The sequence below is a fragment of the Podarcis muralis genome, chromosome 11, assembly GCF_964188315.1.
Source record: "Podarcis muralis chromosome 11, rPodMur119.hap1.1, whole genome shotgun sequence".
Classification (NCBI taxonomy): domain Eukaryota; kingdom Metazoa; phylum Chordata; class Lepidosauria; order Squamata; family Lacertidae; genus Podarcis; species Podarcis muralis.
In genome coordinates, this window is record NC_135665.1 from 2,406,877 (window position 1) to 2,512,844 (window position 105,968).

The 105,968-nt window shown below is 44.0% G+C and overlaps 2 protein-coding genes across 6 annotated transcripts; one reads left to right on the plus strand and one right to left on the minus strand.

The window, feature by feature from the left end:
• Positions 1-33,754: 33,754 nt before the first annotated feature.
• CEMIP2 (cell migration inducing hyaluronidase 2) lies at positions 33,755-101,003 on the minus strand. Of its 5 annotated transcripts, XM_077935950.1 has the most exons (25): positions 96,187-96,297; positions 95,630-95,745; positions 81,786-82,128; positions 77,731-77,871; positions 73,473-74,034; positions 67,919-68,088; positions 60,138-60,326; positions 57,601-57,770; positions 56,859-57,068; positions 56,229-56,434; positions 55,165-55,234; positions 51,432-51,560; positions 49,024-49,112; positions 48,100-48,231; positions 47,851-47,886; positions 47,422-47,577; positions 45,854-46,031; positions 45,495-45,710; positions 42,978-43,189; positions 42,037-42,216; positions 39,892-40,111; positions 38,553-38,651; positions 36,107-36,255; positions 34,366-34,469; positions 33,755-34,153 (listed from the first exon to the last, which is right to left on the minus strand). In XM_077935950.1, exons 3-25 carry the CDS (start codon positions 82,114-82,116, stop codon positions 33,957-33,959), a joined length of 4,146 nt encoding a protein of 1,381 aa, XP_077792076.1. In that variant the 5' UTR covers positions 82,117-82,128; positions 95,630-95,745; positions 96,187-96,297; the 3' UTR covers positions 33,755-33,956. The 5 variants fall into 5 exon arrangements, with proteins under 5 accessions (XP_077792076.1, XP_028604020.2, XP_077792077.1 ...); XM_028748187.2 differs by lacking the exons at positions 95,630-95,745; positions 96,187-96,297 and adding an exon at positions 100,926-101,003; XM_077935951.1 differs by lacking the exon at positions 95,630-95,745 and having other exon boundaries at positions 96,187-96,300.
• On the plus strand, positions 91,340-95,018 carry LOC144329166 (uncharacterized). The gene is made up of 2 exons (XM_077935885.1): positions 91,340-91,383; positions 93,417-95,018. Exons 1-2 carry the CDS (start codon positions 91,340-91,342, stop codon positions 94,627-94,629), a joined length of 1,257 nt encoding a protein of 418 aa, XP_077792011.1. The 3' UTR covers positions 94,630-95,018.
• Positions 101,004-105,968: the final 4,965 nt, after the last annotated feature.

Below are 105,968 nucleotides of genomic sequence, written 5' to 3' on the forward strand. Positions count from 1 at the left end.
ATGTCATATGAAAGTTGAAGGGCAAGCAACAATGACCAGGCATATAAATTACGAAGCTGCACAGGATTTCAGGAACAAACTCCTGACAACAAGTCTTATTAGGACTGGGCCAACAATGCAGGGGTGGATTTTGGTCTTTCAAATTTCAGTTGCACCCTGTGCAAGGTCAAAATTCAGCGCCCTCCCCTCTTGCCTTCCATTCTGCTCAATTCATTGTATCCGAGCTGCAGCACCCTGCAGCGCCCCCTGTGCTTGGTGCTCAGGGCGGCGGAACCGGTTGCACTGCCCTAAATTCGCCTCTGAACAATGCTGCCTTTGCAACTGCTCCATCTTTTGGCTATTTGGACACACAGAGGTCAACCTGGACATAAGCACAGGCCTTGTGGATTGTGAGTGCTGGGACAATCAGCCAATGCCCTTTAGGAAACTATCTATTGTTTTTATTCTCATTTTGGCAAACTAGCAGTCCCTGGACCAGTGCTGAAGAATCATTTGTGCAGCACATTGCGTTATTGAAATCTTCCTTATATGAGGCACTACTACCAATAAATAAATAAATAAATAAATAAATAGCAGTGGCTCGTGGGGTGGAGGCAGAGATCTGCCCTCCTGTCACCAGCATTGCTGCAGCTTAGCAGGCCAGGGTGGGTGTGTGGCAAGGTCAGGATTGCACACACCCAGAGGCAGAGTCCATCCAGCACTCCCTCCAGTGCATCTAAGCAGTCCTGGCCACTGCCCTGTCCAGGAAAGTGACCGTGATGTCAGTAGCAGCAGCTGGAGCCTCTTGAGAAGTTGCTGTTACTGAACACTAGCAAAATAAATAAAGACCTGATCAAACAAGGCAGAAAATGTTTCTCAGCAATGATTCATCAGATATGCTGAATGTAGTTACATGCTAATCATATGTATATCGTACATGTTCCTAATTTAGATAATAATTTTATAGAGTTTCATATAGTGCATATGTTGTGTCTTATTTTTACATGTGTACATTTTGCCTATTGCATATGGTATGCGATCTCTATGTAATATGGTGGTAAGTTGAAAACCATAAAAACTGTAACATGAAACAAATAAATGAAATGAATAATATAATAAAAGTAACTAAGAGTGCAATCCTAGACATGTCTAGTCAGAAGTAAGTCCCATTTAAGTCCCCTTGGGTTTGCTTCATCCCAAGTAGGTGGGTATAGATTTGTTGTTGTTGTTGTTGTTGTTGTTGTTGTTGTTGCTAATAACCCACCCTTCACCCTAAAGTCCCAGGGCAGGTTACATCTTTGCAACACAATAGTAAAACACTTTTAAACAACTTACAATAACAAAAATAAAGTTGGTCCTTAAAATATACACTTCAGGTGTCAAAATCCAAGGTCAAGATGTGTGTCTTTGGCATTTGCGGGGAGCTGTGTAATGTAGGGTTGCCGTATTTAAACAGTGAAAATCCAGACAGAATGGATTCCGTTTGACTTCCAAGGTATGACTGTATATTCTTCTCCCTGTTGCTCTCATGTGCCTTCAGCTCGACTGAAGACAGTGTGTACATCCATTCAGGGAGCAATGGGGTCTGTTCAACCTGCCACATCACCAAGACAAAAGTGTGACAGGTCCTTATCAGAAAGATGTTGTTTGCAGGTGACGCAGCCTTGATGGTGCACTCTGAGGAAGCTCTATATGGGGTAGTTCAACCTTATCATCAGCCTGACGAAGACCAACTTCCTGGGTCAGATTGTCACCAGCCTCTATGCATCAGCATTGGTGACCACATGTTTGAGGTGGTAGAAGATTTTGTCTACCTTGGCAACACCATAACCAGCACTTTCTCCATCAGTGCTGAGCTGGACAAGCATATTGGCAAGGCAGTTATGCCAATGGCTTGTCTCTCCAAAAGGGTTTGGGAGAATATGATGCTAATGCCCAATACCAAGATGAAGGGCTACCAAGCTTGTGTGTTGAACCTGCTGCTTTATGGAAGTGAGTCATGGGCAACTTACACCCATCAGAAACAATGCCTCAATGCCTTCCACATGCACTGTGTCAGATTTGGGGCATCACATGACAGGACAGAGTCTCATGCAAAGATGTGCTGTCCCAAGCCCACATTCCCAGCATATTCACATTTATGTCTCAGCTACGTCTATGCTGCCTTGGTCATGTCCACAGAATAGAAGGTGACGGAATCCCCAAGGATGTACTCTACGGGGACCTGGCTCCAGGCACCAGGCCCATTGGTAGACCAACTCTGTAATACAAACATGTCTACAAAGGCTGGCAACATTAACCCTGATATGTGGGAATCCCTTGCAGACAACCACAGTGCCTGGAAACAGACAGACAGGCTGAGTATCCACAGCAGCGACCAGAGGACCTGCAGGAGGAGAGAGAAGAAACGCCATGGTGCATCTGCAACAGCACAACTGGAAGCCTTCATCTGACCCAGCTGCAACAAAACATGTGCCTCTACAGCCAAAGCAGGCACTGTAACTCGCCAACAGTTTGACTTCACCCTGAAAGCACACCCTCCCATTGTCTCCCATGACAGACAGATGCCAACAAGAAGTTATTTAGGGCTGATATAGCTTCAAGTCTATATCCACTTGCCCAGGACAAAGTAAACCAAAGCATCAACATCTCCATGTCTAGACAGGCTTGCCTAAAAAGTGTCTGGATGTTTTAATGGGACTTCCTTCTGAGTAGACCTATCTAGCTTTGTATTGTGTACTGCACATACAAAGCACAAATAACAAGCTAGTAAGAAAGAATGTTTTTCCCCCTAATGGCATTGCAGTGAGCCATTTATTCATATCAAACTAAATTTGTTTGCACCTCAAGACTAAACCACATTTGAGTCCCTTCCTGGTGGTTATGAAGTATCCAATGCATCCAACGAGTGATGTATGTTTATTTTCAGTTCTGTTAAATCAAGAGAATCAGCCCGAATAATCATATATCCTTCATTTTTAAAAAAAAATCCATTACTTCCAGCAACTCCATGTCAAAATGCATCCGTGCTACTATAAATGCATTGCTGCCTCTTATCAAAATACCACCTCATTTCATTTTTATCTTTCCAGGTGTGCTATTATCTTGGCCCCACAGATGTGTTAAGAGAGTTTTTTGAGTACATCTGCTGTAGCAACCTTTCTCTGTTGCCTTGAATAGCTTTTAATCACAAATGAATATTCTTTAATACTGAGATCATTAAGGAGACAAGCACACCAGGAACACAGCTGGGAGAATACAAAAGAATTTTGCCCTGAAGCTGTTAAGGTAAGGAAGGGTGACTCTGCCATCACAATCCTGAACTTTCGCATATTTGCTAACTTCTAGCTGTCTCCGACTGCAGAATCTTTAAAAGGTTTACCATTCCAGGAGTAGCAACTTTTACAATTGCCTTTTAGCCTCGTGAAAGAGGAAAATCTATCTGCTTTACCAAAAATCAATAACTATCATTGCAAAAAATCTAAAACCCTGAGCAGAAATCTAAGATTCAAAAAGGCATGAGCCTAAGAATGGTAAATGCTTTCAGTATTAAACCTGAAGGGAAAATAACATAAAATGTTGACCTTGAGTTCTTATGGTGAAAGAGCCGTAAGAAAAATTACTTAAAAGACAATAAATGGTCACTTCTATAGCCTCAAAGCAGGGACTGATGACTGCCAACCCTAAACTCCAGGGATAATGAGAGCTGAAGTTCAGGGACTTCAGAGAGGCCACAGGTTCCACACATCTGACCCATGGTTATTCAGCTGGTGGTGATGCTCCAGATGATGTTTGAGGACCGGGACATTCGCAGGGAAACCAAAATGCTTGTTTACAAAGCTATTGTACTACCAACCTTACTTATGCTTGTGAAACACGGACCACTTATAAACACCATCTCCAACTCCTCAAAAGATTCCATCAACAGTGTCTCAAAAAAATGTTACACATCACTTGGGAAGACAGGCGAACTAATGTCAGTGTATTGGAAGAAGCAAAGATCACCAGTGTTGAAGCAATGATTCTTCAACATCAACTCTTTGGACTGGTCATGTTGTGCGGATGCCTGATTACCGTCTTCCAAAGCAACTACTCTATTCCGAACTTAAAAATGGAAAGCGTAATGCTGGTGGTCAACAAAAGAGGTTTAAAGACTGTCTCAAGGCAAATCTAAAAAAATGTAGTATAAACACCGACAACTGGGAAACACTGCCCTGCGAGTACTCCAGTTGGAGAACAGCCTTTACCAAAGGTGTCATGGGCTTTGAAGACACTCAAACTCAGGACGCAAGGGAGAAATGTGGTAGGAGGAAGGCACGCCTGGCAAATCCACCCCGTGATCAACTCCCACACGGAAACCAAGGTTCCCACTGTGGAAGGACGTGTGGATCCAGAATTGGCCTCCACAGTCACTTACGGACTCATTGTTAAAACTGTGTTTATGGATGACCATCTTACTCGGCTACAAATAAGAAGAAGAAGCTGCTCTAAGATCCAAGAAATCTGGCTTCTTCCCATACCTGCACTAACCATTGGGATATGGGGTTAATATCAGTGAGGGAGGAGCTGTGTATTTGCTATATCCAGATGATTATTATATATTTCCCCTGACAGTGTAGTCTGGAGTACCCAGAAGTAGCACTGAGTTCTAGCCTTGTCTTCTCACATACTAGTAGTTCTGAATGTCCAGAGAACATCCCCCACCTGCGGTCATAAATTACGGTACATCACATGAGCCTGTTGGTTGCATGTATTGTCCCAATACTCTCTTCACAGACACCTAAAAATGTAAAGAATATGTGACAAGCACATATTTGCAAAAGAAGATGTAACTGGATATTCAGGCTATGGACACAACAGTATTTTATTCTACAATCAATTGAGACTAAGTCGGTCTTTTTCAATGCACTCCACATGCAATCTAGGTCTTTTGCCTATTTTATGCCCCTAAAAAACCTTCAGAAAAGGTCTTCTTTTGTTAAAAGCAATATAGAAAACCTGGGCAGTTCCTTTTCAACAAATTTGTTATGAAGTTGGGGTGCTAATGCCTGTGCTGTCTTTTTTTTTTTTTTTAATACTGAGATTTGCTAGTTCTCATTTGGACAAGTAGAAGTCCATTGTTCTCACTTCTCTTGATTCCCGCCACTGAAAGGCAGTCTTCAAGAGCAGCTTGGAAACTTTTCTGCAGCAAGGGGAAGACCTGACTTTCACCAGAGAACTTGCCTTGAATTGAAATTACGTGAACTGTTCAGTTTTTTAAAAATGGAAGTGATTCACAGCAAGGCTTTTGTTCTGCTTTCTATTCCTCTGGCCAGAGACTGAATACAGGAAACCATTATAATGAATATAGGAAACCATTACACTCCTTGGTGTGTGGAGTCCTGCAGGGTGCAATCCTTTCCCCGATGATTTCAATATCTTTATGCGCCCCCTTGCCCAGATTGTCTGGAGTTTTGGGCTGGGTTGTCATCAATATGCTGATGACACCCAGCTTTATCTGTTGATGGACGGCCGCCCTGACTCAGCCCCAGACACACTGACCAGATGCTTGGAAGCTGTGGCTGGATGGCTGCGTGGGAGCTGGTTGAAGTTAAATCCTTCGAAGACAGAGGTCCTCTCAATTAGTGCTAGCGCCTTCTGTCAAGAGCTTGGGTGTAACCTTCGACGCCTCCCTTTCCATGGAGGCGCAGGTTGCAGCCACAGCAAAGGTGGCATTTTTCCATCTCCGCTGTATTAAGCAGTTGGTCCCTTACCTTTCTTGCCCTGATCTGGCCACAGTGATCCATGCGACAGTCACCTCCAGGCTTGATTATTGTAACTCGCTCTATATGGGGCTGCCCTTGAAGCTGAGCCAGAAACTCCGGCGGGTGCAGAATGCTGTGGCGAGGCTCTTTACGGGGTCCTTGCCGCGGGATCGCATTCATCCTGTGCTTTACCAGCTGCACTGGCTCCTGGTGGAGTACAGGGTCAGGTTTAAGGTGCTGGTTTTGACCTTTAAAGCCCTATGCGGCCTAAGACCCATGTACCTACGGGGACCGCCTCTCCTGGTATGCCCTGCAGAGGACCTTAAGGTCCACAAATAACAACACTTTGGAGGTCCCAAGCCGCAAGGTGGTTAGATTGGTCTCAACTAGGGCCAAGGCCTTTTCAGTAGTGGCCCCGACTTGGTGGAACGCTCTGTCACAAGAGACTAGGGCCCTGCGGGACTTGACATCTTTCTGCAGGGCCTGCAAGACAGAGCTGTTCCACCTGGCCTTTGGTTTGGACTCAGTCTGACCCTTATGCTTCCCTCCCCTTATGGTTTTGATTTATGGGCTACTATTAAAATGAGGCTGCATTTTAAATTGTATTTTAACCCATATTTTAATCAACTGGTTTTTGTTGTTGTTGTTGTTCCATAATGCAATTTAGTCCCATATGATTAAACAATTATAAATAAATGTCCCCCCACCCTGAGAATAATGCACTCAGATACAGTAAACTGGTTTGTGGATATCTTTTTGGGTAAGATACTTTGGTCATAATAACAGGCTACATCCAACTAAATCCTACTTAGGGCAGACCCTAGAAATTAATGTTTGGATTTTTAATTCATTTCAGTTAGTCTACTCTGAGTAGGACTAGCATCTGAGGCAACCGTGTACATGTGGGGGGGGGGAGAGGGAGCGAGAGAGACATGTAAATTGACATAGCAGGAGGAGGGCAAACGAGGGCTGAGAGAAAATGTAAAAAGGATGGGACAGCTGCATATTCCTGCATTGCAGAGGGTTGGACTAGATGATCCTCAACCGGGTCCCTTCCAGGTCTACAATACTATAATTCTAGGGGAAAGGAGCCGAAAGGGCAAAATCGCTTCCCAAAGGTGTCTTTCCACGTGAGAAAGTGTTAAGTTGTGGGTGAACATATCAGACGACACAGCGATTCTTCCAAAGCAGCTCTTTATTTGTAAGCTGGAACAGAACTGAACTGAGGAGCTCAGTCAGCCTGCTTATATAGAGCTCCAGAACAATGTAACTGTTGCCATTTTCTAAAACTATCCAATCACTGAACGTCACTTTTGATCCTTCATTTGCATAACTATCTACAGTATACCCCTGCTGGCCCAGGGTGAGAACTTCAGTACATAACAGAAAGAATTTAAAGTGAAGCAGGAAACAGTTAAGTGGGGAGACATGGAAAGGTGGGAGGGGGCACAGAGAGAGAGAGAGAGAGAGAGAGGAGGAGGAAAGTGTCGCCCTCTTAATTTGTTCACAACTTCAAAAACACAGCCCATTACTCAGGAGAAGAATCCCATGAATACCTGAGTGTAGGCAGGCACATGCAGGCACAGCTTGAAGACTTTACACAGAGAGGAACCCCATGCGGGTTTCCCCACATGTAACGTGTGGCCCTGGCCCTTAAATGAAAGGCGAAAGCAGGCGACCACAGCCTCTCGCCTCCATGCCCTTCTCAGGAGTCTGCGTCAGCCCCAGAAGGACCCCACCTTGCCCAGTGAGCAGCACAGCTTCGACCACGGCCACACAGACACACACAGCACCCAAGCAAGGGCGGGACATGCGCCCGGTCACAGAGGTGGGAAAGGGATGCAATGCAACTCAACCCCACTTGGTTCCTTGAGGTAATCGTGTGCGCGCAAACACACACACACACAAACATGCACATGCACACGCACACAGACAGACCGTGCCCAGCCCAGCCCCCACCCTGGGCGCCTCCTTTGCCTCGAGTACAAATTCAGAGACAGCGTTGAGATGAGTTCAGCCAGCATTTTGTCACCCCCCTTCCTATGCCACTGCCACCAACGTGGGTGGCTTTAAAAAAGGATTAGACAAATGAATGGAGAACAAGGCTCTCCACGGCTACTAGTCACAATGGCTCTGTTCTGCCTTGTGTGTTGGAGGCACATCCCTGTTGCTGGGGACCTATGTGGGGAGAGGGCTGCTGCATCTGACTGACCCCTGTGAGAACAAGATGCTGGGCTAAGTGGCCATTGGACCTGATCCTGCAGGGCTCTAATGTTCCTTGTGGCTGCAGTTCTTTCTGACTGTGTTTTAAAACTCTGTCGTTGTTAACTTTGGAATAGACTCGCAAATAATCATACCAGGAGTGCATATTGGATTCAATGTACAATCTGGAGCTCAATGGGGCATTCAAGACTAACTTATTTACTTTGCCATAAGTTCTCTTTGACTTTACAACCCATTTCCTCAAATGCATGAAGTACTGTACATAATTCCAGCAGATACCAAGATACATGGGTAGAGAGTTATTAAAAAGTAAAATGAAACAAAACATTTGTTTATGTACCTGTTAATTTCATAGATGCTTCATGCATCTGAAAAAGTAGGCTTTGACCCACAAGAGCATACCCCACAACCAAGTTATTGCTCTTTAAGATGCCACAACACTCTTTAGCTTCAATTGGTACTTGGACCTTAGGTTCCCCTTTTGAGGCCATTTCCTGATGCCAAATTGGGGGGGGGGGGTGACTAATAAACAAGGGACCTTTCCAGTTCTGGATACCTTCTTCCGAGAGGCTTTCCTGGCTCCTGTGAGGTCCTCTTTTTGGTGCCAGTTTGGTAAATATATTGCAGCTGTGTGCAGAAAGTAAGAATCTGGTAAGACTGCTGGTTGAAGGGATGAAGAAAAGATGAGGTTAAAGAAAACTCAAGGCAATGTCATTCTAAGTTTAGGTTTCACATGTGGCCAAGACAGAGCCAAGAAGTAAACATTGGCTGACTCACATGGACCAGGCTTAGAGGAGAAGCAGGAAGGGAGTGAAGATCTGCTTCACCAACAAGGAGTTACTAAGCAACAAGGAATCGGCGAGGAGGCCAAACAGGTTGCCCTTCTTTCATCTCCCACTGGTTTAGCCTGGTGAAAACATTGTTGCTTTACTCTCACATAAATGAAGAAGCAAAGGTGTGCGATTCAAGACAGAGGGCTGAAGCTTGGGGGGAAATTGGCTGAAACTGGATACACCTTCCACCAGTTCCACTTGGATCTCAACCTACCTTGTTTTAGCTGTAGCAGACTCACCAGTTGATCCCTCTAGATTTCAGTCTTGACTCACTCTAGCAAGGCAGATTTTGCAGGTACAATCTGACATTTTCATACAGTACCTTCTGCTTCTTAATTAAAAAATTATATCTCAGTATAATTGTTGGACCGTTGCCCACCATGCAGCAACAATCATCCTGGTAAAAACTCCTGAGGTAAAACATTCATTCTTTCCCTGTTGCCAGACACGTCTTTTCTGTCTGAGAAGGTAAGGATGAAAACAATAAAAGTAGTCTGCCATTTTACAGGCAACTTAATTTAAACAGATTTACAGTTCAGTATTTTTGGATTGATAAGTCTCAGCAAATCTAGTGACCCACTGTTGATGTCACAGTGATTGACAGTGTTATGATCTCTCTGAACTTTCTCCTTGCTGCAGTTATGACCCGGGCACAGTTTTGAACCCTTAAATTGTTGTACCCTTAAAGTGAGCTGTTGGCTGACAAAATCGAGGGAATGGAGACGGGCTCTGTCAAGACTGGAAAGGAGGAGTAATGTTTCTGTGGCTCAGAAAAAGATAGGAAAGAATTTCTTCTTGTTCTCATGAAAAGGCTCCTATCTCATTGCTTTGTTTTTTCCTCCCTACTCAAGCATCTGCGGCGGGGGGGGGGGGGCTCTGATCCATCAGCAAATCTTAGGCCATGGGAGGACTGGGGGGTAACACAGATGCAAAGTATCTATAACAGCTGGCTCCTGGCACCTTCGAGTGCAGGGCTCAGCAAACTTTTTCAGCAGGAGGCCGGTCCACTTTCCCTCAGACCTTGTGCGGGGCTGGACTATATTGGGGGGGGGGGATGAACTAATTCCTATGTCCCCAAAGATGCATTTTAAATAAAAGGGCACATTCTACTCATGTAAAAACATGCTGATTCCTGGACCGTCCATGGGCTGGATTTAGAAGGCGATTGGGCCGGATCTGGCCCCGGGCCTAAGGTTGCCTACCCATATTCTAGTGTGACCAAGTAACAGCCAGTGATGCAGGTGGAGGAGCTGCCTCTGCTCTTAGTGGTTCAATTCACAATGTCTGTACTTTAGTTGTTTGTTCTCTCAGTCCAATCTGGCAAAATGGAAGGATTTTGTTACTGCAGTACCTGAACATTTCTGCCACATTATATACAGTGTTTGGCTGGGGTGAGTGGGGAAACTGATTTCTCTGACGTAAAATAACAGCTGAAAATGTTGGAGAATATCTTTCCCCCTTGTAAAGAAGTCAGTATAATATATAGTGCCATCCAATGTATTTTCCTGTTTCTTATACACATATAAGTACATATACCTTTTGATTTAATGAAAGGCAGGCCCTGCTTAGATTGTTGACTAGAAGCCCCAAAGTTTCACATGGTGACAAATAACCTCTCCCCTGATTTGTTGTTGTTGTTTTTACCCTTTCATAAGCATCAGCTGCATAATTAGGGCATTTTATTATAAGTAATTAAATCTATTCAGCAGGATTGCTTTTGTTTCCAGTGTGCTGGAGAAGTTAATAAGATCTCGCAGAGCTGCCAGCAGTGAGCAAGCTGTGTTAATATACAACATAGCCTGACTTTCCATTGGCAGACACAGGATTGTTAGGTTTCCTGCAAAAGCACTGTGTATATTTTGACCATGAGCAGTCTCACCTCCATCCACACACATTGGGCCTTAAAAATTCTAACAATGGCCCGTGGAAGAAATATTATTTGGCATCCATTTTCTACTTCACTTACTGAACATCCATAAACTTTTTCTAATTATTGTAGTCCAAGCATAAATCACGGCTGCCACCTTGTGGCAAAAATAATGTTAATTCTTTAGGATTAAACCTTTCTTATTCCACTTCCTTATTCATTAAACAGCTAATACAGTGTTTCAAGGACTGTGTCCAAATTTCTCATAAAATAATCTTCTGATTTATTTATTTTTTATAATTTTGATATTCCGTTAAATGTACCCCTAGCTCCTCTGCCTGTAAATAAAGTGCCACAGTTGTGAATCCAGGCATAAGTATTTATAATATTATTTTAATTTCATAGAATTGCAGAGTTGGAAGGGACCTTTTAGACCAGGCATAGGCAAACTGGGCCCTCCAGATGTTTTGGGACTACAGTTCCCATCATCCCTGACCACTGGTCCTGTTAGCTAGGGATCATGGGAGTTGTAGTCCCAAAACATCTGGAGGGCCGAGATTGAGCAAGCCTGTGCTAATGGTTCATTACCCCACAGACCAACAACTCCAAGGGAATTAGCCTGGGTTAATTAGTTTTTAAAAACACATGTTTGACTATGCCTGATCTAAAAGGTAGCTCAAAAAAAAATGTGACTGTTCATCTCTACTCAGGAAATCTTTACTATTCAAACTGCAGCCTTAAAACATGGTGAATTGCCATAACTAATGATGCCAACAGCAGCTTTAAAGCATCACTTGAGAATGCAGAAACCTTACACAACTGATTGGGTGGGGTAGGCAGCAGACAACTGACAGCAATATTTGCTGCCACCCAGCAGATGGAGTACCTGCTCGTTCAGCAGGCAGGGCTTTTTCAATAAAGTTCCCATCCATTTGTGAATAAGGTTAATCAGGTATGAAACAGAGCTATTTAATCCTAGCCAATGTGGAGTAGAGGTTAGAGCGCTGGACTAGGGTCTGGGAGACCAGGGTTTAAACCCCAGGCAGCCGCTGTCTCTCAGCCTAACATCCCTCACATGGATGTTGTGAGAATTGAATGGATAGGGCCAAAGTTCTTTGGGGGAAAGATTGAATATAATAATAATAGTAATATGAACTGGGAATTTTATTTCATTACATGTTGTGAACAGACGGGGGCTTTACAACAGCAGCGATAAGTGATAAAATAACCAGCCTGACATGCTGGGTTAATTTTAAAGCACCCCCTTGCCAGTTTGCCATACATTCTAGCACTAACTCAATTGATACTGCCTGTACTTTTGCATTTCCATTCCCTCTGGCCTAACTGCTTATAATTCATAAGACCATGCTGCCCCTACCACCATGTCCCACGTTACGCATCGGGTGTAGTGGATGTAGCCCACAAAAACGTCTGATGTAATAAAATGTGTTAGTCTTTTAAAGTGACACAAGACTCTTTGTTGGCAGTGTGTCATGGTTTCCTTGCACTGATGCAACTTTTGTTAAATACAGTTCCTGGAAAAACAACTCTAGTGTGCTGGTAAAAGAGTGTCGTTGAAATCTGTGGAACGGGAGAGATGCACACCTGAAAAGCAAACATGACTGGTGGCAGCTCATATCTTGGTTAACAGGAAAAAGGAACTTGCACGGAAACCACTGTCCCGTTCTTTCCCTTGGTATTTATCACTTTTCAAACTGCTTGTGAACCTGTTGCTGAGGCCACTGCATTTTGCAGATTCATCCATGTTTGGGGGGGACGGAGGGAGGGAGGGAGATCCACTTTTCCTCCATTTTCAATTCTGTTAGCCTCTATCATATTATTAACCTTTCCCTGTTAAACTTACCCAGTACACAGAAGGCGAATACATCAGCTGGTGGAGGGTGAAGAACCTAACCTAAGCACTGAAATAAGATTTCAGACAGTTTTATGGCTACATCGCCCTCTGCTGAAATAAGGAGCTCTAAGCAAGGAAGAGTATTGTGAATGCAACTCTCTGAAAAGCATAAAACACAAACAAAGCGCATGTGTGTTTGGCCAAGCTCTGAGGAAGCATGAAAAAAATCTTTAAGGGGTGTTGAGGGGGGGAGAACCTGCACGATTTAAACGATGCTAAAACAGCTAAATGATGGCTGAGCATATTTAACAGGCATGGAGTTGAGACTGATTGGAGGCGGGTGAATGAAAAAAAGGGGGAGAGGAACGGAATGGAGTATCCTGGGAAAGGCACGGTTCAGTGACTGGGATTCTGAATAGGAGCACTCTACATTGCAGCATTTAGGTCCCACTAATATTTCTGCATTCCTATACTGTAGTTTTTTGTTCACCATGTTAATCAACAGCCTACTAAGGCTAAGTGCTAAGACTACATTCTGCAAATAGAAACATACATGGTGAAGATGCTAGTTACTAAAAGCCTCACATGCATTTCCACACACACTTCATTTGTGTCAATACAGTCTTGGGTAGACCATTCAGTTCTGTTACCATAACAGAAGAAGAAGAATAAAAAAAAGTGTTGGACATTGAAAATATATTATCTGCATTTTCCCCTTTGATGTTTTCCTTGCCTTGTTGTGTTGTTTGGGAAATTAAAAATAAAAATTGTTTGAAAATTAAAAATATTTGTTCCTCCCAAATTTTGGACAATCACCTAACTTTTCTTCATTTTTGTATTCTTCTCAAGCAAACTGTGGAAAAGAAAGAAGAAAAACTGCATGGTGAAGGTTGTCAGCTGGGCAGCTGGGTGAGGTTCTGGGCATAATTTGTTGTTCTGGTATTTTGTGTGCATATATAAAAGCCTAAATAGTCTGTGCCTTTTCATAACCAAATTTCTCTGCACATGTTGTGGGCAACAAACAACAAAAAGGAGCCGTTGGGACTAAATCCAGCTTTCTCACTAGCCTGTTGGTGCTCTTGGCGGTCAATTATCTGATAAGGTGGCACAGGCATAGTCCTAACTGCGTGACTGCAGGGCTGGCTCACATGAGGCAACTGCCTCGGGTGGCAGGTTCCACAGGGGCAGCAGATCCCGATGAGGATTTTATTAGCCTCTTGTTTCTGATGTAGAAACACCCCATTTTTGGTGTGGACGGGGGTTGCCCCTGGGCCTCAGCTGTGGCAGCATCTCCTGCTCACCAGCAGTTGCTAAAATCTGCCCAAGGGAGGAGACCAGAAGCGACAACCACAGAGAGACAACAGGATGCTCCCTCGCACTCGGAACAAGTGCCGGCTCCTCCTCCACCCCAAACTTGGCTCTGGTGGGGGAAACAGCGACAGCCCAGGATCAAATCAGAAGCCAGGATGGCTTTTGGAATTCCGGTACTGTCCCTGGAAAAACAGGACACTTGGAGGGTATTTAGGTACTGTATCCAGGGTTGTTGTTTTTTTTTTGGGGGGGGGTTATATATACAAGTGTGTGTGCCCTCGTTGTGTACCATGCATTGAGTGGTGCTCATCAGCTGAAAACAGGTTTGCCAGATAGCAATAGACATGACCCAGACAATAGACTTTTGACTGATTTATGTTGGTGACTGAAGGAATCAGCACAGATCCGAGTTTTATGTGTGTTTTGGTGTTGTAGGTCACCTCAGGGGATTTCAAAATCAAAGGCTGTTGGGTGGGGGAGGGGAAGTACCCTAAACAAGTAAATAAAATAATCTAAAAACATGACTCATCAAAGCTTCAACAACAACAACAACAACTTCATTCCTAAGCCGTGGGCCTTACCACGCCTTCACTTTCTTTGGGTTACATAAGTTTCCCCGCAACAATAAGATATGAAACAGTGGCATTGTTCACCCATTATACAGAGACAGATGATTCTAAGCATTTATTAAGCATCCACTGCACAGGTTCCCTTTTATGAGCCACATCTGCTGAATATTTTGGAATGGAAATTACATCTGTAAATTAATTCTCCAGAGTAAAAGCTGCAGAAATGGAAAATCTCTTCTTATTCAAAGTCATTCGTGGTGCCTGTTTTAATCTACCCTCCAACCCAGACTTTTCGCTGGTATCCATAGCAACAGCTCTTTGTATTTCTTCACACCGAACTTCTGCAAATAGTGTTAATTTGGTTGAACCAGAGGTTACTTTGAGACCCTCCTTCATTAGAGTTTCAAATTAGTGGCATACATTAACTTTAATGATTAAAGTGACCTTTTGCGAGAAAGGCTGCACCTTAATCAGTTAGAATGATGGGTACTCCTTTCGCCTGGTTCCCTTTGTCCTCTGGAGATTTTTTGTTCAGACAGCAGCCTCTGTTGGGTACATGCCAAGATCAGCTGCAACAAATGATGCTTGTAGCAGGGAGTGTTCTGCCTATAGGACCAAGCTGTGCATATCAGCACTGAGCCTCCCAGCAGAGACAAATGACAAGCAGTTCCTCCCCCTCCATTGATATGCATCAATAGATTTAATATCAGACCCATTCACTAAAAAAATGACCCAAGTAGCCTAACCTGAACAATGCAATCCTAAACAATACCAAGGGCTTGGGAAGAATGGCAGGGCCACTGTGGCTTACTGGTCATGGTGATATGGAACATCATGAACAGATTGTTACAGTATTGTTGCATTGTGAAAACATCTCCAAGAGTTATGCATCTGTGTTTAACTAGGGACAGTGCATTTTGTTCCAAAATTCTTTGGAAGGATCCAGGATAAAATCATGTAGTATGACAAACAAAACTAAAATTTAGCTGGCTGACAGAAACTTGTCTATAGCCTAGTTCAGAATAAAGTGTGATGCAACATCTAACTCCTGCCTGAAAGTATTGTGGACCCATTCTGTGTAATTCATTGTGTGTGTGTGTGTATGTACACAGTTGTATGCATTCTGTACACAAATGCGTGTGTGCGCACACACAGAATCTAAAAGTGGCACAGCTATTATAATTCAGTAATGAACCATGAAGCCATACTTCTGAAAAGACAGTAACATATAACAAACAATTTTTCTGTATATGTGCAAGAGTGTGAGTTAAAAAGCACTTGGATGAACTGAGTTTAGGGCTGTGTGACTAATGTGGAAATTGGATTCACTAATTCTTTAGTGCCTTGGTGACAGGAAATGTCCCATAATGAAGCAACCTTTTTAAAAGATCCCATCCGTCTTGGCATTAAGTCCTCTTGATTATTAAAAAGACTACTATAATATGTATTGTTCTTATTTCTTCTTAATGATTTTAAATATTCCTCATATAAGCTAAATTAATATATGATGTTATCTATAATATTACATAGTTGTTCAGACGTATTTTTCTCTGTGTGTTCATAATGTGTCCTTTACTTATACAAAAACAGAAAGATGACCACCAGGCTCCAGCCATGCTAGAGAGGTTGCCCATTGCCTCCGAGTAGTTACTGTAAACAGATTTTGAAATTTCCCTTTTTAAACCAAATGCTTAGTACTTCCTGCCCTGTTTGCTTGCACAGCTATTGAGCCCACAAAGCAGCTTCCTTTCTCTTGAAACAGCCACATCCTGTTGTCTCTCCTTCCATTTCCCCCTAGTAATGTCCTTCAGGAGGGAAGATGCTGCTCTCCTCAGCAACCGTCTGGCCATTGCAAACATATCTTGGGGAAGCCTGGCCAGGGAAGAGATAGTTGGGGTGGCCAGTTGGGAACGGGCCTGTTGCTGTTCCACCCTCAAGGCCAAACTAGATGCGACTTTGTTTTATTGGCCCTTGAACAATTAGGTTTGGCTGTTTTGAAATCGTGAGGTGGGGGGACGGGGACGCAAGAGACTGGCCCTGATCTGGCTCTGGCTTCTCTGCACCAGCTATTCACTTTATCAAAACAAAAATAAATGCCCACATATTTATTTGGGGCCTCAATCACCCCTTCTGCGGTGGCTTTTAAAAGAAAGAGCTACATGTTTGCTCTTAACATCAGAAGCACCCTGCGGACAATCTAATCTAGGGATGGGGAATGTCAGACCCAGGGGCCCAATGTGGCCCTTCAGGGCTCACAGCCAGGCCCTTGTGACTCACTTCAGGCCACACCCTTCACCAGCCTGGCTTTGCACCCCCCTTGAAGGTTCATGGATGACAGAGAGGGATGGGCTGTGCACCCACTGAGACCTTTGGCCTCACTTCCCTGTGGTGTGCGGCTCAGTGAAGGTTTCTCAGGAGGAAAAGTGGCCCTCAGGCTCCCTGGTGTAGTCCATCCTGTTTCCTACAGAGGCCACCCAGACGCCACCCAGAGGAAGCCCAGAGGCAGGGCATCAAGGCCATTGCCTGCCTGCCTGCCTGCCTGCCTGCGCTGTCTGCCCCCCTGCCCACCCCAAACAGCAGGTCTGTAGTTTCCCTTAAACGATTCTGCTTGCACAGGAACACATTTCTCTTTGAATAGTCTCTGTCTGATGATACTCAAGCTAAAAGCATCTTGATCTGTCACAGCCTGTGTTGAAAGATGCACTGGCTGTTGTTTCAGAGCAATTTCACATTAAGATACATAGGGGTTAAACAGAGGAAGAAACCAGTAACTGCCTGAGTATTCTTGCACTTTCAAAGTTCCTGCAACATCGTGATACACTTTGTGCTTTGACGCTGTTTACAAAAAGCCTCTTCATTTACAAGAATCCATTGTGTTTGTTACAAACTCTCTTTGAAAAGAAGAGTTTCAGCCTAACTTCACCATCACACTCATTCTTTGGAAGCTTCCTGGCTGTCAACAAGTTTGGTCGCTGTTATTGCAACTGGCAATTTTCGTCCAAGATTGCAGCTTCTCTTCCTTCTCTGTTCCCCTTTTAGCCATTAGCTAAAATGTGAAGTCCCCAAAGGGTCTTAGCACATTAAAACTGTTGACAGAATCTTGGCAGTTAATTGGCAGTAACAAACTCATCAGGATACTGTTGGGAATGCAATGATTTAGGAAGCTTTAACTGTGAGGTCCGCAGCTGACTCTCAGCATAGAGGCCAGGGAGAGGCCAGGGAGGCAGCTTGCAATGTCTCTGCTTCAGGGGTCTTGCAAAATAAAATATTATGTTTCATCTGTTATTTAAACAAATAGATAAATTAACATCTAAGGCTTCATAACTGTGCAGCTCAGATCCCAGGATGAGCCCAAATATGGTTCTGAAAGCAGGAGGAATTGGGATTTCATGAACTGTGCAATCTCAACATTTCTTCCTGGAGTTGCGGGGGATGGCGGAACTAATCTCTGACTGTGTACACACCACACCTTGAAAGCACCTTCTCTCTCCCTCCCAAGAAGTGTTGGGAAGTGTTTGCCCCTCACAGAGCTACAATTCTCAACACATTTAACAAACTACAGTTCCCAGGCTTATATGGAGGAAGATGTGCTTTAAATATATGGTGTGCATGTAGCCTTTCTCCCATCTTGCAGGCACACATATTATTCAAGTTCCCTTAGGTAGGTAAGACAGATAAGCTGTTCTTATTTTATTTTATTCTGTTTTGTTTCTGTTTTTTTAAAAGTACAAGAGACTGGGGTGCTCAACAAAGTGACATCTTACACACATTTATGAAGTTTGTGGAATGCTCTCTGGGGCGGGGGGGGGGGGGCTTGCCTGTCCCCTTCCCTGTGCCTTTAGGTGTTGGGTGAAAACAATCCTCTTCAGCCAGGCCTTTGGCTGATGGACATTCTCTGTGAAATGTGTTTGTGGTATTCTGGGTTTGTGTCGTTTTGCTTCTTGTTTTCATTATGTATTTTATGCTTTAATATTGTATTTTTATGCTGTGAAGCACTCAGAGATCTTTGGATGAAGGGCAGTATACAAATTTTTAATAATAATCATGTGAATTGTTTACAGCTGAATCATGTATCACAGAGCACGTAGTAAACTCTTGGCATAGCCTAATCCTTGGTTATGTTAATATAGTCAGCAACATCAAGGGAGTGCTTTGCATACAAGCGATTGTACTGCCATGTTACCTTCTTCACAGAGAACGCTCGGAGTAAACCTGTGGTTGCTGCTACCAAGGTCTTTCTCTTGGCTTCAGTTCTCAGGGTGGCTGTTCTTGGGATTGCTAGAGATATCTGGTACTGTACCTTGTAGCTTGGCCTGCAAACAAACTAGCAGGAGCCCAGTCAGATACCAAGCTTCAGACCCGTTCCTTTCTGAGGAATTATTTCCATTCTGCTGCTGGCTGGGCTAAATAGTTTACCCCTTAAAATGGATTAATTTCTACATTTTGCTCCCTATATCCAGTTTGTCTGGTATCATTGTGCAGAACTCTAATGATGCTTGAATATTTCCTTTAAGGGGCAATGGGTTACATGTGGTTCACAATTTTTGTGCCTGACATAAGAAATAATGAAGTTTTGCAGCATCTTTGGGGAATGGATGTTGCTTGCATTTTAATTTTGAGCTATTAATTTTTACACCCTTCTGTTGTTTAGCTTAGGCACTTTAGAAATGTACATTCATTTAAATAAATCAACGCATGAGCAGGGAAGAGTTAATAGCAAATTTTGGGGGCTGTGTGCTGAACCATAAATAAAGAGCCAGTGTCACGTAGTGCCTCGGGTGCTGGACTCGGACTAACACCTGAGAGACCAGAGTTCAAATCCTGACTCAGCCATGAAGCTTTCTGGGTAACTTTGAATCAGTCACTGTCACTCAGCCAAACCTACCGCACAGGACTGTTGTAAGACGAGGGAGAGGAAATGTATGCCACATTGAGCTCCTTCGGGGAAATGTGGGACAGAAATGTAAGAATAGGTACACTAAATAAGTATTTGATTTGGACCACACACAGATGATGGTAAACAACTGCTTTAATAACAGGCTTCTGTGAAGACCTGCAGCAGGATTCCTCCTAGGCCAGGGATGAGGAGCCTGTTGCCCTCAGGTTTTGTTGAACTCCAACTCCTATCAGTCTCAGCCAATGGGCAAGGATGATGGGAGCTGTAGCCCAACAAGATCAGGAGAGCTGCAGGCTTTCCATCCCTGCCCAGGCAAAGGGAACAGAGAATGGGGAGGCTGGAGGTTGGAGATTGGATTCAACAGGGCATGCAACAGTTAATTCACTGTTGAGCACTCAGGATAGGTGGGAAACTTTGCCAGGAATAGACTCTTGCCTCCTGGAGTGTAAGTGACCTTTGCAGACACTCGCCTTTGTCTCAAGAGTTTATGTATTTGCCGAGTCCTTACTCTGTCCACTATATTTATTCTCTCTTTTGCATGCACATGCGCGCACACACACACTCTAACAAAGGCTGCATTCACACAGCAGTTTATTCCATTTCCTCAGCATTTCCCTAACTTTTAATTTCTGTATTATATTTCAACTTTCACATGACATAAAAGCCACTTCAGGAAAACTAATGGAATACAACACTCATCTCCATGTTATTCGATTCCACAAAAAATCAATTTACAGCCCCCTTAACCCTCAAAACCGTGGGAGTAAAGTGATAAAATTCGGGGCCTGCTGTTTTCATGGGGGAACAGGAGGCTGTGTGTGTGGAATAATAATAATAATAATAATAATAATAATAATAATAATAATAATAATAATAATAAATTTTATTTATATCCCGCCCTCCCCAGCCAAAGCCGGGCTCAGGGCGGCTAACAACAATAAAACAGTACAAAAGTACAGCACAAACAACACTCTAAAATCATTCATTATAAAATTAATTCAAATCAAGCCACTGGCAACCATTGGGCCAGAGCTCCGCGAAGATTGCCGAGGGAGGGAGTCAGGCTGTGCCCTGGCCAAAGGCCTGGTGGAACAACTCTGTCTTGCAGGCCCTGCGGAAAGATGTCAAATCCCGCAGGGCCCTAGTCTCTTGTGACAGAGTGTTCCACCAGATCGGGGCCACGGCCGAAAAAGCCCTGGCTCTCGTTGAGGCCAGCCTAACCTCTTTGTGGCCAGGGACCTTCAAGATGTTTTTATTTGAAGACCGTAAGTTCCTCTGTGGGGCATACCAGGAGAGGCGGTCCCGTAGGTACGAGGGTCTTAGGTCGTATAGGGCTTTAAAGGTTAAAACCAGCACCTTAAACCTGATCCTGTACTCCACCGGGAGCCAGTGCAGCTGGTATAGCACCGGGTGAATGTGGTCTCGCAGCGAAGACCCCTTAAGGAGTCTCGCTGCAGCATTCTGCACCTGCCGGAGTTTCTGGGTCCGTCTCAAGGGCAGCCCCACATAGAGCGAGTTACAATAATCCAGTCTGGAGGTGACCATCGCATGGATCACAGTGGCTAGGTCAGGGCGAGAGAGGTAAGGAGCCAACTGCTTAGCTTGGCGGAGATGGGAAAGCGCCGCCTTTGTTATAGCTGCAATCTGCGCCTCCATGGAGAGGGATGTATCGAAGATTACACCCAAACTCTTAACGGACGGTGCTGGCACTAATTGCGCCCCCGCAAGAGATGGGAGTTGCCCCCCCAATCCCATATCGTCCCGTCCCAGCCACAGGACCTCTGTCTTCGAAGGATTTAGCTTCAACCGGCTCCCATCCAGCCACAGCTTCCAAGCATCTGATCAGTGTGTCTGGGGCCGAGTCAGGATGGCCATCCATCAACAGATAGAGTTGGGTGTCATCAGCATACTGATGGCAGCCCAGCCCAAAACTCCGGACAAGCTGGGCGAGGGGGCGCATAAAGATGTTGAAAAGCATCGGGGAGAGTATCGCACCCTGAGGTACTCCACACACCAAGGAGTGGCGCGATGACAATTCCCCCCCAAGCGCCACCCTCTGTCCCCGACCAGAGAGAAACGAGCACAGCCATTGAAGGACTGTGCCCTGGATCCCCACGTCGGCAAGGCGGTGGTCCAGGAGTTCATGATCGACCATGTCGAAAGCTGCTGACAGATCTAGAAGAATCAGCAGCCCCGACCCGCCTCAATCCAGCTGTCTACGAAGATCATCTGTTAGGGCAACCAGAGCCATCTCGGTCCCATGACCAGCGCGGAAGCCGGACTGGAATGGATCCAGAGCCGATGTTTCATCCAGAAACCTACCAAGCTGTTCAGCAACCGCTCTCTCAATCACCCAGGAACGGAAGATTCGAAACCGGGCGGTAATTGGATAGATCTAAAGGATCTAATGATGTTTTCTTTAAGGTGCACCACTGCCTCCTTCAGTTCCCCTGGGAATATCCTGGTGCCAAGGGACAAATTGATGATATCCCCCAGGAGGGCCCGCACCTTGTCTGGACACGCTCTAATCAGCCAAGACGGGCACGGGTCGAGAGGACGGGTGGTGGGCTTTCCAGCTCGGAGGAGTCTGTCCACATCGGCTGGAGATATCTGGTCAAAGTGGTCCAATACTGGACCCAAGGACAGTCAAGGGGCCTCCAGTTCCTTTATTGTATCCAAATTGGGCAGGGAGGTCATGGCGGAGCAACAAGACCTTCTCCGCAAAAAAGCTCGCAAATGCCTCACAGCTGTGTGCCAAATTGTTATTTAAATTTGGCTGTCCCTCAAGGGACGTTAAAGACCTGATTATACTAAATAATTGCACCGGGTGAGAGCTAGCGGATGCAATGGAGGCCGAGAAGTAAGACTTCTTAGCAGCCTTCACCTCCATCTCATAGGTTTTCATAAAAGCCCTATAAGATGTTCTTGAGGCTCCGTCACGGGCACCCCGCCATACTCGCTCTAGCCGTCTGAGGTCCCGCTTCATTTTCCGGAGCTCCTCGGTAAACCAGGGAGCCCGGTTTCTGTGGGGTCGCAGAGGGCGCTTAGGTGCGATCTCATCAATGGCTGCCAGGAGCTAGATATTCCAGCCCTCAACAAGCTAAGTCAATGAGTCGCCAGGGGGAGCAAGGTCCCGCAAGGCTTGATGGAATCTATCAGGGTCCATCTGCCTCTGCGGGCGAGCCTAAATCGGCTCGCCACCTAAGCAGGGTGGGGGTGGAAAGTCAATCCTGGCTTTCAGAGTGTAGTGATCAGACCATGGCACCTTCATCGAAGGAGACATGATCACATCTATACCTACGCCAAAGATCAAATCCAGCGTGTGGCCTGCTTGACGTGTGGGGCCCGAAACAAACTGGGAGAGCCCTAGTGTTGCCATGGAAGACACCAGGTCCAGAGCCTGTGAGGAGGGAGTGGCATCAGCATGGATGTTGAAGTCCCCCAATACCAATAGGTTAGGGAACTCCAAGGCCCAGCTGGCCACCGCCTCCAATAGGCCTGACAGGGTGGCTGCTGGTGCGCTAGGTGGCCAGTACACCAGCCAAACAGCCAAGCTCTTCTCGGAGCCCCACACTAGGCCAACACATTCAATGCCGGGGATCGATGGCGATGGTAGAGCCCTGAAAGAACAGTCTTCTCGGATTAATAATGCCACCCCTCCCCCCCGGCCCACAGTCCGCAACTGGTGGAGGACGGAGAAACCCGGGGGCGCCATCTCTCGTAAGGTAACTGTTTCCCCATCGCACACCCAGGTCTCCGTCACACAAGCCAGGTCGACCCCCTGTGAGGTGAAGAAATCTCGCAGGGTGGCGGTTTTGTTGCCTATAGACCTGGCATTGCACAGCACCAGTGACGGAGGTGAGTAATCCTTGCTCACCCTACCCTCGTCCCTCGGGATGGAGCGCAGATTGGAAGGGGTACAAGCGTATCCATATCTCGATCCCCTTCGCTCATAACATCTGCCCCCACCGCCATACCTCCCTCGCCCCTACACAGTAGCAATCCCAAGCGTCATAGTAACCTCCATTGATGGCAATTAATGTTATTCTTTCGCAGCCTAAAACAATAAAACCTTAAAACAATAAAAACAAAAACAAAAACAACCCAGAAATAAACAACCCAGAATAAAACAATACAAATAAAAACTACAAAAAATTACAAATTCATCAAAATCTAACAAATTCCCAAGCCCACCCACACATCCATCCCACCCCCATATATAAAAAATCTAAAGGGAAAGGGAAATTTTAAAACATGTTAAAACATGTTAAAAAGAACTCTGCACCCTTTCGGGTCCTCCTGGGCAGTAGCAGCATCAGTGGCAACAACCGTCCTTGTGAGGCCCCACCCTGGGCCAGATAGTAAGTGGCAGGAGCAGTCCTTGTGAGGCCTGTCAGGCCCTCCCTGGACCAGGTGGTAAGTGGCAAGAAGGAGCAGGGCCCTCAGGCACTCACACAGGGGAGTCCTCCTGGGCAGCAGAGCAGTCCTTGTGAGGCTTCAGGCCCCGCCCCAGGCCAGATGGTAAGTGGCAAGAGCAGGGCCCTCAGGCACTCACACAGGAGAGTCCTCCTGGGCAGCAGAGCGCAGCAGTCCCTGTGAGGCTTCAGGCCCCGCCCTGGGCCGGGTAGATGGTAAGCAGCAAGAGCAGGGCCCTCAGACACTCACACAGGAGAGTCCTCCTGGGCAGCAGAGTGTAGCAGTCCCTGTGAGGCTTCAGGCCCCGCCCTGGGCCAGATGGTGAGTGGCAGGAAGAAGCAGGGCCCTCAGGCACTCACACAGGGGAGTCCTCCTGGGCAGCAGAGCAGTCCTGTTGAGGCTTCAGGCCCCGCCCCAGTCCAGATGGTAAGTGACAAGAGCAGGGCCCTCAGGCACTCACACAGGGAAGAAGTGGGGGATGGGAAGCTGACCAATTGCATTTGTTGTGTCACACCAGGCCCACTGGTATAAATGAAGGTTAGCATGACCTGTTCATAGAGTGGTCAAAAAGCCATAGTGCCAAAACATAGCAGGTACTGCAGCGTGAAAGGAACATAGGAAAACTGATGCAAGTGGCGGAGGAAGGGGTGGGTGGGAGGCGGGCCGTCCCAGGTGCCATCTCTGAGGGGGGTGACAAGGCTCCCCGCGGGGGGCTTGCCCCGCTGCCATCGCACCGCTGCAGCCGCGTGCGGAGGATCCTCTGCTTGCGGCTGCAGCGGTGGTGGAGGGATCCCGCCATCATCCGTATGACACCGTACAGCACCGTTGGCAAACTGGACTACGTATGGTCACATGTGCCGTACATAGCAGCGCATGCATGCACCGTATACAGCGGCGCGCACACATGCACTGTACGTAGCAGCTTTGCGCATGCAGTGTACATATGACGCATGCACATGCCCCGCCGGCCGGTTTGCCCCGCCCCCTGACAGCCCACAACGGGTGCTGGTTCTCCTTCCTTTGCCCTGAATATTCCCCAAAGGCAAGCAGAATCAAGAACATTAACTGGATTGATGTATGAGTATGCCACCAATACTCCAAGTTACTTGTAGATACTACTGACTTCCTGAGGAAAGGACAATCCATTGGCAACCTCCCAGAGAATACCATCCCAGTTAACATGGATTTTGAGGCCCTTACAAAAATAATACAAAGATGAAACACCATCCTGTTTGGTGCTCCAGGGCATCTAACCACCAAACTCTGCCACTTCCCACTTACCCACAATTACTTCCATTCTGTAAAACAAACAGGCCAGTCTCTGTGCAAAGTAATGCACAGGACACAAAGCAGACCCCAGCCATGTTCCTTGCTCTTCCTAGGGCACATGGGACTAGCCTGCCCATCTTCAACCCTGAGAAGCACCCATTTATGTCTGCCAAACTGCACGAGTCAAATCACAGGCAAACACATTTTAGGGGTGTTACATATTTAAAAAGAAAGCTTGCTCCTGAACTTGGGAGGACCATCATTTCAATAAAATTATACTGGCCCAGCTGAAACTGTCAGTACTCCCTTTGTCCCCCTTTCTGGCTGCACCAGAACCTGCAACCTGAGTGACAGGCTTCCAAACAGTGTTGATAAAAGCAAACTGCCCCAAAGCAAGCTGCCCATTGGTGTTTAAAATGAGAATTGTTTGGGACTTCCGGGTTAGCGCCATCGACTAATGGCGGATTCCCTCCGAGCTCCGGAGGGAATCGGCTCTATAGGAGACGGGTCCAGCTGCGGCGGCGACGCAGGGACCCTCAGAAACCACAGGCGCTGAAGCCTGTGGACCTGGTGACTTGGCGGGCACCATTTGCGCCCCCTGACCCGCGAAGGAGCCTTTTTAAAGGCTTCGGAACGGGGGACGGGGAGCGGCGCGGTGCTGAGAGTCGACTGCTTCTCCTACGGAGTGAAGCCGCATGCCATGGTCGGAGAGCGCTGACTTCTTCCTTTGAATATTTGGACTAAAAGTAACAACCCGTGAGTAATACGGAAATCGGATTTATAAAAGGAAAAATTTTTGTTTGGATTAGGCACGATCGGGGAAGGCGCAAAGAGGAAGTCCGTCTCCCCGCCTTGTAAACAACTTAAAGCAAGGACTAGATAACTAAGGTCGAGAGAACACCATCTTCTTTAGTGGATAAAAGTTATTAATTTCATGTTTTGGCAGTACAAGCAATCTTGTTGGAGGATAAGAGTTAATTTTGAGAGCTGAAGTGTTACCCCCCCCCCCAAGACCCGGGAGTGATCCGTGAGAGAGCCTGTTGAGGAGATATAGAAGATTTTGACAGCTGTCAAACTAGCTGTCAAAGCTGGGGGGAAAAGAGAACTTTGTTTCTGTTGTCTTTGCTGGTTATATTTGTTACAATTTGGTTATAAACTGTTGAAAGCAAAGAAGAACTGAAACAAGTTAACTTGACTTTTGGGTTGGAAGTGGAAGGAATACTATGTAACCAGAATCCCTCTAGAGGGGGTTCAGGGACATTACAAGAATGGCTGCAGGTGGAAAAATACAGGCTGAACTGGACAGGGTCTTTTTTCTCTTGGGAAAGTTACAAGGTCAAAGTGATGTTTTGGCTACAAGTGTTACAACCCTGAAGGCAACAGTAAATAAACTCAATGAAGCTGGAAAGGACTTGACTCAAAAAGCCCATGCAGCTGAACAAGAAAAGAAATCTGAGAAATTTGAGAAAGTCGAGAAAGGCATACATGCTGATCTGGAGGGAAAGGAAGGAGGAGCTGCAATGTTGTAGATGACAAAGGAGAGCCAGAGGCCTGTCAAGATGGATACAAAGGAAAATAAGAACTGGATGATGAAAATCTGGTTTGAATTGGAGAATGAAGAATGGAGAGATCTCCTTATGTGGAGATCTGAAGACCTATGGATTACAAATTTGATCAAGGTGGAAGCTGGAGCTTTTGGGACATTTGGACTTAAAAGGATTAAGAAACAAGATTTGAGCTCCACTTTTAAATATGGAGGTCTGGCTGGAAGAAAAATGGACATTATTGGGGCAGAGCTTCTCCGAGATTTGGTGTTTGATATAAAGGACTATCAAAAAAACCGGCAGAGAGGAACTGAGAGAGAATTAAGAGCCTCGGACGTGAGGTCTCCAGGCTGATAGCAGATAGACTGATGGACATTCATTGGGGATCGAAACTGGGAAAGGGGGGGTGGGGTTTGGGTGTATAACTATATTCTGATTCTTTTTATTTTGTTTTGTTAGGAGTATAAAAATGGGGAATTCGTGGAAGGGAATTGGGGTCGACCTTAGAAAAAGATTCTAAGAATGGGTACTGATGTATAAAGATTGATGTTTTTAAGTTAAAATTGGTTATATAAAATGAACTAAATATAATAATGAACTAAATATAATAAGGTCAAAAATTGGGGACAAGAACTTGTTGAACTAATAATTGGAATTGGAATACAAGAAGGGGAGGTGTGGGGAAGTCATGGAAATATGTTAATGAAAATAAGGATTGTAAACGGTGAATGTTTTTTATTTTTTGTTGTTTTTTGTTTTTTTTCTGGTTTTTTTTGAAAATTTCAATAAATATTTTTTTAAAAAAATAAAAATAAATAAAATGAGAATTGTTTGTGTATAGGGGGAAGGCATTGCTGCAGACCTGTGCTGCCAGCCACAGCGGAGCTCAGTGGAGGAAGAAGCCAGCTAACCAGCCAATTCTCAGGGGGGTACTTGCCTGGAGGCAGAGTCCCTATGCAAGGTCCAGCTTAGTCCTAAGGTCAGGAGTGTCTCAGTTCATGTAGTCAGATGATCCGAGGGTCAAGAAAGTCGAGGGTCCAAGGTCACAAGAAGCAGCAAGGTCTGGCCAGGAACAACGAATGTTGTTTCCAACAACGAACTGAGGCCAGAAACCTTGCTTAAGAAAGCTGGAGCCAGCTGGTTCTCATCAGGAGCAAGAAGGCTGATCAGCAGCGAGTCACTTCACCGTCTGCTCCTTCAGGCTGCTGCTCAGCAGGTGAAGCCGACTCCTGGCCCATGACAGGCATCATTTATTTTTAAAATTATTTAAAAATTAGTCAAGTGTGTGTGTGTGTGTGTGTGAGAGAGAGAGAGAGAGAGAGAGAGAGAGAGAGAGAGAGAGAGAGAGAGAGAGAGTAATGTAGTGTACTTGTATTAGGCATAGGTCAGTCTCATTTTGCTAAGCAAGAAAAGAGGATGGAATAAGCAGGAAAGGGAATTACTCTAACCCATAGCTAAGTGTAAGTGGTTTTGCTCCAAAACAAACATCTTTGCCTTGTAAGCCCTCACTGGGTAAGTGGGAAACAATGTGGGTATCTATAGAATCCTGCACTCACCAGCAGTCACTTGAATACTTTGTTCTGCTCTACATTTTATTGCACCCCATAAACAGCATCTGTTAGCACGTGCTCATTAATGTTTGTTTAACTTACTAACCTTGGTTTTGAAGGAGACTCATGTGTAACTTTTAACAAAGGTGTCATGAAATCTCCTGTGCTTGCTTTTAAATGGTTCACATTAATTATGTAGGTCTGGCAGGCAAATGTGTAGCACACTGCAAGACCATTGAAAGCAAGACCAAGGAATCAATGTTTTCTAAAATCAATAGTGCTATTTATTCTTATTGCCTGGCTGCCGTCAAATCAAGCCTAATGTGACACTTAACAAACTCCCTATTCAAGACAGAAAACGCTAACAGGCTTGTCTCCTGGCTCTGACAGAAAGCTCAACATCTACAACATTAGATTGCTTTATTGTGTTAATTGGCTCTGGAGGTGTGTGGGATAAATTTCTGGCATTTACTATTCACGCTTTTCATTACAGCCTCCCTTGAGGATGCTGTGACTGCATGTAATGGGTGCATAGTCAGAGTGCGCATGTGTGCTCCTGCACACATGCAAGAATGATGGAAAATGGATCTTCCACATCCCACTTGAGCTTCTTTAGTATATAACTTGGGCATATAAATTTGCAATGCCCAAAGGTAAAAAAAAGCTGTCAGAGTGGATAAAAATCACTATTTTTTAAAAAAAGAAAATGCAGAGGTAGTAAGTATATTTTATTTACTTACTATTACTTACTTACTATTTTATAGTCTGGTTTAAAGTGGAGTTTAATGTGGAATTTGTTTAGCTTCACATAAACTCTTAAAACTGAATTCATGACATGGTAACACAAAGACCTAATGTGTGCCTTTCTATGTAAAATATCACATTGTGGAGAATAAAATGTTTTTGACATTAACCTTAAATATGCCACAAGAGCTCACATAGTGGGTTTATGTCAATATTTATATCAAGGAAATAGCATGGATACGTCCCACTTCATGAAGAAACATTCTGCACAGTAACTACCAGGCTTTGCTCCCATAAAGTTCTGGGCACTTATTATTTCACAATCCAGCACACTCATAGGTATGTCTTCTCAGATGTATGTAAGCCCTACTGAGGTCAAGGAAACTTACTCCTAGGAAAGTGGGCACAGGATTGGAAGTCTGTCTTCAGACAGAGCCACTGACCTTCCTTTCATGTGTAGGAGGGGACCAGCCAAAGTGAATCTTGTAACCCGGGGGGGGGGACACTTTTGGTCCTCCAGATTTTGCTGAAGTGCAGCTCCCATCATCCCTGTCCATTGGCCATGCTGGCTGGAGGGAGCATGAGCTGGGCAACATTGGGGGTGCCAAAGCTTCCTCACACCTTCCATAACTTCACAAATACCCCTTTGTCGCTGAGGAGATACATGGCAAAAGCACATGAGCTGCTTGATCAGGGTTTTGGATTGAGCTCCTGAGTGGTCTGTTTCATTGCAACAAACTATAGAATCATAGAATCATAGAATCATAGAGTTGGAAGAGACCACAAGGGCCATCGAGTCCAACCCCCTGCCAAGCAGGAAACACCATCAGAGCACTCCTGACATATGGTTGTCAAGCCTCTGCTTAAAGACCTCCAAAGACGGAGACTCCACCACACTCCTTGCCAGCAAATTCCACTGTCGAACAGCTCTTACTGTCAGGAAGTTCTTCCTAATGTTTAGGTGGAATCTTCTTTCTTGTAGTTTGGATCCATTGCTCCGTGTCCGCTTCTCTGGAGCAGCAGAAAACAACCTTTCTCCCTCCTCTATGTGACATCCTTTTATATATTTAAACATGGCTATCATATCACCCCTTAACCTCCTCTTCTCCAGGCTAAACATGCCCAGCTCCCTTAGCCGTTCCTCATAAGGCATCGTTTCCAGGCCTTTGACCATTTTGGTTGCCCTCCTCTGGACACGTTCCAGTTTGTCAGTGTCCTTCTTGAACTGTGGTGCCCAAAACTGGACACAGTACTCCAGGTGAGGTCTGGCCAGAGAAGAATACAGTGGCACTATTACTTCCCTTGATCTAGATGCTATACTCCTATTGATGCAGCCCAGAATTGCATTGGCTTTTTTAGCTGCCGCGTCACACTGTTGGCTCATGTCAAGTTTGTGGTCAGCTATAGTGTTAGTTTTAATTGTTTCAAGCAAACAGTTGGTATCCGTTCTTTATCAGGTAATGCATAAATCACAAAACTAGCTTAAAACTCTTTTACCCTAGGTAATTTAAATATTTTGAAAAGGGGAAGTGCAGAGGGAAAACTTTAAAAGTGCCACTTACATAATATGAGATGGCCAGCAAAAATATGATGAAGAAATCAGATTAATCAGTACTTATTTCAACTTTTTATGGACTGACTTTTAGGGCAAAGTCCTCCCAAGGTCTCCCCAATCTTAACAATGATTTAAAACAGTAATTTAAAACATTTCAAATATGAGCACTACACTTATGTGACATCATCTTATTCTTTGCTTTTGAAACAGAGTGGTTGGTTTGCGGAGAAGGGAGGGGATAAAGAGGAAGTAAGGAAAAGATAGTAACTGGAGCAAGTTATGGAACTTCCTGAGAGGAAGCCAAAGTTTATCAGCAGGGGAAAGCTTAAGGATATCCTAAACAAAGAGGAGCACAAGCAGAAAAAGGCACACTGGTCAGTTAGATAGACCAGACTTTGTTAGTATTATGTCAGTAGCTTTCTGCACTGAAACTCTGCTCTAGATGCTTCTGTCCATAATTTCATCCTTCTGGAAGTGAAGGGAGCAAACATGATTGAAGATTTTATAAAACACCCCTTCCCAGTTATGGAAGAAGAAAATATTTCAGCATGGTGCACCCACTGATAATTAACCTGAGCTGATGTTTAACTGAACTTTTGATCTCTCATTGTGCTGCATGTAGTACTGTATAATGAAGGTCCTATTGCAGTTGCTGCAACCAGGGCTTTTTTCCCAAACAAAATGTTTAGGGGTCCTCTTATTTTCCTACTCATATTGAAATACTGCCCTTCAATGAGGCCAAACTTAGAATCACAAAATGTTTAGGAATCTGCGTACCCCCAGAAAAAAAAGCACTGGCTGCAACCAAACTCGCAATGTTTGAAAAGAAGAATTAATGTATGATGAGTCTGTTAAAAGCTATTAGCTATGACAGCTAAGCAAAGATTCCAGATTCAGAGATAGTACATACTGAAGATTAATGATTGGGAGTAGGCTAAGAGTTGGCGCCTTTGGGGGAGCTTCTTGTAGGCATCTGGCTAGCCATTGTGGAAAACAGATGCTGAACTAGATGAATCCAGAAGGACTCTTCTTATATACTTGTTCTTCTGTTTCTTGAATTTGAGTTTTTGGCTCACTCATTTCCCCTCCTTAGCAAAAAATCAAAGTTCTGCTACTACTTATGATGACATTGTATGCAGATTCATACAAAGCTTAGTAAGGATCAGGAACTGAGCTTTGTTAGGTGGGGGTGTCTAGTTTTGGATGCAACAGTCCCTATTCCCAGTCTTTTGATTGTCCGAAGTGCTTCTGTGCCAGCTGCTCCTGAGTGGTCTGGTGCCAACTGGCTTTTTGCAGAGGGCACAGGTGTCACTGAGAAAAGGGGACACACCATGCAGTCTTTAAACAAACTTTTAAAAACTGATGACTGATGTAGTATCACCAAGAGGTTGTGATGTCTTATAGAAGGGCAAACATTTCTTGAAGGAGGGGAGTGTGCGTACAATGCATCTCAGGTGAGATTCGCACTACAAGCTCTTATGGAACAATGTAAACCTGCAGACCTAACCCCACTTACCTGGAAGCAAGTCCCATTGCACCTTACATTTGTCCCTATTAAAATTCATTTTCTTAGCTTGGGCTCAGTTCTCCAATCTGTTAAGATCATTTTGAGTCCTGATTGTGTCTTCTGTAGCATTAGTTACCCCTCCCAGTTTGGTGTCATCTGCAAATTTGATGAGCATCCTCTCAATTCCTTCGTCAAAGTCGTTTTTTGGAGATGTTGAACAACAATGAGCCCAGGACAGAACCCTGTGGCACCCCACTTGTCACTTTTGACCAGGATGAAGAGGAACCAATGATATGTACTCTTTGGATTTTGTCACGTCAGCTAGCTACAAATCCACCTAATACTTCCCTTGCTCAACCCACATCTTACCATGGGGGACTTTGTCCAAAGCCGTACTGAAATCAAGATACACTATGTCCGCAGCATTCCTTGGAGCCATCAAGCTTGTAACTCCATCAAAAAAGAAAAGGAGATTCATCTGCCATGACTGATTTTTGAGAAGCCCCATGCTGGGTCTTAGAAATCACAGCATCCTTTTCTAAATGCTCACAGACCAGCTTGAACTAGGTTCTAGGACCTTTCCTGGTACAAGCTCACTGGATGGTAGTTACCTGGGTCTTCTTTCCCGCCCTCCACACAGAAGGCCTCTTGTGCTGTGGTCTGTTTCCTCTTCAGACCTGCCTTCACTTCTTCTAACCCAACCATGTGAGTGGGAGCCATGTGAGTCACCACATGGGAACTTTTGAAGAGGCTACTAAATATTTTCACTTAAACTTTCTTAATGCTCCTTCATCTAGTGAAGGGGAAAGCAAATGTATTCATTAAAATTTGTTTAGTAGACATGAACTATAACTGGATGAAGCTATCCAAGGTCCGGCTAACTAATCAACCTTGGGGTAAATTCATGCATTGTAATAGATAGCTTTCTGCCCGCCTCATCAGACGGCTCTTACTCATACATACCATGTGACTAACTAGTTTGTTAAGAAAATTCCCAAACCCGGATCCACGGGCGACTCTGGGTCATTTCTCTATGGTAGTCTATCTTAAGGTTTTTGTGTGTTATATGCCTACCACATTTTAAAACTTAAAATCCATTGTTCTATATTGTTTTAAATTCTTGTTTTGCTCTTGGGATTGTAGTTCCATTTGTGTTTTACGAGCTGGTCTCTGACCGTAATAATAAATTTCATTTCATTTACCATGTGAATAGAGAATGTCGTGGAAACAGGGAAATCTCTGCTTCTCTATGGGCCAATGAGGAGTTGTGGGTTCAGTGTTATAGGCCCAACTCTATATATCTCTGCCCCACAAGAAGTTAAACAGGCACTGTCCCTACAAAGTTTCAGATGCCAGGTCAAAACTTTATTTCAGGAGACCTTTGCATGCCGATTGCTTTTCATGAGTTTTATATTTTTGTGCGTTTGGGATCGTTAAATTCTGGAGGTTTAATTTATGTTTTAAGTTTATGTTTTATTGTTGTAAACCACTATTAGACCTGCATGTTGAAAAGTGGGATATAAACTTTTAAATAATAAAAAAAAGAACAGAAAATCTCATAGCCTGTTCCATCAGCTCCTAGGCTCTTATGTTCACTGTACATATACGCAAAGCACACGGTTCAGTTGGAAAGAAAGAAAGAAAATAAGTGACAAATTGTGACGTATAAACTGGCATCCACTGCAAACATATATGTATGTTTTTAAAGACTTTCAGCCAATCTAAAGGTAAGATTTTATGTTTTCTGATCCATCCTTCAAGATGACTGACACTTCCAATGTTCTCCTTTCGAAAATGCAAAAAAATATATATATATATATAAAATGAGTAGAAGACAAAAGGCTTTTTATAATAAAGGACAAACATTGAAATAACACCCCCTTACAAAAACTGTTTTTTAAACAAATACTTTAATTCTTTAATATTTTGTACAATCCAAAAGGTGCACAGATGGGCATTCAAGCATTCAGCGTAGGCAAATGTCCATATCAGAAACAGCAAAGTGATGTACTTTGGTAATAGTACACGTTAAAATTCCATAAAATAAATAAATTAGTTCACATTGTCTTCAGTGTGCATATGCACCTTAATTTCTACTGTGTTCTTGTAGCCTGCTTTAGAAGTTCCAAATCTTTCCGTCGGCTGGTATTTGCTCTGGCACAACTGTACTCTTCCAGCTGCAGAGGGATATACTTTTCCATCTGGCCCAGGCCCTGCCTTGCAGGACTGGTCAATAGCTTGATCCAAGATGGTTTGAAGTTCCCTCTGAAGCCAAAGAAGCCTATGCTCCCTGAAAGAGGAAAAATGTATGTTTCAGAACAGAATGCACATCATCAATAATGGGCAACGGATTCAACATTTAAAATGTTCTGTTCCAATATCATAGCAAACTTTGAAAATTTATCAACACTGAATATGAAACAGCAACTTGCACAGCATCTTTTGCATTCCATTTCTAGAAATGGAAAAGGCACATTTCAATATGTAAAAAGAAGAACACACCCTTGTTGTGAAGATTTGCTGGTTTTGCTGCTCCCAGGGTCATTAAAGCTTGAGAAATGTTAAGGTTTTTTATATTCCCTCTGGTGCTTAATACAACTATAGACCTGAGAGAAAGAAAATGAAGGGATAAGGTTGAAGGGGAGAGAATAACATTGATTTACTGCCACTAAAAAAGTATCGTTTCAAGTAGATATCTGTTGTAAGCTGCTTTGGAAAGGCAGCATATAAAATTGTTAAAATTGGTGACATCATATTCATAGAGCCGTAAATGTGGAACGTCAATATGACTAACACACTTTTGTACAATAAATTGCCATCTGGAGAAAGCAAACTTTTTTAGAAATAAAAATCATGCTTACTTTGCAAATGTCGAAATTTGCATATCCATAACAAATTAATCAGGTGTAGCACATTATACCTACATTTTGTTAAACATGGTAACAAAAAACAAGACCTCTAACAATCAATTTGTATGAATTTATACTGAATTATAATATCCATAATGCCTAACACATTTGTGACACAATTTAAGCAATCACAATCTCCTTCTTACTTCTTTTTCATTTGATAAAAAGATAATAATTTTCCATTTACATTTTCCTGGTTTTTCTTGGAAGAAAAAATGCTATTTTTTCTTCCCAGATGGGCGGGGGGGAGGGTAATGATACGCTTCTGCCGTGTGTGTGTGTGTGTGTGTGTGTGTGTGTGAGAGAGAGAGAGAGAGAGAGAGAGAGAGAGAGAAAGAAAGGAAGGAAGGAAGGAAGGAAGGAAGGAAGGAAGGAAGGAAGGAAGGAAGGAAGGAAGGAAGGAAGGAATCACACTGAAGTTAGGAAGGGATTGTTTTCACTTGCTTTCCAGAACAGTAGCTTTATTTGTCTGACTGTACCAGAAACATCCTCTGAATACTTATTTGAGAGTAAGCCCACCAAAACCAGTGGGGCTTACTTCTGAGTAGACCTGCATAGGAGTGGAACTTTCTACTTTCCTAAAAAAGCAAATTTCTAATTTTGGGGGCTGGCAAAGGTCATCTTGGAAACATATGGGCAGTTCCTGAAGAAGTCTCAGAAGCCTTGTGGAGATGAGGATTCAGTGATGTTTATTGACTTGGTCCTCTTATATGGCTAACAAAAACAGAATTAGGTGAACACAAATCACATGCCTTAGTTGCAAAAGTTACAGAATCAAGCTTTTATGGACAGAGAATTTAGATTTCTTTCTAGCATATGCAAGATGTGCCCATATGCAAGACAACTCCTACTACCCCACCCGCTTTTTAAGTACAGTCGTACCTCGGGGTGAAGTAGCTTTGGGTTGAGCGTTTTCGGGTTGCGCTCTGCGGCGACCCAGAAGTAACAGAACGCATTACTTCCGGGTTTCACTGCTCGCACATGCGCTCAAAATGACGTCATGCGCATGCGTGGAAGCGGCAAATCGCGACTCAGAGACGCGGGTTGCGTTCGCTTCAGGATGCGAACGGGGCTCCGGAACGGATCCCGTTCGCATCAGGTACCACTGTAACAGAGTACAAGAGTTCTTTCCTTAATTTCAAACACAGAAAGTGAGGTGATATGAACAATTCATAGCAGTACCACAGGTACCTTAAGCACCATTCTCTGAAAAACATTTAAGTATTATGAAAAGAAGCACCTCTGTGCATTTTTAAAAGGATATGCAAAATAGCTTAAATGCCACTCCCACAAAAATGCTATTTGCAAGCTGGTGTTTATTCTGTATCACATACCTTTGAGGAATTCCAGTTTTGACATACTCTTCTAGATTCCTTACGTTTGCTTCAGAGAAAAATCTCTCTCTTGTTACTTTGCCAGTGCAGGCATCAATGACTACGGCAAGAACACCCACAGCACTCAAGGGAAACTTAATACCACTGACCTGAAATTACAGACCTCATAAATCACACTCCCCCCTTTCCCCAAACCAGTAATTTGTAAATACAATAATCTGCTGTAAATTCACAGTTCAACTGCATTTATCATCATTTGGCTTACAGATGGCAATAGTGTATTCCTGGCAGCGAACAATTTCCTATGAATTAGTCTTTTCCTTCAAAATCTTTGCTGATAAGATTTCTATGGCCCTCAGGTTAGGGCTTTCCTGTTTTCTTTGTGTAACTGAAGCCACTGACACATATCCCTGTCCTTTCAACAAACCCCCTTTGGGCCCTGTAATAAGGGCCTCTGATCCAGTGATTACAGAGCTCCAATTATTCTTTTGCTTAGCCTTAGGAAGGCCATCTCTGTCATCAGTGAAAGAGTTGTTCAAAGCCCCTTTTAAAAATCAGATGAGAACCATTCTCAGAAGTTTCAGTTTGCCATGTTAAGGCAATTAAAAATGCTAATGCTGCAACTCTTTTTTTCTCCGATTTCTCTGAAAGATTCAAGTGCATTACCTGCCCACTGATTCAGTTCTAACCTTCAAACTCTGATGCCTGTAGACCTTCATTTCCCAGCCGCACATTTGGCCCCAAACCAGAACTAATTTTTCATCACTACATTTAACCCCTTAGAGCTGAAGTAAATATCCCCATCTCAGCCGTCTAAGAACGTAAGAGCAGCCCTGCTGGATCCTGCCAAAGGCCATCAGTCCAGCCTCCTCTTCTCAGTGCCCAACCAGACGCCTGTGGGAAACCTGCACTCAGGACTTGAGCTCAGGAGCAGCTCTCTCCCCCCCCCCGTGGTCTGCCTCATGAGGGTCACCCACAGCCTTCATGGCTTGCTGCCACTGACAGCACTCTATCCTCTAATTGAATCATAGTTTTAAGGCAGAGGTGGGGAAGCTGGAGTCCCGCAACACCTGGAGGGCCACAAACCTCATCCGCCCAGCCAATGGTCAGGGATGGTATTGTGCTTTAAGTGTTGCAACTTCCCGGGGACCTTAAGAGTGAAGGGTGGGTAATTAATAAATAAAGATAAAGCAACTTCTGGAGGACCACAGGTTCCACACCCCTCTGAACATGTAATTGTGAGAAGCCCAGTGCACTACTGACATTCACCACTTTAAGAAATAGTGCAGTGGTACCTCAGTTTACAAACTTAATCCATTCCAGAAGTCCGTTCTTAAACCGGGGCATGCCTTCCCTAATGAGGCCTCCCGCTGCCAGTGCCCTACCACCGTTCAACTTCCGTTCTTAGACCAAGGTAAAGTTCGCAAACCAGGACACTACTTCCGGTTTTGTAGAGTTCGTAAACTGAATTGTTCGTAAACAGGGCTGTCCTTAAACCAAGGTACCACTGTATTGACAAAAACTCAGCCCCCTTGCAGTTGCTTCCTGGTTAATGTCAGACAGATTAGAATCTGATGTTTTCACTGTGCCACGATGTCAGACTACCCAAAGAGGGGGACAGCACGCATTTGCATAGCTGGTTGTACAATGGACAGCACAAAAGAATATGTTCTACAGTGTCCGGCACATTCAAAAAACATCCGCAATGTCTATAATTTCTGGGGATGTTTAAATATCTGCCCTTGACAAAAGCTGAGGGGAAAATGTTCAGTTGGGCTAACATAAAGGCCCTGTGTTGGACTGGAATTATTATTTTTGAAATATAAGTGACCCTGTTATCTGTTGGATTTAAATCATAGAACTTGGGGAACCAAATTTTATTTACACCTGACTCAATTTTTTGTTTTTCAATGTCCCTTAATCTGGCTTGAATATTGCCATAAATATATTGATCACCTGAATTATACAAGAGTTCCAAGGCAATACCAAAAGATCTGAGTTGAAACCCTCTGGATTTATAAGCGTCCTTAAGTAAGAAAGAAGCAGACTCGAAGGTTGGCAATGGCAATGCAACCAGTATTTTATAGTGCTGGCCCACAACCAATATTCAATCATGTGTAAACCTAGTTCTGCACACATTGTCTCATACTTGATTGAACTTGGGATACGTCTCAAGAAACCTGAGTGTATCTTATTCTAAATCACTATTATACACTTTAAATTTAAATTTTACCAATGGTATTTTGAAAACAAATCGATATGCAAAGATGCAGCAAATAACAGGAATGCTGAGGGTGCCAAATTATTCTCTTATTCCTTTCCCCCAAGTTTATGCTGATATGCTTTGTTCCTAAATGATCCATTTTCAAACACCTACACAGGTAATGGCATTCCTGCATGATGTTAATAAAGGCTTGTGGTAAAGCAAGATTGCAAGAATACTTACTGAGACATAAGATTCTTCGTTCCTTTGCAATTCAACTGTGTCCGGAGACTGAATTTTCACAAGGAGGTAGGTTTTATGAGGATCACTGGTAAATGCCATCTGAATAGAATACAATTAATGTTTAAAAGTAGCCATTATATGAGTGTATAGTGTATAATTTTTCCCTTAGAACAGGAATGTCAGGCGGCAGAAGACTTGGGTGAGGACTAGAAAAAGTATATTCTCAAGTACAGCATCATACAATAAAAGATGGAAAACCTTATATTCCTGTTGAAGCTTTAAAAATTTGTTCAGTTCATTAAAAGCATTTTTTTCCTGTAAAAGGAAAGCTTCAAAAACACACCGCAGAAAAAAACAGTACAGCACAGAGAAATGTGAAAGAAAGAAAAAACAAAAGCCTCAAAAGCATAATGGAAAGGCAAGATTAAAGTGATTCTGTTTGGCTTATTTTCCTCAACTTTCCCCAAGTTAGATCTTTAGGATCCTCAGCTACACCTGCCCCCTAGGAAGGGTTGGGATGCAGGGCTGGATGTGCTGCTTTGCTCTTCCCCAATCCCACTTAGGATTCCCTTACAAATAATGTCCAGCTGTGCAGTTTCTGATCAGGCACATTCACCACCCTGTGTAGCTGTCTAGCAGCTAACACTGAGATGCAGTGCTATTAGGAAGAATTTTGCTGGATAAGACCAAGGTCAATCTAGCCTATGATCCCATTTCTGACCATGGTGATTCAAATGCCTATGGGAAACCCATGAACAGAATGTGAGGGCAAAAGCCCTCCTGTGTGTGTGTGTGTGTGTGTGTGTGTGTGAGAGAGAGAGAGAGAGAGAGAGAGAGAGAGAGAGAGAGGGAGGGAGAGAGAGAGAGAGAGAGAGAAACTGTTGTCTATCCACTTCCTGTATAATGGAGCCCTGCTTGGTTGCCACTTGAGGGTTTCCCATAATGGGCATGTGGTTGGCCACTGTGAGAACAGGATGCTAGACTAGATGTACCACTGGCCTAATTTAGAAGGGCCTTCTATTCTTATTCTTTCAAAATATACATATCATGCAGATGCAGTCATTTCCAATTGATTTCAAGTTTTGCTGAGATTTTAAACATGATGCTGTTCAGCAATGTGATTTCCTAAAACTTCTCATCTTATCTCATCTCTATCCATCCCATCCTTCAGTCTCTGCTTTGATCCATCAGGCCACCTCATTCTTCTTACATTCAAATCCTGCCCCATTTACTCATGACTGTGAGTGTCCTGTCAACACAGTTGAAAACCCTGGGAGAAACTGCAAGAGGTTATGCGCTAATCAACCATATCGCTCTTGATGCTGTGCCCTTTTCCCACCTGAGTGGAGCCACATTTCTGACAGGAGCCCGTAGTCTTTGTGGGCATTCTTTTCACCACAGTTGGCTTCTGGAAGTACTTTGGGTAAGCTTTTGTCAAGCAGTTACTGACAGACTTTGCCCGAAAGCTGGCCTGAATCTTGACTCTTTCACATCCCCGAAAGGAACAGTAACTGTGGCCATCCCTGTGGTATTTGGCTTGAAGAAACAAAAACAGCAGCCTGTACATGAACACACAAAAACAAAGAACAGATCACACTTTATTACAAAACCAGCAGTGCTGGCACTATTCCTTATTTCACATGGCTCCCCTGAGGCCATTTGCCAGATGTCAGGCTACCTGGTATCTTCACTGTATGTAAGGAGCTGAGATTGGAAGCACCTGCTGTAAGGGAGAGGTCTTACCTGTAATCCCAGCTCGTTACAGTACCTGTACAAAAGACACCTGTCAACAGAAGCAATCAATCCAGCAGATTCCAAACTAGCAACCAGGACCAGGACCAAAGAGCTGTCCAAGGATGTCAGGGACAAGGCTGGACTGGGCTACAAGACTATTGCCAAGCAGCTTGGTGAGAAGGTGACAACAGTTAGTGCAATAATTCGCAAATGGAAGAAACACAAAATAACTGTCAACCTCCTTTGGTCTGGGGCTCCATACAAGATCTCATCTCGTGGAGTTGCAATGATCAGAACGGTGATGAAGCAGCCCAGAACTACACGGGGGGAACTTGTCAATGATCTCAGGGCACCTGGGACCATAGTCACCAGGAAAACAGTTGGTAACACACTACGCCATGAAGGACTGAGATCTTGCAGAGCCCACAAGGTCCCCTTGCTCAAGACAGCACATGTACAGGCCTGTCTGCAGTTTGCCAATGCACATCTGAATGACCCAGAGGAGAAATGGGTGAAAGTGTTGAGGTCAGATGAGACCAAAATCGAGCTCTTTGGCATCAACTCAACTCGCCGTGTTTGGAGGAGGAATGCTACCTATGACCCCAAGAACACCATCCCCACCATCAAACATGGAGGGGGACAATTTGAGGGTGTTTTTCTGCTAAGGGGACAGGACACCTTCACCGCATCGAAGGGATGATGGACAGGACCATGTATCGTCAAATCTTGGGTGAGCACCTCGTTCCCTCAGTCAGGGCATTGAAAATGGGTCGAGGATGGGTATTCCAGCATGACAATGATCCAAAACACACGGCCAAGACAACAAAGGAGTAGCTCAAGAAGAAGCACATGAAGGTCCTGGAGTGGCCTAGCCAGTCTCCAGACCTTAATCCCATCGGAAATCTGTGAAGGGAGCTGAAGGTTCGAGTAGCTACACATCAGCCTTGACATCTTACTGACTTGGAGAGGATCTGCAAAGAGGAGTGGGACAAAATATCTCCTGAGATGTGTGTAGACCTGGTGGCCACCTACAAGAAACGTCTGACCTCTGTAATTGCCAACATGGGTTTTGCCACCAAGTACTAAGTCATCTTTTGCAAAGGGATCAAATACTTATTTCACTCATTATAATGCACATCAATCTCTGGCTTTTGTCTTCTGGGTTTTTGTGGTTTGCCCTGTTGTTATTCTGTCTCTCACAGCTACAATAAACCTACGATTAAAATTATGGACTGGTCATTTCTTCGTCAGAGGGCAAACAGGCAAATTTAGCAGGGGATCAAATACTTTCCCCCCTCACTGTATGTTGCATCTTTAGTGCATAACCACATAGAGAGGAAGGGGAGGAAAGAAGTAAGATGTATTCTGCAATTCTTCCTCTGTGCAGAGTGCACTGTTTGCACAGATTGCTGGGAAGCCTGGTGGTCTGAAAGAATGCATTCAAATCTTGGGTGGGTGGGGGAAAGCCCTACCCAGAATGGCCTGAGATGGATAACAAAAGCATTTGTTGAATGTAAACTCCATATTTTTCTGTGTACTCAGAAGAAGCCTACACTGCAGTGACCTTTGGGGAATTGACAGTTTGATAAACTACTGCATACATAACCACAAATCCTGATGATTCCTCTTAGAATTACATTAATGCTATAGCTCTCCACTGACAAAAAAACAAGTCATCCAGTTCTTATAGATACTGAAAAACTGAACATTTAATTATACTACAAATTATGGTTTTGTGGCAAATATCTACCCAGTGCTGTTATCAAAATAAAACTTTCTCTCCATTCGACTATTCTGCAATTCCGCCATTGAAGATACAGACACATAATCTTCCACACTATTGGGAGGTGCAGGCCTTCGGAATGCATCAGAAGTTACTTGAAAAGTAGTGTCTGGTGGGTAACAGAGACCCACCCGAATCCAGTCATTCCTGAAAACAGAAAGTGACAAAAACATTACCATATGCTTATAAAAGCTTTTTCATTTGCTGCTTGCGATGGATATCATTCAGCATGACCACATAGTACTAAAATGATTTCTAATACTGTTTATAAGTATCCTTACCACAGCAACAAGACAATTCCTAGTTTCAACTGTAATTCCTAGTTTACAGATGTGGAAGTAAAATTAGCTGCAGCAGAATGAACAAAGTTCTTTGGGAACTATTTTAGCTATAATTTTAAACCAAGACCTTCCAAAGTTCTGTCCACCATGCCATACTCATTTTGTCTGTATACTGAGCATATTTTTTCACAAAATAATACTACTGAAAGGTTGAAAGGACTGCTGGGAAAATTAGAACAAAAGAGAAAAATCTTCTGCTGCACAATGTTCCTTTGGTAAGGACACAGGAACATTCAATGTGGCTTGCACATGAGGACAGCTGATGACCTGTGCCACAGAACTTGGTTTTCTCATCTGAGAGGAAGTTTAAATCATTTATTAAATCAAGCTAGCCAATTTGCATTGTTAGTGCTGTCAATGAGGATTATGCTATGATATAAACCATGTGTTCTTCCTTTTGTTGTCATTGCTGTTTGTCTATGGCTGATAAGAGTTTGTAATAATACATTATTATACTTCAAAAACTAACAAAGAAATACATGCTTCACATTGCTTTATGAGGTAGATGAGAGTTCATGGAATATATCTGCATTTTTAAACAAAGCTGGACATTGAAAGGCAACCTACTTGTTGAAGTTAATGAGGTACAGAAATGTTGTTTGTGGGGCTTGTCCATTCCAATGTATTGTGTAGCCCTTCTGAAGCATCACCACAGGCTGGTATTGCTGGTAGTCAGCTTTCTGATTATTAATCCCTCTCAGTATCATAGGACTGGAAGGGTATTCATCTCGCACCATAGTCATGGTAAGATTCTGTGGATTCCGTGTCTGAATGTACACCTAACAGTTATCAAAACAGAATAAATATGTAAAAACTAGAATAGATTATACCACATCAGTTGCAAACAGTCCAGCTTTCAGTTGTTTGGATGGCCTAGAGGATATCTAAATATATTTGGATAACAAAAACTTTGAATTAAGAAAAAAATGGTTGTTTACCACTGGATTACATGACATACTTAATGGAAAGTTTTGATAAAGTCCCTCTGCTCATACGAGACCTCAGTTGGAAACCAAGATCAGAAACCATCGTTTGGTGGTATTGGCCGCTGTTACACCATCCCCTTCAATAATAGTAATAAAATTTTGATATGATGACAAGCTATGGCTAGTGTTAAATAGGAAGTGGAGAAAGGAAAGAGACTTGTTGGATCCCCCAAGACATGACTGCCTGGACAGAGCAGGTAGAAACAAAACCTCTTCCAGGAATTGGGGGGAAGACATCCACTTCTGTTTCATTGACTATGCAAAAGCCTTTGACTGTGTCGACCACAGCAAACTATGGCAAGTTCTTAAAGAAATGGGAGTGCCTGATCCACCTCATCTGTCTCCTGAGAAATCTCTATGTGGGACAAGAATCTACAGTTAAAACTGGATATGGAACAATTGATTGGTTCAAAATTGGGAAAGGAGTATGACAAGGCTGTATACTGTCTCCCTGCTTATTTAACTTATATGCAGAATTCATCATGCGAAAGGCTGGGCTGGATGAATCCCAAACTGGAATTAAGATTGCCGGAAGAAATATCAACAACCTCAGATATGCAGATGACACAACCTTGATGGCAGAAAGTGAGGAGGAATTAAAGACCCTTTTAATAAGGGTGAAAGAGGAGAGCACAAAATATGGTCTGAAGCTCAACATCAAAATAACGAAGATCATGGCCACTGGTCCCATCACCTCCTGGCAGATAGAAGGGGAAGAAATGGAGGCAGTGAGAAATTTTACTTTCTTGGGCTCCATGATTACTGCAGATGGTGACAGCAGCCACGAAATTAAGAAGATGCCTACTTCTTGGGAGAAAAGCAATGACAAACCTAGACAGCATTTTAAAAAGCCAACAAAGGTCCGTATAGTAAAAGCTATGGTTTTCCCAGTAGTGATGTATGGAAGTGAGAGCTGGACCATAAAGAAGGCTGATCGCCGAAGAATTGATGCTTTTGAATTATGGTGCTGGAGGAGACTCTTGAGAGTCCCATGGACTGCAAGAAGATCAAACGCATCCATTCTTAAGGAAATCAGCCCTGAGTGCTCACTGGAAGGACAGATCGTGAAGCTGAAGCTGAGGCTCCAATACTTTGGCTAACTCATGAGAAGAGAGGAGTCCCTGGAAAAGACCCTGATGTTGGGAAAGATTGAGGGCACAAGGAGAAGGGAGTGGAAGGCAGTGGAAGACAGGAGTGCCTGGCATGCTCTGGTTCATGGGGTCATGAAGAGTCGGACACGACTAAATGACTAAACAACAACACTGTACTCTTTATATGGAACCATAGTAGTTCTACAGGTTTTTTTTTAATAAAGGAAGTACTTTATCACAGACCAAGAGCTAAAGTTAAAAAATAAAATAAAGTGACTTGCCCATTGCCTTTTTCAGTATTTGTGTGAAATGATAACAGAGAATGGAGTTCTGAGGTTCCCGCCTCTAAGCTGTGCAAATATGATAAAGGAAGTCTTTTTTCCTCTGTGAGTGCTGGTTCTGTCTTCATACATCTAATCCTGCACTTGATGAAAGTGTTTGCCCTCTTCCTATTCATTGTTTTAAAAATAGCGGACAATTTGGGAGCAGGGAGATGGTATATGAGTGTGAAAGAGAGAACCCATTCAGTAGGCTGAGCTCTGAATATAAATAAGGATGTAAATCAGAAATGACAAGCTGGGGCCCAAGTACCACAGGCTGCCCTCAGTCTGATGTCATGTGACCCTTGGTCTAATTTAATGCACATATAAGCAACAAAAGGAAAAGAAGGGAAAGGGCAGGGGCAGAAAGAGAGACAGAAACAGGGGACACAGCCCTCAGCCACTTTTGCTTCTAGTCTGGCCCACCTCTCGACAGACAGACAGACAACTCAATCAATCAATCAATCTTTTTATTTGTACCCTCCCCTCCCCAGCCGGAGCCGGGCTCAGGGCAGCTAACATCATGAAACTAAGACAGTATACAAAGACAATGGGGGGGGGGGGAGAGACTGCCCATCCCTTGACATAAAGAATTCTACTATAACTTTTATAAAAATTGGAAGAAATGGGAAACAGTAACATCAGCTACTCAAGTTTTATGCATATTAACAATGGCCTCTCTTTAACCTGAGCAAAGGTCCCACTGCAGAGCACACCGTTCCACCTGGTGAGATTAACGCAGTCAGGATGTCGAATCAGGTAGTTATCCATTCTGCCAACATAGGTGTCCTTGTAGCCAGTCACAGATCCATCAACATCATGAAATATGGAGTTCTTGTCGCCATCCAGATCAGCCTCTTCAAACCAAGGCCCAGGTTTACCAAAAAAGACTTTCAGAGAAACCTTAAAAGACAAGAGCAACATTAATTTTATGGCAATAATCTTTTATCAATAAATATTTGTTTGTTGTACCCTGCATTTCCACCAAACATTGCTCAGTCATCCTTTGCCCATTTGGGAAAAACAGCTTCAATCTGAAAATTTACCTGTTCACCAAACTTCACAAGAGAAATATTGTTTTGGGGGGTAATTTGCCAGGTGTTTTTCATTAGGAACCCAATTGCACTAGTGAATCTATCTGGAGTTGGCACAAAATTGTTGAATGTGCACTTGGAGAGACGTATAGGTCCATCGTAAATCTGAAAGCCTCTGATGGGATACGTCCTGTTAAAAGTAGATAGGTACATATTTAGAGACCCCTTTTTGCCTGCAGTAGCCAAGTACACTTCTTTACTTAGATATGGACTAGGCAGACAATATCCATGGCACTTACAAGGATGTAAGCTCCACCCAACACAGTGAGAGTTACTTCTGAGTAAACATGCATAGATTTAAGCTGTATATATAAAATATTCATGGCTAAAAGATACTAACATAGCCTTAAAATTATAGCAATTTTTTTGAATGCAATGCTGAGACAGTATTTGTGTTTTTTTAAGGTTCTAATTGCAAGCAATGCATGCGTATTCTGGCCATATCCACACCCAATTAATCTAACTCCTATTTCTACTCTATCTCAAGGGCTCAGCACTCAGCCTTTTTTAAAAGTGAGTGTATCTCTAATGATCCTTATTTAAATACAGGAATTTATGAACTCTAACCTTATTCTTTCTACTCTAATTATCCTAAGGGCATCTGCAGACAGCTGAATCCCCTGCAGCTGGTTAAATAGGAAAGTGGAGGAAAGTATTGAAGAGGTACCAATTAGCAGGTAGATTTTGTGCAATAGTCCAACTTTTGCACTTTGATCTTGCTCATTTCTAGCCTATCATTCAGACTAGCATGGTAAGCCTAAAACTTGTTAATACTGTTAATTAGAGTGCCCAAACCTCCAAAGGACTTTATTTGCAAGCAGCTTCAGGAAACTGGTCACAAATGCTCATTGTCCAACGCCACTGACGGCTGCTAGCAGACTTAAACTGACTCCCTCCACATCAACTCTCTCGTGTATGTGGTTCTACTTGCACCTTGACATGAAGCTATCATTCTAGGAGACAGCAAATTTTCTTTTTTTGAGCAAGCAGGTCTCCTGCAAGGTCAGCAAGAGATCCAGACTCTTTTACTGACAGGAATGCGAAGCGGAGTCAAATTGGCATTCCCCAAGCTGAACAAACATTTCCCCTAAAAGGTCACTAGAGCTCTTTCATCTCCTTTAACAGAAATGCAAACACTGTGTAAGAAAAACTGCAGGAGTTGTGAAACACAAAAGGTAATTTAAAAGAGCATCACTTGGAGGCCTGCCTGCCCACATGAATGTCCCAGTGCGTAAGTGCATGTCGGCTCTAACAAGAAGGTTCAGGAGCAAGTCAGTGGGAAGAAGATGGGATCCAGAAGGCTCTCTCAAGAGATGAATGTGCTTGGACAGGAAGGCAGGCCTGTGTTACTAAGAATACAAGGGGAGCTGGCATGTGACAAAAATAAAAAGAAGAGAGCTGGAGAAACCCAACTTCAAGTCAGAAATTTATAGTAAGATATTTGTAGAGTTTCTCACAGGGAGGGTAACGAGAGCTGCGCCCCTGGAAAGGTCACTCTGTTTCAGGCACTGTATGCTTACCGGTTTCTAGGCAAAGTACGATTTTTATTGTTTATTCCTCCAGTGCCCCAGTATTTGTTTTGGCCGCCTGAATTGCCATAATTATTGCTTTCACCAACAAACAGAGAGTCTGATACATCTTGGCTGGAGCCTTCATCACTTGGGAAGCTTCCATCACTACAAATAAAATAATAATAACAATAATATTAATACTTTCAACTACAACCTTGCTTATTTAAGAACCTGAACAGAATATTCTCTACCTGTGCAACACAGCAGCTAAAAACTACTGAAGCTATCTGTGAAAGCCAGCAGGGCAGCGTTGCCTCTGACCTGGAGTCCAACAATAACTTAGGCACAGACTTGTTAGGATCTGTTTTCTGATTTGACATTTAAAACTTCAAAGGAGACAGACTAATACAGAAGTAGTAAAAATGAAACAGCACTAACCTGGCAAAGGTTAAGCCTATTCCATTGTCAGCAAAGCTAGAAGAGAAAAAACAACCAATTATTTCTGGAAAAACACCGATAACCTAAACCTAAAGCCCCAATCCAGATAGGTGAAAATGACGATGGTTTACATTTCCAGAAATTGGCAGGACAAAGTTTTACCTGTACAGTCACCTTGTGCAAGTCTGTTCAAGACAGCTGTTTTATTTACTTTAACAATGTGTAGGTATTTGCTGAAGGGCAACCTACCCAGAGTTCTGAATAATGATTTCCCCTCCTCTGACCCAAGCTCCATGGTCATTATTTTTATAAGCTATTAGCCTGTCAATGAGAGCAGCAACTCGGGGCTTTGCAGGATCTGCATCTTGATGTGGTCGAAACCTTGAAAAAGAAGGGAGGGGGTGTGAATGGACCTGCACACCTGCAAGTCTGCGTACATCAGTATAAAAACGACAGCACCTCACACAAATGTTTACAAAAAATCAGCTCAAGCACACACGCATACTGCAAAAAAGAAACAGGTTTTACTTTTTAACTCCAAGGGTCTTTGTCACTAAGCAAAACCTAATTCCCATAGCATAAAGCAATCCCCAGTAATCTCATACTGGAAAAGGACAACATACCCACAGATGCAGATGCTTCAGTCCTGGAGGGAATTTATTGCTGAAGCTTTCCTCCCTTTTATTTATGAGAGTGTGGAAAAAAGTAAGAAAAATGCTGCAAGTACTTAGTGGCTACCTAATTCTAGAGCACAAAATCCAGTGGTGTTTGGAATGCTTCTATCTACGCAGAGGGCTGTGCACAGGTAGAGCAGTGGTAATGGTAACTGGGAGACTGACCAATCCTTCTCTATACACCCCAATAAAGAGTGTGCCCATGGACCGCAATTCAACAAACAGGAACAGGCAGAACTGAATGAAACAGTGAGGTAGCAACAACATGCTTGCACTTCAGTGGCAGCCTCTGGGGGGTGGGGGAGTAACAACTGGAAGTGTTTCACTATCCAGATGATTAATAAGGCTGCAAAAATTGTGGATTCAACAGCCAAAACATGTGCACAACTACATTAAGGCATTCCATGTGCATTAAGCTTGGGTTTCCAAATTCTGGACAACAAAAACAACACTCCTGTATTTAATCCTCAATCATTTCCTTCCACATAGTATGTTCTACCTTGCGTTATTGTCCAAACACAGATACTCCCTTTTATCATCAGCACTTGCATTGGTAGTTTTCACACCTTTGTCAATGAACAATCCAGCCTGCAATAATAAAAAGATACAAATAACTTTATAACCAGTATGGTGTTTATAGTCTTGCAGTTCTTAATTACAACAGCTAATATGAGAAGGAAAAAGTGCCTGGGAACATATTCTTGAAGCTTTCACAGACTGAAAGAAATCAGGAGTCTTGTCTCTTGCATTAGAAACTGAACATTTCAGAATATTCCACCCACTATACTATCCTAGGTCATAGCCAGTAAAATGCCATCTTCTTCTCAAGCAGCCATCTCACGGATGTGAAGAGTTCGTGTTACCACACCTAAGACTTGGAATGTGTTTTCAGCTAAAATTCTAGGACTCCAGGACAATGAACTGGACAATGCCAGCATGCATTCTTTCTATTTGCAGAACCTACCTAGCATGTCCACAATAATATGAAGCCTTTCCTTTGGCTTGGCTGGTGTTGGAAGAACACCAAGAAAATGTTGGAAGGACATCAAAAACCAATTGGAAAGATGACAAGAATATGAAAAATTATGGCAATGTCAAGTTCATTCCAATGAGGCAATTCGTCATAGTCAATTTCTGAATGTAGTCAAGTAGTATGATTTTGCTGGGCTCTTTGGAGATGCTCAGAATGTCTATCTGGCCACAAATCCTGAGAAAAGATGGGTCTGTCTGCAATTTGGGGAGAGGGCGTCAGGGAGGAGGTTATTGGTTTTGTTTGTTACTATGGTATGCATTTTTGTGTTTTTATATTGTAAACCACCCTGTGATCCTCAGATGAAGGGCAGTACAGAAATGTAAAAAATTACCGTACTTTTCCATGTATAAGCCTATTTTTTTAAATTTAAAAATCATGTTCAAAATTAGGGGTCTTCTATACATGGGTAGTGCATTGTGGGGCATGGGATTGGTTGCTGCCACGAGTTGGAGATTGTTATTGGTGGCTGCTGAAAGGGCTGTTGTTGACTGGCTGTCGCTGCGGCAATTGGCTTTTTCAGCAATGGGAAAGAGGATAGGTTGCTTTGTCTACGTGCGCAAGCAGCATTGTCAGTCTGGCAGGTGAGTGACTGTTTGCATTTCCCCATAAAAAAGCCCAACAACTATGCCCCCCCCCCAAAAGCTCAAGAACTTGGGGAATCCCCCCTTTTCTTAATTTTGGTCCCCCAAAATTGGCGGGGTGTGTGTGTGTTATACACAGGGGCATGTTATACATGGAAAAGTACGGTAAATGATATTCATCATCATCATCATTTGCAATTACCGTATTTTTCAATCCATAAGACACACTTTTTTCCTCCTAAAAAGTAAGGGGAAATGTCTGGGCGAATGTGTGGTCCCTGGAGCTGAATCGGCAGAGTGCAGGGGCGAAAATCGGATCGTGTGTCACGGAGGAGGGAAGGCTGCAGAGAGGAGGCTGCTGGGGTTCCTGTATCGGGCATATTTTGGTGTGTGTGTGGAGGAGTGTGAGTCATGTTGCTGCACGGGAGAGTGCGTGGTTAAAGAGGGTGTTTGGGTGTTTGAGTGTCCTTGTGTGTGGAGCCTCTCGATCTGTACGGCATCCCAAGGCTACCGTTAGTTCATCAGCCCTGTTCCCCTTGTCTAATTATTGTAGCACCTTCCTAAGGATTCAATTGCGACTCCTATTTTGTTTTGCACTCCCCGCTGTGTACGGTTTTAACTGGGCAGTTAAAGTCAGCCGCTGCTCTTGTACCTTTCTGGCAGGGAGCGCACAGATGCAGTGAATTCCTTTCCTGCCCTCTGCCTCAGGGTCTTACTGCCCACCCTCTTGTGTTTTCGGTTGCTGTGTTTGCTCGGATCGGACCAGTGATGGCCCATTCCCCTTATTCAGCGTGTCTGCTTGCTGCGAGGTGACGGCGCACAGGCTCCAGCCCACCCAGCTCAGCTTCCGGGGGCTAGGAGCGCAAATGACAGCTGCCTCCTCCTCCTGCTCTCTGTGCTCCGGTGCTGCTGCATCCAGGGAAGCATGCCATGGACGCGCAGGTGCCAGAAAACATGCAGGTGAGGGGGGGAGAGAGAGGGGGGGCTGGCTTGGGCGGGGGGGGGGGACTTTTGCCTTCCTTTCCTCCCTCCCCTTAAACCCCTCTCCTGCATCGCTAGCCACCTCCTTCTCCACACGCCCCACGTGTGCTCCTTGTCCCTTCAGTGTTTTTTCTTCCCTCCCTACTTAAAACTCCTCTCCAACAACATTTGATTCAGAATTTTTTTTTCTTGTTTTCCTCCTCTAAAAACTCGGTGCGCCTTATAGTCAGGTGCGCCTTATAGAGAGAAAAATATAGTACTTTAGACTAGAAATCATACATAATTTTTCAGTTCATTTGAAGAATTATTTACCTTAAAGTTGGAGTGCACCTTGTTGTTATAGAAAATTCCTAGTGGTGTTAGTTCAGCTTTGGTTTCAGGAAACAACCCATGAGACTCTCCTGTAGGCACTTTGTGAAATATGTACCATATGCCAGCATCCTGGAAACAAGAGGTGATAAATAAACTTAGTCATGGATCCGTTTGGATAGGAACACAGCAACACAATCATAATTACTACTACATAATGTGCTTTCTAATCCTAGAGAGCACATTATGCTTCTTACTCCCAGCTAATTACAGTCCTCCAAGGATCTGTATAAGGACAGGTGAGTGTTTTTAAACTTGTTCATAAATTTTCTGGCATTAGGGGTGAGCAACAAGGGGACCCAAGCTACAGATGCTAGCAAATTATTTAGGGTAGTAAAAACCAAAATATAGTGCAATGAGTTCAAAAAGTATCTCTCAAAAATAGGTGAATGGGCAACAAAATAGCAAGTGTTGAACACTGGGACAACCTCCCCCCAACTTCACATTGATGGGGTGTCAACTGGTGGTTACTAGCAAAGGTCAATTAACGTTTGTAGGTTTTCAAGAAGCTCTGTGATAATAATGGAAAGAAATATTGTTTTATAATAATTGCTAAGATTAATTGGGTTAAAAAACAACAACAAAACAATACAGATGCAAGAAATGTGAATAACTGTGAAAACATGAAAATTCCCAGATAGACTGAAGGAAGTCTGAAATTGGAAAGATTAGAATTGGATGTATAATTCAAATGGAATGTTTTTCTTTTATTGTTATATTTGAAAATTTTATAAATAAATAAATAAAAAACTGGTGGTTACTAGCTAAGAAAACTCTTAAGAATGTGGTGAACAGCTCAGTAAAAATGTTCTCTTAAGCTGTTGCTCACTGAGTAAAATGAATTCCATGCCAGAGATTGATTTTTTAAAAAAGTTAGTATAGTAATACTTTTACACACACCTGGAATACAGCTTAAAGTTCTGTTAACTACCCCTCAAGAACCACCATGAAGAGCTGGGGAAGTGCAGAAAGAGGCATCAAAAATGATCAGGGGGCTGAATCACCTTCCCTTTACAGAAAGTGACAACTATCAGGGCTTTCAGGTTTAGAAAAAAAGGTGAGTAAGGAGGAACATTATAAAAGCTTTATAGAACTGTGCAGGATGTAGAGAGAGGGGTCTTTCTGTTCCAACCAGAGAAATAATTCAGGGCAGACACAAAGAATTAATTCTTCACACAGCACATTGTTGAATGCCGACCCCAGGATACGGGGATGGCCCCTAATTCAACAAACTCCTGCTGGACTAAGTTGGACAAGCAGGACTCAGCAGGGCTCTTCTCATGGTCTTATCTTAAAACATTAACAATAACTACTTTTATATCATTCGTATCATGCTGTTGTTATAAAATTCATTTCCTACTGTTCTTCCTGGGGTTGCCAAGGAAAGCAATGCTATTAAAAAAACCTTTTCAGTTCTTAAAGGATTGTTGACAGGTTTTCTCCTTCAGAGGAAAGTAGATTCAAGAAGCTTTTTCCTTCTCCAGCACAGGATCAAACAAAAAATTCCCTGGCCCTTGCAATATGTCTCCTTGTCCAGTCCGAGTTGAGGCAAGTGAAGGTTTGCATGGTGAACCAGTCAAGTCAAACAATCAAGTAAACAAGCATGCAAGCAAGCAAGCAAGCAAGCAAGCAACAACAATACCCATACACACATACACACACACACACACACTGAAACCCTCTCAGTGGTCTGCTTGAATTAAACCATCAAGCCACCTAGTTCTTTCCCCTCCTTTCCTGAGGGTGAAGCCTTCTTGGCTGCACATGTGAGAGACACTTTTCCTGGGCTGCATGAATCTCTTTGTCATTTGCAGCCCAGGAGGCTGTGCAGAAATCGTTTCCATTTTTTAAGCACAGAGTCTGGCGACAGAAAAGCACCCATAACCATGGGGTGCAAAGAGGCCACTGCAAAAAAACAACCAGAACTAGCAGTGCAGCTCTAAGAGTGGCTGCAAAAGGTGACCACAGCTCAGAAGACTCTCCATGGTGATTCTCCAGGGTCGCCTTGCAGCTTGAGTGGAAAACACTATCTGTACCCCTAAGACCCAGCCTGGAAAATTCCCAGCAGAGAACGCCCTGGGCAAAGCTCTAGCTTCTTTGAAACCTTCACAATATTTATTCATCAGATTCAAATCTTCCCTGGATTTCCCCATATATTTTACACCTCAAAATGTCAAAGTAGTTAAGCTTGCCTTAACATACAACCCAAATTTTCAGTGCTCCCCACTAACCTATGAACTCCCACGCATGTAAGCACTCGCTCTTGGTTCATGCATAAGCTCTTCACATCTGGTCTTTTCATCCTGAATTCTGATTCAACCCTTCAAACTGTCTTTAAACTGACAGACAATAAAGGACAGCTTCTGCTTTTTAACTCATATGCCAAACAAACGTTACCACAACTGGGACTCCCAACTTATTATCTAGTTTGATAGTAACTCATAAATACTCTTTTCTTTTAAAGGAAAATGCAGTTATCACCACAATCATCTTTATTCTGAATTCTAATACACAAGTGTTATTCCTTTTCCTTGATACACTTTACATTTCTCATTACATTTAAGGCTGCACTCCTACCCCTACTTACTTGAGAGTTGTTGGCATCTGCTTGCCTTGGGAGACAATGGAGTGTCCCTCTGGGGGTGAAGTCACACTGCTCCATTAGCAGCACTGAAGTGGCCTTCCTGGGACACAAGCCTGGGCAGTGTGTCTGGAGGTCCTGGGCTGCCCAGATGCCAAGACCCCTCTCAGCCTCACTGATGTGGTCCAAAGGAAAGCAGAGCAATGCATTGGGCACCAGCTTGGCTGCAGGAGCTGCCAGAAAGCGGCGAACAAAGTGGACCAACTACCCCAGAAGGAGAACAACCAGAGGTACCACCCCTCCCCTAACGCCCCATAAACCCCTGTCGGTAAGGCACCAATGGATTCAATGGGACTTTTTCTGAGTTAAGATCAGTCTTAGGCCCTAATCTCCAGCTTCATTACAAAACCCACTAACGAATACCGTTAAGAATAGAAAATGTAAATTTCATTGTTTCTTACTGCATAGTGACTAGTACAGCACTCTACCTGTGTAAGTAAAATATTGAGTCAAATGAGTTTTCAAATAAAATCTAACCAATTTAGGTCTCAGCAGCACTAAAACTAAGCTACCATTTAAATTAACAACCTCTCATTTACAAAAAGTAACTTTTTTCTTTGGAATAGGGAGATTTTTCAATGCATTTGAAGTAACACAGTTTTACTGGCTTGTAAAAGATAAAAACAAATCTTCTTTAAACATCTTTGTACATGAAGAAAAAGGTCTGCAAAGTGAAAAATATTATTCAGCAAAATACATGGGAATGGATCCAGGCTAAATTCGCTGAATTTAGGCTGCAAACTTAATCCCAATTACCTAGAAGTATGCCCCACTGAATTTAATAAGAAATGGGTTAGGATTGCCTTGTTAATTACCACTGAAACTAATTGGGTTCAACTAACTTAGTTCAAGTCCAACCTGTGATTTATAATATAGGTTTTATGAGCTTTTCTGAACAGTGCATCATTTATGCATATTAAATATAAAAATGAGGACATTAGGATAAGAAAACAAAGGGAGTTGAATGAACGTTATATGCTTCCAGTATGCTTCCATTTTGTAGAATTAGTTAACCCAGTGCTCCAAGAGCCTCACCTGTGAGCCGGCAGCCACATTGTTTATAAGGTGATTGTTGGGATGAGCAATCCAAAATGTGGAAACAGCCCTGCAAAGTGACACAAATGGAAAGAGTGTAAGCAGCAGGTCCTACAGATACTCATATGTCTCACAGTAAGAGCGTAAACTTGCAAATTTAAGCAGTGTTCATTTTTACTGGGGTGAGGGATCTCTGCAGATTGAGCAACAATGCTTAAAAGAGTAGATAAACAAACAATTCAAATATAGCTTTCCTATACTGAAACTTAAGGCCCTGAAGTAAAATCACATAGTATCTGAATCATCTGTGGAAGAGAGGATGTATTTAACACAATCTCTTCATTAATAGCCTTTTGTCATTTGGAACGCTATGCATTTTGTTTCCTAAAACCAGGAATATTTGGCTTGGATCTTGAGATCTCAGGAGGAGTGGAATGCCTCTCACAGGATGCACTGGCTGGTGGGAAAAGGAGGGGGGGGGAATGATTTTCACCAATTCTCCCCACAGTTTCTCCAAATGTGCTCTGGAGAGTGGGGGACCCTCTGGAGCAGCATGGGAAATGGCTACAAGGGAAAAGGGAAATCAACGAAAACCACCTTCCTCTCCACCGGTGGAAACCTCCACTGGATTAAAGCCATTCCGTGAATGGAAGAGAGCCCTGAGAACTGGAGCACGGCAGCTCTGGAAGTCTTAGTCCCACTAAGTCTTAGTCCCACTGCCTTTCCTGCTGCATTCCACGGACTTCAGACAGGCTAAATGTTACAATATATATTCAGCTAAGCTCGTATTTCAACAAACCTGTCAAATCAATCTCTTTGGCTAGCCTGAAGTTGCCTAATGAATTACACTGCTCAGCACTGATTTGAATCCAAGTCTTCAATGGCTCAGCATAGAGAGCGAGCCACTGTACAACAGTGCCTCCTTCAACATACCAGCACTTAAGCCACGTACACAGACTGTGGGTAGTTTATTGAAAAGAAGTTACCTCTGTATAGAATACCAATCAAATAATCAGCACCTGAAATTCCAGCCCCACCTCCCAACCATTTAGCCAGTCACTCACATGCAGTCTGTGGTTGGAACTGGCTCGTAGGCTCCATAGACATGATCCTTCATGGCCACGCACATTGTGCTGTTCCTGTCAGTAGGAAGGAGTGTGCCTGGCTTGGTGACTAGCCCTAAGTTATGATACAGTGTATTCCTCTGCTCAATGCCATCCTCCAGGAAAAAACAATGACCTAGTGTGTCATATCCAATGGTGTCTTTTATCTGCAGAAATAAAAGTTTATGTCATTCCCAAAGCCTATATTGAGAACTGCATTACATCTCCACTATTTTGACACAGCTGCAGTAGGACAGACACTTCACTGTTAGCAATGTAATAGTTAAATCAGAATAATGAACCACACACATTTTCTGCCCACCAATGCAGAACTTTAGGATGAACTTAGGCTTCAAATTCTTGCCAGATATGTTTTATCTGTGTGTGCCCCAGAGACTCTCCTCCCTTCCCTTTGCAGCTGTAACCTTGATTCGTGTTATGCCTGCACCACTGGCAGTTTGCAACACCATTTCTAACCACAGTTGCAAATAGAAGTTTGCAACTAACCATGGTTAGCATGGCATGATCCAAAGAGGTCAATAACAGAGGAAGTTTGAAGTAGAGGGGAAGGCAAAGGAGCACTGCTATTACCAGCAAGCCATTTGTTGCATGAACAGTCACACATCTAGAGAAGCAGTGGTGAATTGAGAGGCCTTCTACATAAGTCCTGTAGTTGTACCCTCCTTTCTCATCCACATCTTCACAGCGGTGGAAGTGAACAGGGTAAGCTCCATGGACCTGCTGACCCATTTGTCTGAGTTCCACGTAAGAGAGGTGAACAGAGGTGAAATTCTTCAGAATCTGGAAGAGCACAAAAAATAATCTCATTGTTTACCAATTCATTTTTTCCCCCAGATCAACAACAGTTCATTGATTTACAAGCTTTAAAGCACCCATTTCCCCCAGATAAACACACAACAATACAGAACGGCATCAAAACTATTACACTGAAGAGTAATAAGCAGAGCACAGTTTTGAAACGAGTAAGGCTCCAGGTCATGTCCCCAGAGGCACCACATTGGCTACCCCTGCTATAGGCAAGACTGCCATAGTTGTATTCAAGGTAAAGCCTTACTTGTACATGTAATAGGACTGCCCTGGACACTACCGGGATTTCAAAAGCAGAATTCCTGTCTGGGCCAGTGCTTTCTCCTGGATCAACAACTTTGGAGTGTCCTGGTCTTTACCTTTTGAAATATGGCAACTTAAATATTATATCTCAAAACAGGAAGGGAATAATCACCATGGAAAGTCTGCATCAGCAAAAGTTACTGGGGCAATGACAGGTAGCAATTTAGCACCCCCACATGCATGCCCCGCCCCCCGTCCATACCTGGATATGTCCACCAAAAGTATCAAAATGGAAGAACTGGCACTCTTTGCCAGTGTAACAGGAATCTTCCATCTCTCCCTTTATTAGGATGTTCCGAGTGAGAACTCCGACCTCAGCCCTCATGTCCACTCCGTCAACAATTTCTCCTATATGAAGGAACTGAGGGATTTCTGTTTGAAAGAGAAGTTCATGTTCAAAGGCAAAGCAAGTGAAAAATGGAGGTCTCTGATTCTTATCTGTTGTGAATGTATGCAACCTGCTAACACAGTTAAGCTTCATTCCTGGAAAGGCAGAGCTATGGAGTGGAAGATGAATCTTGTCCCACCTTGGAGTTCATGTGATCTAGTCCTATGCCTGCCATGTGTCAGAAAGAAAATGAACAGGTATGCTGAAGTTTCCACATATGGTTTGATCTTATGAAAACCTTACTAGGATCCGTATAAATTTGAGGAATGAAGCCCACACAAGCGTTCATTATTTTGTTCACAGATGATTCTGCCATACAAATTATTTCTAGGAGCACTATCTGGAATGAAAAGTGGTCTAAAATGGCCATGTGCAGATGGATGACCAAAAACATAAATGGGAGATGAGAGACGGTTGATGTGGCAGTCAAGAATTACTTTCTTCCAAATCCTTTATCATGCTGAATTTATGTAGTTTTAACATTCACACCAAAATTTAGGGTAGGACACTTACATTAGACAAGGAAAGTGAGTGAGCTACTTTAATAGCTTCAGAAGCTGAAAATATGATATGGCTTCACAGGTCTCATAGATACAGTTAGGAATAATTTTACAAATAAATATAATATTTAATTTTTTTCTCTCTCTCTCTTTCCAATGTTTTATCACAAATTCCTTTACTTCGCCTTAAAAAAACAACCCAAAATCAAACTTCTCCTGTTTAAAAGTGGCCTTTTATCTAGCAGAATCCAGTATTTTTACCAAATCCACTTTTGCCATAGTGAAAATTCTCTTTACTAAGTGGGCTGGTTTCATGGCATAGAGTAGAACAATTACAAAGCACCAAAATGGAAAAAAGCTAAACTATCATGTATCTTGGTCTCACTTCAATAAAAGCTTTAAGTTCCAAATTACTCTTTTCTGAAAGTGTCCAGCTAACACTTCAGTCTAGCTATGCAAGTTCTGTAAAACTTTTATTGACCACCTGTGCAACACCTCTTTCATAACCATGTAGGGAACATATTTTTTTCTAAACACACATAGCATAGATGCAGTTTCAAACCAAACTCGTTAGCATGCGAACTACAAAAAGTAACAAAGAAAATAACTTAATGTACACCTCCAGATGTCAACAACTCAAATTAAGTTTATTTCTTCCATCAAAACCTAGCAAGACTCTGCACACGTTGGAAAAGTAGGAAGGGATGAGGCTCTTGACACATTTTTGGAACACTGAAGGAAACTGGATATTAAATGAACAGAAAGCTGAAGAACTGCTTCCATATGGGAGTAATTTGCTTGCCTTTCCTCATTCATCTGAGAGAGGATCTGCAGATGCTGAAGTCCAAGGATTAAGAGAAGCAGAAATTAAATTTCACTAGTAAGATGCTGAGATATGTATTTCAAGCAAAAGGGGCAGCTGGCCACACCAGAAAAGTTTTGCCCCAGAGAATCCTCAGAAATCATATGGAACTTGCACAGACCACAAGAGGAAATAAAAATTTCTAAGACAGCACTTCCTAGAACTTCAGGCTATTTACCTTTGCACACAGCTAAATGTGTATCCAAATGCTACCTGCATGTCTTGGCTTGAATTACCTCTCCCTTCCCCCTGCAGTTACGAGGTCCAGGTAGGGATGGTTCCAACTCTTCCTGCCACCCCACATCCAAGCCTTGAAACCACCAACCATCTCTACCGTGATCACCTAACCATAACTCCCAGTCTCACCACAGCTCCAAGGTGCACAGATCAGCTTGCTTTTCCTAGCTGGAGCTCAACAAGCAAGTTGAAAAGGCGGAACTTTGCCTCTGTCTTCACCCAAGAGAAAGCGATGCCCAACCTGGTGATAAGAGAATAAATGATCTAGGGAGGGAGGGGAACTACTATCCTGATCTCCTAACTCCATACAAGAGATCTCCAGCTGTTAATGTTGCAGATATAGCACAAACACTGAAGGAAGAAAGAGCAGTGACACAGCAAAGAATGAGAAATGCCTGTGTGGTTAAGAGAGCAGCCCAAAACAACTGAGCGAAAGGAAAGTGCATAGGACATTAATCAGTAAAAAGGGAAGCTGTTTTGCACAAAAGGGCAAGCTGCATTTCAATCATGTCCAGAGCAAAACACAATTTAGCACTGACATATGCTACACTTGAGATATGAAACTTCCCTTCCTTTGTGCTGATACGTACAATGGTGTGTGTATGTGTCATGTCAGGGTCAAATGAGGATCTTAGACTGCCGTGAATGTTAAGCAGCTGGAAAAGTTTATCGATGCCGGAAAGTCAATGTGACTGCATTTATACTAGGCATCAGGACCACAGACACATGGAAAGCAAAAGCTTGCACCATACCTTTAACTTTGATTTGATATCTATTGCATTCTGAACAAGGAAGGAGGGTGAATTCTTCTGCCTGGTACATAGAATAATCAGTGCTTGCAACAACAATCTGGTCTTCAGGCTTCCAGGTACTAACATCTTCTGACAGATCCAGTATCACACCATGCACTGCTTCCACCTGGAAACCTGACTTTGGAACACCTTAAACAAAAAAATAAATTAAATAAAACAAAACATATTAATTTATTTTAAAAACATATGAATACCATTTCCGCAAATGCTCAAACATTTACACATTAAAACCAATAAACAAGATTAAAAACACTGCACAGCAGCTAAGAAGAAATTATCAATTGCTTATTCTCTCATGTGATTCCTTATCCACTCCCCCCTGTTAGGATATTTCCGTTCCACCTTAAGAGAGAGCAGGCTTGTGAGTCACAGAGTCTGCGTATTTCCTGTTACAGGATGTTTATGCTTGCTGTTTCCTTTCGATTTCAGTCGGTCAGAGATACTGACACAGAACGGTCATGTTTTCTCTTTGTTCTGTTCAACGCTAAATAAAATCTGTAAATTATACTCTCCTGCTGTGCATCTTTTGCTGTGTGGAGTCTGCTGATAAAGAACAGTGTGCACAAGCCTAGAATGTGGCAATCTATTTCTAAGGCTTCGTGTCGCTAACTGCTGGATCTGCCTGGCTACGGGAGATCGATGGAAGTCCGGCAGCCGGCTTGGGGCCATGATGGACTATATCTCCCTGGCAGTTTCCCAACAACAAGGTTATGGGCCCAGATTCACAGCACCTACAGGAGAGTAAAGCTGCAACAGACTGCGTTTGAGAGGTATGTGAAAAGCGAAAGCAGCGAGAGCGGAGGCTTTTCTGTTTACCTCAACAAGGAGCCTTTGAACTCCGGCAAGGCTTAATTGGCCTGGGAGCCAAGCCAGGGAGTTCGTGATTAATGGGCTGCCGAGATAATAAGTCTTTGAAGGCATAAAGACTTGGGCTCACGTAAAGACCTGAGATGGATCTTTTACAATCCTCAGAAGTAGCTCCGTGCCCAAAGTTAAATCGGCACAATTATCAGACCTGGGCAAAATGGTGTGAGAGTTTGCTGCGTCAGTTTAGGGTGTGGCATACCGTGAGTGAGGCCCCCCCAGTTCCTCTGACAGAGAGATGGAAAGCCGATGATTCGAAGGCGATTGACGTAATAGTCTTATCCGTATCTCTTGAGGAAATTAAGACGCTGGCTGGCAACACCACTGCACGTGGAATGTGGTATGCTTTGATGAAAGCTCACAACTCAGTCGTCCCAGCCCAGAGTTTGACTGCATCGGAGGTCCAAGCTGTTTCCCAGAATGCGAGTGTATGCAGGGATGCTGAGGGCACCGTTTGCAAGCTGCAGGGGGAGCAGACTGTGATGTCATCCCAGGCAGCATTCCAGCCTCCAGGGGGAGCCAAGGAGTCGGCAGCTGAGAGCTCTGGTTCTCGTGAGAACCAAGGTCATCGCCTTTGCAGAGGCCGGAAAGGCAAAGGTAAACAGGCGTCTGCAGATGGCCAGGAGCGAAGGGAGGGTGAAGAGCCCGCGCCAGGGAAAAACAAAGCTTTGTTAGCTGGCACTGCTTCACCAAAGGCTAAAGGCACGTCTGCTGACCAGAAGCAGGGGGGCAAGCTGCAAAAGCCCACGCCAGTGGAAGACAAGGCTATGTTAGCTGGCACAGCTTCACCAAAGGCTAAAGGCACGTCTGCTGGCCAGGAGCAGCAGGGGGGCAAGCTGCAAAAGCCCAAGCAAGTGGAAAACAAGGGTTTGCTTGCTGTAAAGACTGCTCCAACAGCCAAAGGCAGGTTTATTATCGATTCAGGTGCCAGCCGCCATATTTCGAAGGATCGCCACCTGTTTATCTCCTTCAAGCCTCAGGAAGGTGAGATCCACCTGGCTGATGGAAGGACGTTGCAAATTGCAGGAGAAGGGACTGTGAAACTTGCAAGTTTGCACACAACCATCAGCGGGGTACTATATGTTCCAGGCGCTGCAAGCAATTTATTGAGCGTCCCGCAGCTTACTGGACGTGGTTTTCAGATTTCCTTCAAGAGGAGCGTCTGTGTCATCAGTAAAGGCAAAGAGGACTATTTGCATGCAAAGTTTATGGATGGTTTGTTCCATATAACTTATGAGGACACTGCTGTTGTATCTAATGCTGATTCTTGTTGTGTTGCACAAACTAACAAAGTTCTTCATGCAGGTTGCATTCATGAAGCGCATCGAAGGTTTGGTCACCTCTCTTGGAAGGCACTGGCCAAGATGCCAGAGGTGGTTGAGGGTTTGAACATCAAACCCTGTAAATATCACATGAAATGTGTATCTTGTGCAGAGAACAAGGTGAAGGTTGCTCCAAAAGGCAAAGAGTCTAGCAGGCAGGCTTCCAAGCCCTACCAGCTAGTGCACACAGACCTAGTTGGGCCACTTACGCCCTCTTTAGGAGGAGCAAGGTTCTTCATGGTTCTAATTGATTCTTTTTCTAGGTACATTCATGTGTTTTTGCTCGAACAGAAATCGCAAGCGTTTCCGAAGTTTAAGGCATTCTGTGCTTGGTTGGAGAATGCTCACGGTAAACGTATTTCCTGTCTTTTTACCGATCGGGGCGGGGAATTCACTTCTCAGCAGTTTGAAGCTTTCCTGACTGAGAAGGGAATCCAGCATGACATGTCAACCCCCAGATCGCCATGGATGAATGGGCTTGCGGAGAGAGCAAATCAAACATTGCTGCAAGGAATGAAAACCTTGTTGCATGATGCCAATCTCCCTGATAAGTTTTGGGGGGAGGCTTTGGGGAATCTGGTTTACTCCTATAATCGCAGATTGTCATCACCCATTGGTTGTACCCCCTATGAGAAGATGTTTGGCAAGAAACCCAATACCAAACACATGAGAATTTTTGGTTCTGACATGTGGGTACGCACCCCACAAACCAACAAGCTTGGGAAGCGTGGGGCACATGGTTTGTTCATGGGGTACGAAAAAGGTGCATACAGGGTATGGATGACTAACTCCAAATCCATTAAGTTCACAAGGAGTGTTGAGTACAATCCTAAGTGGGGGGAAAATGTGGGAATTTTCCAGAGTTACCCAGAGGAGGATGAATGTGATGTCAAGCAAGCAGCTAAAGCTGAGGAAGCTGCTGAGGATGATGATGATGAGGATGATGATGATGATGATCAGAGTTCGGATTCCAGTTCAGTGGGCGGCGCTGCTGCTGATGTCAGTGAGAGTGATGACACAGCAGACTACAAGAGTGCAAAGGCCTCAGTCAGACCATCTGATGCGTCTGACAATGAACTGGAAGAACCACTGTTCACCATTGGTCATTTTTCTCCTAAGAAAGAGGAGATGAGTCCAGAAGACTTGCGTCTAGTACGTAGGTCTGAAAGGGCGACCAAAGGCAGACCTCCTAAGAGATTTGCTGATGAGTTTGCTAAGACTGCAACTGCTGTTCTTAGTAGCTCAGAGAAGGTGTGGGAACCTTCAAGCTTCAAAGAGGTTCAGGAGTTAACCTCTAAAGATGCTGAGCCTTGGCTTAATGCCATGAAGGCTGAAGTTGATTCCTTGAACAGGAACCAAACTTGGGAGCTGGTACCGGTAGTCCCAGGTATGAGACTGGTTGGCAGCAAATGGGTCTTCAAGGCCAAGACAGACCAAAATGGCAAGGTTGTCAGACACAAAGCCAGATTGGTTGCCAGAGGTTTTTCACAGGTACCAGGACAGGATTACCACGAGACCTACTCACCCACAGTCAAATATGAGAGCATTCGGCTGATGCTCAAGATAGCTGCGGAGGAGAAACTGCATGTTTCCCACCATGACATTAATACAGCTTTTTTGTACGGGATTTTGAATGAAGAGCTGTTCATGCTTCCACCAGATGGGATGGAGATACAGAAGGGAATGGTCTGTAAATTGCGGAAATCCTTGTATGGTCTCAAGCAGAGTGCTAGGTGTTGGAACACAAAACTCACTGAGACATTGCTTTCTCTAGGTTTTCACCAGGGCAAAGCTGATCCATGTGTGTTTGTCAAGGAGGAGGGGCAAAACAAACTGTATTGTTTATGTTTTGTTGATGATCTTCTGATGTTTTGGAAGAATCAGGCTTTTTACCAAAGCACCCTAGCTCAGCTGAAGGAGCACTTTGACATGAAGGATCTTGGTGAGGTATCCAACTATCTTTCTCTGCAGGTGGAGAAGGACCAAGCAGGTAATTTTCTGGTACACCAAACACAGAAAATTGCTGATGTATTAACCAGGTTGAATTTGGTTGATGCAAACCCAGCAGACACACCGATGGTGACAGGTTACCAGGTAGATAGTACTGCTGAAGCGTTTTCTGACACAACGCTGTACAGATGCATTCTAGGCAAGCTGAATTTCATTGCCAGATGTTCAAGACCTGACATAGCTGTAAGCTGTAATCTGCTTAGCAGACATGCCAACAATCCTACGGTTCAGGATTGGAAAGCTCTGAAGCGCATAGCCCGCTATTTGAAAGGGACTATGCACTACAGGCTGAGGTTCACCAGTCAGAAGACTGGAGGTCTTGAAATCTTTGCAGATGCAAGTTTTGGAAGTGACACCACAGATGGTACAAGCACTTCTGGAGTATGCTACATGTACAACCACTGCCTGTTTGACTGGTTGTGCAAGAAGCAAACAACAGTGAGCCTAAGTTCCTGTGAAGCAGAACTCAATGCTCTGTCATTTTCACTCATGGATTGTGAATGGTTGATGCAACTGTTTAAGGACATCGGGGTTTCTGTGAAATGTCCTATACAAGTGTATCAAGACAATAGATCGTGTTTGGCTTTGCTGAACTCTGAGAGTTGCAAGCAAAGAACCAAGTACTTGCAGATTAAGCTACATCGTGCAAGAGAGTGTATTCAGAAAGGACTGATTCGGGTGTCCTACATGGCAGGAAATGAAATTCCTGCTGATCTGTTGTCTAAGGTTGTTAACAGAGAACAACATAAGGTTTATGTACAAAGGTTGCAATTGAGTGAACCACAGGTACGACAGGTTACACGGAAAGGGGGAGGATGTTAGGATATTTCCGTTCCACCTTAAGAGAGAGCAGGCTTGTGAGTCACAGAGTCTGCGTATTTCCTGTTACAGGATGTTTATGCTTGCTGTTTCCTTTCGATTTCAGTCGGTCAGAGATACTGACACAGAACGGTCATGTTTTCTCTTTGTTCTGTTCAACGCTAAATAAAATCTGTAAATTATACTCTCCTGCTGTGCATCTTTTGCTGTGTGGAGTCTGCTGATAAAGAACAGTGTGCACAAGCCTAGAATGTGGCAATCTATTTCTAAGGCTTCGTGTCGCTAACTGCTGGATCTGCCTGGCTACGGGAGATCGATGGAAGTCCGGCAGCCGGCTTGGGGCCATGATGGACTATATCTCCCTGGCAGTTTCCCAACACCCCCACCCCCCCAAATATTCCCATGCTTACTGAAGCAAAGACAACACTGCACCATCCATGCTTCAGAGGGAGGTGTCAGCAGACTTGTGGTTTACTTAAAAATTCACAGAAATGCAAAACAAAAAGTCTTTAGTAGAAAAGGAGGAGACTCTTGAGAGTCCCATGGACTGCAAGAAGATCAAGCCTATCCATTCTGAAGGAAATCAGCCCTGAGTGCTCACTGGAAGGACAGATCCTGAAGCTGAGGCTCCAAGACTTTGGCTACCTCATGAGAAGAGAAGACTCCCTGGAAAAGACCCTGATGTTGGGAAAGATGGAGGGCACAAGGAGAAGGGGACGACAGAGGACGAGATGGTGGGACAGTGTTCTCAAAGCTACCAGCATGAGTTTGACCAAACTGTGGGAGGCAGCGGAAGACAGGGGTGCCCGGCGTGCTCTGGTCCAGGGGGTCAGGAAAAGTCAGACACAACTAAACGACTAAACAACAACAATCCTAAGGGGTAAACACCCTGCAAAACACCAGCCTAAATAGAGACTCAATAACCACACAATTCTGATTAAGAGGAAACAAACCGAAAACGAGGTAGGAAGGAGAATGGAATGGTGGGGAACTAAAGACAAAGGAAGAGACCAATGAAAAAAGAGTGAACCATCTATCTCAGGGACATTCAACTCCCAAGAGACTGTGATCTACTGGGGGGGGGGTGGCAGTGATCTACCCATGGGGGGGATGAGGGCAGGTCAAAGTTCTTGAGCTTAGTTTTGAAGGGGGCGTCCCAAAGTTGTTGACCTTTTATTAAACAGTAAGTGTGCATATCAATGAATGAATGAATGAATGAATGAATGAAACTTTTTTTGCGTCAGCCATCAGCCATAGCAACAAAAAAAACATTGTGGCATACACAGAACAAAATAAGCAGTCAATTATATAACACACACTGCTGAATCAGCAGTCAAATTGCGGACCTTATTCTGATTGCCCCAGCTAAAAACCTTGCAACCTTTGCTGTCATCTGCTCCTCTTGATCTGCCAGGAGAAAAGACACTGTGGCAGTGGTTGGGCGACCCGGAATAGACAATAAAAGAGGGGTGATAATGTCATTCCTCAGGTCTTTGTAAAAAGTGCAAGCCAGGAGGGCATCGGTGCTGCCATCTCCACAGTGACATAAGCGTTTTTTGTATGGAATCTGTTGGAATCATCCCCCAAGTACAGCCGAGGGCAAGACATTCAATCTTGCGAGAGCAAAAGCGTGTCTGTATTTTGGAATTGCTAGGTCATGCAGAGAGGGTGCCAGAGAATCAAGGTGGGAAAGTGGAAAGTGGTCATACCATGGGCAAAATTTCCTTATTGTGGCCAAGTTGTTCTGACGATCGATATCATTTAGGCGTTGACAAATTAGACAGTTTGCTTTACTATAACCCACGGTGAGTAGCTGTTGTGGGGTTGTGCAGTTTTTGATAGACTATTTTAGATCAGGCACTCTTGTGACAGTCTTGAGGCACTAGCAATATTAGACCAGGGGGATTTTAGGCGAAGCCAGAAGTCAAATGTCCTGCGCCAGATCCGTAATTCTTCCGAAGGGAGATTGGCCTCTAAGCGCAATGATGGGTTTGGGACACAGGGTGGCACAGAAATAATTTGCCTTAGAAACTTTGATTGGACAGCTTCCGTAGATACAAGGTAAGTGCCAGTATAAGATCTCAGCCCAATATAATAGCTGTGCTAGGGATTTAGCTTGGAACACTTCCAGGACTGATGGTATATGTTTGCCACCTTTTGTGTGGAAAAAGTGTGTCAGGATTTTGGCGCTTTGGGATGCTTTTTCTTTTGCACATTTCTGACAATTTTCCAAAACAACAACTCAATATATATACAGTAGAAACAAATAATTATAATAATATTCAACATCTGCAAATAAGTTTAACTTTATTATTATTATTATTATTATTATTGGCAGCAGGTTGATCTATCCTGCTGTATTCTATTATTTTGGCTATAAGCACAGGACTGCTGATAATGCCAAGTTTGCAGGTTCGATTCCCATATGGAGCAGCTGCATATCCCTGCCCTGCAGCGGGTTCAACTAGATGATCCTAAGGGTCCCTTCCAACTCTACAATTCTTTGATTCCATGAACAGAATAATATAAACTACATTCCCTTTTGGATGTTTGCTTTGGAACAGACACTTCTGGTTTCCAGCAGGATCACAGGTGCATGGAAGGAAGGTGCGTTCAGAGTTAAGTAGTTCCAGCTATACAAGATTGTTTTCAATTATTGCATTACCTGTATTGCTTTTTTAAAAAAAGAATAAAGTATATTCATACCATCATCCCATTCACTGAAAGCTCTCACAGCAAACTTCTGACCGTCCACAGTAAAAAATTCTCTTTGTGCGATAGCTTTCCCTCCCGTGCTGTGGTTTTCAGAGTTTCTCACAGACTCACTACACGATGAATCTCCATCACCAATTACACCAACTAAAGCCCAGGCCTGCCTGGAAAAAATAAAATACATGTTTAAGTACAAAACTCTTCCTTGGTGCAGGTGTTTACAAGTAGCAAGAATGCAGCATGTACAAATGTATTAGAAACTGTTATTCTTAGTTTTCTGAAACATTCTTCAAAATCCGTTTTTAAGAAAAGGAGAAATAATTTTATAACTTTGGGGCATAAGGCTGTAAGTGCTATTGCTATCATCTCCCTTGTCAGAAGTCACAAAAATTTGCAACACTTGCCATATCCCTCCCCCCACAAAAAACCCTGAGGATGTAGACTGCTGTGTCCTACTCACAACTGCTTGTGAAGAAGTAGCTCTCAGTGTGGGAGATGGAAATATTAGATTTTAATTAAATCCCATAATTGTCTGGAAAGGAGTACTTTCTCCTCTAAATGGAAACCAATGACATATATTTGTATATTATCCAATAAAAAGGAAAATCATAAAACAGTAAAAGATATTACATCCCTAACTCTGTGAAATTCATTACATTTTCTATTGTGTTGAAACAACTGGTAGGGATGGAGAGGGTGCTATGCCTCACTGATAAAGAGGCAAACACGATTGGCATTTTGAAGCACAGTGGGACTGTGTGCCTTGCCATAACTCTTTGGTAGGTCCATGCTGAACACCAATAATGGAAAAATGTTTCCATGCCTATATTTTCTGGAGCCTTGCTGATAAAAGATTGCCAGCGCTGCAGCTGGACCTTTGAGTAGGCTGGCATGGAGCCCTCATTGTAGACACCCCATAAATTACGTGTCCAAGAGCAGAAGGCAAGCCAAAAGCCACCTCCAGACTCTCTTCTCTAACCCCAGCTTTGAAAAGCTATACTGCCCTAGCATTACCTCCATGCCTCTAGTTACTCCTGATTTTCCTATTAGCTTTAATCTAAGCCAGCTCTGACTTGGCAGCACCAAAGCCAAGGGATTTCGTTTTCTTCCAACCATCCCTCTTTTCCTTCAAGTTGCATGCCAACTGGTATCAACATTTCCAGCAATTCTTACATTTAGAACCTCCACAAGTGGAGAGCTAAATTTAAACAGCACACAACTGCTCAAGAAAACTGTTGTGTGATATTTTTAGCTCAGTGTTCTTTATGAAAAGCTTGTAGAGTCACCAGATTTAAACATAACAGTCCAACTGCAAGTCCAGGCACCTCAGATATGGATGTTATCCACTCTCGTTTGAATTGGCTAGGATGCCTGCTGAGAGGGCTGACACCATTACAGCGAAAAAGCATAGACTGTACTATGAACCTCTGCAATGTTGCAGGTTATGGATTTAAAGGGGACAAGGGAGTGGCAACAGCAGACTGCTTCCCTTTCAAAATCAGAGCAGTGAGGACTCTGCAAGACTGCGCTCCAAAACCATGAACTGCTCTGCAAACACCATAAGAGCACACACATTCCCCATCTCATATGCAAATGGGGGGGGGCAGAGAGAGAGGGAGAGGGAGAGGGAGAGGGAGAGGGAGAGGGAGAGGGAGAGAGAGAGAGAGAGAGAGAGAGAGAGAGAGAGAGAAGGTGTCTCTTAAAAGTCGCTTCCAGGTCCCTCCAGCTTCCACATTATAAGCTCCTCATAGAAACTTTAAAAACTGCCTTGTATCAGATCAGACTAGCTCAGTATTTTTGACATTGACAGGCAGTGGCTCTCTAGGGCTTTCAAACAGCCCTATACCTAGATATCCTAGGGCATTCTGCAAATGCTCCATCGCTGAGGGGCACCCCTTCCCCTCCCTGCCAAGACACAAGAATGCTAAGGAAGATTCGCCAGCTGAACTTGATAGAGAACCACAGACAGCATGTGTGAGGCAAGACACAAACTGAGCATTACCAAAGAACCTAGCACAGAACACAAAAACGGTAACACTGCATCGAGGGTGCCGGCTGCTGCACAAGGATGTCAGTAGCTGCAGAACTGGCCATGTTAAGGTAAAGACACACAGGCTCCCTAAAATGTGACTGGAAATGCCTTGAATGAACATTTACTGCATTCCAAGGCATCAGTTTTCAGGACAGAAAATGTGTGCTCAAGGCTCCCAGCATATTTAGACAGGACTTTTGTCTTCACCCTCAGTTGGAGCAAAGGCTTAAGCTTTCAGGGAGAGTTACTTTTTATGCAGAATTAATGGTTTCATTTGAAATATCTGTTTGGAACTGGGAGAGAAGCAGCTGGTACAGCAAAGTGCCTGAAATGATCCAACTCACAAATTAAGCCTTAATAACAACATAGAGAATGGCAAGATGTTAGGAAAGGGGGGAAGAGATAGAATTTCTACTCCCCCCCCCCCCGGACCAGTGCTTTTAACCCAGTTGCTTCATAGTAAAAAGGTAAAGGGACCCCTGACCATTAGGTCCAGTCGTGACCGACTCTGGGGTTGCGGCGCTCATCTCGCTTTATTGGCCAAGGGAGCCGGCGTTTGTCCGCAGGCAGCTTCCGGGTCATGTGGCCAGCATGACTAAGCTGCTTCTGGCAAACCAGAGCAGCACAGCACACGGAAACGCCGTTTACTTTCCAACCGGAGCGGTACCTACCGGTATTTATCTACTTGCACTTTGACGTGCTTTCGAACTGCTATAAAATTGGCATTCTTATTTGAAACTAGAACAGTAGCTCTTAGTAGGTCTTCACTCTATGTTACATCATTCATATAACATGGTTATGAACTACAGAATACATTTGCTGGGCACATAAGTCTGCTGATGCTGCATTTCAAATTATCCAAGAATTTCAACTCAATGGAATAGTTTCCTTACAATTCTATTTAAGAATATAAGATACTGGGTTACGTTGCATCCAATGGTGCATTCATGATAATGGAAGGTTGTTTGATCCAGTAGAAGTTTCTGGCTGTAGATAAGAGAAAGGCAGTATCTGCAAAATCCTCATCACCCCCATCAGTCCCCACATGCCCCAAAATTTGCTTCCGAGCTGGGCGGCTCCTGAGAAAATAGGAAAACTGTGAAACTTTCCTCCCAACCCTATTCCATTGAGGGAAGCCTTCACTGGATCGAAGACCCTGCTGTCCGTGTGAGGAACACCCATGGATACAACTCTATAGTGTTCCTCTAGTATAAGCACGGGGCATGATTCAAGCGGCACTGCAAATGCAACCCTCCCACAAGCTGGAAAGTTTAAGGAGTGCAGTAGGGGGCCTTCAGCAAGGAGTTAAGAATGAAACAGCAATGAGCAGCAGTCGGCTTGCTTGTGACCTTGGCTCTGCAGCAGTTGTAGCTTCTGCCTTTCAAGCGCAAGGAAAAGCTCAGTATTGTTGGAGCCAGACCCACGTGGTGCAACTGTCAAGTACAGGCCCTCGCAGGGCTAGAATTTTAGCCAGCATATGAGAGCCAATGTGGTGCAGTGCCCCCGGGGGACAAATCCCTCTGGCCAAAGTCAGCGGCCCATCTCAGGCCTGTACTCAGCCAGCTACCAAGCCAGCAGCCAAGTTGCTAAGATGAACATGCTTTTTTTTTAAAAAAGGGGGACAAACAGAATGAGAAGGAAATTCCTAGCTCAACTTCCAATGCCTGTATCTTCAGGTGACACATAAAGATGACCAAAGCTCTGGTTCTGAATAGCCCAGTCACCCCATGAGGCAAAGAAGCGCAAGTCTGAAGTAAAGGAGCCTGCTAAAACACACCAAGTTAAAGTAGTCGTCAAATTTACATTTACTAGGGAGGCCATGCAACAACACATTCTCTCTCTAATCCATCAGAAATATCCACCACTTCTTAATTCATGCTCAGCATGAATCACTTCACTTAGGAAACAGCACTGGAAAGCAATCTACTCCTTAACCTTTCCTCTAACGCCATTATAGCACCAAGTTTATTAGAGTGAGATACCTCTCACTTGAAATGAAAGAACGGCTGCATACAGTAGTGAGATGAATCTGTCTCCTCTATTATTTCAAATACACTGGACTGGCACAGGCATAAACAATTCTACCCTGTCTTTTCACAATAAGTGTCATCACGGTGGCCTACAATGAACTATAAAAACAATCTGAAATGAATCCACACTGAAATAAAGCAGTAGTACCCTTTTATACAATCCAGAAATATCAGATAAAAAAATTAAAGCAAACAATAAAACCCTTTTCATTTTTCAAAACATTTTCTTTTATCTGTCTTCTAAAACAATTGGACAGTCAGAGGAATCTTACACAGAGGTTAGCTAGAGAAATGAAATAAACTTTCCACAGTTTTCTTTTAAACAATTTCAGGACTACAAGAGCTGAAGGTAAACCAATCACAGCATGTTTCATCATGATACTTGGAATCCCTTCCCTTCCTCTCTTTCACCTCATGACTTTTAAATGCCATTTCAGGGCAGAGTAAAAGCGCACCAGGGGATTTTACAGGATGGGCCTGCTTTCAAGATCTTTCACAGAAGGGACATAATTCAAAGTGAGTCTTATGGCTGCTTCTTAGAAGATGATTTTCCTGCACATATAGTATTTGTATGTGGGAAAACTGTAGGTACGTTACATGTACCATGTAACAAATGCATGTATGCAGGGGTGGATTAACCACTAATTACAACACAACTAGTTGACTCATGTGCGAAGGAAAGACTTTGTTTTCATACTATCAGTTGTTAAATATACAAATCAAAGAACTGAATAAAAGAATTTACTTTTATTATACCAAACGATCAACAATAAATATGTATATGGTTTCAACTAGCAACTTCTGGCTCTCCCCCGGCCCAAAACCTCCAATATTCCTAGAGCATGTCCTGAAAGCTAGGTAGGTTTGGTCAATGCCTGGATGGGTGACCACCCAGGGACCACGGGCTTTGGTGTCCATGATAGAAGAAATGTAAGAAAATAAATATTTAAGCTCAATTTTAAAATCAAAATTTGTAAAAATTTGTGTACCAAGTTTACAGTTTCAAATACTGGCACACAGACATTCAAAAACAACGAAGAGAAGCAGTGTTGTGGTACTTGTCTGTATAGCTAGTATTAATTCTTGCAATGAAAACCAAAATAACAGAGGGGGAAGACTTTGATGCAATGTAAATTTGAATATAGGGGTGCAGCATGATGAATACCCAAAGGAAAATATATGCATGAAATTTTGGAGTGTTGCATGGCCATATTACTGAAATACCCTAATTCGAGGGAGGACGGGTATACAGTTACAACTCCAAGCTGAGTTGTTATAATTCACAAGGGTTTATAACTTTAAAATATTAAACTAACCATCTTCCTTGTGCTGCCTCCAAAGATATATTCTCAAGCACAACCTATCATATTCATACATTTGCGTAAGTCAAAACATGAGCTAGAACATACAGGTTGAACTCCAAAGGAAATTTAAATTAGTTTCTTTTTCCCCACAAGAGCACAGAATACACTTTTTTATTTTTTACCTGTAACTCAATCCTTTGACAAGCTTACTTCCCAGAAGATTCTGTATTGTTGTTCTCGTTTCATCTAGTAGGTTTTTAGCAGCTGAATCTCCCACAGCAATAGCAACAATGCGACCAAACTCTTGGCCTTTTAGGAAATCCTGAAGTCTCCTGCTATCATTCTGAGATTCATAAGTATCAAATCTGTCCATTGCCAAAACTTGTGCAGTGTCTTGATCAATAACTCTCACATTGAGGCCTCGGGAAAAATCCTTTTCAAAAGTATATGAGCCAGAGGCCAATCCTGAAGAATACAGAGTTTTTGACAGAGAAGTCCATGATAACTTCTGAGTTCCATGCAATTCCAGTGTTCCACCAGGGCCGACACCCACAAACTTTTTGCCAAATGTTGGCACATAATCACCTTCATCCATTTTGCCATATAAGGTGATAGTTGCTTTGGATTTATAACGACATTTCTCTGCTCCAATATGAAGCGCTCCACCATCCTTTATCAGGATAAACCGTGTTCGTAGTGTTATATTTCTGGATCCTTTTTCATCATCTCCAAAGACAAGCAATCCTATAGGGAACAATGTTTTTGGTAAGCAACCAATAAAGTAAGTATTAACCAACTATTTTTTGAGGAATAAAAATTTGCTGTGGTATAGAAAAAAACACTAATCACTGCATTAATAACAAAGCTTAAAAAAATTAGTGAGCATTATATTTCAATACACAAAGTAGTTTTCAAATGGAAAACTGCATCACTCAGTTTGTCAAGGAGTTATCAGAGGAAGGAAAAGTACAAAGAACCAAAAGCAGCTGAACAAAACATTCTGCACTGCATCCTACGAGCCGGATCTTGCCCTTGCAAAGTTACCAAACAAATCTTGCTGTGTAAGGCTCTTAAACACTGATGACCAAGCAGTATTTTTAATCTGCAGGTATTTGATATGCCTGGCACAGCTGCAAAAAATGTACCGAAGGAAGTCAGGAGTAATAAATGTTGAAAACAGACCAGAACAACAACATAATAACAAAGAAGTAGCTAGATGGGGAAGATATGCAGACGTATAGACTTGGAAAGGATATTAAAAGGAAGAAGCAAATTAAGTGAAAACAGTTGTAAAAGTAACATGGCCGTGCTTACTTTCCTCTGAGGATTTAGCAGGATAAGGATGGCTAGAACAGAAATCACCAACCAGGTGTCCAGATATTTTGGACTACAGCGTGAGGCTGACGGGAGTTGTAGGCCAAAACATCTGAAGTCAGAGATGGTCCACCCATGGCATGGGGTGAGGCAGCTGCCTCAGGCAGCGGAAACCGAAGAGGCCCCACCTGCCCCACAGGAGCAACCCAGGTAAGGGAGGGAGAGGTGGCAGAGCTCAGTGTAAACCTCTCCCATTGCTTTTTCCTACCAATGCTCTAAGTTAACTGCTATGAAGAGAATGCACAGGAAGTAAACTGGGAGGAAACTTCCTTTTGGATGGATTGGCTTCAAATGCCTGTTCTGAAGCTGCTCTGTTATTCAGCTCTGCCTGCTCCCTGTTCCAATATACCGTATTTTTCGCTCTATAACACGCACCAGACCATAACACGCACATAGTTTTTAGAGGAGGAAAACAAGAAAAAAAATATTCTAAATGAAACAGTGGATGTATGATTTTTGTGGTTCATGCTGTGGCCACAGACATGTGATCTGACAGTGAGTTTGGAGTAGCCCAATGCAAAAATCCTGAGGATCCATGTGGATCCATGCTTTGTAACCACGTTTTTGCACCACTGCGACCCTAGGCAACAGTGGGTGCGTGATTTTTTTGGTGCAGGCTGTAGCCATGGACATACTATGTTATCTGATGGTGAATTTGGGGTGACCCAATGCAAAGATCCTGTGGATCCATGCTTATAAAAGTCCCTATTAAGGATAAAACAGACAGGATATACGAAGTATGATTTCTTTTTTATTTACGGTATTTCTTTTTTGGCCACCTCTGTCACTGCAACCTTTGCTCTGTGCTTGCACACTTTTGGGCAATAGGGCATGTAACACACTTTTTTTCATCTGCCAAGATGTAGAAAATCAATTTTAATGTCCCTATATAAAATGCCTAGTGAAGCAGAAGGTTATTACATCAGCCACTGTATTAAGGCTAAACGTTTGAAGAACAGCTCTCTATGGGGGGGGGGGGACTAAATTCCATTTTCAATCAATTGTTATTGTGGCAGCAATTATCAGTGTATAGCGCACAATGAGGAAATGAACTTTAAAAAAAATATATAAAAAACATTCTCACGTTATACTTCTTCAAAGAAGAGTATTAGGCTTTTAATGAAGGGGAGAGGAGAGATGCTGTAATCCTCCTGGCTCAGGAGATTCTGATTTACCTGCCGCGTTAGAAAGTATAGATTAAGATATTTGATATACAGCATATAAATCCAGAGATTTCCATGTCTCACTCTGCAATCCAGCCTGCTGTTACTTACGAGCAGGGAAGCAGGGTTTCTCTTCCAAACAAGCATACTGTCTCCCTCCAGCAGTACATTGCTTGGAGAAGCTGTAATTTGGAGGGGGCCTGGGGGCAGGGCTCTCTGCTTTTGGAAAAGAAATGAGAAACCTACCATTGTAAAGCAAAAGTCCCCTCCACCCCACCCAAGCCAGCCCTCTCTCTCTCTCTCTCTCCCACTTGCGTGTTTTTCGGCTGCCTGCGAGTCCCTAGAGCACGGAGAGGAGGAGGTGGTGGGCTGGAGCCTGCACGGAAGGACTCGATCATTTCCTTAACCCTCTGCTTGCCAGGAGGGCAGGGGATTCCCTGCTCTTTGTTGAGTTTGAGCAAACGCAGCAACAGAAGCAGGTGGGCAGTAAGACCCTGAGGCAGAATGCAGGAAAGCAACAGCTTCCGCCTTCCCTCCGCCCGATCTTATTTTTGCCTTATTTTTGCCTATTTTGCCCCTTAGCTCCGGAGAGTCAGCTCCAGGGACCACACATTCGCTCAATAACACGCACAGACATTTCACCTTACTTTTTAGTAGAAAAAATCTGCGTGTTATAGAGCGAAATTTACGGTAACTTGTACTGAATGTAAACAGTAAAAATTTATGTCATTTGCAGTATGATAGTCATTTCTTGGAGATCTGTTAATATCCACAAATATAACAATACAAGTTACGTTTTAGGGACATATGTTTTTCCCCCTCACGCCAAATAGCATTTTCAGTAAAGAAATGACTGAAACAATTACCGAGTAATTACCTTAGCAACGAGCTAACTCATGACAGCACTTTATGAACTTTGCCCCTGCCCTTTTCGTAATGTAATCTTGCACGATTTGGAAATACTGCATGATTCCAATCTCAATTGTTCCCTATCTTTTCAAATGCTATATTCTAAAAAACTATTTCAAAAATGGACCAATTATGTGCAACATTATTTTATATAGTGCTGCGATAGAAAATGCCTTAGATAGGAAGAAATATTGAGAAAAATAAAGTGTTAGTTTTTCCTCACACTGTTTACCCAGGATATCCTTTCAATGTGTTAGTACACCTCCCCAAAACTATCAGAACAAAAGATGAGGGGAAGCAGGGATGGAGATGTTTCTTCAGAGTGGCTGGGGAAACTCAGCCAGATGGGCGGGGTATAAATAATAAATTATTATTATATTATTATCTTTACAACAGAAAGTTTATGCCTATGAGGGGAGCAGAATCCTGTCCATCTCCTCCTGAAGGCCCAGATCTGATACCAGAAGAGAACTGGGCTGAGGAGAAAAATGTCTTGGTGACCAAGCGCAACCAAGAAGAGTGAGGAGGGTGCAGCTCCCTTCAGCCACATGGCGACATCAAGACTCCACCTTTCCCCCCAAAGGAGCTCAGTGTAATGCATAGGGGTCTCTCTCTCCTTCACTGAAATCCCACAGCCGCCCTGTGAGGCAGGTTAGGCCAAGAGGCACCCAGTGTCACCCAGCGAGCTTCATCCCTGAGTCCCCCAGGTCCCAGCCCAACACTTTACACCTTTTTATATTCACACACAAAACTGTGTGTGTGTGTGATCGTAACTTTATAATAAATAAAATATAAAACATTGCAATTATAAAAGTATTTTATTAAAATTACGTATTCTAGACTTATATTATTATACCATTCTAAAATTTAGGCTATACACACACACTCCTTTTTCCTTGTAAATGGAAAAAACATAGGAATAAGTAAACACAGCTCCTTCAACTTGTCAGTTTGGCCCTAAGATATGTTGAAGCTGGGATGTCACTTTACATACCTCCATCCTGTATCACTATAGAGTGCACTGTAGCATCCACACTGAGGCGAAACAAATCTCCCTGTTTGAGTACAACTTTGTTTTCTCGATCATGTCCAGGATTCCAGTTCTTAAGGCGAGGATTTTGATCTGGACAATTTTCTGCAATAGAAGCAAGAAACACTTATAACTGAAGTATCAAGGCAGCCAACTCATGCTTCAAGCATTTTTATCCAACTCTGTTGGTATCAGATTTGAATAAAGACACAGTAAAAAGCTCCCCATTCTACCCATGAGAATAAGAAAAATCCTCTGAATCTGAATGAAGTTCAAGTAAAGCGATCTGCACTTTCACATTAGCCAATCAATACTCGGCAGTCTTTCTTACCTTTTCATTTTATAGCCCCTGAAAAGAAGCATGCCCTCTTTGAGTTTCAGGGGGCAATGCAAAATGCCTGGGGTTTTTGTTCAGTTCTTCTCTCTGTTCAGCTGTTCCCATAATTCATTTGGGTATACATTTCACATTAGGAAATACCATTGCTCTTCAGCTTATGAGTTTTGGCCCACCTTAAGACCATTTTTATATGTGTCCCAGTGTTTACAGGGCATCTTCTTCCAATTGCCATTTTTTACTGTTTAAGATACCCATTTTCTGTTTTGTTTTAATCACAGCCTGCAATGGCCTCCTTTTCAGCCCTTCTGTGAAATAAGGGAGCCATTAGCTCCATTCTGCCCCCATGGACTGCAATGAGTCATGTACAATATCAACAAGTTACTGACTCATTCAGCCAAACTACTCATTTCCCTTCTCTCTATTCTTCCTTACCAGTGATTCAACATTTCCTGATACAATACTTTACTTGGATGCAATAAAATTGTGAAAATTACGCTCATGTTGCTCCTGTTTCCTTTTAGAGAAAGCTTTACAGTAAGTTTCACTTGACTATTAGGAGTTGCTTCCTGCTATTAAACTTATTTGGCTCATGCTGATGAAACATAATTACTTTGGATTCCCTCTCTTGCTTAGCGCTTTCCCCCTTAATTACAATAGATTTCTTATTATTCTTTAGCTTCTTGTTACTTTGGCCATGTTATGCTCACTTGCATGTCCATGTGGAGTTCCCCTGCCAAAAAACCCAAACCCTTCTGAATGCAGTTTGAAATGGAAAAAAATGACTGTGCTTTTTATTTAAAATATGCAACACCCCCCTTTTCACTATAGAGATTCCCAGGAGCAGCTTAAATTGCAAAATAAATGTTTTAACAAAACAACCACACAATTTTAGACATGAGGATGAGTCATTTGTGACAAACCAATTGCTGTAAACTTAATACAATCTTAGGGGGACGTTTGGTCCAGTTCTGGAAGGCCCGTCTTTTTTCCAATCCTCTCGTCTTCAATCTTTTCAGACCAAGGACCCCCTTTTAACCAAACATGCTTTGGGAACTTCATTCCTCAATCTTTCACCCTATACTTGCATGGCGGTCGTATTCTGTTACGACTAACCTCTGATAGGACCACCATGGATAAATCAACCTGTAGTGCTACTGGTTCTCAGCAATACTGCAGTGTGATGTTGCATTTGTGATTCCTCCCCTTTTGCCCTTTCCCAGTTATCTGAGATTAGGAATTTCTCCCCATCACTCATCTTAAGCACACTTCTTCAAACCATCTGTGCCAATTATCAATGCAAATGCTAATGATGGTTAAAACTATATTAATGAATTTTAGTAATTAGACAATTCTTGTTGACTATTTCAGTTATCAGAAACACTTGATAAATGTTATTTGACACTGTAGTAATTTTTATGAGAGACTTAGTTTTAAATGCACTGTCTAAACTCCCATCTCTTCGCTCAAGGTTTTTGCAGGAGTTTGATTTAATATGGCCCCCTACTGAGTGCAGGTTTGCAAGCAATACTGTTATCATTTGCATTTTTATGTCTGATTGGATCTCTGATTGGATCTGTTTTATTTATACATTGTAACCCACTGTGGGATCATTAAATGACCAAGGGAAGGCTAAAAGAAGAAGAAATAATTGGATGTGTTTGAAGAGGAGGGGAGATGCATTTTTTAAGCAATTCTAATCCAGTCTCTCCTCTGGAGTCAACTCTATCACGTTAACATAAGAGATACTAAAAGTTATTTTAACAGCCCAATAACAGTGTAGAAATAAACATGGGATTCAAATGGGTTAGAAGCTCTTTCTCCCTTCATTGTAATTGATTTACATTCTAGGAGTGAATCTCAGAACTAATCAGGAGAGGAGTTACTTTAATTACCACCAAGCAAGAACTGCAGGGTTAGTCAAGTAAGAAGCATGGTTAGAGTGTAGGAGCAGGACCAGGGTTCAAATTCCCACTCAGCCATGAAATTCACTGCATGACTTGGGCCAGTCACTCACTCTGAGCCTAACTACCTCACAGGGTTGTTGTGAGGATAAAATGGGCAAGAGAACTATGTACACCACCTTGGGCTCCTTGGGAGGCTGGGCTATAAATGCAATAAATACATAAATAATTGGTTTACGTGAGGAATTTTATGTTCAGATGGAATGATTTCTCCCCCCAACCTCAGGAAGTGTGGGTGGGGCACAGAGGGGGAAGAGGTGGGGCAGGAAGTCTCGCTGTGCAAGCAAAAGTCCTTGTGCAGGTCTTCCGCTGAAGGGGCTCATTATGGGAATCCAACCCTAAATGCATGATGACATCTAGCCGTTGGGCACGTGGGGTGAAGGAATATCAGCTGTGATGACGCTGCACAAGAATACTTGTCACCTGGAGAAACTCTGCTCTGGTTCTTTGCTGTTCCTGCCAGTGCTCTTGACAGACATGCTGCTACTGCAGTGTGTACAATGCAGTCCTGTATCTTGTTCAGAAAACACTGTTCATGTAATGAGACTAGGAAAGACATTTACCGTATTTTTCGCTCTATAGGACGCACCCAACCATAGGACGCACCTTGTTTTAGAGGGGGAGAACAAGAAAAAAAAATCTCCCCCTCTGCCCAGCGCCCCTTCAGCGAAGCGGCAGGAGGCGCTGCGCAGAGGGGGGAGAATTTTCCCCCTCTTGTTCTCCCCCTCTAAAACAATGTGCCGTTCAAGATGCGTTCAGTCGCCTTCAGGCAGCTACCTTGGAAGCCTGGAGAGCGAGAGGGGTCGGTGCACACCGACCCCTCTCGCTCTCTAGGCTTCAGTGAAGGCAACCCGAAGCCTCCAGAGCGCAGTGGGAGTTCACTTCGACCTGCTCTTTGGGGCTGGCGGGGGGAAGCCCACCGACAGCCCCAAAGAGCAGGTCGGGTAGCAGCGGAAAGGTGCGCGGCCTTCCCGCTGCTCCGCGAGCTTCTTGGGGCTGCCGGGGAAGTCCGCCCCCCCCCCCAGCCGCAAAGAGCCATAGCTGCGTGCAACCTCTCCAGCCGGGAGAGGCTGCGTGCGGCTATGGCAATACCCCCACCTCCCGCAAAAGCCCACAAGAGCCGCGCACCCTTTAAGGAGCGTGCAGCTCCTGCGGGCTTTTCTACGAGGAGGGAGAAGGGACTGACTGACCGCGTCAGTCCCTTCTCCCTCCTGAGGAAAAGCCCGCAAGAGCCGCACGGAGCTTGTGTGCGGCTTTGGGGGGGCTTTTCCTCCCTGCCTCTCCCCTGCATTCGCTCCATAAGACACACACACATTTCCCCTTACTTTTTAGGAGAGAAAAAGTGTGTCTTATGGAGCGAAAAATACGGTACACACTTTTCTGGAAAATGCCACCTTGAGCGGGACTATATGGATGCTGACAAATAGTTCTCTACTGCTGTTCTATACGTTATGAAACTTTGCTGTGGAAGCACAGAACGTGGGAACAGATGAAGACAATGGGCCTTTATCACAGCCACTAGTGTCAACAATAGAGAAAGGTCCCTTTCTTTTGCTTTTTCAACAGAGGAATAATTATGTGTGTTTTAAATTATACAATTATAAATTATACAAAAACTAGTTTTAAAAACTATCAATCTTCTTCCAAAACAGCAGTACAAATATTTGGATTTTTCTATTGGCACTTAGTAGTGGTACTAAGTAGTGGAAATGGAAACTCACCATCAGGAGCATATTTTGATGCTATCCCCAAAATAATGCCAAGTGCAATAAAAAATGAAAAGCTAGACATAGCAAAGCAGATGAGTGTGTTTTTGTGTCTTTTCTTTCTGCTCGCTTCCGCTTGACTGCGCTGCCCATCTGCTGAGGAGGCTACTGTTGCACGAGCTTCCTGTCTTCCAGAGGTAAATTTGGCTGAAGCTTGGTTCTTTGGAGGAGGAGGAGGACGAAATGGGACAATTCTTCCAGGGAAATAGCCAGAAGATTTATGGCTGCTTCCATTCTGAGGCTGAAGGAAGGCAGGAGTCCTCCCTCTGGGATCAGCGGCTTGCATGTTATGCAATCACTAGATTAAAAAAAAAAAGATTAATGTTGAAGTGTGAGAGGAGTCGTTTTAGTTATGTCCTGGAATTATTTATGTGGGAGTATGTATTCCACCAGGGACGCGGGTGGAGCTGTGGTCTAAATAACTGAGCCTCTTGGGCTTGCCGATCAGAAGGTCGGCGGTTTGAATCCCCGCGACGGGGTGCGCTCCCGTTGCTCAGTTCCAGCTCCTGCCAACCTAGCAGTTCGAAAGCACGCCCAAAAGTGCAAGTAGATTCATAGGTACCACTCCAGCAGGAAGGTAAACAGCGTTTCTTTGCACTGCTCTGGTTTCGGTGTTCCGTTGAGCCAGAAGCGGCTTAATTATGCTGGCCACGTTACCCGGAAAAACTGTGGACAAACGCTGGCTCCCTCGGCCTGTGAAGCGAAATGAGCGCCGCAACCCCAAAGTCGCCTGCGACTGGACTTAATTGTCAGGGGTCCTTTACCTTTTTATGTATTCCATCAGGTTACTCCAAAGCTAATGTAGTGCCAATGGTGCTTCCTAGCCAAGGACACAGCAGAAAGTTAACTTTTTAATATCCAAGATAACAGCTCTGGAAACCTACGCACATCACTCTATTGGCTAGCCAGCTATTCCTAGGTCTGAACTCTATGGCGCTGTTGCAGCAACTGGGGACCAGCTCCCTTCCACCAGTTGATGCACCTTCCCCTGACGGGCTGCGCTCACTCTGCTCTCTCCTGGTTCTTGGAGACAGTGGTACAGGGGAGGGTGGAGAGGCACCCTCTCCTTCACTTGCCTGGTCTGCCTCTTCCTCCAGCTCTGATCTGAAGCTTCCTCTGATTCTGACTATTGCCTCTTGGCTGGTACAGGTCCCTACAGACCAGTGCCACCCCCACCCCCCCGGTCTGCAGCACCCCTTCACCCAGGGCACGCTTGTTAGCATCTGGCCAGTCCCAAATATTTAGAGGAATTTTTTTGCAAAAAACAGAGCTCAAAAGCATATGCCAATTTTCATCCAGGTTCTGCCACATTTGCACAAGATCACACACAAAAGATTTGTCTTTATAGCCATTAGAATAACCTTTGAAGAAGTTTGCTTCAAAATCTATAGCACTGTTAAAAACCATTACTCCATTTCATGCCATGCTAACAGGACTATCATAAACTGCAATCACAAGTAAACTATTAGGATAATAAAACTGAATTAGTTTTAGCAGCTGACCTCCTTTCTCCTGCCGAAAAAAATTATACAATTTTCTGTTTTTCAGGATATCTCGAATATTCAATGAATAGATTCAAGGAAAGTAAACACACTGTCCGCAACATCTCAGCGGTGAAGAAATTCTACACTTTACCTTTGAAGAATTCCACCTTAAGCTAACTCTGGCTGAGCTGCCAGCATTAAATAAGAAACAATTGGTGGACTGGTGATGGTATCATCCCCAGGGCGTTAAAATACAGCAAGATACAGGCTGGAGCTTCTGATGTGCCAATCAAGTCCAATACATATTAAGAAAACATCTTTATTAGGCTAACCAAGATGCCAGAAAACAGTGTGCAAGCTTTCAAGGTCCCCAGAACTCTTCAGCAGGCTAGATGGTTAAAAGAAAAAGACAAGTGAGGGGGAGCAGAGAAATTGGCTGCTGTTCAAACCAAAAGTCCTATACAAATTTCAGATCCCCACCTGTTGGACAAATTTGCCCCAGGAATCTTCCCTAAAGGGAGTCAATTGCTCTGTGAGAAGAAGGAGTCGGACACTGAGATCAGGCAAAACCAAAGGTTGCTTATTCCTGAGACAGCGCTGCGCGAGCAACTCCCCAGCCTCATGCTGCAAAGAGGGCACATCAAAGGTACTTTATACGCTAAAGCCCGTCCAAATTCCCCTCCTACAATCTCCTATTGTTTAGGAAATTGCAGTTTACCAACTTCCTGGTCCACCTATTTCATGTTTTCCCCTCGATATGTACCCCCACCATTACATACCCCCCTTCTTCATGCTGATTAGCCTTAGCTCCAACAGGGGCGGCTTGACTAATATTCACAGCCCTTTTAAGCAAGTGCAATAGCTTTCTAACTGTTTTCCTCCTTTTCCCCTTGTGGTTTTGAATCACCCACAAACCGTCCTAATACCTTATAAGGCATTACCTTTTGGCTACTCTCAGCGATTTCTTAATGTTTTATCACAAGTTTCCTCTTTCTTTGCCATGCAAGCAGTTACAGCAAGGCAAGGTCATTCCTGCTAAGCTTTTCTGACCTGTTTATCCCACACCACCACATGTTGAAAATCTGCTATTTGAAATACCTCCTCCCAAGCACTGACCTGCCCCAACAGTGGTTTAAAAATGAGCTAGAGAGAGATCATGTGCCACCTACCACCTGGATTTTTAAGATAGCTATTTAAAACTGGCACATAATAAAAGATGAACAGCTCTCTCAAATGTTATGCCAGTCTTCCACTTCCACTTTCAGTTCCACTTGCAGATCTGTTTCCCAATTGTACACGCAGGCTAATGTGATAATTTACGTGGAGAGCCCTGCTGGATCAGATCCAAAGTCCACCTAGTGCAACACCTCCTGTTTCAGAGAAAACCAGCATCTGCCCCCCACTCAACTATGGGTTGAGGCCCCTGGAAGCTTGCAAATAAGAGAACATGGCCTTGTTTCCTGCTCCCTCCAACCAGGGGTAAACCACCCTCCTAAGTATTAGCAGGTTTTCAATATTCCCTGTAACTGTGGATAATCACTGTGGGTCTCTCATTTCCTTAGATGGAATCTTGATGCCTTTAACTTGAATAAGCAAGATTAACCCTAAACCCAGATACCTTTCTATGAAGCTCTAATTCCTGTAAAAAAAGAAAGTACAGAGTATGCCAACTGAAGCCTGGTGTGCTCAACTATACACGGCATGCTCAGAAGGACTGAAACGGGCCAACAATAAAAACAAAGGAAATATAGCAGCTAATCTCAAATCTTCTGCAGAAGCATAGCAAGAACTCTTTCTTTGTAATGTCAAAGCTGCAGAGTCCAATTCATCACTGCGATAAGATCATTGTGCCCAATGCTTTCAGAGGAGACCATGCCCTGCCAGACAGGATCAAAACATTAAAAGGAGTACAGGGTACACAAGTCCTTCATGTTTCTTGCACCTGTTCCTGTGTCACCAAGGCTTCAGTCAAAATGGTCAGCCCAGTATAAAAACCAAGGAGTTGGACATGGTGTGTTTAACCCATTTCTTTTGTTCTAAACAAGAAACAAAGCAGACACAAATCACAGGACAGTCAAGTAAATTCTCTGAACAGCCCAGGCCTCAGCATGCACATTTCCAAGTGTGGCAAATGCTCATAACAGTAAGAACCTATAATACAAATTATGTCCTGGGGCCATTTTCTGAGAGTCCTCTTTCAGCACAAGTCTTGGTGCTGTTCTGGAGCCTGACAAAAAACAGTATAAATTTCAGCCAAATCCCCACCCATACCCCCTAATTTGAAGCAGTAACAAAAGAATTTTTATGCCAGATTACTTATTTGTAGAGTACGTATTCTCTCTTCCTTCAGCTATTCTAATTTTGAAACTTCAGAATATAAAGTATTCAGTATTTCCTTCCTCTTTCAAATAAATGCAGAATCAGAAACATTTATAAAACTGTAAAGTCACAGGGAGGTGATCACTGAGCAGGAGATTAAAATATCTGCAGGACTCCATTGCTTTCAAAACTTTGCTGACACCTGAATACATTAATGCCTCTTAATAACTTGTGCAGTGCAAATGAGCAGCAGTTACTAAAATGATAGTTTGACTAAAACAAACAAGATGACAAATGTATCCAGTAGGAAGTAAATGGCAGTATAACATACCAATAGGATCCCCACCAAAACTTCCAACTTTTTGCTATTTGTCCAGATAACTGCAGAATCAGGCCAAATATCTATGGGCTAAAGTCTAAAATAGTCTAAAATAAGACTCAGCCACTAAAATTCACTGGAAGCTCTGACATTATATCCAAAGGCTGAGGGACCATATTATCTGCTTGATTTTTGCCCCAGAGATTATCTTAGTCTCCAAATCCACTGAGAGAATGTGCCTTTTCAATGAATGAATTTATCAGGTTTTTCAGGTCCTATTACAGGTTCAAGTTTGATTTGGCAAGAGAAAGGTGACTAGAGGAAGGAAGGCAATGACCTATTAGAAACAGACAGGAAGGCCCAGAAAAAAGCCAGAAAATTTCAGAGAAATGTCTTTCTCCTTTTAATCTTTTATTTTGGGCGGCGGGGGGGTGGGGGTGTTAGTTTCTGGTCATTGTCCCCTGCAAATAAATATATAAATCCTGGTGTCTCTTTTCCAGGCCTGTGGCTCCTAGAAGCTGTCAGCATGAGACAGGAGCCACATCCCAGCTAAACCAGGTGAAGGTAGCCAATGGGTCTCATACCCTTGGTGAGTTAGGGACTTTCCATGCATGCAAAGACAGACACCAGCAGACTGAGCAGAATAGCCCAAAAGAGGGTTTAAGCGTCAATAAGAGTTTGTGCACGTGCCGTAGAGAAAAGTGAGGGGCAGATCAGGCTCATCAACCTGGGAAAACAGCCCATCATTGAGAAGGACAGCTCTGATCCTAAACCTCTGCTGCCTTGTGGGGTATGTTTGGGAGAAGAAAAGTCTAAGGAGTAAACCCTACACAAACCAGGAGTGGAATCCCTAAGATGGTCAGATGGAGCCTGGGACACCTCCTTCCGGCAACTCCTGCAGCCCAGCTGGTGCCCAACGTCTTGCTCTGCTTTCCTTTGGACAACATCATTGAGTCCGAGAGGAGAGGTTTGTCGTCCAAGCGGCCCAGGACCTCCAGATACAGTGGTACCTCTAGTTGCAGACACGATCCGTTCCAGGGTGCTGTTCGCACCCCAAAAAGTCCACCACTAGAGCGGGGCTTCTGCGCAAGCACAGAGCACAAAGTGCGCCGAACACTTCTGTGCACGCGGCGAAACCTGGAAGTATACACTTCCAGGTTTGCAGCATTCACAAGCCGAAAAGATGCAACATGAACCTAACGCAACACAAGGTATGAGTGTACACTGCCCAGGCTTGTGCCCCATGAAGGTCAACATCTATCTAGCTAGAAAGGATCTGGGATTACTCGTTTGGAAGAATTGCCTAGTAGTTTGTAGGAATGTCATACCACAAAGTTCACATTTATGTTATGTACTGTAGGTGTATTCAATAGCAGCTGGAAAGGATCTAAGCCAGGCATTAGCAAACTCAGCCCTCCAGATGTTTTGGGACTACAACTCCCATCATCCCTAGCTAACAGGACCAGTGGTCAGGGATGACGGGAGTTGTTGTCCCAAAACATCTGGAGCGCCGAGTTTGCCTATGCCTGATCTAAGGGGTCATCATCGGGTCCAGTGTTAGACCATTTTGATTGGATACTCCCTGCTGATGTGGATAGACTCCTCCAAGCTGGTAGGCCCACCACCTGCCTCCTCGATCCGTGCCCGTCTTGGCTGATTAGGGCGTGCCCAGATATCGCACAGACCCGCCTGGTTGAAATTATCAATTTGTCCCTTGACACGGGGACATTCCCAGGGGAACTGAAGGAAGCAGTGATGTGTCCGCTCTTAAAGAAAACTTCACTAGATCCTTTAGATCTATCCATTTACCGCCCAGTTTCAAATCTCCCATATCTGGGTAAGGTAATTGAGAGAGCAGTTGCTGAGCAGCTTGGTAGGTTTATGGAGGAAACATCGGCTTTAGATCCATTTCAGTCCGGTTTCCGTCCTGGTTTTGGGACCGGGACGGCTCTGGTCGCGCTAACAGATGATCTCCGCAGACAACTGGATCGAGGCGGGTCGGGACTGCTGATCCTTTTAGATTTGTCAGCAGCCATGACAGGGTCATGGTTGATCACAATCTTTTGGACCACCGCCTCGCCGACGTGGGGATACAGGGCATAGCCCATAAATGGCTGTGCTCTTTTATCTCTGGTCGGGGACAGAGGGTGGCGCTAGGGAGAGAGATGTCGTGCCACTCCTTGGTGTGTGGAATGCTGCAGGGCACAATCCTCTCCCCAATGCTTTTTAACATCTTTATGCGCCCCCTTGCCCAGATTGTCCGGAGCTTTGGGCTGGGCTGTCACCAATATGCTGATGACACTCAGCTCTATCTGCTGATGGATGGCCACACCGACTCGGCCCCGAACGCACTGACCAGATGCTTGGAAGCTGTGGCGGGATGGTTTCGTGGGAGCCGATTGAAACTGAATCCTTCGAAGACAGAGGCTGGGTCAGGATGGTATGGGGATGAGGGACCAACTCCCTTCTCTTGCGGGGGTCCAATAGTGCCATTGCCTTCCGTTAAGAGTTTGGGTGTAATCCTTGACGCCTCCCTTTCCACGGAGGCGCAAGTTACAGCAACAGCCAAGGCGACATTTTTCCACCTTCGCCGTATCAAGCAGTTGGTCCCTTATCTTTCCCGCCCCGACCTGGCCACAGTCACCTCCAGGCTACTGTAATTCGCTCTACGCGGGGCTGCCCTTGAAGCTGTCCCAGAAACACCAGCGGTTGCAGAATGCTGCAGCGAAGCTCCTCACAGGGTCTCTGCCATGGGAGCATATTCACCCAGTGCTTTTCCAGCTGCACTGGCTCCCAGTGGAGTACAGGGTCAGATTTAAGGTGCTGCTTTTGACCTTTAAAGCCCTTCACGGCCTAGGACCCTCGTACCTACGGGACCGCCTCTCCCGGTATGCCCCATGGAGGACCTTAAGGTCCATCCATATATAGCAACACCCTAGAGGTCCCGGGCCCTAAGGAAGTTAGATTAGCCTCAATCAGAGCCAGGGCCTTCTCAACACTGGCTCCAGCCTGGTGGAACACACTGTCTCATGAGACCAGGGCCCTGCGGGATCTGATTTCTTTCTGCAGGGCCTGTAAGACAGAGTTGTTCCATCTGGCCTTTGGCTTAGAATCAGTTTGATTCCTTCCCCCTCTTTCTTTTTCCTTTCTCCTCCTGTGAAGAGGCTGCATCCTAATGTTTTAATGTTGTGTCTTAATCTTTTAAATTTTCTTTTAATCAACTTGTTTTTATTATTGGTTGTTAGCCGTCCTGAGCCCAGTCTTGGCTGGGGAAGGCGGGGTATAAATAAAATTATTATTTATTATTTATTATTTATTATTTATTATTTATTATTTATTATTTATTATTTATTATTTATTATTTATTATTATTATCATCATCATCATCATCATCATCATCATCATCATCTAGTCCAAGCCTCTGTAATGCAGGAATCACAACTAAAGCATCCCTGAAAGATGGCCATCCAGCCTTTGCTCTCCAATGAAGAAGAGTCTACCACCTTCTGAGCTCATGCATAGATTTGCTCTGTGATTTTGTTTTAAGTGGTCCTCTGGTGCAGGTCAGCGTGAAATGAAGGCCCCCAGAAATTAAAGGCCATTGCTATAGACTTTTTCTGCCAAGCACCTTCGTTGGCCTTTAAGTTACCCACTCCCCAAGGGGAAGCAAAGTACAGACACCTGCACTCCTTAAGTACAGTATGTGACATTTGTATCACTGTAGATCAGTGGCGTAGCGTGGGTTGTCAGCACCTGGGGCAAGGCAAGTAATTTGCGCCCCCTAACCCGTGGATTTGCGCCCCCTAACCTGTGGATTTCCCTAACCCCCAGATGTTGCGCCCGGTGCGGCTGGCCCCCCCTGCACCCCCCACGCTACGCCACTGCTGTAGATAAAGTACCCTATTTTAAGTACCCTAAAATAGGGCTGGGGAACAGACTACTTGGCTGCAATCCTACATTTACCTGGGAGTAAAGAGAGGTGCATACGGTCGGGTTTTTAGAATAGATGTCTTTATCTACCTGCCATCTAGCTGTACTTACAAGTATGTTTTCGTGTCAATCAATACACTGTGATATTTATATACCAGTATAAGTTCTAAGTCAGCAGCCAGGCACAGAGCTCAGTGTCCTTGTGCAGTTGCTTTGACAGCTGATTCATTTCTGGCCAAGAAGTTACTACATCCTTGTCACCTCAAAACAACTTCCAATGAGACTTTAGAATATAAAAACCACAATTAAAAAAAGAAAGAAAGCAATGCCGTAAACATACGAATCAGTAGCAAGAAAACAGCAACAGCTGAATTAAGAGGCCTGGGCAAATAATATTTTTTTAAGCTGGCACCGAACACTCAAAAACAACATGAACTAGACATATAGAGAAGGGCATTCCAGAGACTGGGAGCCAACAGGATATATTTTCCTGCCAATTAACATTAACCTCAATTAAGAGAGTAGGTTTTTTTAAAAAACATTTTTCATTCAAAGTGGTACAGTTAGTCTCATTTCCCCATCCTTTCGCAGGCGGGGGGGGGGGGGCGGCAGGGAGGGAATAAGTACATGGCAGTATTTTCCTTCTGCTATTATGCTGTTGTTTTGTTTAAATCTTTAATATTAATTGTGATATTTTTAATTCTTTCCTGGGACCTTTGGATGAATGGCAGACTTAAAATACCCCAGATAAATAAATGACATTTCACTTGTAACAAAGAACATCAGAGATGGAGAAGCGGGGGGGGGGGGGGAGGATGTTAGGGTAGCATCAAGAGGGAGAGAGAGAGTTGGAGTGGTGCTACTCAATGGGCACAAAGATGCAACCTAATGGAATATTTTGATTTTCCATATCAAGTTCTTTTCAAAACAAGGAATCTCATACTACAAGGTCCATGGCACATTTGATGGGTTATTTGATGTACCACTGGACACAACTTCAGTATTAAGAAAAACATTCTTTTAAACCTTGAAATGGCTTGCATGCAATGCTAAGCCAAACCAAACCAAACCATGGCTAAGTAGGAATTAACCCGTGTGCTGGTGCAGTTAGATCTTCATGGCTGCTCCTCTCCTCCCCTCCTTCGGCTGCACTACTGGGAGCAGGGGAGGAGGGAAGTGGCCAAGATTTTCTAACTGTGCACCAGCACACTGGTTAATTCCTACTTAGCCATGATTGTAAATGAGGCCAAGTTGTAGCTCTTCTCTATTGTTTTGAAAAAGCTATACAGGAGGAAAGCTTGCTGTGGTCCACCCATCCCTAGAAACAAGAATCTATTCCAGCCCTGCCACGATTATTCACATTGAGAGCTAATGGAGACCAACAAATTTAACAAGTGTCCAAACCATTTCATATGAGGTCTGTTAGATGCCAAGTTGCACTTTCTAGATTTACTAGCATGTACACAACTCTGGACACAACTACACCAGAACAAATGGCACAGTAAAGAAGCAGTTTAGTTTCAACGTGAGGTTCTACTACATCAGCAACTGCTGCATAGCATGAACTTCATTAAAATATTAAATTTCATGTGGTCTATGACTGCTAACCAAACTAGCCAAAGCGTTATGTGCACTTGCACATACTTTGCCTATAAGTGGTTGCATAGGTTACCTGGCATTCATCTTTTACTTTTTCCTGAGAAAAAGCACTACGTTTAGAGATATCAGAGATATCCACTGCCCCGACTGGCACACACCATAAAGGTTATCTACAAGATGATAGGAAATGCCTTTTGCATTGCATGCTTTCATATGGCTTCATGAAAGTCTAAATGCATGCAAGGTGGCTCAAATAACGTGAACCATACAACACCAAATAAGTTTTATTCTGCACTGTTAGCAGAAGAGGACATCATCAACATACTTGCTGACAATGTAATTCTTCATACTTGATCAAACAGTATGATCAAAACAAGAGGAAAGCTAGTAACTTACATCTGATGAAGGGAATGCAGATTAAGTGCAAACAAGTTACTTTTATCTGGGGGTACCCAGAGAACGTGGGGTGAAGAATGGGCTCCAGCAACAAAATCAGTACTTCTGGCAGCATCTCAGACAATTCATGAAATGAGCAGCAAGCAATGGCCATAAATAGGGACACTGCCAAACATGCAAGAATTTTCATATATGTATGAGAAGCCAAGAATCCTTGCACACTTGCGTTCAGGTGTAAGTGACTGCTGGCTTATTCCATCCAGCTCTCACCTTTGGAGGGAGTTTTCAGTTTGACTGCCAAGTCTCAAGCAAAAGTAGGAGTGTGCATAGGTAGGATAACTAGAGAGATGGGAGAAGGCTCTTCCTTACTGTAGTGACTGGTTTTTGTTTCTGCATCACCACTTCCAACAAAGGAAGAACTGTAGCTGAGCAGCAGCAGATCCCAGATTCAAACTCCAGCATCTCTAGGTAAAGGCTGGGAAACCATGGATAGTTGCTGCCAGTCAGAGAAGACAATACTGAACTAGGCTGATCCATTTAGCTGTGATTCCTGCACTGTAGGGCGCTGGACTAGCTGCCCCTTCCCACTCAGTGCAAGTCAACTTCCTATGGGCTTAACAGCAACATAGTATAGGATGCCAGGTTCCTTCCCTCTCAGTTTAACAAGGCAACTTGTAAATTGCTTCCTTCTTGCAGTGCCAAGAGGGCTGGGAAAGGTCAGGAACCTAGGAACCCATCTTGTACAGATATGGACAGAAAGTCTAACTGGCCCAGTATTTTCTACACTAACTGGCAGCAGATATCAGACCAGTGATTCATACAGGCATTAAACCTTGGATCTTTTACATACAACACATATGCTCTACTACTTCTACAGTCCCTCCCCCAAGAGAGCAGATCAGATTCAGATTCAGAGTGAAGTGTGGAAGATTTTGGGAGGGGGTGGAGTGTCCCTGCTGTTTGAGATGAGAAACTGCTGAGGAATGTGGGAACTGTTGATACAGGGAATTTGCAGGAGGGGGGTTGCATTCTGGGTCATTGTGCATGATGGCAGAGCATGTATAAAAATAAATGCACATTAGCGTGCCCTGCCCCCTTTTCCTGCCACTTCTGGGTTTGTGGCGCTGTGCATGTGCATGGTCGCAAGTGCTTTAAGCACACAGAAAATGATCATTGCCTGTACTTTCAGATGGGATTCAACCTCATTAAAAGACATGCTGTGCCATTACAGTTGATTAGGACGTGTTGCTCAATAATCCAATTCCACTCTTTTTGTTAGCAATGAGGAAAGTGATGAGGGAGATGACAGAATGACATCTAACCCCTCTGCACAGGAATCAAATGCTCACCCCCTCTGACCTCCAGGAAGAATATGCTCCTTCCGCAGCTCCTCTGGAAGCGCCCACAGGCGCGCGGGGGGGGTTACAGAACCAGGCCGCTCTGCTTGCCCCCGTTGCCTTCCCTCCTCCTTCCCATCTGGATTACTAGAAGACGAATGCCCGGCTCTTGCCCAGCTGATCCGAAGGAGTTCTGAGCCAGAGAAAAGGCAGAAAGAAGCAGCAGAGCAGGGGGAGAAGTCCCGGCCAAGAGGCACGTCTGGGAAGCGGGGAGGCCGAGGCAGGCGCGGGGGCGCAAGCAGCTCGGGAGGCGAGGCTGGAGGGGGCGGAGAGCGCGGAGGCCGGGCGGGGAAGGGGGTCTGGAGGGCGGCGGCGGGGGGGGGGGGCACTCACCGAGGCCTGGAGCGCAGGCGGCGAAGGAGGCGCGCTCAGGGCGGCGGGGGCTGAGGCATGGCGGGCTCCCTCCTCACGCTCCCCCGCCGCAGCCGCCTCGCCGCCCCGGGCCCCGCTCCGCCCCGCCGCGCCCACCAGCCCCGCCCCGCCCTCCGGGAGGAGCCTCCTCGCCGCGCCCCGGAGGGAGGCGGAGCCCGCCGAGCCAGGGCCGCCCGGGGGAGCAGACCAGTCCGGCGCCTTGGTCTCCGCGAAGCCCCGCCGCGTCCCCCGAGACCGCGCTTCGCCTGCTGCCCTCGAGGATCCCCTGCGCAGCCCGGCGAGGCGCCTGGGCGGATCCGGAAGGGGGAAGAGCGCAAGGAGCCAGCGGGTCGAGGCGGCGCCTTTCCGGAGCCCGGCCGGCGCGGACAGGGGCAGAGCTGCTCCTTCGGCCCCGAGGGCTCGGCGCTCCCGCATCCCGCCCGCCGGGGGGCCAGAGAGAAAAGCGGCCTCCAGACCAAGTTCCCCGCGGTGGCCGCCCGGAATTCTGGACTGCGCGCCATGCAGGACGACTTCCCTTGGGATTTGCCACAAACCCCCTTCAGAAGAGCTGCACACATATAAGGACTTGTGTTAGTGACATGACAAACTTTTTGCTAGGGAAAAGTCTACAACCACAAGAGCAGAAACCGCAACAGAAAGGTCACAGTGATCAGCTGCAGCAGCAGCCTGGTTACCCTAAGGAAGTGCATTGCAATGGGGAAACAGGAGCAGCCCTCTGGCCCAGCCCCCTCTTTTCACAGGGACCAGCCAGGTGCCTAAGTGAAGCCTGGAAGCGAGATGTGGGGCTGAGGCCCACTACGCTGCGGCAACAATGGCTTGGGGTTCCAAAGGTGCAGGGAAGACATCAGGCTAGAACCCCAACATCCCTCCATAGGCACCCAGCCAAGCAAGGGATTCCTCGTGAAAAACGCCTCCTTCGCCTAGCACTAATTTCCCCCTCTTTCACCACTGGCCAAGGTACCTTGCTGCTGGTGCAAGAGTAGCATTACCCCAGTGGACATTGCCATACGGTGCTATTTCAGGGCCAGACTTTGGGTCAGTTCTATCTTGCTCAGTATGGATAAAGTAGAGAACAGGATCATTGTGTGCAAGTTTTCCTAAAACACTCACCCCAGTAAAAGCAAATAATTGTTTCATTGTTTTCACATGCCAGCTTGTACAGCTCTGTGGCTGACAATGTAGAAGTTACAACTGCCATCAGGTGCCCAGAAAAGCAGGTGTTGGGATTACCATCTGAGAAGCGGTCCCTGTTTCTGTTTTCTTCTATTTCCATGTATATTTGTTTGACATTTTTCTGCTGCTGTGTCATTATCAAAGTATTCACTACATACTATTTATTTATCCAAAGCAAATAAAGAAGGATTTGCACAGATATGCATTCTGCTTAAATAAGCAGCATGGAATTCAACTTTTTCTTCCTGAAGGTTATATGACCTTATGGCAAAATGCCATTTTGTATGCAATTGGTATTTACAGTTTGAACTGATGCCATGTCAGAAAATTATCTTCTGGATCCAAGAAAAACAAAAAAGTAGAGTTCTTTCTGAAAATTAGAACATAAGAAGTTACAGTAATTGCACAATTATAATGTAGTGGATTAAATGCTATTTTAAAAAGAGCTTCACTACAAAGTTGGAGAACAGCTATTGTTTAATATGTTTACACGTTTTCAGTGGAATCCTGTGTGTATTCAGAAGTAAACCCATTTAAAAGTTACTACCAGGCAACTGGTAAAAGGGACGCAGGTTGCGCTGTGGGTTAAACCACAGAGCCTAGGGTTTGCCGATCAGAAGGTCGGCGGTTTGACTCCCTGCGACGGGGTGAGCTCCCGTTGCTAGGTCCCAGCTCCTGCCAACCTAGCAGTTCGAAAGCACGTCAAAGTGCAAGTAGATAAATAGGTACCATTCCGGCGGGAAGGTGAACGGCGTTTCCGTGCGCTGCTCTGGTTTGCCAGAAGCGGCTTAGTCATGCTGGCCACATTACCTGGAAGCTGTACGCCGGCTCCCTCGGCCAATAAAACGAGATGAGCGCCGCAACCCCAGAGTCGGTCAGGGGTCCCTTTACCTGAGCACAGGTTTGCAGCATCAATTCAATGGAAACTGTTAAAGAAAAAGGTGTAATTTCTCTTTTTAATTATTGACAACTAGTAGCTATTGGGTCAGTGGAAATCTGGATTTTGCAGTCAGTTAACTTCCTGTGAGAGGATGCATATATCCTTAAACAGCATTGTTTGTTTCACTGAAAACATAGTAAGATTCACTAACCATGACAAATATGGGCACTTCAGGTAGGGAGTAAAGTATTGGCGAAATAGGCAAAATTGGAAACAGAATGCAACAAAAATAAAACATAAGTGAGAATTAGAGGTCCTGAGACACAAATATTTATTGAAAAGTAAAGTGCAGCTCACTTGAGCTTTCAGTTGTCACAATCCTGCACATTCTGATACAACAGTAGTGAAAATATTTTAATAGAATATCTGAGTACCTAATTATAACTTTCAAAATAACATTGCAGAATAAAATACTTTTTACACTTACCTGGTTAGGAGTATACAAAACACTTAATGATCTGCAAAGACCTAGAAATCCTTTTCTCTCACACAATAGCTGCAGTTTTCTGTCTATATGGACAGTCAACAAATGAGCAAACAATCTAAGCTTTCAGGGAATGAATATAAAGGCTTGACGCTGCTAACAGGAAAAGCATTATCTATCATCCTCTCTGTTCAGGATGTCACGGCAGATTCTTATTTTTCTGACTTACAAAAACAGGAATTGTCTCATGTGACACATCCATGCGAGCCAAATATTGTTGGTCAAGGGATTGTGCAACCATTTCAAATCCAATGGTTTATTACTACCGGTGATACTTTTCAGTGTAAAATGAATTGAATCACAGTCCTAGGCAGAAGTAGCCCCGGTATAGTGGGGAAATTGCTGCCTTAAATGCAAAGACTTCATCCCTTACTTGAGCTAATATATTTGGTATTGCTGATTATGAATAGATCCCTGATTATGAATAGAGAGATGCAATTGCTCAGCATCAGAACAATGGATACAGAACCATTGGGCAGACGGTTGTACATGGACTAAGGCTCAAACCCATGCTAGGTCACGGATTCACAGGATAATCACTATCTCACTTTCCCATGTGTAACACTGAAATAATGAAATCACTGGGTTGGCATGGAGATACTGATGGTAACATTTCCTTCAGGGAACAACCATTTTAAGTACATTGGTTTAAGTTTTATCTTCACTGTAATTTTATTTTATTTTATTGAAAACTGGTTTATGAAAATTCAAACCAAACAAAATACAGTACCGATTCTTGATATATTTTAAATGTTGCAATCTCCAGACTCTAACTCAGGGTTTGATGCATGCCTACTTCACAAAGTTCTCTTTTTTGACATAGCATTAAGTCTATAGGCTACTGTGAGTATCTGAATCGTGACATCTGGCACCTCTTTTTAGTATTTTACACTTCAGTACCTCATTGAATTAATCTGGTAACTGTGATAAAGCAAATTTTATATATGCACAATGATAAACACAACTACTTCCCCTCATTTAGAGAACCCTCCAGGCATGAAGAGTCTGGTCCTGCAGATGATGTTGGACTCCAAATTCCATCAGCTCCAACCAGTGTGGTCAATTGCCAATAATGATGGGAGCTGCAGTCTAGCAGCATCTGGGAACAGGCTCCCCATCTCTCTTTTAAATGGATTAAGGCTAAGTCGGCAATCCTTTGCAAAGTTCCAGTGATCTCACTTGCACTTTGCAAAGTTCCAGTGACCCTTGCACTTAAGTAAACACATATAAGATCACAATGCAACGGTGCTTAAGCCAGTTCTTGCAATTTCACATACAGTATATCATTTGAATGTACTGACTACATTGGATGGGATATTTTAATTAGGTAATGCCGCCTCCAACAGTCCAGAAATAAACTCAGGTTACTTCACACCTGTTCAATTTTACCTATATGCCTCTTTCACAAGAAGTTGTTTTCTTCCACAAATAAAACTGGAAAAGTCAAATAGGGTTTGAATATAATTGCTGATGTGTTCTTGTCCCTGGCAACTATGCCAACAATTACTGGAAAGCTAAAATGTTTGTGATGCAGTATGATTCATGAGTCCCTAGAGAACTTCTCTGAATACAGCTGCACATATGTGCAAACCTTTTAATGATACATGACATTAGCCTTTAATTCTTGAAGGAGGAGTGTAAAGCTACCGGAAAAATAAAGCCCAGGAAAGCTGCCTCATTAAATACATGACATATGAAAAAATCATAAAGAGGCATGCTATAATTTGTAACTGGAATCTCAAATTTATTTTTGGGGGTACAGTGGTACCTGGCAAGACGAATGCCTCGCAAGACAAAAAACTCGCTAGACGAAAGGGTTTTTTGTTTTTTGAGCTGCTTCGCAAGACAATTTTCCCTATGGGCTTGCTTCGCAAGACGGAAACGTCTTGCAAGTTTGTTTCCTTTTTCTTAACACCGTTAATACAGTTGCGACTTGACTTCGAGGAGCAACTCATAGCACGCGGTGTGGTAGCCTTTTTTGAGGTTTTTGAAGACTTTGGTGGTTTTTGAAGCTTTCCCACAACTTTCCTGACACCGTGCTTCGCAAGACGAAAAAAATCGCAAGACGACAAAACTCGCGGAACAAATTAATTTCGTCTTGCGAGGCACCACTGTACGCATAATACTGAATTTCATTAGGATGAGATAACATGGAGGAAAGCAACTAATTTCACTGCCTCTTCATAATTGCTTTGTGGATGATTAAGCCAAAGTTCAGCACTTTAAAATCCCACTGATTTTAAGAGAGAGAGAGAGAGAGAGAGAGAGAGAGAGAGAGAGAGTTTGGATTTGATATCCCGCTTTATCACTACCCAAAGGAGTCTCAAAGCGGCTAACATTCTCCTTTTCCTTCCTCCCCCACAACAAACACTCTGTGAGGTGAGTGAGGCTGAGAGACTTCAGAGAAGTGTGACTGGCCCAAGGTCACCCAGCAGCTGCAGGTGGAGGAGCGGGGAATCAAACCAGGTTCACCAGATTGCAAGTCTATCGCTCTTAACCACTACACCAGTGTTTCCCAACCACTGTTCCGCGGCACACTAGTGTGCCGTGAGATGTTGCCTGGTGTGCCGCGGGAAAAATTAAAAAATTGAAAGTTGTTTTTTTTTTAAGTCAAATTTTCGATTGGGGCGCCGTCACTAGATGGCCCCTGGGGTTCCCTCCCTCCCTCCCGCTCTGCGCCTCCCTCCTCCTCCTCCTCCTCCGGGGAGGCCCTTCCTGGCTCTCGGCCAAGGCTTGGCGGCTGCCACTCACTCACTCGCTCGCCCACCCGTCCCTCCATCCCTGCACCCGGCCTCTCCCCCTCCGTCCCCGGCGCGGGGGCTGTCGGGATCCGTAGTCCCCTCGCCCTTGGGCTCCGTGCCTGCGCGGGGTGCGCGAACTACGTTTCCCAGCGTGGCCTGGCGGGCCGGGCGTTTTGTTTGAAGCGCTCTTCTCCCGGCCATGGAATGAGCGCGGCAGCGGCCGGGCGGGCAGGGGCTCTTCCGCGCAGACCCCGCGCAGCCTGCCTGTGCCCCCGCGGAGATCGGGCGGCAGGATGGAGGCCGGGGATCCCCGCGGAGGCGGAGCGGCGGAGGCGGAGGCTGCCCCCCAGGTAGGGCTGCGTCGGGGTTTTTTTATTTTTGCAATGCTGCATCCGCGCCGGAGGGGACGCATCGGACCGCGGGGAGACCCCTTGGCGGGCATGCAAGGCAATGCATGCGTGCAGGCGTTGCATGGAGTGCAGTGCAATGCAATGGCAACGCGGTGCCCTGCATGCATGCATGCAACTTCCACCGGCGCTCCGGACTTGGCAGGTGAGGGGGGTCCCCAGTGGGCGGCAGAGAGAGCCGGGAGGGCGAAGGGGAGCCGGGGGGGAGCAGCGCTGCTCCCCGAGCCGAGCCCGGGGGGAAACTTCGGCGTCGTTGCGCCGGGTGTTGGAAGCGGAGGCTGGCGGGGGCCCCTCACCTGCAAAACCTGGTCGCCTCTCATATATTTCGTGCATTGCATTCATCGCCCGCTTTCTCCTCCAAGGAGCTCCCGGGGGCGCGCGTGGTTCTCCCCGTGTTATCCTCGCAACAACAGCCCTGCGAGGTGGGTCAGGCGAGTGGCCCAAGGGAGCACCCAGGGATTGTCCTGGCCAGGTGGGGTGATTTGAACCCTGCTCTCTGCCCGGTCTTCGTCCTCATTTAGCCCCCACATGTGCATGACTGTGCATGACTGAGGTTTTCCCCCCTCGTCTTGGCTATGGTGTGAGTCTGTGCTGTTAATTAATGGGGTTCTGCCTTCGGAGAAGATGAGCCAGCCCTCAAGGAGGTGATTATGTAATTTGCTAGCAATTCATGTCCCTCCCGGCGTGACGCTGCGCGCTGACGTCACGGGGCTGTAATGGTGGTGTGCCTCGAGATTTTTTTCATGAAACAAGTGTGCCTTTGCCCAAAAAAGGTTGGGAAACACTGCACTACACTATGCTGATGCAGTCAGTGGCATTCGAAGTTAACTACAGGTGGGTTGTGCTTTTTTCCCCCTTGCAGTTTCAACCAATGTTTTCTCCTTTACAAAAACTTTCATTCCATATTTCTAGTTTTAATATCCCTTGTTTTAATGCTACAAAAATGCACTAACAAAACAAGTCAGATGGACCAACTTCAGCTCCTACCTCCCATAAAACTCACTGGGCCATGCAGAAGAATGCCAAAACCAATAAAATATTATTATTTGCTGCTGTTCCTGCTTCTAATAAAAATCTCATAAGCAGGGATTCTTTGAAAGCAATGCAAGATGTACATAAAAGACATTTTCCTCCTCTTTTTCTTAAAAAGGCTATTATGACTTGAAAATATATGGTCATGATTAGAGGTAATTTAGGATTAAGGCCATACATAGCTAAGAAGTAGATCATTTGTATGCCTAAGGTCAGTCACTAGCATCTCCCGATGGAACGGGGAAAGAGTCCAGGCTGAAATCCTGGAGAGCACATTCCCGTCTCTCCCATATATATATATATATATATATATATATATATACACACACACACACACACACACACACACACACACACACACCACCCTGCTTCCAAAGATCTTATGGCTGTCTAGAACATAAAAACACAAGACACATAATAGTAAAAAGCAAAAGCAACCCCAATCTCCCCAGCGAGCTGATTAGCAACAGCAAAAGCAGTCATCTCTTTGGCAGTCACTTACCAGAACAGAGGACGGGAGCTCCACACGTCACTCCAGTCAGCAGTGGCAGCAGCAGGCAAGCAAGCGGGAAGTTGAGCCGGGTGGGTCCTCCGTGTTGTACTTCCTGGCACAGTAGCTATGAGCTTTTGTTGCTGTTTTGGCAACAATAAAAATAGATTGGGGAGAGGATCGTCCATCTCAACACATATGATTACATCCGCTGATTCAGAATGCCTATTAGCCACAAGCCGGTTTCCATGGGAGCACCATGTGAGATGATGGGATAGAGCCTTAATTACTTAATAAATCATTTACAGCTCACCCTTTTCTCCAAGGAACTCAAGCTTCTTTCCCTCATTTAACCCCCACAGCAACCCTGTGAGGTAGGTTAGGCTGAGAGGTCCAAGGTGAGCTTTATGGTCAGTTAGGGATTTGAACTCTGGTCTCCCAGGTGCTAGCCTGGCATGCTAACCACTACGCCACAGCGGCTCTAGGAAACATGCGAAGTCAGGAGCTGTTGCTGCTTTAGAAGGCAAAGAACCTTGCCTCCTCCCCCACAGAATGTGCTTACTGGCACCCCAGTCAGATGGGTGGGGTACAAATAATAAAATTATATCATCATCACAGACATTGGTGGCAGCCAGATCTCACAGTAGGCCTTGAAATCTGCACACATGTTGATCAATGCTATTTCTATCAAGTCTCCAGTCTGAAACATTTTGATATGCAAAAGGGGAAAGACTGAACATCCAAATTTGACAGGAAACAGGTTTCAGTTCAATTTCATGTTGCCACTTCCAGTGGTTTTATGTCAAGACAAAAATACTCAACTGTTTTTGCTCCTGCTACCTTCAGTACGGTAACAACACAGAAAGAAAGGGGTGTACATTATTTAGCAGCTCAACATTTTGGCCTTTTAGAGCAGTTATACAAATGACAGATTGGATTTGTTTGATTTATTCTATTTCTATGCTGCTTTTCATTCAACGGAATGGCCAAGCGACTTACAAACAGCAAATAACAATAACATAATAGAACATCATAAATACAACAGAAATTATATAGAAAAATTAACAAATAATTGTTTAAGCAATTACGAATCATTAGTTAGACAATTACAATTTATAAAACTATTAGAAAAACAACTGAAAAAAATAAGCTAAATGGCTCAATTGCAACAAAAGTCATATTGCAGGATTCACAAAGTACTACAGCATTCATAACCTTTAAACAATATTAACAGCAACCAAAAAATAAAGTACCGTAAGCACTGTTGAATTCATACATATTCACTCCCAACCCCTGTGACTCCTCATCTTCCACTCTATTTGGTTAATTAGAAGACACACGTCCCGATCAAATGACTTTGCCTGGAATATTTATCTAAGTCCCACTGATCTGTGTCCCTTTACTGTACATGGGCTTCTTTCAGAATACTCGTTCTCTTCCTGGCTCTCAAATAAAAACCACTTTAAGCTGTGAATTTGCAGCCTTGTTGTGAGTTCCAACATGTTACGTGATCAGTCACTGCATAGAACCCAGGCTAGCCTCAATCTCAAGGGTTTTAAGCACAGACACCATATTATTTCAGTAAAGTAAAAGATCCTCATTTCATGGGGATAAGATAACCATTTATTTATTGAACTTTTTAGCCAGCTCCTTATCATCTTCAAAACCATTATGACAGGTGACAAACTCCTCTAATCTAACTAAATAGCAGACAGGTGGAGGTGATCAGCATAAAAAGCAGTTTCTTGCTTTTTTAAAAAATGAACAGTGTACCAGCCATGGGCGTAGCCAGGATTTTTTTTTTTGGGGGGGGGGCAGGCTTTTGTTAGGGGAGACAGAACCTCAGTTAAGTATTTTTATTGACTGGGGGGGGGTAGTTGCCCCCCTGCACTACCCTCTTGACTACACCCATGGTACCAGCACATGGAATCTGGGCTATCTCTCTCTTATGAAGCTAAAATCATTAACTGCTATACAGGAATTACTGTAGTAGGGGGCAACTAGATGTAATTCTATGTAGCAGTGAAAAACAATATGGACACATGATTACAGCTTTCACATAAGATAGTTCATAAATAAATTGATGTGCAAATATTTTTACTTAAGAAAAAAATCTGAATTTGAAAGTTTTAATTACTTCAACCAATAAGCAAATTATATACCGTAAGTTATATGCAAAGAAATTACCTTGAAAAATTACTTTGGAAGTCAAGATTTACTGAAAGATGGTATTTAAAATAAAATAAAATACTGTAACAACAGCTATAAGGGTGATATATTGATACTTTCTCTCTCTTCTATTTGCCTCAATTTAGAACGTATTACTGGTAGGTACTTTGAAATGTCTCATTGTTTCTGATTTAGGAACTACTGTTACAATGTTACTAAAAGTGCATAAAATAAAAATCAATTTATAAAATCCATAAATATAGTAACACAAAAATTGAAAATAATCTTATTGGTTTTAAATACATAAAGTTGACAAGTTACCGTATATATGGGATTTAAAGTGGGGATTTTTGGTAATTTGTTTAAACAGGGTAGTTTTCCCCTCTCGAGTTTTTAATTTGTAAGACTCAAACTGGTTTTTTTTTTCATGCATTACATGTATGTATTACATAAGCTTCTGGTTGGTTACAAACACTTCCAGCAATATGTCAGCAGAGGGCACGCATATTCATTCTAACAAAGTCCAACAGGTTTGATTTAAGCTACACTTCAAAACGCTGTATTTTCACTGAGGTGCTTCAGAAAAAAATGTTAATCTCTCAAACTTAGAGAGAAGAGTTCTAGCTTTGCCATCTTTCTGAAGCACAGTGTCATTTTTCATGGTAGCTGTTAGACTGTTGCAGCAAAAAGAATGAATCTTGGGGCGCCTTAACAGCTGCAAGATTTGTCATCAGATGAGCTTTTCAATGACTCCAGTGCAAGCAAGGTTATGCCACAACAGATGCTAGAATCTAACAGCCCCGCTAGATCAGACCAAAAGCTTATCTTAGTCTAGAATTCTGTTCCCACAGGGATCAATCCGATGCCTATAGGAAGCTCACCAGATTTGGGTGCAAGATGCCTCTCCCAGAGGTAATTTATAAACATGTCATAGACAGACTTATTCTCCATGAATTTGTCCTTTTCAAGCTGACCAAGTTGGACAGCCCTCTCTGTATCTTGTGGCAGTGAATTCCATAGTTTAACGAAGTATTTCCTTTAGTCTAAGCAGCCCTTAGGATACCAAATACAAGGAGGGAAGTCTTACTGGGAGTGTTATTTTACAGACATTGCAACCCTTGCTCCTGAACAATGTAAGTGAAGTGGGCACAGGACGAGGATAAAAACCTGCCTCAGCTCTGAACATTTATTTGCCCAGAAGGTCTGATTGAGCTTGGTGCTCACATTACTGAAGCAGCCTACATTAGACTCTTATGCCCATCATGGCTGGCACCTAAGTGCAGTGTTTTGTCTGCAACAATCCATTCACAGATGTCCATTATGAAACTGCCATTTTTAGCCCACCAGAAGAGTAGCTTATGGGTTAAGCATGGTAACAAAGCCCACCCATTAGAGGCCCAATAAATCTAGTACCCCACTCAGGTGTCTTTTGCCATGCATTTCTTACTCAGCTTGCATATATTATTTTTCAGGTGCCCAAATCAGCTCTCAGTTCAGAAAGCAGCTGATGTGAAAACTCATGGGATAAAAATAATGTAAACTTTAATTCACCACTCTTGGCAGCATGAGGGAAGATGGATTAGAATACAACCGATCTTGTATACATGTGATCTTCAGTATATTCTCCCAGATCACCTTGCTTCTACATCCTGTGCTTGGGGCAGCTTAGACATAGTGAACCTGGAGCCCTCCAGATGCTGCTAGACTGCAACTCGCTAAACTACAATTCCCAGAGTTCTTATTTGTTAGCCATGGTGGCTGGGGATCATTGGCTAAAAAACAAGCGGATGTTGCAAGGTAAAGGACCCCTGGACAGTTACTGTATTTTTCTGTGTATAACATGCCCCCTATTTTGGGAGACACAAATTTTTTTTAATGGGGGGGGGGGAGATTTCCCTGAGTTGTTGAGCTTTTTGAGGGGGGGGGTGCCCCAGGGTTGTTGAGCTTATTTTAGGGGGGATTGGCGAAAATAGCTCACCCACCTGACCTACGGTGCCACTCGCACGCTTCCCAAACACACCTATCGTCTGTCCCCGCGCCAGCAGAAGCTGCCATTCACCCGTCCTAGTGCCACAGCGACAGCCAATCAACATCAGCACTTGCCGCAGCCACCAATAACACGCCAAATACCGGCTGACAATCTACGGCTCTTGGGCAGCAACCAATCCCACATCCCTCCCATGCACTATCCGTGTATAAGATGACCCCCAATTTTTAACATAATTTTAAAATAAAAAAACCTTGTCTTATACACGGAAAAGTACGGTATGTCCAGTCAAATTCGACTATGCGGGGTGGCGCTCATCTCTGCTTTCAGGCCAAGGGAGCTGGCATTTGTCCACAGACAGCCTTCCGGGTCAGGTGGCCAGCATGACTAACCCACTTCTGGCACAACAGGACACCATGAAGAGTGCCAGAGTGCACAGAAACACCGTTTACCTTCCCACTGCAGCAGTACCCATCTACTTGAACTGGTATGCTTTTGAACTGCTAGGTTGGCAGAAGCTGGGACCAAGCAACAGGAGCTCACCCCGTCACGTGGATTCAAACTGCTGATCTTGTGATTGGCAAGCCCAAGAGGCTTCGTGGTTTAGATCACAGCATCACCTGCGTTTCTATGTTGCAAGTGAGCTAATTCCTGCAAAAATGGATTTCAACTACAGATAATAGGAATGAGAAACCTGTGGTCCTCCCTATACTGTTGGACTCCTCAGTGCTCCTCAGCCCCAGCCCATGTGGCAAATGATCACTGATTATGCAAATCATAGTCTGTTGTCTGGAGGGCCAGAGACCACTCATCTCTGACATATACCGGTACCTTATATCAGCCATGGCGTAGGGTACTTATACTATACTAATATGCTTCCACGACAGAGGGGGGAAGGG

Bases quoted from the DNA above. Each gene is read 5' to 3' on its own strand.
- CEMIP2 (XM_028748187.2), bottom strand. From the start codon at position 82,116: ATGCAAGCCGCTGATCCCAGAGGGAGGACTCCTGCCTTCCTTCAGCCT. The intron at 56,435-56,858 runs GTAATAGCAGTG...TTATTTCTGCAG, and splicing joins ATGCAACAAATGGCTTGCTG to ATAAAAGACACCATTGGATA. The intron at 48,232-49,023 runs GTAGAACATACT...TTCTTTTTCAAG, and splicing joins TGTTTGGACAATAACGCAAG to GTTTCGACCACATCAAGATG.
- LOC144329166 (XM_077935885.1), top strand. From the start codon at position 91,340: ATGTACACAACTCTGGACACAACTACACCAGAACAAATGGCACA. The intron at 91,384-93,416 runs GTAAAGAAGCAG...GTTCTGAGCCAG, and splicing joins ACACCAGAACAAATGGCACA to AGAAAAGGCAGAAAGAAGCA.